Source organism: Paralichthys olivaceus, chromosome 8 (assembly GCF_024713975.1).
Source record: "Paralichthys olivaceus isolate ysfri-2021 chromosome 8, ASM2471397v2, whole genome shotgun sequence".
NCBI lineage: Eukaryota > Metazoa > Chordata > Actinopteri > Pleuronectiformes > Paralichthyidae > Paralichthys > Paralichthys olivaceus.
Window position 1 is genome coordinate 21,353,825 of NC_091100.1, and position 144,179 is coordinate 21,498,003.

The 144,179-nt window shown below is 39.9% G+C and overlaps 3 protein-coding genes across 11 annotated transcripts; 1 reads left to right on the plus strand and 2 right to left on the minus strand.

Moving 5' to 3' along the window:
• Positions 1-3,125: 3,125 nt before the first annotated feature.
• Positions 3,126-57,311, minus strand: dnah6 (dynein, axonemal, heavy chain 6). The gene is made up of 82 exons (XM_069529930.1): positions 57,174-57,311; positions 56,467-56,539; positions 55,887-55,972; positions 55,612-55,791; positions 54,922-55,263; positions 53,987-54,121; positions 53,769-53,868; positions 53,616-53,682; positions 53,253-53,439; positions 52,963-53,064; positions 52,744-52,851; positions 51,957-52,046; positions 51,733-51,853; positions 50,520-50,671; positions 50,092-50,244; positions 49,488-49,739; positions 49,201-49,329; positions 48,959-49,072; positions 48,681-48,824; positions 48,369-48,524; positions 48,206-48,256; positions 47,527-47,619; positions 47,315-47,434; positions 46,825-47,005; positions 46,590-46,686; positions 46,195-46,420; positions 45,204-45,368; positions 44,831-44,941; positions 44,545-44,670; positions 44,236-44,391; positions 43,815-43,976; positions 42,521-42,658; positions 41,883-42,050; positions 41,643-41,791; positions 40,614-40,721; positions 40,372-40,498; positions 39,427-39,633; positions 39,119-39,340; positions 38,812-38,934; positions 37,567-37,749; positions 36,965-37,105; positions 35,592-35,813; positions 34,941-35,088; positions 34,301-34,458; positions 32,141-32,272; positions 31,726-31,897; positions 30,267-30,413; positions 30,045-30,118; positions 29,772-29,926; positions 29,056-29,287; positions 28,819-28,971; positions 27,688-27,828; positions 26,418-26,660; positions 26,137-26,304; positions 25,754-25,989; positions 24,702-24,846; positions 24,281-24,397; positions 23,763-23,886; positions 23,399-23,595; positions 22,925-23,128; positions 22,276-22,401; positions 21,963-22,127; positions 21,311-21,378; positions 20,942-21,122; positions 20,205-20,384; positions 19,796-20,029; positions 15,955-16,090; positions 15,577-15,746; positions 14,969-15,159; positions 14,148-14,308; positions 12,759-12,847; positions 11,639-11,785; positions 11,366-11,504; positions 7,303-7,422; positions 7,054-7,175; positions 6,643-6,772; positions 6,399-6,526; positions 6,003-6,188; positions 5,305-5,377; positions 4,936-5,087; positions 4,313-4,535; positions 3,126-4,077 (listed from the first exon to the last, which is right to left on the minus strand). Exons 2-82 carry the CDS (start codon positions 56,525-56,527, stop codon positions 3,974-3,976), a joined length of 12,126 nt encoding a protein of 4,041 aa, XP_069386031.1. The 5' UTR covers positions 56,528-56,539; positions 57,174-57,311; the 3' UTR covers positions 3,126-3,973.
• Positions 57,312-57,435: 124 nt separating this feature from the next.
• On the minus strand, positions 57,436-72,905 carry sclt1 (sodium channel and clathrin linker 1). The gene is made up of 22 exons (XM_020084415.2): positions 72,775-72,905; positions 72,369-72,430; positions 71,658-71,725; positions 71,320-71,372; positions 71,131-71,203; positions 70,233-70,288; positions 69,798-69,933; positions 67,844-67,966; positions 67,601-67,666; positions 66,928-66,998; positions 66,734-66,824; positions 66,106-66,197; positions 65,614-65,791; positions 65,325-65,423; positions 62,817-62,888; positions 62,591-62,665; positions 62,314-62,456; positions 61,929-62,121; positions 60,858-61,054; positions 59,623-59,701; positions 58,859-58,954; positions 57,436-58,727 (listed from the first exon to the last, which is right to left on the minus strand). Exons 2-22 carry the CDS (start codon positions 72,400-72,402, stop codon positions 58,668-58,670), a joined length of 2,055 nt encoding a protein of 684 aa, XP_019939974.2. The 5' UTR covers positions 72,403-72,430; positions 72,775-72,905; the 3' UTR covers positions 57,436-58,667.
• Positions 72,525-79,658, plus strand: c8h4orf33 (chromosome 8 C4orf33 homolog). 9 transcript variants are annotated; one of them, XM_020084416.2, is made up of 8 exons: positions 72,933-73,001; positions 73,232-73,292; positions 73,423-73,498; positions 73,579-73,772; positions 75,498-75,558; positions 76,621-76,672; positions 76,760-76,959; positions 78,878-79,658. In XM_020084416.2, exons 3-8 carry the CDS (start codon positions 73,434-73,436, stop codon positions 78,972-78,974), a joined length of 669 nt encoding a protein of 222 aa, XP_019939975.1. In that variant the 5' UTR covers positions 72,933-73,001; positions 73,232-73,292; positions 73,423-73,433; the 3' UTR covers positions 78,975-79,658. The 9 variants fall into 9 exon arrangements, with proteins under 9 accessions (XP_069386034.1, XP_019939978.1, XP_019939980.1 ...); XM_020084418.2 differs by having other exon boundaries at positions 72,937-73,127; XM_069529933.1 differs by lacking the exons at positions 73,232-73,292; positions 73,423-73,498 and adding an exon at positions 72,525-72,777 and having other exon boundaries at positions 72,928-73,001.
• Positions 79,659-144,179: the final 64,521 nt, after the last annotated feature.

Consider the following 144,179-nt stretch of genomic DNA (forward strand, 5'->3'; position numbering starts at 1 on the left):
CATGTCCTCAGATACTGTTGATTGTGACCTGGATCTTGGAAGCTCTTCACTCCATCTTGTCATTTAGCTCCTTCATTCTTTTTTAAAACCATGGAAATGAGTCTGCATCATTTCTATTATCAACCCATGCATCCATTAGACATTTTGGAATGTCATGTCTGTGAATTAAGTATGAAGGTACCTCAGCAGCAGGTTAGCATAGCATCAACACTGGAAACATTAGAAAAGAGCTGGTTACATTTTGTCATCCCCCAATAAATGTTATCATCAGCTGGAACTGAATAGAAAGTCTAACGTTAATTTATATCTCAAATGTCACAAATGTCAGTCTGTCTGCCTGTGAAACACATACCACAAGAGCAATTTGGACACATGATACATTCAATATTAATTAAAAAGTAATAAACAGACAAACAGCTCCTTACCTTCAGTGGGGCGGACAGAGTTGAACATGTCTTCTGCTACATCCTCAGATTAAGTAGTAGTGGTCGACAAAACTCGCCCCTCAGCAATAATCTCTGGTTTAAGATCATTTTGATAACTCGATTATTCTTATTTCACCACATCGGACTAACAGACATTCACGAGTATTGTGGTTGCTGAGTTCCACCCTGGCAACAACAGAGCTTTTGAAAATGTGAACTTGCGTCTGAACATTGTGTCAGTTGCTTAACAGACATTTGAAATAGCCAACATGCAATGTATGGATAAAAATAACAAAAGTACTTCAGTAAATCATTCTAACTTGTATATATACCACACATGTAAACAGTAATGAAGTAAATGCAGTTTCATTTTAAGATAAAAATTACTATATATTCTTTACTGCAGATAAACCAGGTAGGATGAATATCAAGTTTTTTCTAACTTCTAACTTCACTCTTTATAAGAAAGCTCTGCACACACAGAATAGAGAAGTAACACAAAGAATAAAAAGTGACAGTATATTGTACAACTGTTTGAGAACAACTCACCAATGACCAGGATTCATTCTGAAGAGGCTCTGGAGCATTAACACAGTCCAAGAGAACAGACCATTCTAAACAGGCAGGTTTAGAACGGTCACTGCACAAGTTCCTTTAAATCTGATTCGAGGCAATCATGATAATATCTGACTATACGGCTAAGAGTTACTGCAGTGGTGTAACTTTTTATGAAACAACCTGAGTGACCTTGACAGTCAAATACGATTGCAAAAATGCAACTCTCTGTAATCACACATTTTCTCTTCAGCCCCAATCAGTTATCAAAATTACACATTGCTCCAGTGAGAGCATGAGGCTGATCCACTGTTAATCTGTGCTTCTCATTACAATTGTTTCGATTAGTTGCCAAGTATTCTGTCCTCATTGTCCCACAGCTGGTGTCATCAACTGTGTGTGTTTTATGTCTAAATCATTTTTTAATCTCTGCTTTTCCTTTTCTATCCTGAAAAAAGGTAACAATAAACCAGAATTTTCCATTGGACCCATCTGTTTCAGACATGAACTGTGTCCTCTTCCCCCTGACTTAATCCACTGAGATGAAAGGGTATGTGTATGTGTGTGTGTGTGTGTGTGCAGGATGCTAAAACATTGTTAATCTGGTTTCAGAGTGACTGGGGCATATAATCTCATTTACTCCTTCAATCCTTTCCCTCCCTCTTCATTGGGACTTGTATCCTTATAACAACACAGTTCAGTGCATTCAGCTATCCATAGAGCATAATCTTGACTCTTAAAAGGATTGATTGAGAGGAATGAGGTTAATTAAGGAGGTTAGGGGATAGTGGGTGCTGCTGTTTGAAGAGTTGCAGAAAAATCAGGCATGTGTGAAGTTGTTTCGCTGGCATTGTGTATGCACTAGTTGGAGCAGATTGCACAAAATTAAAAGTGAAATTAAATGAACTGGATGACCGGGCTCTGCAACTGAAATAAGGACATTTTAGTGCATGAATTTACTTTCACACTGAAGCAAGTAAAAACTGTGTCTGTTTTAATCTGACCGACCGGATGAAGTGTGCGTAAGAGCCCCCTACAGAAGCCAAACTACTCGCCACCATTTACAGCTTTAGGGAGGTGGATGTAACCCATGCACTGTATCGGCCTGTGCTACAACTCCCAGACCTGCAGTAAAACAGACAGAGAGTAAGTTATACTAACGACATGCATGGCAAATAGAAATGAGAAAGAGGGAAGTGACAATTTTACAAGAAATGGGAAATTAGGTGAAACCTAATAAAAACAATTATTCTTATTCTCTGATTCAATGATGTGATGAAAATAAAACACATTTCTAATCCACATTTAACTAAAATGCCACAGTAGGCCTATCAGTATTTTGGTAATTACTCTATGTTTGCATGAAGGGACTTAAACCACGATCATGCCTGTACAATAAATGTACAGGCATGTGTTAGCTTAGCTTAGAATAAATACAACTTGTTCTGCCCAAACATTACAAAATCCAAGCCAAGAAACAGTCTGGCACATCATTCCCATGAGTTGAGGTGAGGGATGTTCTGGTTGTTGTAAACTATCATTAACATCACTGCTTTCTCAATCAATAATTTACATTCCCCTCTTTCTTTCTTTTTTGTCTAGCCCCACTGCTGCAGGAGGGTCTGTTTAATGTGTTTGAAGAGCCATATTTAATGTGTTTGCACTGCATGCCCTAGGTGACACAAATATGCTGCTGATGGGTGTAGGGGCTGTGGTGGCAGCATTCCATCATTTGATGATCATCACTACTTCTGTCTCAACTCAATCCACTTAGCTAGTTAATGGTTTTTTTTCTTGGAGCAGCATTAACATTTACTGTATGTGTGTCTATTCATCTCTGTTCATCCATCTACTGCATCTGTTGTAATGGGAATTTACTTAATAACTACTTAGTTTATGCTTACAGCAGACATTTCCATGTAAGGTACAGCTCAGCATGAACTTTATGCATATAGCATGTACATCCACTGTCCAGCATGTGACCCTATTGTCTAAACATGTGTTGCCAGAAGTTGATCCTGAGGTCACCTGAATCAATAGTGACCCTTTGCTGTACTCTGGTTGAATTCTGTTTATCTACTCAGCTGACTGACATTCTTACCACAGATAATAGTATTTCCTCTCCAACACAGAAATGATGCAATCTTCAGGGGCGTAACCCGAACAGAGACACTTAAATATGAGCACACCTCATTTTTTCCATCACACTCGCAACATCCACCCTTGCCTGTGTGATCCTTTCGGCAGAAAGCTTCAATAAAACTCACTCTGAGACCAAAGAAACATTCTTGGACTCGTTAATTGACAAATTTCCACCACACTGTCTTTTCTCTCCCTGTGCCTACGTGTACTCTGTAAATTTCAAATCATCCAATGACTTACGGCAGAGTGTAAATGGAGCTCACCAGTGAGGGGCTCTAGTATATTGTGTTTACACTGAATGTCTCATCCTCAGACATCTGGATATACAGCACTGCTCTCCCCAAGTGTCAGCGGGATAAGAATTAATTGCTACAACTGATACTCAAGTGTTAGAAGGAAGAGGGTATCAATATGGGAAAACTCAATAAGATTTCATGACAGGTTAATTTATTTTATTTTGTATATGGTAGAGTGTGTAAGATTTAGTGACATCTAGTCACTACTTCCCAAAATGAAAGAGAACCTGTTCATCTTCCATCAAAACTCAAAAAGTGTTTAGTTTGTCCAGTTGCAGCCTTTGTAGAGAGGACCTGCTCCTGATGTGAATATGAAGTATTTAAATATAAAAGACCCATTCTTGGGTAAAAAAAACAACAATTCTTACGATTTAGGTGAAAAACACTAGTGAAAAAATCACCTGTATCGTATACACTGAACCTTTAAGTATGTCATGTTTGTGAAAATCTTAACTATTTTAGAAAAGATGCAACATTAACATAACATTAGCTAAGTACATTCAAGGTTGTAGATAGTGTCTCAGTAAATGTTGGTTTTTGTCCTTGAATTTAAATTTAATCATCCAACTGGCACAGGAGAGCAGAGGCTTTTGATATCCAATAATCGCTGGGTTGTTTGGAGGGAAGCATTACCGTCACCACAAAATTAGTAGAGTGACCTGCAAGAAGACAGAAATTAAGGGTGAGGAACAAATCTTTGACAAAATAACATTTCAAATCTATTACATTGATTTGTGTTGAAAGAAACACAAAAGTCCCAACAATACTCCAAGACATCTATACTCTCAAAAAAGAAATAAGTCGCTGTCTGTTGAGTCAATATGCAATATTTCAGATAAATTAAAAATGTAAAACTTCCTAAACTAAACCAGTATGTTTAGATGGGGAATGTACCGGTGGTGGACAGTGTCCCGGCTCTGGCGGAGGTCTTGTACAGAGGAGCTTGGTACAGGTTGGGGTCGGGCTCGTAGTTTCGCTGTGGCTCAAAGTGCACCACCGGCAGCATGGCGTTCATCACTCGAGGTAACGCATCCTCAATCACCATGTTGTCATCGTCCCAGCGACTGGAATCCATGTACATGCCGTGCACGAGAACGCCATTCTCTGGCTCAGGTAACTGTTGTGTCCACAAATGAGATGAGGCAGTGGTTAGTCAAAGGATTGTAAGAGAAAGGAGAGCACTACAACAACCCATCCAAATCATCCTTCTGTGTGATGGTAATACATGAGTCAACTATTTTTATTTCACTGTGCTTAGTGCTGATAAGGCAAAAAAGCTGAGAGGAAAAAATCTGGGTGAAATAGTTGATGCTCATGAACAAGAGGAATTAGTAAATTCTGTAGTGAGACTTCAGCTGAACTGTTCAATTACAAATACACCAGGAAATATTTAGCAATAATAATTGTGTTTACTTAATGTTGGTCTGCGTTGTTAATAGTACTTATCCTGCTAATATCCCAAAAGGGGATGAGCATCTTAAAGCATAACATTTTAAAATCAACATCTCTTCAAGTACCTCCTTATCCATATCCAGTTGAGCATTGCTGGGTAGAGTTTTGAGAGCTTCACAGACTGCTGCCTCGTCCCTGTACACTGGCACCATGTTAAAGCGGAAGCTGAGTTCATCAATGGGCAACTTGTAGTACCTTGCATGATTCTGCAGAACGCCTAGAGTGCAGAGGAGAACAAAAGCCACACATTACATCATATTCTTCAGCAAGATCTTACAAATGAAAAAAAGTGGCGACAAAGAACAGGCAGTTTAAAACTAATCATAATTATTGGTTACCGTGATTACAGTTTATATAATAGGAGTTTTGTATTGTGCTTTACAGCTCTGGTTGATTAAAAACATGGAAGATATTTTGGTGTTGCAGTGTTTTACCAGTGAGAAAGCCTTGAGGGAAGAAGAATCCTGAGATCCAGAAAGATTTGGGCTGACCACATGTGATCCATGTCTAGTGGGAGAGGAGTCAAGAGAAAAAGAGAGAGGGAGAAATGTAAAGGTCTGTACTTTAAATAGCTAAACTTTTAATTAGTTAGTTTGGGTGTTAAACAAGCCATGGTGCATTCCAGCCAGCCTATCACTTATGGGACCTGAAAGTGACTCAGACTTGTGCTGGCAGAGTGAGAAACATCCTCTCTTCTGAGGTAGTGAACATGTGCAGTCTGACTCAGCAGCTACGCATCATCACTTTATGAACTAATGCAACGCTCCCCTGTTAGTCCCCTTTGTGTGTCATGTTTGTTAGAGAGGGTGAGAGTGAATTTTAGTGATTTTGCAACACACGTGTTCAAACCAGCCTTACGGAAGAACAGTTTTAGTCAGGGGAGATGAACCAAATGCTGAAAGAGGGAAGCAAGGGAGGGATACAGGGAGAGAGAGACTTTTTGTTGATGTATTATTAGTGTTTTTTTCTTACACACACATAATCTTACACACAAAATCATATTTACCCCCCAAAGTTATTTTAATATATTTGAATTATTTTAACCTACCTGTTTGCACAACGCAGTGTGAGCAAGTGGATTTTTCAACCAGACCATGCCATAAAGAAACAAGTGAGTATCTGCTTCAAATACCTGGATGAAGGAAGTCCTGAGGGCCAGGTCCTTGACCCAGGACCCCAGGGTTTTGAGAGAAGGGTAGGACGAGTCCGCCCATTGGGTGGGGACCTGGTTATTCAGGAAGCTTGTGTAGATAAGGTCCATTTCTTCTGACATCACCACCAGACCTGCTATGGCCTTCTGCAGCGTGATAAGAGACACCTGGGCAACATAAACAGAATTACACATGAGAATATGACAAGAGCAAAACAGTGATGTTTGTTTTAAATAAATACATCATTTCTATTGGTTCAAAAGTATCTAATACCAACAGCTGCCAGAGAATAAACTCTGATCAAAGCTGTCTCCAGGCAGCACAGCATTAATGCAATGATCTTTACAATTTAAACATGTTTGTGTCATGTGGGTCACCCTGAGCACTCTCAGCAGGCTGTTGAATCGGTCTACTTCCTGCCCCAACACAGTTGTGAGGGAGTTAAGTCGGCCATTTTCGTCTCGTACAAACAGAGTTTCCACTGCTTCATCCATGTCCAGTTGCTCTGCACACACACACACAGGATGGAAAACGCAGCATAAGAGATTAAGTTTATGACTATGCGCATTCTCAACAATGACCTAAATGCACATGGGTGTTTATTTGTGTGTGTGTTTTTACCAGGAAGCTTTGCTAGTATAGATTCAGCCAGCTCACAGACTATCTCATCACTACTTTTGGCTCCATGCAGAGAAGACGAGCGAGGATTAACATCCAGTATGGTGTTGATTAGACCCATGGTTTCTTGGCGCTGTGGGGACAAAGAGACAAACAAACACATTAACACCCACACATTGTGAAATCTTTTTTATTGATATTGTACCATTTCACTCTCATTGTATCCAAACAAAAATGCTTTTATAATTGGCAGTAAACTGTGCGAGGAGCTCCAGATTAAATCATAAAGATGAGATGATTAACTCATTATTTCGATAAAAACACAAAAGATTATGATAAAACAAAGTCAATTAGTTATCGATATGATTCTGTAATGACCATCAGACCAAAAGAAAGTTTAGTGCTGTTCCTCACCTGGAAGGCCAAGTTGGCATTCTCATGCATACCAAAGACCTCAGGATCATCCAGGATGGGAAGACCCTCAATATACTGTTTATACTGCGCCAGTTCCTCTGTCTCTGGGGCGTGGTAAATACCTTAACAAAGAAATCAAAAGAAAATATACAGTATGTGATCTCTATAACACATGGACTCACACACACTGTATTGAATTCCATTATATTGTACAAAACATATTGCGTAAAGCCTGACGTTGGAAACTACCTGAGGATGAGTAGGTGTAGCCGTGTTCCAGAGTTTGAGGGGAAAAGAAGCCTCGGAGGATGGTCCTGAGGCAGCGCTGGTCCCAGGCATCAGTCACTCTGCCCCCGTACGTGATCTCACCTGCGGACACGGACACAAATGTCACATGATGTTAACAAGCTGCATCATCTTTGCTGTGTAACTTTAAGAGGTAAACAAAGACTATCTCTAGTGACGGTCCCTTGGCCCATCTTTGTTTGTTCCTTACACAAACAGCTCATTCTTATGTTTTGTTCCCCTCTGCGTTGTATCTAGAGGGCGGAGTCTTGTTGATAGCCTTGGCAAGAAACAGCTGCAAACTATAAGAAATGGCCTTTTCTGGCCAGGACTCCCTCACACGGCTTCCCAGCTCATGAGTAATTTTGTGTTCACGCATCCAACATGTTTCTCAGTCTACACGCACTCTCACCACTGACTTTACTGATGAAAACATCTCTTGAATATGGATGAATAACTTTCACAATGTCAGGAGACAGCAAACCTGAAAAAAAAATCTAACAAACAATTAAGACTGAAGTGGTTACATTTACAATCTCACTAAGTAATTGATCTGTGACCCTTAAAAATATGGTGTTAACAGTAATATCTGCCTTTAGACTGTGGAGTCTTTAACTTATGTTTGACTTTTCCTCAAATTGTATTGTAGTATGTTTCCGAGAGATAAACAAGCTATGGTACGACACTGTCATCCTCAGGGCAATGGAAAATGCACGCTATGTCAAATACTAGTGTTGTGCTTTATATTCTATTTACTCTCATCAAAATATTATTAACAATATTGAACATTGTAACATAACATTTTTTGGTCAGACTTAATTTGGAATGATGATGGAATGATATGCATTAGCATTATTAACTACTCAATGGTTCACAAAGCAAAAGCTGCTTTCAGACAAGCACGGATATCCAGAGAATCTCCTGACGTTCTCCAGAGGAGATGTATGTGACAACACAAATGAACGAGTGAGACTCCACAGAATGTCTGAATGAGCCAATGGAAGAAAACAGTTGGAGATAATAATAATAATTCAAATATCTCACGATATAAAAGTGGTGCCAGAACACACAGACGAAGATGGCAAGAGAGCTTTTGGCAATAAGAGCCGACGTCGGTGTTGATGTGCTGTAAACAAAATCTTATGATCTTAACTAATGCATTAGGTCCTGCCTCTACCTGCTGCACCACCCAGCACCTGAACGCTCTGGATATTTCTGTGTTTGAGTGGGAAATATCCTGCTGCCTAGTTCATACTGTATGTGAAAGACAAACTCCAGAGAGATTCCGGATCCAATTGTGCAGACATTCTCGGCAATTCATGTCTGAAAACAGCTGTGTGTGTGTGTTGGGGGAGTAAATAAGTCACATAATCCAGAGAGTTCTACAGTGGTATTGGAAAGACCACATAGGAAATATTAGGCTGACAAACCAGACTAGGGTGGTTAAAGGACAGTTTAAACACTAAAATAACGGTGTGACTGCATTCACACATTTTCATGTCTCTCAAAGGACCAGAGGCTGGTTTAACATTTCAGAAGTGTTGCCTCCAGCTCCCTGGCACATTCCCGTCACAATGTCCAGCACAGACATTCAAACACGAGTGTTCATATTAGGCAATGACATGAAGACAGAGATGAGGAAATGAACTGAGAAAAGACAAATGCCAGAGGAAGGCACAGCCTAAATTACTGAAGAGCAAGAGATAATTTTTAACAATTTAAGACTTAAAATCTGTACTTATGTAAGATGTAAGGGAATTTAATCATCAAAGTGCAGGTAAAAAGCAGGCAGAGACTTTTTTTAACACTGGAAGAGAGTAACTGCTCCTTCTAAAAAGAGGAAAGGCAATATCATGCTTGGTTTGTGCCCGAATACTTCCCCTGGTAGAGTGTGTGTAGCTCACTGTTCGAATTAAGGATTAAACTAATAATGCAGTGGTGTGATAACAACAATGAGAGCTATCAATTTAATGTGATGTGCTCCGCCAAGACTGGACGCAGCACAATATCATTTAGAGGTGTAATTGAAAACCAGATTTACAGGGAAACAAATGAACTTTAGAGACATGATAAGTATTGATAATGAAAGGAATCCCTCATCTTCTTTATAATAACTTTAAACACATCTGTTGTGGAAGCCCACAAAAAACAATATTAAACTAACATCAATTCAACTGACAATTTGTTCAGTCACACGTTTGAAATACACATTATAATTGCAATTGAGAATGAAAATAAGAGGAATAAGGTTAACTGTCAATATGATATCTGAACCTAAATGAAAATGAAATTGCAAAACTGCACAGACATGTTTCTATAAAAAAAAGACATGAAATGGAAACTTGAATTTCCATTATCATAGTGACAAGATATCTGCAAGGTTTATGACATTCATCAAAATCATTGGACAAGATATGTAATGTATTTTTACTGAAATGTGTCATAAACAAGTTCCAACGCCTGTCGACACTAATGGATATTTCTATTTTGAAAAGAACAAGCACTTCCCTGTGTTTGAGCCTTGTTTCCACACACAAACGTGTTTTTAAGATTTTGAAACATGTCTTCTCAAGTGAAGGTTTTTCAAGAACAGTTTCTGTGTATTCATGTGTACATGTTAAATGTTTGAGAAACGATAACGTCACAGCTTACTTCACATCTGCTTACTGTTGCGTTCTGTAATGAGCATGCAGCAGAAACAACAACAATGGCTGTATAGCAGTTTCTCTTCGTTTGATTAGCACTGCTAGGTCTAATTACAAGCAGCTAAAATTAGCATCACTGCACCACATTACCGACTTTCACAGGAGTCTGCCTCGACTAATATTATTTGGACCACAGCGTTCCTCTGTGGCTTTTGACGGATCATTGATGTGCTCTCTATTGCATCCGCCGGTCATCACTAACATCTGTTTACATCAATATAAACTGCTGGTAGGTATTTTAATTAGTGTGGTAGAACAAGGGATATTCTCCATCTTTTCCTATGTTCTAAAAATGGGACAGCTTTTGACTCTGCTGCCTGTGACAGTAGGTTATCAGTTTAAAAAGGCATTGAGGTAATGATGTCTGATATACTGAGTGGGCCACATGGCTTTCATAGTACTGCCATACAAACCAGTAGGCGGTCAGATTTATCTTCAGCCTCAGCGTACCCTCAAATTCGGCCTGTATCACTGATTACAAGGCCAACTGAAGCAATGTCCCTAACATCTGCTGGTGGTCACTAACACCCACTAACCTCTACTGGCAGTTGGTAACTTAATTTGTGCAGAACACCTTCAAACGTACAATGGATATTCACCATCTAGTCCTATATTCTAAAAAATACCACCTACTAGCCTGGCCTGCTTGTTTGTGGCTTAATGGGTTGTAATAGTTCTGGTCTGCACAGAGATATTTAGGAAAACAAAGGTTCTGAGAATTTTTTTTAAATGGAGAGGAAAGTTTCGTTTAAAAAAATATCTGCTGTGTTGTTGACAAGGTCTATAAGCACTGCAGTAAATCACTTCTTCATGAAGGCTATGTTTAGTTTTTGGACACCTCCATGTACCATGACAAACTATTCCATATTACATGACTTCAGTAGCACAACGGTTCAATTTCTTTATCTGCTGTGTGTTTTGGGAACATCTGTTCATTTCATTTAATTTCCATAAAGCTACAGTCAAGAGGAACAGAGCAGCCACAGTCCACAGCTGCAGAACAGAGTGAAATCGTGTTAGAGAACTGTCCTGCTATGTGAAATCAGCAAATATTTGGCTTTCCCCCATTTCACTTGGTGCTGAATGTGTGTGTTGTTGACAAAACTACAGTGTGCTGTTTGTGCAACACACACAAACACAGCAGACAGGCTAGCAAACATGGTGATAAAAAGAGACATTCACACTTTCTGCCCTGGTTAACGCCAAACCATCTCAGGTCTCATGTACTGTTTTGCATTTTGCACTTTCTGATGTTGTATTTCCAAAGTGCGCTCACACACACACACACGCGCACACGCACACTTGAGTGTAAGCTTTCCTACCGGTAATGTAGATGAGAGCTTCCCATGGGATGGTGTTATCTTTGCAGTAGAGGTTGAGGTTGAGAAGAGCACACTCCCTGTCGCTGTCATTAAACTCATAGCGGATGTTCCAGCCCAGAGGGCCAAACTTCTTTCTCTCCTAAGACACACACAGACGAGACACATGAAGAGCGACAAGCAGACAGGATGCAAACAGGTAATACAGCGTGTAACAAGTCAGTGAAATACATCCATGCGTACAAAGCAATTATTATGTGTTAGGCTGTATGTTACCTGGATGATTGCATGGAAAAAGCAGATCCCAAAGACAATCTTCCTCCACTGTCGTCCCAGAACGTGGTTCTCAAAGGAATTGCTGGAGATCTCTGTGAAGGCCCGTCGCATGTTTGCTCGCAGGCCTTTGGGAGGCTCATTGGTCACCTGGGAACAAGAAAGCACAAACACACAGGGTTAATGATGCTAAAGAAAGAGGAGTCCTGCTCAGACTGAGAAAAATCCTGGGATGAGGCTTTTCCTTCATGAAGTCTGTACATTTTCCCTCATAGAAACATGTGTACTATTCCCACTCAGATGTGTTTTCTTGCCAACTCTGAACTCTGGATAGTCAACTGTCATGTAAAGTCAGACAAAACCTGATCCCGGTGGATCTGCAAACACAAGTCAAATCCCACTCTACATCAATTATATTATAAGATGGTAATTAGTGAAAGAACTGTAAGTAATTAATTAATATGTAATTGATATTATCAACGATTACATGACTCATATGCTGTGTCCCAATTCAGGGCCCCCCTCCATTAGAGACTGCATCTGAATGCTGATTATGTCACAGAGGAGAGGCTGTCCTATTTGAAGGTTCCTTCAAACGCAGCTGACAAATGTTTCCAATCATCCCTGAGCAACGAAGGTTCCTTTCCAGGCCAACCTGTCCCAGGATTCATTACACTTAGGTGAAGAATTGCTTTCCAAAGAGATAAGGCGAGTGAAGAGAGCTAAACATCTGATTCTTGCACTTTTAAATTTAAGTATCAGGATTCAACTCAACAGCTAATGGTACACATCTTAAAAAAACAAGGGGCATTAGAACTTTTTTGTCCTGTTCAATGCAGCTCTGTTGCCAGGCGATTGGGTTAAAGGCCGTTAAAATTGGTGACGCAAATCAACTTAAAGGTTCCCACATGACTGATGACAATAATAAAGAAGAGTCAAGGAATTTCAAACACATCGAGACAACAGCACCACTTTACTTCTAATGGCTTGTGCTGCACCACTACTATTTGTTGCTGGATTGAGTACGCATTTCTTGTGCAGCTTTAATGTGCTGCACACAGACACTGAAATCAGCAGAGAGGTTCTACATAGCGTGTGTGTGTGCGTGTGTTTGTGTGTTTACCTTGACGGAGTTCTGAAGCACCGTAACAGGAAACACTTTGGTTGGCATGGAACTGAGAAACAAACGGAAATCCTCGTGTATCGTTGTATCTGCACAAGAACAGAGAGGAACATTATTCACAGCCATACACAAAGAAAAAAATTACTTATGGTTTACTCTATGAAAAGCACACATTTAAGTATTTCACCTTGCTACAAATTCAGTTAAAAACCATAAAAACATCAGTTATAGAGTCATTAGTGCCCCAACAAGCTCTGTTATGTTAAGTGTACAATGCAGGGTATTCTCCTTTATGTTCGTTTGAATTTATCACATTTTTTTCCATGTTGAAGTGAGCTGGGCTCTCAGTCACCACACATTCTCTTTCCGATTGCTTCTTTTTTTATACCTTACCTAAGTTGCACATGCCACACATCCGGGATGTAATTAAAGGTCCAGTGTGTAAGATTTAGGTGTAAGGGAACTATTGGCAGAAATTTTATGTAGAATAATCCTCATGATGTTTTCACTAGTTCGTTTCATCTAAATTGTATGAATTGTAGTTTTCTTAACCACAGAAAAGGCCCTTTATATTCAAATACTTTATATTTACATGGAGGGGACCCTCTCTACGGAGGCCGGCATGTTTTTTACATTAGTCCAGACTGGACAAACTAAACATCTTTTGAGTTTTTATGACAACTGAAGGCTACCACAGGTTCTTTTTCATGTTTGGAAGGGGAGAGTGAAGTGAGGGGTATTCAGCTGCAACATGCAACTTCACATCTAGATATCACTAAATTCTACACACTGTACCTTTAAGAGGCTGTAGACAGTTATTTGTCAACCTGTCAAGCATGGAACTTAAGCCAATGGCTTTTTCTTGCTTAGTGTACTTTTCTTGTATATCTCCAAACTAAAATACACATCATGAAGAGTCAAATATAATGGCATGTTTTAGGGCAGTATATAATAATATCAAATATAAGTCATTAATATTACTTTGTTCATTGGGTAATGTTGTTAATAAGTAAACCACTGGTGTGATCATGATTTAGCTTCATTAAAATGTATCCTTTGAGTTACTACTAGGATCTCGTAGCTGTCACCTTTGATTTTGGGACTCCAGAGTAATTTTGTTTTACGTTTCATTTCATTTTTAAAAATTCAGGATGAGTATGGTGCTAGTTTACCCCTGCTTAATGACATATTTTCAAAGATTAATCTTAATTTGCCAGTTAATGTGCATGGAAGTTGCAAAACTAAAATGGATTGATCTTTAAATCCATTCTTTTCAGGGGCAACAGTAGAAAATATAATGAATAATGAGACGCATTTGAAAATGTCCTGATGGTCAGACCTATGTGTTCATGCATGCATGTAAGTGTTTCTATGCTAATGTTACCACACCAGGCTCAGTGAAGGTCTTGATGAGCTCCTCCATGGCTAACATCCAGGATACAGCCAGATGGCAGTTCTGCAGAAAGACCCACTTGCCACTTTTCATGGCCTGAAGGATCATCTGCTCAGCTATAGGCCCCTGGCCCTGGCCCAATGAGATGGATTCAACTCTGATGGACAGGGAAATACCAATGTAATTACTTATACAGAACTAATACACGTGATCAGGTATATGATAATTATTAGCACTAGGAAATACGATCATGATACTTGGGTATCAATTTGATTAAGATTTTTAAGTATTTGAAAAAAAATATTGGATTCAATGTTAAAATGTATTGCAAAGTCTTCTAACTGATAAATAAAGTATTGTTATAATAACAATAATTATAATAATAAGTATGGTGTTGTTTTGAAAAAGTTAAATCAAGTTCTGTTATAATAAATTGAATCCAAGTGGAACTGCTTTTATTTTGGAACACCAGGCTGATCTTGGTAAAAACAACAGCTGGCAGTCAGCTGGTGACAGTTATCAGAGCAGTGGCGTTCAAAAAAATCATAAAGAAAAGAATTGTGATCCTTGAATTAATTTTTTTGCCCTACCCCTCATCATTATGTGATATGATAATCACTTTAAATCATCTTTTGCACCTTTACTTTCAATGAATCAATTGACTTCAGTCAAGTTAAAAGTTTGAGAGAAATATCAATTCTATTTAAGCTCATTTGATTTGGCTCTTAATACAATCTAATGCCTGTAAAGACAACATGGTTTAAAATGTATCCATAGTTCCACTTCAGCTCCCTCCATTTATAACTATTTGTCTTACCTGTCGACACATCCTCTCTCTTTTGCAAAACGCTGGAAGGCACCCATAGGGTCAGATCCTGTGCTAAGAATGAAGACCAGTGGGGTGGAGGGGGACAAGTTGTTGTAAAGATTGGCCAGGTCAAGTGGAGGGTTTTCCACAAACTGCTTGCCCAGGCTGACAATCACAAACTCAGTTGCAGCAAACACCACCTGGGAAAAGGAGAAAGAAAATATTGTGAGATAAAGAGAGTGTGACAAAAGAAATGGTTAAAAAAAAAAGTCACTGTCCGAAATCAATCAAGTAAAAAAAGGATTAGAGATGAATAAGCAAATTTGAGACAGTATACTCCAGAGGAGAGGCGAACACTGACATTACGGGGACATAAATAGAATCAAATATAATAGATAAACAAGTCATTTTTATCAAAAAGTGGGCAGAACATGACTGCAGAAATGGAAGGCTTCATTTACTAAGATCCAGTTTCTGACATGTCTGGTTTACAAAACAGAATGTTTTGGCAGGGTCTTGCTAAGGGCTGTGCAATAAGCATCTTAGGAATTTGCCGCGTTTAAAAGTAAAAGTTACATTGAATCACATCTTGAAAAAAAAACTTTCTAGAGGCTCACCTTCTCTTCCATGAGGCTCTTGATAAGGACAAGCTTCTGGAAGGCTCCCAACCTCTCGTTCCAGTAACCTCTGATGCATCCCTTCTTCACCTCTTTGGACTCCTCAAGCGGGGGCAAGTCTGACACATAGTCTCTCCAGGTCTCTGGATTAATAGATGCTTGACAACGTCCTAAAGGAGAGGACTTTCATTTAATGCCACATAAATCTTTATGGGTGAATTTTTTAAACCTTAATCGTAGTGTACGTACAGATTTGTACACTATCTGATGAAGGAATGGTAGAATAATAATAAAAAGAGCTAAGCTGTATCTAGGTCAATCATTCCTGTTCTAGTATTTTGCATAAACACCATGCAGTACATATATTGTGTTGCATACCTAGCTTGATGTCGATATGGGTTCGGGTGATTTCCTTCGAGATGTCCTTGAAGCAAGGCAATGTGTTGTCCAGCTCGCAACATGTCTGCCAGTAAAAATCACTTAGCCATGGCACATCTGGCTGCTCTGCATTGTCCTGGAAGATGGGGAAATATAAAAAGACACAATTAGAACAATAAAGGAGGGAGATGTGGACAGTTGGAGGACAGACCTTGAGGTAGAGGCAGTAAAGAAGAATTAAAGGACGTCAATAAAAGAGTAAAGAGAATAAGATTGAAAAGCTAGACATTACAGAGAGGTGGTGGCATAGACGTGCAAAAACAAATTTGAAAAGCACTAAAAACTTGCAATAGAAGTTTACGTGATGGATGTCATGAAGCTGTGATGCAAAAGGCAGGAGACAGAAACACAGAGGTGAAGGAAAAAGAAGGAAGGACGGCATTAGCATGAGGATAATGGCGGCTGACAGGCAGCACCTCCAGCCTAAGTAATGCCATATAAATGAGACAAAATGGTGGATGAAAAAAGCAACACACCCCTGGATGGCATTGACTGATCTGTCCTGTGGTCTCAAAACCATCTGAACCAGAAATAAATCTCAAAGGTCTTTTTATTCATAGCTCCACTCAACCTTTCCCCTTATGTATTGCCCAAACCGATGAGGCCTTGGCTGCACACTCTGCCCCAATGGGGTTTGAAAGAGAAGATGCGTTTTTATAGAGAAATGTAATATAGAGAGAGACGGGAAAGAGAGACAAAAGGGAAATACGCAAACCATTGAGATCCAGAGGCTTAAAAAATTATTGGAATTACTTTGCGTTATAAATGCTTTGTTTTGTTTTTAAGAACTGTTTTTGTGACCTTCCGGGTGGTCTCTTTGAGCTGAATGCCTGTGCGGCTTATAAGTGTGAACAAAACAAACAAATAGCTGTTATGTGTCACTACTGGCAACATCACAAGCAACTGTCAAGAAAAAAATTGAGATGTGGAATGTTGCATTTTCAAAAAGAAACATACAGAGTTTCTGTCTGCCGAGTTTGTGAGATTAGTCATGAAAAAGACCAATCTCGAGCATCATTAAAGATAAAAACACGCAGCTAAACTGGATGAGCTGCAAAGACAAATGTCCTTAGATACAATTAACGCTCTTCAGTGGAGTATGTGTCCAGAAAGCAGCTTTCAAAAGACCACATCCTGACAGACACAGTGTTATGCCGGCAAGTCTTGTGGTGAGGAGCTGAGAAACTGAAACCTCATTCAGAAGGAGAATTTGTGAAGGAGCCTTTGTTGCTGCCGGGGAACTGCTAAAGACCAGACGAAGTCAAATTGTTCCCAAGTGTCAGTTTGTTTCGAGACTAGCTGCAGACTGGATTACTGATACGGCACAAGATATTGCAAAAACACTTTGGGACAAGAGGAGAAATGTTCTCGCCCATAATGAAACTGAATTAACAAATACTGACATTTTCATGCCTGGGATTACTGCCACGTGTGATGCAGGGAGGAATTGTTGTTTTTGAATGCCATGCTTGGTGTAAGTGCAACTGGAACGGGGTTAACGCTGCATTTTCCTACTCTGCAAGAACAAATTGCTATTACATCTAAAATACTTGTGAGTTCATGAAACTCCTTCAGGCATTCGGTGAAAGGTTTCAGGACATGAAAAGTAAACTAAAGCAACGAAAGGAGCTGAACATTTATCTTTATAAATTATATGTACATCCTAAGGATTTTCTCTGCGCTGATGGGAAAAAATAGTGCTGTTGCAAAGACTTTGTTCTCCCCATGATTAACTATCCAAAATCTGGAAAACAAGCTGCAGTATCATCATCCCTACCACTCAAGATCTGACGCCTCACCACAGAAAAGCAGCTCCAACTATCAATAGAGGGGTAACTGTTATATATGTGTTCAATAATTTAGTGTGGCCCTCAAAGGATGTTGTCAAAATTGAAGTTGCCGAAGTAGCCAACAGTCACTCTAACAGAGCTTCAGAAGTCCTGCGGGAACGACAACCATCTCACTAGCACTCCGTCAATCAGGCCCTTTTGTAAGAGTGGCTAGAATGAAGCCACTTTGAAGTAAAAGGCATTCAGCTGCCCGCTTCCAAACAACATGGAAAGGACCCTGAAAGGCTAAGGGAAAAACCCTCGGGTCTAATGACACAAAAAAAACGTTTCGAGCAGAACTCTGAACACCAGGCACTGCTCATATGGTGAAGCATGGTGCTGGTAGCATTATGTAGTGGTGGGGCTTGTTACTGGCAGGGACAGGGACACCACAAAGAACTGAAGGAAGCATAAACCTGCTCCAAAGTGAAAGTAACCTGAGGCTGTCTGTGAGGCACAACATCTCAGCATGACAATGAGCTGACGCACACAGCTAAGACAATGCTGCGTGTGGTTTCACTGACTGTCCTCGAGTCGCCCAGCTAAACACAGATATTCTCCATTTCTTATCTCTCGAACACAGAAATATTTATTTTGTCAACCTCTCCATAGAAAGACTTTGTCATTGGTTCTTTTGTCTCTCTCCTACTGTCTGTGTTTTTCATCAGTCTCTAGTTCCTCAGCAATAAGCAAAGAGAGGGCTACAGCCTAACTGTGACAAAGGACTTTTTTTCCCCCAACACAATCCTGACACGTGAGGGGGCGAGAATGAAGATATTGCCTAGAAGCCAACCCGGGGGATTTTTGAAGAGAAAAATTAATCTGCACTTTGTATATTTATAGCTAAAAGGATCCAGACAAAAAACTGTGACAAAATTCACAAATTTGGAACTCATGACAGTTGAAAATGGGTCGTTATCTCTCTGCTCCTTCCGGCAATTAAGCCTCATGTCTTATGATTCGTTCTGGCTTCAGTGGTCAAATCTCCTTATTACAAGTCAGCCAATCTGGTACTGTATATTCAAACTCTTTTGCACCATGTCGCTCAAACTGCAGCTTAGTTTATCGGACATCACCTAGCAAAACCTGATTTCATATTATAAATGAACAACAATACAGTCTAGAGTGATAATACTAATAATATAATATTAACTATCATATTATTTTATGATTACTTCCCTTTGTTGTGGCACAATGTCTAACTCACACCAGAAAATCATTAAATTTATCTAAATCAGTCTCCTATCCATCATCAAGCAACAAAAGAAGAAGGAAAACTAGTCACGAAAACATACTGGTAAAAAAAGTGTGATGTTAGATGATATTGGTCGAACACAAGACAATAAAAAGCCAAAGATAACTTTGACCAGTGAACAAAAATTAGGTGCAATGCAAATTCTGTCAAGAAAAGCTAACATGAGACTGAATGGGTTGGTCTTTGCTCTGTTTTTGCGTGTGTGTGTGTGCGAGAGTGTGTGCAGGAAGGTGGGGAGCGTGGTTCGAATTAAGTTCCCAGTGGATGTCACTGACAGATGACATCCATTTTCAGTTATGATGACAGTGACACACATGATCATGCACAGTCAGGGTTGAGCTCCACAGGCTATTGAAAAAATGTGGCAGCAAATAACATTTTATGCTGCGTTCATCTGAGACAAGAATTGTCACTGACACCACTTGTACTTGTAGCAGAAAATGGTACCAGTACCAGTTACTGTTACGATTTTAACTTCAACAGACTTGTTTTTCCAAACAAGAAAAATAAGTTGATGTAATGACTTATTACTAATTATGAATAGATTTATGTGATTAATAACTTCATCAAAGTATAAACAAAGTGATTGATAAATTACGGTCAATTATTTATCCATGAACACTGCTCATTTCTCATGTTAACATTAGACAAATGTTAACAATCTGTCAGCCTGAACCCTTTTGATTTCACAACTCACCGTTTCCAAGGAAGCAGGTCCTTTCAGGAAGTGTTGCCATTCCCCATCAGAAATCTCCCCACGCTGCCTCATGATCTCCACACACAGCATGAAGCTGTAGATGAGCTTGTGTTGCTCGAAGAGGCCACGCGACACATTGATGTAGGAGTTTAGCAAGATCTGGTCCAGCAGGATCTGCAGACGCTTGTCTAAATCTTTGCTTTTCTCTGATGTCTCAATTGTGGAGTTAAATAGCTAGGAATAAAATAAATAAATAAAGGTAAGTGAATTGGACAGTGAGATATGCACCATGAAGAAAATAATCATGTTACATGGATACTTGAAGCACCTACATTGTGTACCTGAAAAAAGCTTACAAATGACTTATATGTATATTTGACTGTGGGTTGGGAAATAAACTAAACAATACCTGTTTGAAGTACTTCAGCGAAAACTGGTACATTGGGTCGATCTCTGAGAGACCGGCAACGACAAAGTACAGGACGGAGCCTCTGGTTGCCACTGGTCGATAGCGCTCCCTTGCCGAGTTGATCCTCATCTCAGTAGCTTCTGCCTCCTCCAGACGTTGCTTTATGGTCTCAGATGTCACCTGATATAGAGTGGAAACAGGGAGGAATATACCATATTAAAGAAAAAGAAACAAAAAGGACACATAGAGAGGAAAGACAGTAAAAAATACTACAACAAAAAACAGGACAATAGGTAAATAACACGGGTGTCAGGACTCTCTATATCCACTAGTTGGTCTAAGGGTTGTTTTTTTTTTTCTTTTTGGACCAAAATAGTCATGTCACAAATGAGGTTTGCTGTAATGTGTAATATTTACAAAATACACAGCTTGCTTTAACTTTTGATTGAATACTATATCTTTGTGATTCACTTGTGTTATAGTGAATTTTCCTACATTGTTAAAATAATGAGAGCTCAATCGGCTGCATCTGCAGCTATGGTATTATACAAGGTTGTGGATGTCTGTATCGTCATCTCAATCTCATTTAACAAGGAACATTCTAACAAGGTGGAAATCATAATTGTAGATGAGGACAGATTATGTCATATGAATCATCATCAATCTTAATAAATTCATTACTAATAACAGACCAAGACAGGCATCCTAATTTCCTTTGCCTTCTTCGCCAGATTTACCTTTGACTCCTGGAGAGTCTCAACAAGCTCCTCATTATCTAGGATATTCCCCTCGGAGGTGAAGAGAAGCTTAAGGATGCGGTCTTCGATGTCTTTCAGCTGATTGCGGTCAGCGTTGATGCGCACAATCAACTTGTTCCTCTGTTCCTCAAGATGTGGACTTTCCAGTTGTACCACATCACTGGGGAGAGGAAGAGGGGTTGCAAGGAGATTGGGAAGAGAAAATATGTTAGCATGATTTAAGTATAATTGCAGGGTACAAATACTTGCACTGAGGTTTATATAGTTTTTATATACAGTAGTAATGGTTTGAATGGCAGTATGGTTTGGATGTGATGCAATATCTGTTTTCCATGTGTGTCTTTGTACCTGAGCAGTTGGTCTTCCAAGCCAGACTTGGTCACAGTGAAATTGATGATTGTAACTTTGATACACACCTGAAGTGTAACAGAAATAATCATACATACAAGTTCAACACTAAACAGGATGCATTTACAGTTTGAATGAGAGTCGTTCATTCATACAGCTACAATTCAGCATGTGCAATAAAGACGTATTCAACACCTTTAACTCCCATATGGGATTTAAATGCTGTGTCACTTTGAACACTTTGTGCATTTGACAGTTGATATTCAACATAAAGGATTTACAGATAAGTGCTAAATACTTTTATGTTGTCTGTTGTTGCTTTCATGCAGCTCTGGTTTGAATTAACATTGAAGCATAAGCTCCTATTCACAGGGTGCTGCTCTCCTGGGCTGTGTTGAATAAAAGGTAACAACCCAGTGGGAAATCTAGCTGGGGACTACATTCTTTGACAATGTCTGCATAAATCTGAGCATAGCTCGGTGATACTCAGTGTACTGGCTGATACGGTGCTACCCTCGCAGAGGGGTATTAATGTTCTTGTGTGCATGTATACTTTTTCTCAAAGACAAATGACATGATATTGATTGATCAATTTTCTTATACCAGATGAACCCAATCATCAGCTTTAAAGGAGATTGTTTGCTGCTCTTACCTCTGGTAGGTAGTGTGGGTTGGCCATCTTAGTGGTCATATAGAACCTGAAGTTTTTGTCATAGTCAATATCTGAGTCTCCAAGTCTGATCAATGTCCGTCCACCAGCCACAAATGTTTGCTTCAGCAGGATGGGCTCCAGTGCTGGATCCAGTGTCTCCTTTAACTATCATAGTACAGGAATACAATGATATGCATAAGTATCTAATCAAGGTCATATGAACTACAGCTAAATCAATTAACCTGTAATTTACCATGAAAACAATTTTTATGATTAAGCATATTTATCCATGGCTTGGCTAGAGTGTCCCTACCTCCTCTAATAGTACAGGCATGCCCATGCGAATGGCGTTCTCCAAGGTACGTAGGAAGTTTGGGTCTGTCAACTTGATCACCTTTAGACCATTCTTAGCTTCCTTGGAGCGGATCCATCTGTTGGCCTGAGTTAAAAAGAAATAAAATGTATCTACTGTGATCATTTCCTCTCTGTATTTTTTGTGCATTATAAAAATGAAAGGGAACAAGGGACAGAGGAGAAAAACTCGAACAGGAGAAACCATACGACTTTCACAGTTGTCAGGACAAAGAGGCCTAAAATATGAAGCTGTGACAGTATTCCTATCCTGTACATGTTTGTGTGTCTGAATGAGCTCAGCTGGTTTGAGTCATTTAATGTGGGGAGATTGTGTGTGTGTTTCCTGGGGACAGGGGCCTGTCTGTGCATGATCGTGTCTGACAGTAAGGTCTATTTTGAGAGGTTCCTGCTCTTCGCACTGGTACAGCAATTTTATAACCCAAAATGTTTTTAAATGTTTAAAAATGCCCCTAAAATGGCACAATGTGGGGCACTTTGGGTGAAATAGGTGAATGAACATTCGAAATGTAAAATAATGAAGTGATTAACAACCAATCACTCCTGAAGACAGTGAACAAGAGCTGCCTTGGTCATAGTTTCCAGCTCACCTGATCCTGAGGATCGATCATAAGAGGCCAGCGGCGGCCCTCGGCCACCAAGATCCCGTTCTCTGTTGAGACATTGTCACGAGGTAGGCCTTCTGTGTTCCACTGGCGGATGACAAACGGGTCGCCCAAGATGTTGATCAGGCTGAAGTTGGAACTGATAGGGATGTTCAGCTCCTGGCACTGTTTTATCCACTGGTCAATTAGCTGGGGAAAGGGAGTATTCTTAAGTTGCTTTTATTTTATGTAAATTTCACAATTTCTACCTTTTTAAAAGTTAACTCTACTTCCTTGTTTTAATATCCTACATCCAAGTTCAGTTCAATGTCAATGCTGTAATAAGAACTGCATCTCACAAAAGAACATTAATGAGGCATGAGCTCAGTTTGTTCCTTATGGAGGTGTGGGACTGGATCCACCACTTATCCATACCCTTTACCACGGTAGCCCTAAAAGCTCTCAGCCAACTGTACCTACCAGTTGTCTGTAGTGTGAAGTGAATGCTCCGAAATACGCGACACAGGCAGCTGCGATGAAGACGTTTCCCACAACGTTGATGATCTCTTGTTCAAACAGAGCAACACTTTCTTCCCAGCGCACCTGCTCATCACCTAGAGCTGAAGTGAGCTTCCCTGCCCTCGTCAACCGAGCCTTTGTCAGAGCCATGGTGTTCACTTTCGAGAAAGGGTTACAGAAGGAATAATTACAAATAGGTAAATGCGGCTTTAGTTGTCTCCCTGTTGATATCATCCACCTTAAGAGATTTCCCCACAGCAGTGATCATTTCTTTTTAAATTTGAAACTGATTTTAAAGTAGAAACATAAAGGGTGCAGCTCTAACCAAGTTCCTCCTTCTCATTCACGCTGCTGTCAAACTGCTCCTGCAGAACCTTGATCTGCTTCTCCACCTCCTGAAGCTTTTCTTGTTTCTCCTTCAGGGTCGCCATGGTCATATCCAGTTCTTTCTAAATGGTTTAGGGTAGAAAGAGAGGAATATGGAAGGAAAAAACATGAATTACTCATTTGGACAATATATATACCATAAATTACCAAATAACAGCCGGGGTGTTTATTTGTTTCAATCACTTAACAGACCAGGCATATATTTGGGACCAGCGGTTATTTATCAAAATATACACCTGCACCCGGCGTTTAAAGGGGACCCTGCGGTTAATGGAAACCTGGCTATTATTTGGTAATTTACGGTATATATGTATATGTGTGTTTTCTATGACAGAAAATTTGACAGAGAGCAAAAGGAGGGAGGTACTGTAAAAACAATAAGAATATAGAATATATATACATATGTGTGTGTGTGTTATGTGATATAACAGATTATGATACTGCACTCTTACTGACCTGTGCCAGGGCCAGTTTTTGTCTCTTGGGGCCGACTTCTTTCAGCACTCTGCTGTAAAGGTTCATGGCTCTGACCCACATGCACATGGATTTGCAGGCTCTGGACACCTTCTCCACCTAACAGCAGCAAAACAACCAGGAATTACACAAAGCAACATTAACTGAAACTAACTGTATCATGTTTAATAATTTAAAGCCAGTTTATGAAATCACAACACTTGCATAAAACCTAAATCAGTGGCCTGTGTATAATAATATCATTATCAAAATTGAAGCAGTAATTATAAATCTGGCTGCATTCCAAACGAAATATTTTTTTAAAACAGCTGAGATCTTGGAACTCCAATTTCCCTAGAATTCTCAAATAAATTCTTCCTTCAAATCCTTCTATCAGTATTTTTGAAACGAAAACCAAACAGACCTTCTCAGGTATGAAATCCGCGTTGTTGATGTATTTTTGCAGTTTCTGCAGGATCTGAGGCTTGATATTGTCCTTGTCATAGTCAGCAAGACGTCTGAGGAAATTGGGATCTCCCAGTACTTGCTTGGCACTGGGCCAGTCTGGTCTGTAAGGATAAGATAAAGTGAGGTGTGAGACGAAGATTTTTATTTTTGTAACTTTTCATAGTATCAGCACTAAGTTAAATATCTACACAGCATCAGTGTGATGTGGGAGAACAGCTGGTGAAAGTTTCAAGTAGATGGGATATTGGACAGGGTTGGATTTAGTGCAGCATATTAACGACTGAGGACACTTTAGGGTTGACACAGGGACAAGTTCCCAGACGGGTACTGTAATCACCATGAATGCTGACTACAAAGATATGGGATTAAAAATAGGCCCAAATCTCACACAGTTTGCAGAGACACTATAAAGCAACAACAATGATGATGATTCTTTTTGAAAAGACTGAAATGATTATTATGCAGAACATTTTAGCGTAATCATTATCAACCTCCTGCATCAAAGATGTAATAATGTAGCAGGGATTATCAGGAATATGACGATGAGTCATCATGGTAAACGAATTGAGATAAGGATTCCTGGTGAGTATCTTTTTTTCTAACATCGATTAAAAACATCTTCCTGTTTGGTATTCATTCATCCTATGACCTTCGTAAACAACTGGTATTTAATCTTGATCCCACAGAACAAGACACAGCCTGCAGATGACCATTTACCATTGGTGTTAAATTAAGTTATAATTACTTTTGCTAAATAAATGGAACACATCATATTTAGAATAAATATTATATTTCATTAAAACCCTAAATGTATGGTTTGTTCTCCTCCTCCTCTAAATTCCGCATGATAATTTCCTTCTAAATAATATAAAATAGGGTGTCACATAATGAGGTGAAGTTTTAGAGAAGGGGACTTTTGAAATAAGAGAGGCAGAGATACAACTCTTGTCAAAAGTCTTTGATGAAGAAAGGTTTTGTGTTTTTAGAAACAGAGAGAGGCATACTGACTTGCAGTGGAGCAGGATGCAGACAGCCTCCATGACAGTCATGACAAGGTCTGGGGGTTTGGAGAAAACTTTGATCTCAGAGATGTCAGCCTTGTCGAGGGAATTCAGAGCCTGAGAGGCACCCTCCAGGGCTGGCAGAGCCTCATCCAGGTCCCTCTGGGCATCATCGGCTATGGCCTGTGTGTCTTCAGCTTTGACTGTGGCTAAGGCCTCATCTTCTTTCACTACTTTACGAACCTGTGGTGAAGATATTTTTTGTATTATACACAAAGAATACAACTAATGGGAAATGGGTATCAGGCTTTCTCAGCATATTATCGCATCTTAAGTTTCAAAAATCTGAGATAATACAGCATTATCTTGGTCTCATTGACAAACACAAACCTCGTCAGCGCTCTCCTGGTCAACAGCCAGTTTCTCCATGAGGGCATCAACATCAATGGACTTTTGTTTCAGGACTGGCTCCAGAGCCGACAGGTCCATTTTCATTTTGTCCACCAGCTCATTGGTCTGCAGCAGTTTGGTCAGACCGTTCTTCACCCGGTCCCTGGCCTATTCCCAAACAGACCCAAAAATACATTACTGTATCAAGGTTATATAAATATATAAATATATATATATATATATACTGAAAATTACTTGTGCATATTAATGGTTAAACATACAAGCACTATCTGCTCTCTCTTCTCATTGAGCATGCCCAGGTAGAGGTTGATGAGCTCCAGGTAGGAGGTGGGAGTGGTGTAGTATCTGCGCCTCAGCTCTGAGTAGAAGCGCTCAGCCATGTCTGTGACGCTAACATGTATCTCCACACACATGGCTGAAAAACTCTGCTTCAGCTCCTCACTGCCAAAGTCCACATTCTGGAAGAAGGCCTGAGAGACAGAGAGCAGTGCCTCACGAGGCCACTGAGCACAAGATGGCACAAGAGGAAGGAGAACATGGTGAGATGAGGTTTGCAGCAAGAGCATTAAATGTGGCATTTGCTTTATCTCTTATTTGAATATTTCACAGAGCAGCAATAAAAGACATTAAAATGCAATAATAGAGAAATTCAATGTGAAATACACTCTTCTGCAACAGATTTAAAATATGTGCAATGCATCAATATAAATACGTGAGTCAAAAGTGAAAAATTCCTGTACAATCCCAAAAGAGTAGAGGTGATGAGATAAGGGAGATAAGGGAGATGATAGAAAAATGCAAGATGGGAAATGGACTGTATGAATATTGTTCTTTTCCAGTCTTATCAACAACTCAAAGTACTTTACAGTACAAGTTGCATTCACCCATTCACATTCATACAGCGCTTCTATATGCAGCACTCACAGACGGTCGGCACAGCCGTCAGAGGCAATTTGGGGTTTGGTATCTTGCCCAAGGGCACTTTGGAAAGCAGACTGAAAAAGCCGGGGATCAAACAACCAACCTTCTGGTGAGGGGACAAACCTCTTTATCTCCCAAGCCACAGCCGCCCATAATCAATCTAGACAAAAACAAACTAAAACTTTCCCATTGTGGTTGTATACAAACACCAACCAATCACAGTGTACAATCATGTCTATGTCTAATAGGAGATATTATGTGTATTTTGTCATTACAAGCGTACACATTTTTGAGTTATTGCCAGAAACATAAGTTGAAAAGTCCCCGTGACATCTGTCCTTTGAGCACATAAATCAAATTGAGTCAAAATTAACTTTTACATACGTATGGAGAAATTTCCTCACGGTATTATATCACTAATATATCGTATTCTCAGGAGTGGGACTGATGGACTGAAGGTATAAATGAATAGGGTGGAAAGTAATGCTGTCCAGCTGCACGGTGGGAATGTTACACAGACTGGAAGAAGGGTGTTATAGACTGGTTCAAAACCAGGAAACTATTTTTTCCCACAATTCACATGAGAAAAAAAGAGCTGTCTATACATACCTGCACAAACCAGTCAATAGTGCAGCAGTTTACCAGTGAAGGAAACATACGACAACGGGACCTGAAGGCATCGCCCACGGGACTCATACACAGCACAATGTGCAGCTTCTCCCGCACACGAGAGATGAAATACTGGAACACCTGAGGGAAAGAACAAACACACATGAGGAGATGATTCTATAATTTTGAGGATTGGTGTCAGCAGGCAGAAGACATAAAAGGCTTATGTTTTCTTACAGCTCACTTGGAGGCACTGACTTTAACTAAGAGTCCTCCTTCTGAGTCTATGGCTCTATTGGCCCAATGTTGAAAGCACAGTGTAACTGTGTCATTTCTTTGAGCAACTGACAATGGACAGTGTTTGTTTTACTTCTCATCCTAACATCCTGAACATTCCAGGGGCATATGTATGGGATATTGTTTTAGACTGGTAAATTCAAATCTTACTACAAGGAGTGTTTATTTTGCTATTGATGACAGTAAATTGGCCCCTCACTCTTGTGTTTCCTCTCAGATTAGCCCTCCCTGGCTCATTTTCTATACAGAATGAGAGTAGGATTAGTCACATCATCAACTTTTGGCAAAAAAGAAGGCGGACACGCATTTAACAAACTATCAAACTAAGAAACAAAGTGCATAACAAGGTGGGACTTGATATGCACTTTGTTATGCACCTGAGCAAACCACTGGCCCTTTGGGCTTTCTTTTGGAAAAATTACATTCTCCAGACATCTGCATTAGTTGGGTTGAAATAATGATCACCATCATCATTCAGAGTGAGGACGTTCATCGTTTGCACACCCACACCCTAATTTCCTCACATGCTTTGATGCAGAAAGTACAAACTTAAGACAGGCACCTTCTGACATCATGTTTCACTGAAAACTATTCAAATACTATACAAAACATTTTGTTGCTAACTGTGCGTGAGTGTATGTGTGTGTGTTTGCATGTGTTAAACATGCAGGAGGTCTCAATGGCAGACATAAATTTAGGCGACTGTCCAATTCAATAATTTACTCAGCTCTGAATTCATCTATTTGTCTGCTTATGTTGCAATTTCATACTGAAAAATACTTTTACAGCCTGAATGACATGTCTTCGTACAGTGCTGTAGGTGTTTGTGCATACCTCATCCCTGTTCTCCTCATTAATTCCAGCATTTTTGGCTTTTGGGCGGGTGGCAGCCAGCACTTGTTCCAGCTCATCTTTCTCAAACAAGTTGGGCACCTCGCCCGAGTTCAGCATGTTGTTGATATCCTCCAAAAACTCCTCTACCACAATCTACAACAGGTAAAAGAAAGTGGATGTAAAAAAGGAACAAATAGATAAACATGCCCTCAATAAACATCAACTCTCCCTCCATACCTGTGTGTCTGTAAATAGGAACACCATATCTTTGCCCTCCACACCGGCCATCTTGTAGAGTCTCCTCAAGTCTTCATGGAAGCTGTCATAGTTGTAGCCTCGACTCAGCTCAATCTGAAAGCAGCGGTACCCACACATATGGGCCGCTAACCGAGTGAGTGACTGCTTGCCTGTACCTCCCACTCCTACCAGCAGAGCATTGCCTCTCTCCTGACGAATCATACGGGCAATCCTAGAGGATGAGAGGCCAAATAATACTTGTAACAAAAAACACTCTTATAACAATTATAAATAAATATGTATATATATATATATATATATATATATAGAGAGAGAGAGGTCACTCTGGTTCCACACCATGTGAAACATGTATTCTTGTCTTTAAGCAAATATTATTATTAATTAGTATGGAGTTACATTCCTTGATAAAACACTTTTCACAATCGTAATGCAGATAGTTGGTGTAAACAAATTAATTAAAGCCAGTTGGCAATGTGTTATTGTTTTGTTTTTTTCCAAGAATAAAGTATTTAGTATTTTGGAGCTGATCGTTCGGGTGTGGGGGTTTGGGGGTAAAAACCCTTGCAGTAAAGATCTGTATGCTTGTTGCAGTTACGACTTAATTTCAGCTCACAGTTTGAAAAATTCATCAACCAACTAAGTCACCTTGCAAATAAATGTGAAACTAAATGGTTTGTTTGAAAGTATCTACACACCTAGAGACATGCTCGATGGCATCCTGGAAGAAAACCAGCTTGGTCTCCTTGGAGAAGGTCATGTTGTAATCATCGAGGCAGTCCTGGAGGACAGTCTGGATCTTATTCATGTCTGTCAGATCCTCATACAGACGGTCCTCTTTATCGACACCCACCTAAGAGGGGTTTTTAAAAAAAAGAAGGAATAAATGAAGGTTGCAAGGTATTTTGGTGTAAACACAGAAATCAAATGTTTTCTGAACCTTTTATGTGCTTTTTATGACAATATCTGACCTTGATGAAGTCTCCGAATATGATGGGCTGAGTCACAAAGTATGAGGGCTCCAAATTAATACTGAAATATTTGCCTTGTAGAATGAGAGACAGGGTCAAAAAGAGGAGTAATCTCCAATTAGTAATGATGCAAAAAAAGGCGGGCTGGACGTAGAGTGACATTAATCAGTTTAACATGTGCAGAATACAAACAGCTGGTGTGTTCTTAGTGAGGGTTCTTACCGGCCATCTCAGAGATGATGGTGTTGAAATAGGTCTTATCTTGGTTGTTAATGAGTCGATCATGGAACACCCGCTGACACTCATGGCAGAAAAGACGGAAGATCTGGTTCTTATCTCTCACTTGACTCGGCTCACACTGCAATATGCCTGAACAGGAAGAAATAGAAATATGTAAACAGAAAGAAAAACAGCAGCAGAAAACCGTGGGACATTGTTGAAACTGTGAAAAACCCCATAGAGCCACAAGATGCATAGAATAACAAAGGAAAGAAAAACATATACTGTATGAATGATGCAACATTAGATGTGTGGGACTGTTTGAGAACATCAGTGTTTCTGAAATAGCAAGATTTTGCTCTTCAGAATTTTTAGATAATAGTTATGAATACATATGAATCCAAATGTGATGTAATATGAACAATATGATAAGATGGAAAGACTGGACGCTGGTTGATTAACCCTCTCCAACAGCACTGCTTATATTGCTAAGGGGCACTGTGTGTTTGAGAAATGCACTCTGTGTTAAACAAGCAGTATGCAGAAAACAGTGATAGAAGACACTTCAGTTCATCTCTGTGCTCTGATGATGCCTGCTGGCTAAAAGAAGTGAGGGGAAGAGGGAAAAGAGGCAGAAGGGGTGATGGGGCAGATAATTTGAGAGCATGAGGCTGAGACAGAGCTTATAAATATAACAAATGTGGCATAAAGAGATAAATTGGGGCTGTACTGCATGCTGTGAGGGTACAAAGATTCAAACTCTTTTAGCAAATCCAAAATTGAGTTTGTGCTGTTGTGCAAGACCCTAGTTCACACCAAAAATCACAGCTTTTCAAAATAAAAGCTCTGCAATTCAGCAGAACATGAAGCATCACTGCAGCAGAACATTGTGCTTTTACTTTGGAGATAACTTGCTGAAGAGAAAGTGATTCTATTAATGTTGTAGTCACTACAGGGACCAGCACCAGCAACACTTGTGAATGTCTGCTCAGGTGTCACTCTGATATGGTGAAATAAAAATAATGACTTTATCAAAATGATCAGGCAGCCGTTTTTACCCAGTTACCAACCACATGTTTAACTTGGTCCACATACTGACTGTTACGCCCCACCCCCACTGACTTCTATAGAGCACTGGTCGTATGTTTATTAAATCTATTCACTCTATTGAAGGTACCACGTGTCAAAATCGCACCAACCCAGCACCACACTTCCTCGGGCTATTTACATTACACATTCCCAGCGTGAATTGGATAAGATGATCAGTTCACAAGATTCTACATGCAGACAGGCATTTGTGGAATTACTAAATGTATGCATGTTTTCTTTTATCTATCTCAAATTAGCATTTTGTCAACTCAACAGATTGTAAATATCTATGATTGTTCCGTGCAAAGTCCTGTGTGTCCATTGAGCTCCATGTTAGCCAATGCCACTTACAGTAGGCATATTTTCATCTCACCTTGCACACACTTGGAGAGGTCTCTGAGATTGAAGACATAGTGGGACTTGGCTGGTGTCGGGAGCAGATCCACACTCAAACGGTTGTAAATCTCCACGGCTGCATCTACTATCTGCTCAGCACAGTCCTTCACCGCTTTGGAAAACTCGGTGAGGAAACCGTTCAGGATGGCCTGCAAGGATGTTCAGAGGAGTTGGTGTGAGACATGATATATAAAGTAAAATGGGATTTAAGAAAACTGAAACAAATGAGTGGAAGGGAGAAATGAGAAAGTGAGTGACAGCTGGAGCAAGAGTGAGATATCAAAATGTATGAAAGTACAATTAACAAATCATTGAGAGCAATATTTTTTTCGTATATTCGATACAGATTTTATTATATGTGAGTGTTTGGGTAAGTGTTTGTGTATCCTGACTTTGAAAATCTGTTTGAGGCTGTGGTCTGAAGGTGTGGGCAAACACAGTATGCTGAAATGGCGGATGAATCTGGGGGTCACAGGGTTGCGGCCCCCTCCTGGAGGAGCACAGGCTGCTGCAATGGTCATCTCCTGAAGGAAAGGATGGAGGAAGAGTATTAAGGCAGGATATTAAAAAGGATTGTAAATATGAACAAAATGTTACCTATAAGAAACCTGATACTAAATTACTCTAGCAGTGATTAATAAAAGTATCATTGTTGCTCTGGAGCTCTCCATCCAATCACATAGAAACCATGAGTAACTTTTTTAACATTACTTTGAATTCCAAAAAACTTCACTAAACTACACCCCCAATTTCTTATTTTTCCTCAGAGAAAGAAATGGAGCCGCATGTTGGCAGTGAAAGCACATCATGCTCCAGCTCTATTTGTCTTTTGCTGCACTGATTTTGGAACCACTCTGGTTTAAAGTTCAGACTTTACATCAAATCCTCATATTGATGTAAGATATGTCAGCACTAAAACTTCAAATCAATAAAGCACGTGAGTGTGAGGTAAAGGCGAACCGAAAAACAAAACAAATAAAGAGTAAGTTGGTTGCTTTGATTTTGTTGCCTGGTGAAAATCACAAACACTCCCCCTCCCTGAAAAAATCTCATAACCATGCATGTACTTGTATGTATGTGACATTGTCTGTCTGTGATGTAATGTATCATTGCACAGGATTAATCACATACATACAGGTATGGTTTCTCCTGAATCTATAACTTGCCTTTACTCCATCACAAGGACACACATGCACACTAACGCACACATTCATATTCACACACTCTCTCACACTCACACATTATAAGACATCACATCAGTCACATGTACAATAGTTCCTGTGTCCATGTGTAGTAGTATAGCAAGTCAATTATTGCAAAGAAAACTTTCTATTATTGCAGAATCTGGGTCCACAGCTACAAACACACAGGCCCACAAGATGAATGGGTTTCCCACAAAAATGGACAGTCTTCATTAAAACCACAACTAGAAGACAAATTAAGTCGGTGCTGACTTTGTAAGAACACAAACGAAGGAACTACAGTGCATTTACACTTTTTCATGAAACAGAAAAACAATCTTAAACAAATCCTAACCATAAAAAAGGCACACCATTGTTTAAAATAACACAGGTGTTTGCAGTTTTTCACTGAGGTAGATTAAAACATCAATATCAATTTTAGCTCTATGAGTGAACCCCAGCGTCTGGATTGTACACAGCATAGAACAAATATCTGTTGGAGGTGACTGTCTTGTTCACAGAATGCATCTTCTGTGTTTGACACATTTAGAAACAGACACTGAAGGTTACAACAAATTAAGCAAACAGATTTTCGATTTTGTTAAATCTCAGCAAGCAAGGCTATTAATAAATGATAAAATGTTGAAAATGTTCCTTTATATAGAAATGGCTTGTAATAGACAACTCATAAAAGGGACAAAAACATCTACAGAAAATTGAACCAGCTGAATGCACATGCATACATGTGCACAGCGGCACTACTTCAGGGCAGATGCACATTAGACCTGGTTGCCTTGTGCCGTACTGGAGTATCTGACTAGAGTGCCTTCCCTTCCCACTCCCCTGCTGGCCTGCGCACACTAATCAGAAAGTTATCAGGACCCATCTAGTACTTGAAGTTTACTTTGTGTTTGTTTGATTTGCTGTAGAATTTGAGGCACACATTTCCCACAAACACTTCCTGCAGGTTATCACACAGTGCGGTATTCCTTTTAACTTCATTGTTGCAGAAAACGCAACATACTACTTATCCAGGGACACATACATTTAAATCTGCAAGGTTATTACACAGATCAGCTCAGGGAGGGATTCAGATGGGGACACCTTAATTCAGAAAAGGCTATAATGAGAGTTGTTACTACAATTTTAAGGCTAAGGTGCAGCAAACAAGCTTAAACTGAATGACACATATGTTATGACCAATAACTGAGTGTTAAACCAATATGAAGTGCATCACAATACCAAATGGCTAATGACGGGCCAGGGCTGTCCTACCACCACTGCTCAAATAAGTTCCTAGAGGAAAGGCAACCCAGAGTTGTAGTTGCATGGAAAATGTGCTTCTTTTATGTATTTCATATTAATTCATACCTGGATCTCCTTCCAGAAGAACTTGCTTCTGTCATAGACGCCAGAAAAGTCTTGGAACTGACGCAGGAGTTCTATAGGCGGCTGAGAGCCGTAACAGTCCAGCTTGGGCATATTCAGATCATCCACGAAGACCACTAACTTCTTGTTGCCAGGAGCTCCTACAGGGAGGAGAAGGGTGAGGAAAGAAAAGGGTTATCTGATGTAAGGCTGACAGATGGATGGTTAGATTGGTTGATATGCAGATGGAACAAGTTAGCAGGGATGTGAGGGACAACTGTAAGAACTGATGAATGGATGGCTATATGATGTTCAAGGACATGAGTGGTTACTGGTGACATATATTCACATCACCACAGAATGTAAATGAATGCTGGTGTGGTAATGCAGCCCAGAGCCAAACATATTGCAGGCTTTTTCTGTAGGTACAGATGTAAAATGAAAAATAAAGTGAATGATTTACTTTATAAGTCAATTGAAAAAAACATGTTGTGATCAGCATTTCAGGTGATAGCACAATGGACACGGACCTATCAGAAAACATGCACTACGCCATTGTGCATGGTGTGGACAACATGTGAGTATACTGACTTAAATATCTGATTTGAGACAAAGAAATTTTGTTTTAGAAAACTTGTCCTACCCATTATGTTTTTCCTCTTTTTCTCCAGTTTGGACTCAATGATCTCCTGCGTGCAAGCAGAGGAGGTCTGAGCGGAGAAGCTGATGAAGACAGGAAGGTATCCGGACTTTTCTTGCATAATGTTGAGGAGGCCGCGAGCCACCACAGACTGAAACAAATAGACACACAGAAGTTATTTAAATTTTGCCACCAAATTGGTTCTGATCTTAGTTTTACAGTCTACACTATCGTACATTTCAACACCAAAAGATTAATTTTCACAATAAAACAAGGCCCCAAAGCATAACAGTCAATATCATTGGGGTGTTTAAATTGTATTTACTTTTCCAACCAACATACTTCATTGATATTAAAAATTATCTGAATGGCTACAGTTAATATCTGTCTGCTTTTAAGATTTCAGTATGCATGGGATTTTAATAAACATGGTGGTAAACTGTTAATTTAACCGGCCGCCTTAAATGATCTTTCTCTTTGCAACCAAGATGTCCGTCCGTTAAGTATCTTTGAAATGATATAAGTGTGCTAATTATTATCACAGCTTTGTAGCCAACAACAATCTTGTTAAATTACTTCAATATCAATTATATCACTCAGTTACTATCTAAAGAAATGTACACCACACTGTTGTGACTGTCCAGGACTCCTCACCTTCCCCACTCCAGTGTCGCCAGTGTAGAGCACAGAGCGACGCACAGACAGCAGTTTCTCCATTAGGTATCCGTAGCGGACAGTGTCTGTGGTGGGAACCAGCATCTCAAAAAAGGGCTGCTCGTTTTTGTATTCAAACAAAGGGATTATCGTCTCCCATGACTCCAAGCGCTTGTGGTTAAAGTTCATGTACATGCTGAACAGGGTTCCACTCTTCGGGAGCTACACAGCAAATATGAATACACATTAATTAAAACAAATACACACACTTTAGGTAGTGTCGATATTAGACTGTATGGAAGTCGTTTTTTTGAAAATCCAGAATAGAAGAACCAAATTAAATATGAACAGTTTCCCTATGTATGTGTGTTTGTGTGTGTGCACATGCATGCGTGCGTGTTTAGTTTATATTCCCTCAAGCTTCCCAGCTGTGATCCGGATGCATTGGGCTTTATCTTATGATACAGGCACAAAAATGTAAACACAAACAGTTTTCTGGCGTCGCAAACAGCGACATCAGCTCCTTACGCACAGGCAGATAAATAGAGTTTGAAGTATGTGAGATGTTCCAGATGATATTCTGCCTTCATGAACCTTTCACTTGGTTGCTCACTTCACTTTCAGCTAAGTGAACCATGTTTGCTGTGTTCTGCCTCTGTCATTATGGTGTTTCTAAAGCCATCTACCACTAATGCCAGCTAAACTCCTCAAACAATTAGTTTTCCATATCCTGTTGGGCTGAAGGACTCATAATATCAGTCCCCAGTTTGCACTTGTTTCGTTTACATCCCTTTAACTCATTCTTTACACATTAAAAAATACTTCTTCAGTTCTATAACCCATGATTCATAATTCTCTTGAGTTGGAAAGGTAGAATAATGATATGCTATGGACTTTTATAACCTTGAATCAAAGCCCATCTTTTTTGTGATTTATCTTTGCCATGTGGTCTTTGTAATCCACTGAGGTTATTACTAAAACATACAATATGGATGCTCTTTCTTAATGTCTTCATTCACATGAGTGCATGATATGATCAAGTATAATTCCCTTTCAGATTGGCTGTGCTCCAGCTAGATACAGCCACTGTCAAAAGTACTTTGGTGTACTATATAATATGAGCTAACCTTCGGGCCTTTTTACATATTTCATGCTCTTACCAGCAAACAGTGAAAAATGGATTTGAAACTTAGTGATGGAAATGAGGGATAAAATATTCTTTGAGTGGCAGAGAAGGTTTTTTGTGACATTCTGTGTTTCTGTATGTGAAATAGAAGTGTGTGGTGTCTGCAAATGATCCAATGTGTGCAAAAAAGCTTGCCATCCAGTTCATCTATTCCTGTTTGTAACTGTGGGTGTGTGCATTCAATTACCTTTACTTTGTCTTCTGCAAACTGCTCTTTGACAAAGGTGTCAAACGAGTCCCAGTGAGAACTGTTCAGGTTGCCACCGACTGCCCATAGGTAGCAAAATATGAAGGTCTGACATAATATACTCTTGACATGCTTGGAATCCTAACACCAACATAAAAACAAAAGAGAAGAAGGAAGAAGCACACTCATTAAGTTATGACATGAGAAAAATAAATTATCCACAACCCACAGTGTGCTCTTGGAAAATTCTGTGGGGTCCAATTACCTGCAGGGTATTAGACCCTGTTCAGACCTTGTATTGACATCTGTCATGAGTGATCAAATCACAAGCAGACAGCACTAAGTACAGGTCTGACTGCACTCAAATGAGTCCCAAATGTGTCCGATCACTCAGAGCAGATTCAGAGGTGGTGTTGGACATGTGTGGCTACATTCTTTTTGCTGTGTGACCGCAAATGCGTCCTGGGCCACATATGAAAGACCGCTGACATCCTCACACCCACTTCAGCTTAAACATATCAGTAATTGGGCCCGTACGTTGATTTTTTTGTACAGATGATGCATTAATAGACATGTGTGGAATCAACTCAAGTGGCAGTTACCATATTGAGGTTGGGCCCTCCTTCGCCCAGCAGCAGAGCCTCGAGCAGGAAGCACAGAGTGGTGACTTTACTGATGTCCACCTGGAGAATCACCTGAGTGCAATGCTTCAAAACAAACTGGAGACCCCTCTCCACATACTGCTCAAAGAGCTCCAGCAGGTAAGTGCGCACTGTGTCTGGCAGCTGAAGAAGAGAGTGATGGAAGAAAAGAGATGACTGTCAGCAAAGGAAAGAGGAAACCTTTATCTACACAACCAATAAAAATAACTTTGACAGGGACACAAGGTTTTGGTTTGATGAACTGTTGTGGGGAGAGAAAAACTGAGAATACACTAAATCTGGGGTAATGCTCTTCCCAGGAGAGACAGACTCCCTCAGTTAAATTTGCTAAGTGGAAATCAATGCATAATTAATTAAAAATGCTAATGGTCAAACTCTAATAAATCAAAATGTTTTAGAAGTGTAATTAAAATTATCCACAACAAAGCAAAGATTAACTTTCCCAACAAATGCAAAAAAAACTTACACAAACACTAAGAAAACTTGAACTAAAAAAAGAAAGTTACATCCCGAAACAAAATGGTGCTTGTTAAATATGTATGGAGTAATTGAGGGGGTGGATAGTCAAATGTATGAAAGAGAAAATCGAAGACAGCAGAAACAAGGAGGACAGCTACAGCAACAAACAACTTAAAGATTGATAGAGATTGAGACAGGGAGTGACACACGATGAACGAGAACGAGAGAGAGAGAGAAAGTTAAAAGTTGACAGGAGAGATGACCCACTCTCACTGACCCTTAAAGACTCAGGGCTAATGTTGCAAGCTATAAACTTTTATGTGATGTGCCGTCATTAAAGTTAATGCTGATGTCAAGGCTCTGCTTGTAATGTCAGAAAAGGGACATAAGCATTCACATAGCAACGCACACAGAGAGTAACAGTCAGGAACAGTCAGCCACAGTTTAACAGGAAGAAAATTCAAGAGCGATGATGTGGAAAGATAAAACATTAGTAATTAGTAATATAAAGTGTGTTTATGTGTGTTTGATTCCCACAACCTGGACTGTGATAAAAATTGAAGAACTATGCCATGACTATGAAACAAATGTATTAACACTACCCTATAAACATGTGGTGCTAACTTTAGATATCAAGCACAAATCCTCCTTTACAATGAGCCTGCTTTTAGCCATCTCTGTATAGAGTTTAGTTAAAAATAAACTTAGAGATAGATTATATACAACCTTGGCTCCAAGTCCACTGATCCATGTCTGGACATAGGGCATCCACTTCAGCTCATTGGGATCAATATATACCATCCCACAGCGACTGACTGTGGCTGGAGATGCCACCGCTAAGTCCTGGACCTGAAAAACAAATCATTACATACATAACTTTTATGGACATAGCAGGTAATACAAGTACAAGGAAATGAAAACTACTACTACTATAATTATGTGTTTATATGTGTACCCATATTCAACACTGTGAATTTAATTTGAAATCTTGCTTATGCTTTGACCGTACAAACACAAAATGATCAATTCTTACCTCAAACACCATATGTATGGATGGAGTCAGTTTGATTCTCTCGCTGTTAGCCAAACACAGCATCTTATTGTCATCCAGTACTGTGTTCATGTTCTCAATCCACAGGGCGTCAACTGGCCCGTCGCAGATCACCCACTTGTGGTCATCGCTGGTGTCGTTGACTGCGTTGCGGACACTCAACGCCATCAGTCCGTCACGCCACTCTAGTGTCAAGGTGTTAACCTGAGGAGTCGAGGTAAATAATGAATGTATGTAGAGAGAAAAGTGAAGAAGCTGCTGTATCATGTATAGTCTCATATCTTGAGTACCTCTCCATAGAGCTCTCCCATAGTGACAGATTTAGGGTTGAGGACATAGGTCTTCACCGGCTGATAGAAAGGGTTGTTTTGCCCTGTGCGATGGAGGGTCTCCAGTGTGTCAGCCAGGATGGTGTAGACGGTGGTCTTACCTCCACCAGTTGGCCCTACCAACATCACACCATGACGCACTATCATGGTCTCATAGAGCTGAATCACCTGGTCATCAGAACAGATAGAAAAAGTGTGAAAGATGACCATGTTTGACACAACACATCCAAGGTATCCGACAAACTATCCAAATATTGATTGGCTATTAAAAAGAAACATACTGCTGTTTTGCATGTTCTATTGTGCAATTAACACGGTCTTTGAAAAGTTTTTGACGTTTCTTTGGTTATGTGTGTGCTACAATTTTAACAGCTCTGTTTTTTTACATCCTCGACCAAGGGGTAATGTTTTCACCCCTATCCATGTGTTTGTTGGCTGGTTTGTTTATAGGCAAGATGACACAAAAAAGAAAAAGAAACTGATTACCACAAGACTTGTTGGAAGGATGCAATATGGGTCAGGAAAGAACTCATAAAATTTGGAGGCGAATCCAGGATTTCTTTTCACTTGCTTTAACAATAGTGAGATTAGGTGTTTTTCAAAATGTTTACTGTTTTTCCAAGGAATAATTAATAGATCTTGCTGAAAGAAACATCAGGCATATTTAAGGGACTGATGTTCTGATATTATTGATGAGTTCATGCAGCTTGCTTGAATTTAAGGGGGGTGTTGGGCCTTGGCAGAGGTTTGCGCTATACTGAGTGCCATTCTAATCTTTTCATGGGATTTATTGACACCAAGTAAAAGAGAAATAACTCCAGTCTTAATCTTCATTCAAAGTGTCCAACAAAAGTATACAAATCATTTTTAAAAAGGTCAAAATAATAATTATTACTTGTACTCTACCTTTTTGGTCATGCTATCAAGTGGCTGCAGGTTTCGCTTAACCAGAGACTCCAGGATGGTGGAATGCAGAACACCATAGTCATGCTCAGGGATGCACACACCAGGAAACAGGTCAGACAGGATACCACTGCAGGGGTGCATAAAGTGGCATAATACAAAATAAATGTTTTCACATGTAACAAAAAGTAATTTTTTTTTGTATTTGTGCATTTGGAGAGTTACAAGGAAGATGTCAGGCTTACCTAAAGAGCACAGTATCATCAGTGAGAAATTTTGGAAGGTTGGAATCCCTCAATGCTCTGATGAGAACCACATCTTCACTCAGGTCAGGGTTATCTCTCTTAAGAGACCTGAGAACACACACAAAAAAGACTTGACGTAAGAGGTGGCAACATAACCAGTTCTCCAAGTAGTGCATTTCAATAAAATAAACTATTTATATGCGGGGACATTATTGCTATAATAGGCAAATTAATTAGTGTAAAATAAACTAATTACAAATCGTAATGTAATATAGATAATAAGTGGTCATCGTGAGCTGAATTTTTAATACAGCAGCAAGCAGGCTCCACTCAGTAATAAGAAAGTGGGAACAAAACCATCAGAGACAGTAAGGCTGGCGATAATGAATGTGTGCTTAGTATGGAACAAGCAGACTCAGAGGAGTAATATCGAGTCAAAGACACACAATGAATCACAAGCCAATTACAACAGTTGCCTGAGCTTCAGCTAATAAACAACAGGCAAAAGTATGACTTTCTTTACGTATGGTCAGGAGCATCCATTTAAATCTACTTGTGTGCCCACGCACACCAGGAACCACTGTGCTTTTGCCTGTGCAATTTCGTCTACTTAATCTCGCTCCTCATCTTTTCATGCATCTCATCTCCTCGTGATGTGGATTTGACAAATAGAGGGAATTTCACACAAATGACATGTGGTAAAATTGGTCTCTAAGTGAAAAGGAGCTTTATTTCTTTTATCTAATATATCTAAGTAGTAATATAAAAAAAGAAAAGGATAATTTAGCAAGTCATAGCTTTCTAATATTTGCTCTGTGCCATCATTGGTACAAGTAGGGTTTCACTTGTAACACTGAATCTTTCACAGCAAAATCTGTACATTGATAATATTCATTGTTATTTACAGAATGTGTTGCTATGTGTGCATCTGTGGTCCTGTTGGGACTTTCCTGAAAAGGTGAGCACCTGCATGTCTCTACAACTGAATGCACATGTGTGTCAGTGTATGCATGAGTGTGAAGCACTGACCCCGCCATGACCAGAACAGACTTGACTGCTCTCATGCCAAAGTCGTAGTGGTCCTGTTGAGACAGCTGCTCAGAGCACAGCTTGTACATCTGCGTCATCTTCCTGGCGAGGGTCTTACTGGATTCAAATCCCTCAGAATACAAAATAACCTGGACGGAGGGTCAAAAACGAGGGAATAAAAAACTGAGAAAAATACAGCAAGCAAGCAAATGTAACATGCAAGTGCAGGAACGCTCTTACCTCAGCAATAAGTGCATAGTTTGGCACCATCATGGCTATGGGTCTGAAGAGAGCTTTAAGGTTGTCAGGGAGCTCTGTTCTTCCAGCATAGCCTGGGTTCATGGTGATGAATGCGGCACATGTGTTCACAAGTTTGATCTCGCGGCCTTCAAATCGGAATCTTGGCAGCTGAATAACATGGAGTTGAGGGAGATATTTTGGTTTATGTGTGAGTATGATGTCTTAAATATTTTCAAAGGGCAGTATGTGTGGCAGTGACCTGTATGTAACCTGTGCTACTCTACTGTGCTACCTAATCTATGGAGAATACAGTAGATGACTGGCTAAATTTTCAAATGGGCTCAAATCAGCCTCTGCTATGCAAAGTGAAAGACACTTGTTTGGTTAAAAATCTAAAAGATGACCTCCACACATCGGTATAGAAGTGACAGCAGACCATCATTACATTAAACCAGTGGAATCTAGTGTCAAATGGTCGACTGACATCGTTGAGCTATAAAGCTTAGTGTTACTGTGCATCTTAGGACAGCAGAGCAACGTCTTTAATTCTTCTCTGTGTATTGCTTGTAAATTGTCTCATAATCAGTGCCTTGTAAACACTGTTAATGGCCTGTTATGGTGTGTTGATGAGAGCTTACCTGAGCAGATTTAGCATTTCGTATGGTTATGAGCTGCTGAGCGATCACAGACAACACTTCAATGTCGATTCGGTTAAATTCATCAAAACAACACCAGGCTCCTGACTGAGCGAGCCCACTGAAGAAGCGGCCCATCATCTGGAAGACACATTTGCAATTGGTCAAAAAGAAACAGCAATTTTAATTCCAATTCCAAAATAAAAAAGCATGATGAATGTGTCTTTTGCTTTTAATATTAGTATCAGTTCATTCCATTATGCCTGCATTACATTATGCTACCTGCTCCATGTCTGTGAGTAACATGAAAAGCACTTCAATGCCCAAAATCAAAGGTATTAACATCTCATGGACAGTGCTATTATACGTTAAAATAAAATGCTGCTCGCACTGACACTGGAGCCAGACCTCAACAAAGCATTAACACATAAAACCAGAGAAAGCCGTGTTGCTAAACCCTTTAAATCAAAGCCCCATCCAGTTCTGATACACCTCAGATGTCCTCTGGCAATAAATAACTACAGCAGACAGAAGAGAATTGCTTTCCAGCTTTCTTGTCAGTGTGTCGGTTCGGCTGAGCTGACTCTAGCCTCATTGCACTGCAAGACACAGGACACAGCACTATTTAACTTCAAATTCTCAAGGTCAAAGGAGCAATCTGAAGTTTTGAGGATTATAAAATATAGACCTACTGATTTGAGTTAAATGTCAGCTTATCATAATTAATAGAAAGTAAACGATGTGCACAAACAGACACAGTGAATAACACATGTACTATAAGAGCTATCTCAGGAGAAATATAAGGATCCATTCCTGTGTTGGTATTAATACAGTTTCCATTTGTTTGATATGATTCATACTTCTACTAAAATGTTTATACAATAATTACAGACAAAACATTTAAGGATGTGACCAGCCATATGACACCTGACATTAGCCGCCCTAACATACATTTTACTTATGTTCCTCAAATGAACTAGTTATAAGAAAATGACCAAAAGAGAATAAAAGGAGAGGTTTCAACAGCACACAACTATGGCTCTGTGAAGCATTTCAGTGATTTCACAAAAGATAGAAGTCTTGACTGCTTCAGCAATAGTGCCATCTAAAGGCGTAACAAAGTCGGTACAGACGGAGTGGGAGAGAGCCTCTCAAGCAATTTCAAAGAGCAAACAAGTGTAATGGCAAACAGCTGCAGTAAACAAAAGACTGCTGAACATGTAGAGTAGGTAAAGAGCTGATGGAACAAATGATTGAATACTGAGCAGGAAAATAAGCAAAGAGAGCACTCAAAGACCTTATAGTCAAGCCCATCAGAGCAGTTGAAGACAACACACTGTATGGCCAGTGCCTTGGCCAGGTCCTTGGTGGTCTCTGTTTTGCCTGTTCCTGCTGGCCCGGCTGGAGCACCTCCTAAATCCAACTGGAGAGCCCCCATCAGACAAAGGTAGCAACGGTCCTGAAAAGTAGAGAGGTACGGATGAGAGGGGGGAAGTTTCATTCACAACTGAAGAATTAAACAAGACAAGAACTAAACAGATGGTCTTCTCTGTTTCTGTTCTGAACTCGCACAATTGGGACATGTCTGTCGCTTTATGTGAAATCTAAATTAACTCACACAGTGTTTATTAGCTTCTGAGTGGAAGCTTGTTTAACTGATTATAAAAAATTGTCATTCCAGTTTGCTTGCATAGCTTTAATGCGAAGTATTGTGTTACCGTAAGTGGTGTGATGACCAGTCGTGGACAGGCTCCCAGGTATTCATAGCCATAAATGTACGTGGACAGAGCCATTTTGGCTACACAGCTGTCTATATCCATGTCCCAGTAGTATCGTAGCTGTCTCTGCCATTCAAAGTTAGACCTGGTGTCCACCTGAAACAGAAGGCTGAAGTTACTTTAAGGTGGCAAGTTTTAGAAATCTCACATTAGGATCTGAGTCAGCTCCTGCTCCTATCAAAACAAATCAAGAATAGACAAGGACTAAATCTGCTTGATGGGGTTTGCACTAATACTTCACAATTGTACCTTGTGCTGGACAAGATCTGTGACAATGTCTCTGGCATGGACATCGATGGTGATGAGGGCAGTGATGATATTACGGTGCAAAATAGGGAGCTGTCTTCGTACCAAAGCCGCCAGGGAATTTAGCCTCTGAAATACAAGCAAACATGGACACAACCACAAAACATCATCGAGTTAAAAGGTTAAAATTAGTTGGGCATGAATAAAGTCTAGATTTACTTTGTCACACCAAATCTGAAACCAAATAATGAGGACAAAAGCAAGCTGTAGAGCTATTAGTGAGGATTACATCAATGTTGGTGAGCTCAAATTCCTGCAGGGCAGCAAAGTGGTTGTGATCTCCCTCCAGGCAGGCATCCATATCCCTGCACCACATCAGCTGTGAGATGGTCAGCACCACCTGGTGGACACAAAAATATACACACAAACTCATATTAAATGCCTCCATTAAAAGACACTAAATGAGATAGTTATGGTTCCACTGAGTGAATAATCATAGAATCAAAATACTTCTAAATGTAAGGAAAACAACTGATAAAGGAATGCAAAATATAATAATATATAATGATGTTTTAACATTTCCACATGTTAAGTCAAGTGTAGTACTACACATAACAGCACACAAGGCTGGGATTGAAAGATTCAAAAGGACCAGCTCATACCTGCGATGGATGTCCAGCCACCACCCACTCCTCCCTAGACTTAATCTGGTAGTCTGCAATGGCGGCCTTGCTGAGGTGTCGCAGTGAGGAGAACATTGCTTCTTCCACATCGCAAAGCCAATCCTCCACATTGCCTAGTGCCTTCAGACCTTTAGTCAGATTCACCTACACACACAGGAGGAAGATGCAGTTATGGACATATGCACATGTGTTTTGTCTTTTTTTTAATTGAGGGTTCACTGTGAATCAGTTCTCACAGCAATTATTTGCCCTTTGAATCTACCTCTGTGTATGGAGGGTGCTTTATAAATAAAATTGCCTTGTCTTGCTGTGCCTGTGATCATTAGACTGCTGTGGTCATAGCCAATAACCCCTTGGTCAGTTATGTGGGCATGACTGACAAGCCCCATGTCTGACACAGTGGGTGACTAAGCAATTAGGAGGAGCAAAATTGCAAGTGCACTCAAAGATGTTTCATCATCCTTGTTGCAGATTTCGAGAGGTCAAACACAATTTAAGACGACGATCACCATGGTGCTAATTACGTGTGAGGAGAGACTCAGTCCTCATGACATCTGCTGTGAAAGACAAGACTAATCCTCTTCAGTGGTTAGATTTAGCTGCTATTCAACTTTTTGACTTTGTGGCAAACCAATATATTCTGTGGTTTCTAAAATGAAACCCCCACATTATTTAATCTGAATAATTTAAAAATCAAAATTTGGCATGTCCATTTTTTGCTTCAATTACTGCTTGTACAGGTTTTTGCACAATGTGAGAATCTACTTATTCGAGCTCTCGTTGAGGGTTGTTAAGTGGCTGACAGGGTTAAATAGTGTTGTAGATTTGTATGGAGAGAAAGGGAGTACAAGAATGTTTTCCTTCAAACTTACTCTCTCTCATTCTCAACAAGGACAAGCTAACAACAGTGGGAATAGAATACAATCAGAGAGCCTGACGAGAAAATGTGTTAAGGTTACTCAAACCAGACCTTCTCTCCTTCAGGAGAGATCATATACAGGATGTCTTTGCTGTATATGTTCTGTTCTCCAGCATCCAGCGCTGCTCCTTTAGCATCAGGAAGCCCTTTGGGCAGCAAAGCGAACTCCAGCCGGGTAATGGCATCAAAACACTTCCTAAGGTGTGGTTGCACAGCCTGAGGATTTCTTGTCTGGGCCAAGATCTTTAGCAGCTCATCATTAGATAAGAAGTAGAACCTGCAGGGGACAGATAAAGAATGATTATCAGAGCAGGCAACACTACACACACATGGCCATAGTAGTTAGTACTCAGTGCTCATTTGGAGGAGATGTTCAGTAAAAACTGTCAAGGGGGGAAATGCCAAGCAAAGTGTAAAGTGTGATAATAAAGACAGCATGTGCATACCTGGGAAAGATGACTCTCTTGGACTCAAGGTAGGCTTCCAGACACTTCTGTATCTCATCCAGGAGAGCATTGTTGTTCTGAAAGGTCTCCAGCAGATCTTTATAGGATAAAATGACTTGTTTGTATTTTGTGTGACAATGTGTTTACCTGAGTGATTGCATTTGTGATTGTGAGTGATCTGTCTGCCCATGTCCAAATATAGAATTTTTTCCACTCACGCTGTACCATCACCTACCAGGCTGTGAGGCTGCTTTAAGTGCAATAGGCATCTTTTTGACCCTCGCCATGATCTCCTTCCAGGACTTGTCCACCTTAAGAAACAACTTGGACTCCGCAGGCAGCTGCCTCTTGATATCTGGAGCTAAGAAAATACTCTCGAGGTAGAGCCAGTTCCTTTGGCATGTGAGCCACTCATCCTGTAACGGAAGGGTGAAATCAGCAGAGGGGCCATTGGGAAAATGTGAGCCCAGGGAGAATTTAAGAGGCAAACGAGATTAATAATGTAATTAAACTACAGTATTAAGTGTGACACTCTTACTCAGTCTTTACATGAACTGAAATAAAAGAATCAATAAACATTAATAAATAACAATTACTTTTGCAGCCAGTAGGGAGAGCTACTGTGTTACATTTAAAGCTATGTCAGCGCAATAACTTGCAGCCAGATGTAAGATCATTATATTCAATGGTATCTACAGTGCAGTGGTATGGTTCTAAGCTGTTACCAGTGTTTGGTTGAGGTGAATCAGCTCTTCCATCAGATTGTCCACCCTGAGCTTGATGGGCGCTATGTAGCGGGAAGATGCTGCTGTGCCCACATTAATAAGGCTGTCGTCCAGGAGTACCTACACAGCAGGCAAACGTGGTAAACACAAATTAACACAATCTGACGTACTGTAAGAGAGAGTGTGTGCATGTTTATGCTGCATGTTGATACCTGGATTTCATCCGTGCCTCCCAAGATATACATGTCTTGGGAGTCGCCGTGAGATAGAACAGTGAACTCGGTGGTCTTCCACAGGTCCTCCACCTGCAAGGCGCATCCAAAGAGCAGAGGTTAAACAACACTGTATTGGATTCTACAAGTAACCTTTATGCATGTGTGTGTCTCATGTGTATCCACAAAAAGACATTCATTTCAATAGTGGTGACCCAGTGACACTGGACTCATGGTGAGAGGGGATTTGTCGCAAGGGAAAAGTCTGGACTCCAGCAACCAGAGAACTGAATATCAATGTCTACTATTTTCATATTTAATTCCCATTACACACAGTGGCTTACAATCATCACTGTATATTTGTATATATCTAATAGAAGATACTGTTAAGATACTGCAGAGTTACATTTTAGAGAAATGTGAGTGCTATGGTGGAGGGCAGATCCCACGGATTGATTTCAATTGTCTATTAAATAATGCCAGCCACCACTACATAAAACAAGCCATGTTGCAAACCTGCACGCACATGCCACCACATTACTTGAGTGTATAAAAGTGTATAAAAAGTGTGACCTCTTGGCATGTGTGACCACAAAGATGACATGATTACAAGCTCATATTCAAATAACAGGTCTTAAACTAAATGGGTATATAATATATGCATAGGTAGTCAACACACCTTTGTAATAACAGTCTCCACCGATGCCTCTCCTGAAGCCTGTCCTGAAACCTGAAAGTCAAGGGCTGTGTTAGTCTTGTTTATCAAGGTTTAAGTTAAAAGGTATTAAGTAAACCCAGCTTGTGTATTGAAGGTGAGTATTGTATCTCCATTTGTATGGTACCTCTTGTATTTCTGTGCCATAGGAGAATATGTTGAGCTCCTCCAAAGCGGCCACAGTGAGCTCTGCCACATTCAGGGAGGTCTTCATAATAGACTCCAGTGTCTTCCAGTGTTCTGGCTTCATACATGGGTTACGCAGATCAGTGATCAGAGGCAGCTGATGGAAAACACATAAACAATCATTTAGATAGAGTCAAAGCAGTCGTGTAGAACAGACTGGCAACATCACAACGTCTTGCTTTCGGTCCATATTTCAATGTGTTGTAATGTTGTCATTGATGTCAGCCACTACAAAACACTTTCTCCAACCCACCCTGTGCTTCATGACTTCGATCTTGTCCTTCAGACTTGGCACTACGTTGTTGCGTGGCAGACCCTTCTCCAGCTGGTTGAGGTATTTGCAGTATTTGGTCATCTGTGAGTTTAACTGCTCCAAGTCCAGTTGCTGAAGTGTGCACTTTAGAGGTAAGAAATGAAGGAACACAGCTGGGTTTTAAAGAGAGAAAGAGCTGCATACATGTGTATAATATACCATATGCCTGTCCAGGATAACGCATACAGTACAATTCAGTCTTGCTACGTGCACCTCACCTGCTGCCACCCATCCTGGAGAGAGTCCCATTCCTCAAGAGAGTCCCACAGCAACTGCTTCAGCCTTAAATCTGCAGTTAACTCATCCAAGGTGTCAAACTTGGTCACCTCCACCTGTATATAGAGAAGGATAACTGGTTTGGATTAGCGGGCTTGTTATTTGGGAATACTACAACACAAATAATTTTGTGACTTGCCAAAGGAGAATGATTTTACAGATAGAATCTGAAGAATTACAGCACCTTGAATTTCTTCTGGTAGGAAGTGTAGGTAGAAGCCTGGGCCTGCATCTCATCAACAGAAATCTGGATCTCTCCCAGCAGCAGACGCACTCTGGAGGAGTCTGCATTGATGTTTAAGATTTGTGGATCCTGGGAAACAAGTAAAGAGGGAGTGATAAGTGAATCATAAGTGAAAAAACAAGTAAATATGGAATGATAGGTGAGTCATAAGTGAAAAAAAAACACTGTATAGTCCCAAACTTTGTGTTTCTAAGTGTGAAAACAGGTAATAAAGGTTTTCCATGTACCTGTGACTTCAGCTTGGTTTTCATGACCTCCTGGTTCAGCTTCACTATGTCCTTTTGTAGACAAGTGCACAACTGGTTCATGCTGGTATCCCTCTCTGACACTGCCTCATCAATGAGCATGTGCAGCGAGTTAATAGAAGATTGTAAGGTGGCAAAAACAACCAGATCCTCGGGTGGCGTGGGAACCAAGTACATCTTAATCAGATTGTACATCTGACACACAGTCTCCTGTTCCTCGTCTAGCACTGTAATCTGGTAAAAGGAAGGAAAGGAAAGGGAGTCAGACAGAAAAAGTAAAGGAGGTGGTTTGGTTGATGGCTATAAGGTGTAAAATATCAGAATAGGGGTTTATTGCCAAGAAGGTTTAAACATACATGGAAATTGCTGTGGTATGTTTGTGCAAGCATAAATATGGAAGTATAAAAATAGAGAAGATAAAATATCACTAGAAGACAGAAATGTGCAATATGAACAAAAGATTTTTACAATTCGATGTATGACTGTTATCAGCCACAGAGAGTTCACAGTCAGAGGTGAAGACATTAGTGCAGTGCAATGTTGAAAGACACGATACGATACGATTAACATGATATTTAAGTCTTACCCTCTCCTGTATCTCATCCAGGAATATGAGAGAGCTGGCTAACTCAGTGGTAGTAGTGGGACTAAACTCCAGTTTAAACTGGGCTTCACATGCCTCGCTGATGATGGCATCTAGTTTCCTCTTAGCCAGCTTGGTGAGCATCTCATTGATGATCTGGAGGATGGATTCAGAACAAAGCAATTATTCCTATGTGTGTTCTCTAGTGCGTATTGAATATTTTATAGTACTTATTCCAATAGATCACTGGAACTCACTTCACATTTACATTTCAGTGATGTTTAATTAACACTGAAAGGCCTCACTGCCCTTTTGTTTGAATCACCAGTTCATCATGATCAAATAATTAAACTCACTGACTATACGTTTCAATAAAATATGACTATATGTCTCTGTGCAGCATCTGTGTGCATCTGTATGCTCGTCCTCACATTCAGACAGTGCTGGGGGGAAGATACAAGCTTCTGTTTGAGCTTTGTTTTGTCCACCAGCAGTAAACCCAGATGTCTCTTCTGCTGGATGTCTTCGGCCTCTTTAAGCTGACTGTGGTATAACCGCAGTGCTTTTTCAAAGAAGGACAAACCTGTGAAATTAAGTCAACAGTCATCAGTCTGACAAAGCTGCACATTCTACTTCGCTTGCTCTGCCCATCAACTACAAGTCATGTATGTTTACTCAATGTTTGTCTTTCAGGTTTTCCCTTTTTTCCAAAACTGTTCAAAAATGCAAGGATTAAACGGTCCATAATTTTTCTTGTCTTACATTTCCTTGTGCCTTTTTATCTTTCTAACCTGCTGTGCAGCAATACTGTACATGTCTATTACCTGCATCTCAAACCCCTATTCATTGTAATAATAATAATTCTAGTAGTAATTCTACCTTTTAACTTAAACCTTGATATATGCACTTGTAGCACAACTTAAAGATGTAATCAATGGTCCACAAGAGAGGTGAATTATCTATGTTATAGTGATAAAGTAAGGTTTGATTTTGTGACTGCTGCTTGTGAATGCATACATAAGAAATGTTTTTAAAACAGGCTGCTCTCAGTTGCATTACAATGTAATATTGAAATATCATCATATTTCTGACAAAAAGAAAGTGAGCAAGCTGGTTTCATTTCAACAAATCTACAGTTGTTAACTTGTTAAAGGTACAGTGTGTAGATTTTTGTGATATCGAGTGTTGAAATTGCATGTTGCAGCTTATCCCCCCTCACCTCACCCTCCCCTTCTAAACATGAAAAATAAACTGTGGTAGCCTTTAATTGTCATAAAAACTCAAAAGGTGTTTAGTTTATCCAGTCTGGACTAATGTAAAAAACATGGCTGCCTCCGTAGAGAGGGTCCCCTCGATGTACATATAAAATATAAAGGGCTTTTTCTGGGGAAAAGAAACAAACTAGTGAAAACATCATGAGGATTATTCTACATTACATTTCTGCCAATAGTTCCCTTTCACCTAAATCTTACACACTGGACCTTTAAGTGCTTGCAAGTAACCAAAATATGCTTCGGTTCCCGTAGTAACAAAGGCATATTTCATGTTAAAGAAAAACACAGCACGGTTCTCAACTGAACTGTTCTTTGTGTTGTGAGTGGGAGATGTGTTATAATATCTATGTTGATATATGCTGTGCATTACCCTGATCCTGTTGCTGCATCACTTCCAGATCCAGACTCTCGTTCTCCTTATAGAACAGTCGGAAACGCTCAAAGCCTTGCGAGTACACTATTGCTGCATCAAAGGCAACCTGCAGGGATTCCTAATAGAAAAATACAAAATAAAATAAGGTCCATGCACAAACAGTACTCTATAGACAAAGTTAAATGCGCAGAGATGGAGAACAAGAAAAAGTGAATGTTGACCCTGATGTTTTGGATGATGCTTTGAAGGTAGCTGTCAGTTTCGATGATGAATTCCAAACTGGGGCCATCTTCATATTTGTTTTCCAGTATCTGTAAGTTAAGAAACACACATAAAAACAGACACAAAGATGAGATTACAAACTAATTAAGATGTGTTTTTTCCTATCTTTATTCAAGAGTGTGGTCTTTCAGTTTCAGAGCAGGCTTATTGATTTCAGATTGTGTAATGCTTTCACTCAAAACCCTGTGGAGTTTGGATTAATTAAATTGTCCCACCCTTGTTGTGGTTACTTTTGCTGATGGTACTGTTCCCATAAAGTACAGTTGGAAAAAAAACAGGTCACACTGACTGGTAGCTAGTGTAATAACAGAGCCATGGAGGGCAGGAGTGCATGGACCTGATTAAATTAACCAGCTCTAGAGGACTTTTAAAGAAGTAAAGCTCTTACATCCAAAATGAGGATAGGACAATTTAATTTGTCAACATTATACTTGGCAGATGCAACGTATGAAATCTGAGTGCAAGCTCACAATTTGAGCACAAGCAGAGCAAATCTTAGCCAAAGTAGGAGCTACTTAAACGTGAGCACAGGATTTTGAGTGAAAGCATTATAAAATCTGATCATGAAATCCATAAATCCAGCTCTCAAACTAAAAGACCACACTCTTGTAGAAAGATTAAAAAAAACATGAATCAAAGTGTAAAATCGCATAACATTGACATATTTTCCTATATTAACATTACCATTCAAACTAAGTTACAATATACAATATACATAGTTCTTACCTCAAACTCTTCAGGTTGTGTCACTGAATCAAAATCAGGATCTACTGCAAGTGCATTAACCGAAAGCACCGTCTTCTCAAACTGCCCAATGACCTCTGCAATACTCTCCTGTGAATTAAAAAAACAGAGAAAAACCCATTCACAATCTGTGCAGGAGTAGCTGTATATGGGAGTTCATTAATAAATTAAAAATTGTCCACAACAATTTGGGAAACACACCTGAAAGGTCTCTTCACTGGGCTTGAAGGTCAAAGTGTTTGTGTCCAACATCAACTCAGAGATGAACAAAGGTTCGACATGAGGAGTTTCTGACTCAGCAGACTATTAAAGAGACACACACACACACACACACACACACACACACACACACACACACACACACACACACACACACACACACACACACACACACACACACACACACACACAAATCAAAACCAAACTGAGAAATGCTCTGTGTCTGCTAAACTTGATGGTTTTACTGGTGAAAGTACTAAACAACACTGTACCTTCCCATCCATGTCTTGATCCACAGGGTCAGTGACGGTCTCAGGGTGCTGGCTCCAGCTCTGAATGATGGCGTGGCTGGGTGTTTGATGTACCCGCTCCTGGAGCACAGCCAGAAGTTTGGCCACTGCATTCGTTACCAAAGTGTGCAAGGTGCTGACGACCATATAGTCAACAAGACGGATGAAGCTGAGTATGTGAGAAACAGACAGGTTGGACTGGGTTCATGCTATAGACATATCATTGTAAGAAGAGCACATGTCAAAATATCTTTCATTATTTAAGGAGAAGGGGATATGCCTTGTACATAAATACAGAAAGGGAGCAAATCGTAAAAAAGGGAAGTAAATTCAATAAAAAGTCACCGAACAAGGCGGCCAGAGAGAATCTTCTTGTTGATCTGCATAAGCAGTTTCTCATCTATTTGATTATCTGTTTCAAAAAGAGAATTGTATCAAACTTTTAATACTGAAGTCTATGTATGTACATTCAATCATGTGCACTCTGTATACACGCACTTGGGTTATCAGACTTGGGTTGTTGTTCCAAGAAGTTGCGACAGGCACAAAGTGTCACCTCCTTTACCAGGACTTCAAACTTCTTCAAGTCATCCAAAATCTGATGGGAATAAATAAATGAGGTCAACAGATTTTTGAGGACACCCGCAAACATGTACAAAATGCATTTATATATGATGAATATTTAAGCCAAGTGCTGTATGAAAGAGGTATTGCACCTTTTGCAGTTGTTTGAACTGTGTGTCCTGGAACTGCTGCAGTGTGCAGTTGTCTTTTTGTTCCATGTGACACAAGCCTGTGTCGCTGATTTGGTAACACATTTTCCTGATGTCTATCAGTGCAGAGCTTAAAGACTGAATGAGATTTGCACATGTTAACAGGTTGAACTTCATATCTAAACCTCTTATGTTCATTCCAAGATAGTTTCTCTAAGTGAGCATATTTACAGTGAATAAACGAATGATTTGAAAGTTTATCTATGCATTCAGATGAGAAAATTAAACAAAATTACACTTTAAGGGCACATTTTACATTGAAAAGGAGTAGAAATTAATTGTGAACTTTTCAAGTGCTACCCCTTCTTTATATTTTGTCTTCAAAATGTATGTTAAAAATACACCTTCAAGCTTTCTGCTTCGGTTACCATTCCGGTTACCATTCCGGTTACCATTGTAAAATAGAGTAAGTAAAAGAGCATTTAGAGCAAAAATAATCCAAATAAAGAAAAAAATGATGTGACATACTTTAGCAACAAGACAATCGACATATCCTGTTCCATTATATACTGTATATCCATTCAGAATGTCATTTTAAACATTAATTTCGTCTTCTTCAATGTTCAGCATGTTTTTCCATTCCTTTGTACAATTACTCCATTATTTTACTTATTTTACTGTCATACAGTGATATTTTGTTAGGTTATCACTAATTATTTTTACATAAATTGCTTCCTCTCAGCTCATGCTGATTTTCTCTCATCTGATAAAAGTTTTGGATGCTGATGGGTAATAAGTAACTTTTTGATTTGTACATAATTTATGGGTTTTGAAGTCAACCAGATCTTTAAATTTTTGTGACTGTTGTTTCTTATTGAAGATCATTAAGACAGTTTGTGACTAAATGTAGACATTGGTTAATGCACCCAGTAACATACCTGATTGACAAAGAACAGGTTGTTTTGCAAGGACTCTCGGGACAAATGAAACTTCTTGGCGCGAACTTTGCTTCGCCAGACATAGAAAGGTTTCCATTTTTTGAAGAGGGCAAAGAAGGGGATGGAGCTAATCTTGCAGTGGTAGTCGTACTCCTCTTCCCAGCGTTTGTGGGTCACAAAGTCACACTCATCTTTGCGCACGTCTACCACACCTTTGTCATTGATCATCAAGAAGTCATCTTTGCCGTACTCATAAATTTTAACTTTGCCAGGAGAATCCAGCTGTCCACTAGCCTTAAGGAAAAAGGGTCGCTTGGGGAGACTGGACGTTGATGCCACATTCTGCGACAAGTGAGGAGGAGCAGTTGAGAGGCACAAGGAAAAGGCGAATTCAGATCATTTAACTACACATTCTTTTTGCCTTTAACAAAATTCAACCATTTGCATAAAAAGATTGATTAACACTATGTTTTTTCACCTGTTCAAGCAGGAGAAATGAGATGCATTTTAGCTTGATAACAAAAATATCATTACAAAAAATGCTATGGTTTTACAGGTATTCTTGGATTTTAGCGCTGATTTTGATTTATGAAATAACTTCATAGCAGATACATTTTTCAGGGACATGTCCATCTTATACTATTGGCATTGGCAATGCTGATTTTCTTCTCATGCTTGCATGTCACTGACCTTTGTAGTGGACGGCAGAGGAGGTAGGCGGACAGGCAACGGTTTCTGGTGCCCAAGTGGCCCCTCTGTTCGTTGAGGTGAAGGTAACTTAGTGCACCAGCCCGGAAAATGCATCTGCTCTTGGGTTTTTAAGTGGTTAAGACTGGGTTGATTCCGTTTCACACGTCTCTTCAGCACAGTCTGCATTGAGGAGAAGAAAACTGGCATCTACAAAACATTCCTATCTGTATACTTTAAAATCTCATTGACTTTAATATTTGTTTTCCAAGTCATACCTGAGGGTCTTTAACATGGAGCGGGGGCCTTGGGAGCATGGTGGAGCTGCTCATTTCAGGGAGCTCGTGAGGCCGCTCACGGACGTCTGTGTCAAACAGAATTTAAGTACCGCTTAATTAAAAGAGTATGCTTACCAAGAGCTATTGATTATATACTATATGTGTCATGTAAGACCTGATTAGCACATTTCTATTAAAGGTCCAGTGTTTAAGATTTAGGTGAAAGGGAACTATTGGCAGAAAGTTAATGTAGAATAATCCTCATTATGTTTTCATTAGTTCGTTTCATCTAAATTGTATAAATTATAGTTTTCTTTAACCCAGAAAAGGCCCTTCATATTCAAATACTTCATATTTACATCGAGGGGACACTCGCCATGTTTTTTACATTAGTCCAGACTGGACAAACTAAACACCTTTTGAGTTTTTAAGACAATTAAAGGCTACCACAGGTTCATGTTTGGAAGAAGAGGGTGAGGTGAGGGGTGTTCAGCTGCAACATGACACTTCAACACTAGATATCACACAATTTGACAGACTGTACCTTTAAAGCAAAAGGCTCTGTATTAGCAGGACCTACCTGTGGACTCTTGTTCCCTGCTTGGACTGTGCAGGGAGTCTCTGGCAGAAGTAGAGGCCATGATTCTCACACTCTGTGGGACAGAGGAGCAGTTCAGCACAGAGGAAATGACATGTGAATGCATGTTAAGATTCCTTTTTATTGTCCCACAATACTTATTACTGAATATTAATTTTATGTTATGTTTTTGTTAAATACGTATGTTGTCTATTTTGTGATTTTATCTTTTAAAAACGTCCTTTAAAACAAACTTGGGTCTGAAACTAAACTAAAATGCAGCGGTAACGTAAAGTCACGGGGTTTTATCAAATCAAAGACAAAAGTACCAAACTAAAGTTGAGTTGTATTATTTAGCTACGCAGCGAACATGAACACTACGCGAACCATTAGCCACAATTGTGACATTTAAATTGTTTTCCACACATTGCTGCAAACAATACTTTTGAGTAACCTGGCTTAACATTAGCTAAGTTGATAGTCTCACGTTATTTCAAACGGTGAAGGCAGCAAACCCCAGTAAACTCAAATCGTGGCAGCGGTAACTCGTAGTGACACTTCCGGTGACAACCGAACCTGCCAACGATGTGTTGAGAAGACATTAGCCTGTGAGACCAGTTTAAAGGCAGCTGCCTCTGATGTCGTCTGAAATCTATGGACATCGTGTCAAACAGTAAACATTGTAATGGAAAGTTATCAGACGGCCCTACCGTTCAGTATTCATCTCCAACCTAGTGTTCATCAAGATTCAATGTTTTAGCTTCATTAAATCGTCTTTTCCGTTTGTCCAAGAGTAACTGGTGTAGGGCTCAGGTTGGCGGTTTCCTAGCAACGACACTCTCTCCCTGCATGCACCGCAACCAAACAAGGGCACGTGGCTGGTTTTACGTTTGTTTTTACGACTTTCTTTTTTCTCATTCAGGCAATTTGACAAATGCAACAACAAAAACAAAGTACACAACAAACAGAGGAAACGATGAAGAGCACAGTGTATTTCAAAGCGGTTTATTTTTATTATAAAAGACTTGCAGTAGATCCTGATTTTGATTCAGTGACACAACCTGGAGTGTTTGAGGTAAGAACTTCAATTCAATTGGTGCACCTAAAAAAAATGAATATTATGGAAAAGTGAATTTTCATTGCACATCAAATAAATAATTAAATATATCTTTCAAGCCTTTTTGTTCAACTTTCTATGATTATGGCTTAAAGCTAATGAATCCAGTATCAAGTCAAGAAATGTTGAAACAGATTGAAGCATGAAGTGCTCTAAAATCTCCTGGTAGACAGCTGATGACTCTGGACTTGATGAAACACAGTGGACCAACAGCAGCAGATGACATGGCAGCCCAAATCATCACAGACTGCAGAACTATACACTGACTGGACTTAAAGCAACTTGGATTCTGTGTCTCCCCACTTTTCCTTCAGTCTCTGGAACCTTCCAAACGAAAAGAGGGTTTTGGACCATTTCCTGTGTAGTGGCTCTTGATGCTCTGGCTCCAGCCTCAGACAACTCCTTGTGAAGCTCTCCCATGATCTTGACTCAGCTTTGCTTGACAATCTACTCAAGGCTGCGGTCATCCCTGTTGCTTGTGCACCCTTTCCTACCACACATTTCCCTTCAAGTCAACTTTCCACCAATGCTTTGATGCAGCACTCTGCCAACAGTCAGCCCTTTCAGTCATCTGTGGCTCACCCTCTTTGTGGAGGATGTCGTGATGATCATCTTATAGACAACTGTCAAGTCAGCTGTCTTCCTTATGACGATGGCTGTGTGTACTGATCGAGACATACAGTATTTACACTGTATTAAGAGTAATTTGCTAAAATTCTAAATTATATATAAGAATATTTTCAGATACAATTTTTGCGCTGTAGGCCATACTTAAATTTAAATTAAATTAAAACATTTTCATTTACATGAAATAACACTTCATTTCCACAATATTAAAATTTTTCAAGATGCACCTGTATACTACTTATCAGACATATTATTCAAATAATGCTCTATAAAAACCATTGGAACAACATTGGTTGACAAAATTGAGACATGTTGGTGTCATGTAACCACCAGGGCACAAATACCAGCATTTCTGTTTTGTGCCTTTGGCCAGTACATTGATTTCATATTTTGAAAAGAAAGAACAAAGTGCTCTAAACATGGCTACATTATTTTCCCACAAAACAGTGACAAGTAAACATCACAAATTCTCTGGATCAACCACAGCCATTTTCCTTCTTTGCGATGCCAGCATACTCAGCTGTAAAAAAAATAAATACAAGTGATAAATAACTTCAGTGTTCAATCAGATAACAAGAGAACAGGAAAAATACAGATCTCTCCGTGTATGAGTCGTACCATGTCACCACTTCTCTCAGTAGTTACCCATACCTGCTGTGTTGCAGTAGTTGCCCTTTGTTCAGTTTGTGTTAGTCGTCTCTGGAGACGACTCGACTTCTCTTGATTCTCTGCGAGCTGCCTCTCATACTGCACAAACACATGCATATCAATTAGTTCCACGAAGTCGAGCGCACAAAAGTTACAGAGTTTAAGTTTTTGTTTCTGAAGTCCCCAAGCAACGAGAGAACACATGATGCAATTATCGCCATCTATTATGGTAGACATGCTTTCTTGGCTGTTATTTACACATGTGGACTTGGCATTGAAATCATGCAGAAACTGTCCGGGAATCTTCACATTATTAATTGGCACCAGTCTTGTGCTTGTGCATCATAATACATTCTCTGAACCTGTGAATTAACCTCTCAGACGTCAGTGTCACCTCATTATTCTTGTCACCTTTACTTCACCCCCTTTCCAACTAATTATGTACTATTTCTCAGATAAATAAAGTAGATGGAATGGACAGTGTGAAATTAAACTTTTCCAAAATCTTCCTGTCACGCTGGCAGATGCTCATCACTTAATGCTAATCTTGCAGGTTTCTAGTAAAATGCCTCCTGCTTCTTGCCTTTTTTAGATGCTTGTCTGAGTGCAATTACAAATGAGGCTTGACATTTGCAGAGTCTAACATCAGCCGAACAGGCCTGAACAGCAAAGGGCAGCTCTTCCCACCAGGTAGAAGACGGTGTCCTACACTGAAGGACAAACATCTCACACTTCCCCTTATAAGATCACCATTCTGTGACACATACCTCAGTAATGGTGTTATGATAGGTTTCAAGCTGCATCTCTAGATCGTGTGAACGCTGCTTCTGCCGATTCAGCTCTCCCCTGAAACAAACATTTAAAGAATTAAAAAAAAGATAAGAGCTGAGCAGCCTCTCACAAAGATAAAGACACATTTATAAAGCTTTATTTTCAGGTGTTTCAGAAGGTTTAATATCTCCAATAAATCTCTACACACTACAGCTGTTGCTGAGGGCAAAACAACTTCAAGTGCTAAGTCAATTTTTCTTTTCAACTTATCAAAATCTTTGGTGCTCCACCTTAGCTGTTGTTTTATCTTTGATGCAGTGTTTTTTGATAAAACTCAATAAAAAAGTCTCCAGGCACTAGGAAGCATTGTTTTCTTATTCAATAAAGACAGTTTAAGTTCAACTCCCTTATGTGTTAAAGGCACAGTGTGTAAGATTTAGGTGAAAGGGATCTATTGGCAGAAAATGACTATAAAATAATTCTAGTGATGTTTTCTTTAGTGTGTTTCATCTATATTGTAAAAAAATGTCTTGACCCTTTACATTTAAATACTTTATATTTACGTCAGGAGCGGGTCCTCTCTATGGAGGCCGCCATGTTTTTTTACAGTACTAAACTAAACACCTTTTGAGTTTTTATGAAAACTGAAGCTACCTCAGGTTCTCTTTCATGTTTGGAGGGGGAGGGTGAGGTGAGCGGTGTTCAGCTGCGACATGCAACTTCACCACTAGATTTCACTAAATTCTACACACTGAACCTTTAATACATTTTTTTCATGTTTTGTGAAATTGTTTCACACTGGGGAGCAGACACATGTTGTCTGAACAGTCTGTTATTCAATCACAAGTTTCCATTAGACTGGGTATCAGGGCTGTAATGACTCCGAATTCACCGTTCAGTTCGGACCTCAGCTTTTGAGCCATGGTTCGTTTCATACCTCAATTTTTTTGGGGGAGGTTCTAGAATTGTTACAGCCCTACTTATTATCATTGTATGCTTCGTTTTGCAGGGTTGATCAAACCACAAAACATTTGCTTAGCCTGCTTATTCTCTTTGAGCGCCAAATCGCTTCACATTTATTTACATTACCCAGTAAATCCACAATAACAATTATTGTTAGAGAATACACAAAAAAATCCATTCATGTTCCTTGAATATTTGAAGATTATCATATCTTCTATCCCTCTTTCCTTTCTTTAGTCATGTTACATCTATTTTCATGGGCTCTTACTTAAGGCCTGTGATTTTAGTCTCGAAGGCCTGGACCAGGTTCTTGGCCTCTTCCTTCCAACGCTGAGTGCTTTTCTGCTGCGCTGTGAGGAGGCGTGTCAGATCGATGGTGGAGCTGCGGCTGGTCTCCTCCAGCTCCCTCACCTGAGCGTCGAGCCCCTGTTCCTTCAGGCTGTACTCGTGCTCCATCTGTGACACCTGGAGCAAGGCAGCGGAGTGAGGAGGTATGAAGACATTAGTTAACCCTTCTGATCCAACATTCATTTAAGTAGATAAAGACTCCTTACGTATCCAACCTTGCGCGAACTAATAAAAATGAATTCTACATTACCTGTAGACTTTAAGAAAGTATGTCTTGTGTGCCAACCATGTCTTTCATTCACCATCTTTCTGTTTTTAACCTGTGCCAACTTCCCCATAGCCCCTATGCAAGTATGTATTACTTTATTTAGCACAATTACACAATAGGTACTGGGTAGATTATCATGGAACTTAGTGGAGAGATGTGGTATGGGTCAGGCAGGAACTCCTTAAATATTGATGCAGATCAGGGTTTGGGCAGATCCAGGAATTGTTTTCCATTGATGAAAAAATCAGGCATATTAAGGGAACTGATCTATGAGTGTGTGAGATTTCGTGCAGCTTGATTGAATTTAAGGGGACTATTGAGTCTTGGCGTAGGTATGCACTCTAATGAGGCTCATTCTGGTTTCAGAATTGGCTTTCCAGTTGTTATAGTGGCACTCTTCCACACACTTTCTTGTCATGAGTACTACCCATAAACTGTATATAAAGATGGACAACATGTCTCCACTGCCTACAACTGTCCAAAATGAAGACAAAATATCCCAGATACGAACACAGGCATTAGGTGCATTAGACTTGATGCAACTCTGCTCAGCGCTGACTTGACGTGATGCATGCTGGTCCTAACACAATGTATACTGGAGAGAAGTTGTATTTAACTGCATCCAGCACAACAAAATGTCACCAGGTCACATGACTTTATATATATATAAAGGAAATAACCTATTCCTTCAACCATTTCTGCTACTATCTATTAAAAAGTCACCTGTTGTTTGGCCTTCTTTTGGACCAGCAGGGTGGCTTTCCGCAGCTCATCCATCTCCTTCCGGAGCTGCAAGTTCTCCTGTTGCAGTTGGAGCCGCTCCTCACTGACATTCACGCAGTCATCCCGGGCTGCCGCCAGAGAGCCCTGCAGCCGTCGCACCTCCTCTTGGCACCGGGACAGCTCCTCACTGTAGCTGAAGAAGGACGGAAAGATCAAGGAAGGAGAAAGGCAGATACAACCACCATTATTATTGGCAACAGATAGAGCCACAGGAGCAACACCAGCTGTCATTCTGAGGGCCAGAGGATGTAAGTGGAAGTAAGTGATTAAAGGTGGAGAAATTAACTTCCTGCCTTTTATACAAAGTATTAACTACTGCACTTACTCCATGTCCATCTTTTTCAATTTGTTCTGGGTGCTTTGTAGAGTCAAGCTCATGTCTTCCTTCATCCTCTCTGCATTCAGACACCTCTGATGAAGAGCATCAATCTTCCTGAACTCTGGCTCTGCCCTGCCCTCCTTATACACCTAAAACAAAGAACATGAAAACAATCAATAATATTGCCCGAACCCATTCATGAAATCACATAATCAAACACTAAACTCTGGGCCAAGATTCAGCAGATGCTTTTCTGTGGTTTTATGGTTTCTATCAAAATAACCTTCTCCAGTTCCTCCTCTGCAGCTTTTCTCTCTCGCATGGATCTTTCAATCTGAGACTCTTTATCGGCACACTCCTACAGAGAGGCAGAGAGACAGAACAAGGAGAGTCGGGGAGAGGGGAGGGTTGGAGATAGAATGAAAAAAGATGAGGAGTCAGGTAGAGACTGAAAGAAAGGATTTTGTGTGATTATGAAAGGAATTTGTCCTTAGAGGACAGGGTCTTACCAGCTGCAGTGCAGACAGCTCCTCGGCCATACGGTGGATTTGAGCGTTGTACTGCTTGCGCACATTTTCTACCTGTTAAAGATAAAGTCACACAGCTCAAATATGGGCAATGACTGCAGGGATCTGAGACGTGTAATTGCTTTGCATTCTTCTTTCAGCATGATAGACAGTAACTTTTATCCAACAAAGAAGCAGGCACTTGAGTTGGAGACTGAACTCAGCAGCTTAAGTTCAAAAGTTGAAGTGAAGCATAAAGTAGCTGACGTAAATGATCAATTTCCAGACTTCAGCTTTGACTGGGCAGCACATACAAATGATTAAAATCACCAGAAAATTACCAGTCTACACCTTTGAGGTTGTGAGCATTTTCTAGTGTGGACCATGTTTTTAGGAGTGAGCTACTTCAATGTACCAAACGAGCATTTGTCTTTATACTAAAGATTCAGAGAAATATAAAAAGCAGAAAGTCTAAACTTTGATTTGCATTTTCCGAAGCAAGAGACAAAGCTCACTATATAATTGTGACAAAGATAATATTTAGAGTATGGTAAAAAGTGTATTATTATGGCTGCAGAGCATTACACTGTTCTAATAAAGGGTTTCTACTGTTTACAAGCTAAAATTAAAATATTTTCTGTATGACCTGCCTACTGTGACAGATATGAAGAAATATTCAACCCCATAATTACTTGCACTTCCACCCCATAATTGATGATAAGGTGAAGTATCCTAGAAGAGAATAAACCTCGACATTCTACATTATCTCTCAAACTATAGACAGTAATAGTGTAACAGTATATAAGTATCCATAGTTTCCCACAGGCAAACTGAGTGTACTGACCAGGGTGATTTGGGCCCTTTTTATTTAAAATCTTTATATTTGCATCTGGAGCAGGTCCTCTGTACGGAGGCCGCCATGTGTTTTACAATAGTCGAAACTGCACAAACTAAACATCTAAATTGAAGCTACCACAGGTTCTCTTTCATGTTTGGAAGGGGAGGGTGAGGTGAGGGGTATTCAGCTGCAACATGCAACTTCACCACTAGATGTCACAAAATTCTACACACTGAACCTTTAAGTGGCAAAAGGGTTTGCTTAAACATACTTAAACCTTCACTGTTTACATCCACATCTGCTTGCTCACAGTTTTTGTTATTCATTACCTCTGTGGGAGCATTCTTTCAATTATGGGCACGTTACAACCAACAATATGGAACTGCGAAGAGCAGTTGTGCATTCTTGTATGGGTGTAGAAGATCCAAACAAAAATAGGGCCTGTTTGAAAATACATAGTTACATTATGCTACGGTCAGGTCTCTATTTTATGAGGCTTTACCCCACATGCATAAACGTCTGAGTGGTTCTTAAGTCCTCAGGTAAGTCAGAGGTCTGACTGGAGCAGTTTGGGGATTAACTCTTCATCACATGTGCTTATTCTCAACATTGATTGGTTTTAAATGAAAATGAGGGAGAGAGGATATTAAGCTCAAAACACTTCGGCTGCATTGTTCAACTTTAACCACCAACTCTATGACAAAATTACCAGTTACCTGGAAGGTACAAAAAAAATCAAAGCCAAGTTTTGGTTCATAATTTACTGAAAGTTTGATGCACCATTGGTTAATCTCTATATTTTCATTTCGTGTTGAAGGCCAGACAGACCTTAAGATGACAGCCAGCACCGAAGTCGTATGCAGCTTCATTAACAGGATTAAACAGTTGAAGGGCTTGATGAAGAACACCCATTAATAGAACATTAATCACCAGGTCTCTAACCGAGGCTAGGCAGGAGGACAGAGCAGTGATTTGCTTTTGGCTTATTGGGTAAAAAAAGACTGAACCTGTGGGAATGGTACAGCTAAAGGTTGTGGTTGCATGTGTATGACGAGTATTCGGGCCACATTGAAAAAACCCCTAGATTTTTAGATAATTAGTCATAATATATATATTTTTTTTTTAATTGTTATACTACGAGAAAAAAAACCAACTCATGCTCACCAGGGTTTCACTCTTGGATCCAAATTTTGAACCAACCTTATTGTGAAACTATGAAATCCTTCTGAATATCAAATTTCGACCTCCACAAAAGAGGCATTTTCCTTAAAGTGCTTGCGGTTCTTTTATGAAATAGACTCAGTTTCTTACACAATATTTTCAAAGTCCTGACACCACAATAATGTGGGGCTGATGAGCCAAGGTATTGTGTTATTTGTGAGATTTACATTAAAAGGTAACTTAACAAGATGCTCCACATTCTTCATTTTAAAGGCAAAAGGCTGTTCTTAACATTTTTGATATATGCAACTTCTTCTAAATATAGAGGTTTGGCACCAAACAGCATGATATCATCCAGTGCTTTTATGAGGATACGTGATAGAACAGTGAAGGTAATTTGTTGTGGCTGTATTTTTCTTTTTTTCTGTCTTCTACTCTTTCAGTGTTATTGCGGAGGATGTTTGTAATATGTTCTTGTGTTCTTGCTCAGAGAGTCATGCAAATCTCCCCACCTCTTTTCTGGTGCGGACCGCAGCGTGCTGGATCAACTGTTTGTTGGCCTCCTTCATCTTATCTACCTCCTCCATCCTCTGTTTCTCTCTTAACAAGGCCTGAAGGGAGAGGGCAAAGACAGACTCACTTTTCAGTGGGAAAAAGTTGCTGAAAGGATGTGGACACTTGTCAGTGGAAAGTAGAGCCTAATAGACTGAGGGGGAGGCTTGGTGAGGGAAAAAGACTAAAAGCGAGGGAGAAAGGATAGAGTGATTAAAGAAGAGAAAAAGAGCAAACAATGGCAGTTACCTGGTCTTTTTGCAGTGCAGCCTCCTCCGCCACCTGAACATTCTCTCTAACTTTGGCTAGGGCCTCATACTTCTCCTCTTCTAGGGTGCTGCAACGTGCCTGCAGTTCCCCCAACTTCCTCTCCCACACAGTTTGCTCTCTGCGAAAGGACTCTGCCTCTTGAGATGATGCCTTTAGCCTGGCAGTGCAGAAGAGGGGAGAAAAACAGAACCTTATAGCTCTAATGTAAAACACCATTACTTCTGAGATTCAAACATAAAGCTGCTCCATACGCTCTTCTGTTGTTGATGTTGTCGTGCTGCTGTTATGTATTTAAATTCACTTAAATGATCATATATTGATCATACTTTTAAAGCACATTGAGATTTGTCAAATTGCACTCATAACTTGAACAATTTTCTCCCCTCATCAGTCTGGAATCTACATCTGAGAGTTCTATGATACAGAAATGTGAGAAATAATTTAAATACTTGACAGATTAAAAATGCTCACCTGGCCTCTAGCTGGCTCAAAGCTGCCTGGAGCTGTTGGAGCCGTCTGTCGGCCGCATCCTCACGGCTCTGAGCCTCTGCAACATCCTCCTCCTAGATACACACACAAACACACACATGTAGCTCTCAGAGCAGAGCTGCAGGGAACCAGATTTTTCATTGCAGAGTAATAAAATAAATGTGTGGTTTTGTTTAGAACAAATCTCCATATAATGACAAAAGGTGACGCCAATCAGCCAAAACTAGATTGGTAGTCAGGAGGCTTCATACCTCTGCCAAGGTGCAACGGCCCCTTGTGAAAGAACATTACAATTCACTAGATCCATATTTTTATTTGGTTAATATATCAGTCCCCTAAATATGCCCGATACTTTATATCAAGATCCATTATTTAGTCTTTGAGAAATTAAGTAAAACGTCGAAAGTCAATGTTAAAGAAAGTAAAAAATAAATCTGAAATACAAGTTTTTGTATAATCTTGTTTGCAAACAGACCAACCACACAGTAAATATGCAGACAGGGATGAAAACATAGCCTCCTTGGCAGAGGAAGAAACCAGAAATCCAATTTCACTGCCATTAGGTGGACATTAACAACTAATTTTCTTTTGCACTTTTGTTTTCCCTGACCCGTCTCTGTATCTGGTTCTGGACATTATGCAGCAATTTGGTCATCTCATCCACTTTGGCTGTGGCTGTCCTCAGTTCAGTCTTGGCTTGTCTACAGCAGGAAAGAGAAAAAACAACAACAGTTGAAACATATAACAACACAGAAAACTGGCTGCAATTTCCAAATTATAGCCTTATTCTGTGAGCTCTGTCACCTGAGCTGACTGTGTTGCTCCTCCATCTCTGCGCTCTGCTCTGTCACCGTCTTCAGCAACTGCTGGTTGGTCTGAGTGTGGCAACAAAGACAAGACTGCCATTTGTGAGGCATGACTTCATCTTTCCCTCAAAACCAACTTTCCCTAAAACTTCTCTCAGAGCTTTGTATGTACTTTTAGAACAAACCCATGGAGCCTCTGTCTGTCATTCACTGTTACATAGTCAGTTGTGCCAACATGCGGTGACTGAAAGAGACCGCATGTGTGATAAGTGAAGAGAGGGGGAGTAAAAGGGCTTTCCTCTCATTAAAAATGCATCAGAGGGATATAGTATTACTCTGTCTTCACAGGTTGTATTATGTCCAAAATAACCATCAGGCATACCTGTGTGTGTGTGTGTGTGTGTGTGTGTGTGTGTGTGAGGGAGAGCGACAGAGCCTAGCGCTGAGAAAAGAAAAATCCAAGGTAGTTAGAGGATTACCAAGCAAAATGACAGTCCATTATGCAACCAAGAAAGTTCTGGCTGACTAGCAGAGTGATTTAGAAACCAATTCACTTAGTTGCAAGATTAATTATTAGAGCAGGGTTCATTTCGGAGAAATGCACACCATTTCGATCCCATGGCTAATTAGGAGGCAATAATTTAACACACTTTTAATTAACCGTCACTTACCGATTCCAGCTTCTGATTGGTGACTTGGAGTTTGTTCGAGTGCTGCTGGAACTGAACAAGCTGATCCTGTGGCAAGAAGAAAGAGGACATCACTGAAATGTAACTGCATGTAATTACCTCATGCTAATATTAAACATTAACTGCTCTAATTAATTGCTTTGTTATAATAAAAGCTCCATCTAGTGGTGAAACATTAAAGATCTAATAATGTGCTGGTTCTGCATGTTAACACGAGAACTGAACCTTGAGCTGCTGTCTCTGAGCATCGTGGACCTGGCCATCCGACATGGATTTCTGGTAGACCTGCTGGAGCCGGTCCAGCTCCTGGGCGGCCGTCTGCCACAGCTCCATGGCCTGCACCCGCTCCTGAACACATGCACAGTAAACACACACAGACACAGACACACACACACACACAGACACACAGACACACACACACACACACACACACACACACACACACACACACACACACACACACACACACACACACAGGAGAGACAGTCATGTAAGCTAAGGACATTGTTGCTACTTGGAGTTAGATGAGAAGAACACAACCAAAGCATTTGACAAACAGACAAAGCATAGAAAACAGCTGGACTCATTCAAAGAGAAATAATGTCTTCTAACCGGTTCCAAATTGGTCTTATTTTCAGATGGATTCTTCTTGGCAAGTGAGCAAGTCAACAAAAAAATCAAAAAATCGCTCATTCATGTAACTCAAGTTTGAGTTAAAGTGGCTGTTTCCACCTGCCCACAACTGAATGCAGAGTTATAGTATTTCTTCTAAAATCTGGTTTCTAAAATCAAACAAAGTGGACACACAACAGCATCCAGCAGCAGCAAACAAAGTTTACTGGGACATATAACTAAGACATTTACACTGAAATGATTCAGCTAGAGAATGTTTGACAAGCACTTACATTATTATTCAATTATTCAATCTGTTTTAGCAGAAACATTCTCTCCTGATCAGCTGATCAATTATTCCACAAATTGCTGCAACTAGGGATGATCATATACAGTTAAACCATTAACCACCAATTCAAATTTTGACCATGTGATAAAATTGTTAAGGCTATTAAAAACAATCCTTTGGCATCTGTACCATCTTAGCAAGTATCCTCTGCCGCAGGTCTCACAGTCAGCTGACAGTATACAAGAATGACCCGGTATTCTGTTGACAAATAACTTGTTTACTCTCATACTCTTTGGAGGGAATGTGTGCCCATCGCAGCCATGTTTCCATGGGCACACAGCTAAAGCAGAAAGTAATGCAGACATCTGCCTGCCTAAGATTCTTAAAACCTGGAATTATGGATGTTTTGACAGTCCACCAGGCCACAGAAGCGACTGGATTTCTATTGACTGACAGACGGGTGTGTGTGTAAATGAGAGAGGGAGAGAGGGAGAGAGAGAGAGAGCAGCAGTGCTGCAGGTATCTGAGGAGTGACTCCGAAAATCACCATTTATTGAAAAAGCTCTCTTTCACTCTGCCTACCTCTTCTTATCAGCTGACTGTTGGATGTTAACAGTAATCCAATCAGATTTTGCCATGATCAACCAGCCAATCATTTGTTGCTGTCAAACATTGAATTTGTTCACTACAATAGCCTAGAACCCAGGCGGTTCCTGTACTACGCAATAGCATCCCAATTCAACCTTAATGACATCACGTACTTAAATAACAAGCGCCAAATAGACTCTCATTTATATCAAATAATTTACATGTCTTATTGTGCATGGTAATACATTTTATTAATTCTTCAAAAGACTTTTCTGATAAAACTGTCCCCATCTCTCCCTCCTTCCTTTGTTTGGTTACTTTTCTTCTCTCTCTCTCATTAACTACAAATACAAAAACAGTAGTTGGTACCATGTACGTGTGAAGACAAAGTTAGGGACAAATGCAGTGTATTATTCAAAATTAGAGCAGCTTGGTTCTCTGCTATCTCTACACAGCACGTTTATTTTTTCCAGAGTGAAAAAAAAGGAGCTTGAAAGTCTCCAACCGCCATGACGGAGCCAAAACGCAATGCTGCAGCCAGATGGTGTGTACATGGGCCGCGAGACAGCAAACAAATGCCTTTCCTTGCATTATTTTGTGACAAATAATATGCAGATTATATAAACACATAATTGCAATTGTGGACTTAATTTACAAAGATTTAGATGTCACATATGGAAATTTGCAGACCTGCTCAGACAGCTGGACCTGTTCTTGGAGGTTCCTGATGACTGCCTCCTCCTCCAGTGTGCTGCCCTCCATTCCTGAAGCCACGGGCAGAGCATGCAGCTGTTTCTCTACAGACTCCCTCAGCTCGGCATGCAACCTTGAAAAGATAAGTGTTGATTCTGAGGAATTATATGAAAGGCGTCATTCATACTTTTAAATTTGTGAATAGTTTGTGATTTTAAATCAAATACCACAATCTTGATCTTGGATGCAATGTAAATGGCTTAACAACTCACTGTAACCTTATCTTATAAGTGTAAAATAATCCAACTCAGAAAACAACATAATATCTGATACTGTCGAATAACCTTATGTTGATTGCTGTGATACATCCTCACTAATGTCTCCTGTTGTGTCACTACTCTTCCTATGTTGACACCAGTAGAAAATTGCTACCTTTCGTTCTCTTTGACAACCCTCTCCAACTTCACTTTGACATCCGTCATCTGCGCCTGTTTATTTTAAAAACCAGAGGGAAATCGTTCGTTATTAATCAGTTCAGACATCCTGGTCGATTTTAGAGCACCTGCAATCAAATCAGGGCTCAGGTTTTCACATATGAAAAGTAACAATTGACAAAGAAATAGAGGGGTTTCGTGTTCATGAGGAAAAAGATCGCACAGGTTTATCTTTTAGTCTTGGGCAGTTAAATGCAAGACTTTAGAAATACCAAGTTAAATTTATAACCAAACTTTTGATAGAAAAACATAACAAAATAGAAAATATACCAGTTCCATGCAAACACATTATGTCCATTTGACTCTACTGCCTTGATCTCCATTGTCCAAAGTTTAAAAGACTTGACACACAGCAGTTTCCTTCATAAGTACTTGTTGCATTCTCAACACACTTATCATAAAACTAGCATTTCCCCATGTTAATAAACAAACTAGCTGGCTGACCAGGGCACTAGTTTAACCCATAAACTCAACAATAAAAAGACTTACGCAGCAGATACCAGAACTGATGATTCCTTAACTTCTGACAGAAGTAGAGATATTCTTGCAGTTACAGCCCATTCAATCTGAATTTAAGACAGCTGAATACTTTTTAAGGCCTTTTACATTTAAAATTGAGGCCTTTTAAGAGTTTGCAGCCAAGGACCTGCAGCCAACCTGCGAATTGATATTTTCAAGATGATGCAAGACTTTTTCAATCACATGACATCTCCATATATCTGCAATCTGTTTATGGTCTTTCAGAAGTAAAAGGTAAGATATTTCATGTTTGTAGCATCCTTTCACATTGCTGCCATAACTGAGTTAGTAAAGGTTTTTGTTAAAGTGTGTTTTACCTGATATCTCTGCAACTGCTCATTCATTTCATCCATGTGCTGATCATACTCTGCGATCAGAGGAGCCATCATACTGTAACACAGATTAATGATGATGATGATGTGAAAAAAAAGGATCCATGGTGAGTGGACATCAGCAAAAGGTTGTATGTGCACTGCCATACAAGAAAGTCTTTGGACATGTCTGACCTTCTGTCTGAGATCCAGTGAGCAGGAGCCCCTGTTCTTCTTTCCTCCTCAACCTGATGGACATAAGACATGCAGGAGTCATGGTGGTTAGTGTCATGGTGTTTTCAATTCACTTAATTTAGTTTCCTTCATGAAAACAAAATAGATATAGATGAGCATGTTACAGAGAACAGATACTGAACTGATTAAATCCCCGTATATGTATATGTACTGTATGTCTTATTGAAAAACATACTGAGAATAATATGAATACAACACACCAAAAAAAAAGCCACAGAAACATTTGGTTAAGTCAAATATTTGACAGTTAATAAAAGTTTATGATGAGAACTTTATACCTGAGATGATGTGGACTGAATGTGGTGCCCGTACTGATGCTGACTGAGAGCAGAGTTTAGCCTGTGGTCTGAAAACAAAGAAACAGTTAAGCACATTCACAACAATACTCAGGGTTAACAAGTTTCAAGTTTTCAGGACTTTTAAGTTGTATCATTCACTAATTAAGTTGAGTGAAGGCAGAGTAAGGCAATTACAAACATCTTGAAAACATCTGAGAGAAATTCAGTCTTTGCCAGCATCATTCAGAACTTTGAACGGATGAGAGATTCATTATACAGAGGTCACCCATGAGTGACATGAACACTTTGTTAGGAAAGAAGAAAGTGAACAGATGGAGAAAGAGAATGAGATGCATGTGAGCAGTAAAGCAAATGAAGGAAAACAGAAACACAAAGTTATAAAAATTTTATGAAAGGGTAAAATTCAATAAGCCTTCGTATCTTAACCAAAGCAAAAGCACATGAACAACCAGTTCTATGATTTGGCAGGTGTATTCATGAAAGATGTGTCTATGTAATGAATAGCTTGGTTGACATCAAATCACTACTGCAGTATCAGTATATATATAGTGCGTGTGTGTGTGTGTGTGTGTGTATGTGTAACTAGTATCCATACAGTGATGATCTGTCCATCTAAACCCTTTGGGGTCTTTTTAGTTTGGCCACTTATACAACAATATACTGGCGCTACCCTCCCTGGTTAGTTCTTACCTTGATCACGCAAAACCTCAACTTCTGCATCCATGCTGAGTGATGCTGAGTGATGCTGAGCTCTGAACAGAAGCAAACAGTTTGCGTTGACAGCTTGAAATCGATCAGCAGTGAAACCTTATATTTAAAGCAGAGGCAATTCCGATTTGCCCACTGGATGAGTCAGTGGCTGTTTTCAGTTCAGTGCAGGAGTTTTAAAAGTGTGTCAGTAACACGTGACTTGAGCTAACGACGATAGAAAGATGCTAAAACATGTATTAGCTGGTGTTGTTAGGGGTTGCTGCTAGCATTAGCTGGCGCAGCTAATCAATCTCGGCTAAAGCTTGACTAACTAAACCTTGTTACGTGTTAAATAAACGACTGAGTGTCAACACAAAACCAAACCCTGGGGGGAAGTGCCACTTACGAGGTAAGTGTGTTATGTGTCGGGCGACAGAGTGAAACTCGGAGACGTGAGAGGAGTTTTGGTTCTCCTCGGTTCCGCCGTCCGTTCAAAGCAAACAAACAACAACCAATGGCTATAAGGGTGTGCTTCGCTAAAATACTTCCGTTTGTGCAGCAGTGGCAGAAGAAAGGTTCCGGTCTGAACAGGAACGCTTCATTCGGATAAACCGAACCTGTACGTATTGAAAAGTGAGTCAGCTGTTTGATTTTAGTTCCAGTATGAGTCACGTTGTCACATGTGACGATTTTGGAAGTGGAAATAGCTGCTGTTAAACTCGGCTAGCTTGGATAGGAACACAGTTTTTGGGATAAATGGTAAATGGTCCGGATCGGTCGTTATGATTTTCTGATAATATATGTTGGCGAGGAGAAAGTTACTTTCGAAAACAGCTTCTGTTTTGTTTCCTTTATTTGTCCAGATCTTATCTGACACTACAGCTCATCAGCTTGCTACACTTTGATGGTTCAAAGTTCCAGGAAGTCAGTGTGTTATTGTCTTCATTAGTTATTGAGTAATAGACGTGTATTTGATATGAAGAGCCCAACAGTGAGTACTTTAATACACGACAGGCTCAGCTGGGACACACTTGACAGTAGTTTATCTTTGCAGGCTTTAACAACATGGGGTTAGCTCAGGGACTCCAATGTATGACTCTTATCCACTTCCTGCTGTGCTGTGCATCTCTGTAAGTTTACCATCTACATCACTGTGTCACTAGTCACAGCAGACTTGACTCATTCTGAATGATTTGTGTTTTTCTTTCAGTCCTCTCACACTGATGGAGTTTTCTATCCAGCGCACCTGGGACAGTGATCCCGTGAACCACGAGCCCATCAGGATCCTGTTCTCTCCCGGACAAGGAGGACTGAAGATCGAGGTGTTCGGTCCCTTCTTCAATGACCCCGCAGCTCCTGCAGGACCCCCGAGTCAGGCCTTCCCTGGACTCTGGGATTATGAAGGTGGGTAAGAACTAAGGTAGGAGTCCAGGCCGAGAGACGCTGTGTGTATGGTACCGCAGCATACAGTTTTCTAGAGATGCAAATACTGTGGATGTAGGCCATAGCATTTAGAGATTTACAGATTTACATGACTGATACAGTGACATTAATGCATTTTGATATCAAATCAAAGTTTGCTAAAAATAATAATTTTTACATGCAAAAACCTCAGAAAAGTGAGGAATACTTGGATGGACAGAAGTGCAATAGATGTGTCGTGTGTAACAGAGCATATCAATAACAAGAATATTCATGAGAAAATACAGTGTCCAAAATCAAAGTGTATGTAAAGAGAAAAAGTCTGATAGAGATGAAGGTTGTGGTTGCATGGAAGGCAGAGCAGCAATGACATATTTGACGTATGAAGTCACATTAGCAAATGTAATAACTGCATGTTAAATCTGCAGGGCTAAGGAATAGTTTTGACAGATGCTTACTCGAAAGGGCGGTATGGTGATATTGTTGTTAGCACTGTCACCTCACACCAAGAAACAAAACCCTGGTCTTCCGTGTGTTTGCATGTTCTCCCTATTTGTTTTGTTTTCTCCAGCTCCCTCCCACTGTCCAGAGACATGTCGATTGGGGTTAGGTTAATTGGAGACTCTCAATTGTCCGTAGGTATGAATGTGAATGGATGTTTATCACTGTACGTTGTCCCTGCGATATGCTGGTGACCTGTCCAGCGTGTACTCCACCTCTTGCCCAATGTTGGCTGGGATTGGCTCCAGCTCCCCTGTGACCCTCTAAGGACAACCTGTTTGATTGACTGCTCATTTGGTTTCTTGTAGAGTTATGAGAAGATTATAACGCCACTCTCCCAAATCAGCTTCTCACCAAACGCTAGCTCTTGACTAAAAAGTATATTCTCCAATAAGTCAAAGTATTCCTGGGGCTCCCACCTGCATTCGAAGGTTATAATCCTCCTGCAGCAGCAGTTGTGTGTTTGGTCCCAATCCAGCCTTTGCTGCGTGTCCTCCCCCGCTGTCTTTGTCCATATTTCACACTCACTTTCGAGTCAATAAAGGCAGAAAAATGCCTGAAAAATGTGCAAAAAAAGGCAACCTACTGTTATATTTACAGCCTTCTGTTTTAGATATTGTAATAGATTGCATGTAACAGGCACAGGTGATGCGTCTATGGTCTCCACCTGACAGTAGCTGTATATATTGTAACACTGTAATTTCAGCCATGACTTGTTTAGTCTGTGTGCTGCAATCTCTCTGAGCTGAGATAAAATTCTGAATTCAGACCAATGAAATTTGGGAGACTAGGGACTATCTGTGTCTATGAGGTCATAATAGTAATTGCATTATCATTGCTATTGTGACACAGCAATTAAACCTTGTAATGAGGTTGAGTAACAACAATTCTATCTAATTGACCTTAAGTAAGTTCGATTTCTGGCTAACGAGCCCCACATATTTGGCCTCATTAATGTTAGTTATTAGATTGGAAACCAATCCCATTATAATCTCAGTAGATAATGAGCACACTGGGCGTGTTGGTCCTCATATCCTACTTGAACCTTTATGTATCTCTTACTTTTACATGATGTTAAACTGTACATGATTCAAATGATTAGGATTTAATAATAAGAATGGGTGCTGATGAGGTTAATAACACTTTCTAATCTTTATTATATGATTAAAGGCCTTATCTTTATTGTTTTCTTCTTCATCTCCTCAGTTGTTGAGTCGTTCTTCCTTGATAGCACTACAGAAAATTACCTGGAAGTGGAGCTTTGTCCGTAAGTACATAGCTGCTGCACTGTCTTGTGTTTTGGGGGCAGTATTGTGCATTGAAAAAATGCATGGTCACATCATTTTGGACCATTCTCATAACATATGACATAGGTTGTTGTTGTTGTTTCTACACTACAAGATATTATAGGGAAGAAAAGGAGAATCAACATGTTCATGGCTTTAGTGAACCACTGTCGTTCAAGGACTTGCTTCTAACCTCTCTGAGAGAGCGCTACATCCAAACGTCCTTCACATTTCTGTGAGCATCATAGAAGCAAGACTGACAGTGAATAGATCTGAACTGCATTTGACCTTTCATTTTCATCTGATATATCATCTGAGGTAATCATCTGACAGTATAAGAGCACTTGGCTGCTTATCAAAATCTTTGTTCTGTAAGGTATCTGCAGACAGCTCACTTTCACAGGGTCCACCGGTCAGCTGAGTAGTGAGTTAATTCCTATCTCACTCTCCTTCCCTGATGTCTAACCCTTTTCACAATTTAGTCTTTTTTAGTTCATCATCTGCAAGAGATGCAATCCTCGACAGTTTTCTTCCTTTTCATTTCTGCAGTGAAGATATAGGGAGACGTTATTTCCTCTTGGAGCAGAAGAACATGTTAGGAAGCTGCTGTAGGTTAAACTGGACTAAACATTTTTAAAGGAACACTATGTATTACTGAGCAACAGTGCCTCCTCTAGTCACATGTGGTCTCTCACTTCTTGAACCAGAAGAGCTGCCTCTGTAACAATTACATAGATGTAAACACTGGTTTTTAATGACTTCTCAGTGTTTTGTCCGACCTATATTTTGGCATTACTTTTTGGCCTTGCAATATTTAGGCTACAACAAATAATTCAACACTACTGTAATAGACCACAGTTACATTGGCACTTGCTCCATTCCAAAATAATATTTGTTGTAATGAATGAACATATAATTGTTAAGTCTTGAAATACAAGACAACACCCATTTTTTAAACCTAAGTTTCAGAGACATATCTTCTACTGGGCCAGTATGGTGTCACACTAGAACAATAAAACATGTTCTTTATGGTTTTATTTTAGACATGGACAACATCTGATATTACTGCTATCAGGAGTCGGCCAAGCCTTCCAGGTAGGCAGACATCCAGAAAATATTGAGAGATGTTTTTAGCGTTGGGTGGTAGATATATCTTATTTATGCACTTGTTTCTTTCTCCAGCAACAACTACCGATGGTGTTTAATGCCACAATCACAGGGGACAGGTGGATGGGTGAAGCTCTCCTCCCTTGGTCGTACTTCCCTCCCAAGGTTAACAAGATGAACTCTTACGCCATCCACGGCTCAGGAGAGAAGCGCACGTACGAGGCTCTCTACTCCATTCCCAAGGACGAGATAGTGGAAGGCCAAAAACCAAACTTGTGAGTATGCAGAATCCCAAGTGTTTGTTCAAAGTCATGTAGGTCATCGACACAGATATTATTCAGAAACAAAAACATTGTTTTGTTAACTTAATTTCTTCTCCCTCAATTACCTTCTACTTGACCCAGAATTTTACTTTAGTTAATTCACTCAAAGGTAAACTAATTCTGGTCTGTGTGCTGTATCCACTTTGTGGTCTATGAATATGTATGAATTCTCTTTTGTAGCTTTATCTCCTCACAATTTCTTTAATCTCAGCCCAGCTTCATTGTTGCTTAGTTCAGACATTGTGAATGCTGTTACCTCTTTTACATCACAATTATCAGGTATGCCCACATTTGTTTTTGCAGGTAAACCTGCTAAAAAAGGCAATTGATTTATTTCCTATAGACAGTAGAGGAGTTTACTTTTCATTTTTTTCCTGGAATGTCATGTTCGACATCACAATCGCTTTGAAAATTGTGGCACTCACGATCGCTGTCTTGCTGAATTAGCACGTTTAACCAGGTGTCACGTTTCCTTCACTGTGGGTTGGAGCCAATTAAAACCTCTGTCTACTGCAGAGTTGTTACTCGGAGTGAATGCGAATGAAGAACATTCCCATTGCCGATAAAATATTAGTGGGTGTTAGAGGGCTTTTGACCAGTGGAAAAGGGTCAGTACACACTTATCTTTATGGTTTATTAAAGGTTGTAAAAAAAATATTTCACATTCAGTAAAGAGAAGATCATCTGACATCCAAGGGACATATGTATAAAAACACATATAGCATTCATTTTAGATTCCTGGGGTGTTTTAACCTTGATTTACTGCATGCTGGGAAGTATATTTAAATTGGCTAACCATGTTTCTAAATGAATCATCAGGACTACCTCACTTTTGTTTGAAACAAATATCACCCTTATTTCAATTTTTATTCTAAATGTAGATCATTAGAATTTAAAAACCTCCAATTATCTTTTATTCCAAAGAATAATTTTCATTTTTGGGAGGGGTTGTGGCTCAGGGGGCAGAGCAGGTTTTCCACTCATCCCTGGGTTGGCGGTTAAATCTGTGGCTACTAAGGATGCACGTGCCAGTTCATTCCTATTGCCGGTCCAAACCTGGATGAAATGAATGGGTTGGGTTGCATTACGAAGGGCATCTTGTATAAAAACATTTTTGCCAGATCAAATATGCTGATGATTTCACATTTTACACTGTGCTGTACTCAAATGTAGAGGGACTGTGAGAGGCAGATGTAGAAAAGAGGGGTCAGAAAAACCCAGCAGAAGTTAGGATATCTTACACTTTTAGTTTGATATATGTGATAACACTGGATTTCATGTTTCCCATCTTGGGTTTTTCCACAATTAAGTCTTTCATTGGATAGTGGCACCATTCTTTCCATTTTCCTGCCAGATTGAGAAGTGTTTATCTTACAAATCGTAAAACAAGTTTGTATGTCAAAGTATTAACAGGACCACTTTCACACTAGAAGGGCATTCAGAGAATGCATTCCTCCGCCAAGTCCCAACAGTCCCATTATGAAACCATGAAAGATTTTTATATGGATCTGCACCAAATCATGCACACTCATAAATAGCAGTCCCCTAAACACTCCAGATTTTTTATTCTCTCAAAAGTCTATGAAAATATTTGAAAACGCCTTGGGATGTTAAAGAAAGTGTTAAAGAAAGTGACATGAGATTCCTGGATCTGCCCCTTGATTCAGATCTGCTCCAAAATTTAAAATGGTCTTTCTGGACCCACACTGCATCCTTTCACCAAGTTACATGATAATTTGTGTTGTAGTTTTTGGTGGAGGTAATAACTTGCACTTATGAACACCTGAGAAGATAAATGCAGAAAAGGAGCCATACAGTTTATGTTTGTGGGTTTGATGCATCTTTATTCAATTCTGTTTCTGTCTTTTAGCCATCGCCTGGAGTATTTCCAAAATTTCCGCCTGCAAAGCATCATGGGAGAAGATTGGGTTCAGCCGGAGTCTGATCTGTGGATAGGAAAACCCTGAGCTTTTCAAATGCTCCTTTTTTCCACTCTCTCCTGGTCTCTCTTGCAAGCTCACACACACACGCACACACAGAGACACACACACACATGCACACACCAGGGCGGCAGGGTAACAGCACAAACACCCGGGGAACAAAGGGCAATCAATCTTTATTAGTTAATGATGTCAAACGATTTGACAAGAAATATGTTATCAGCTTGTCAGAGCGTATTAGCCTTCACACACATTCATGCGAGCGCGCAGACGAAAGCACACATCTCACGATATTGGACGTCACCTTATGTTGCCTCAGCAGAGTGTGACCTACAGCGGTTATTCTGTGGATGGTTTTCAAGGGATGCTCGCTTTGACCTTCAGCTCCTGCGTAGCTAGCGTTTCACTTCAGTGATACAGACACAGCAGTGTGTGTTTCTTTGCCTCGTTAGTGGACACACACTGAACCATACACACACCTTAGAAAATCTGCTCATCTGAGACACATGCCAGGGCTTTTGAATCATGGCTGCACTGTAATTAGGTCATTTTGCAATCATTCCACTACCTTTATTGATTTCCTTTTACTATTACATAGGTATTCAAAATGACTCCCTTGATGGAGAAGTGTTTTTGTCCTTTTTTTTTTTCTTGTTTGAGAAATGTGATTAGATTTCCGTGCTTTGTTTCCAATAAAGCATTTTTTCATCAGTGTGGGGAATATTATTTTTCACTTGAAGATGGCTGAAGTGGTGGAAGAAGCCCTCAGATCATTTACGACAAAACCGTAAAAAAAAAAAAAATGTATCCTACATTCAAACCCTTGATTACTGTAAATAAAATTACAAAATGATCTCAGGAAAATGTACTTAAAGTAGAAATATTGCTTTGGTTTATTCTTATATATGACACAGTGTTGTGTGGTGACAGAATCGATGAACCAATTACCAGTGGTTCAGTGGTCGTCAGAAGAAAAGAAAAGGTGGAGCAGAAGGAGAGAAAAACGAAAAAGAGACCTCTGCCACGGACACAGCTAAATCCTACTTCAGCAACTTGTTCACCGGTGAAGGGACCTTCTCTATCAAACACCAAACTTACATTACAATACAATATAATACAATACATTAAAATACAATAAAATTAATACTGAGACTAATTTAGTTTAGGGCAACGGAAAGAAGACAAAACAACATACAGACATGTACTTACAAATATCCAATAAAACATCACAATTAAAGTGCTGCTCAGTTGTGTTGAGTAAGATATAGAGGAGGCAGGAAAAAGAGAAAAATACAAAACTTCTTGAAAGAAAAAATACTAAAATTCTGAGGCAAAAGAAAACTCTTAATTGTACTAATTTCTATTATCTACTATCTAAATTAATGTTATTTACATAGCAGATAGGCATTCAAGAAAATGTTAATTTTTATTCATTCATTTGCCAAGCTCAAGATGGAGCACATCATTTGTTGTAGCTTATGTACAAACACTTAAGCCGACTCTTTATCTCACTCACTCTTTAAAAAGTGTGTTGTTTTGTTTGCTGGCCTCTACATTCACACTGCCCATAGCATCTTGAAAACTTACATAAACTACTTGTTGGTCAGTCTCGAAGCTTTGCACTATGTGTAATCAATGGAACTTTTTCCCCAAATGAACATACTGGCACAATTTATTGGTTTCCATTACATCAACAAAATTAGCCGTCTCGTGGGCTGGTGAACGAGTGCCTGCGATGGAGTCAAATTCCTGTCCTGATTTATTGTTTTAGTCAGCCCCTGGTCTTATTACTGCAGATCTCATACTCATACACAATTTCAAAAATAAAAAGTGGCAAGATAATGAGTACAGGTTTGAGATGATAAATCACAGTGTAGTTAACTCATTTACTTCTACCTCATGTAGGAAGAACAGATTGTTGAAGTCATTTTCGAATGTGAGAGTACTTTCCACATACATCTGTGCATGTGTATAATAATGCATGCTATATCATAGATGGACATGCCTCACTCTCCACAAACCTCTATCATACACACCCTCACAATTTGGTGTTGTTTTTAAGCTGCACAGATCTCCGACCTGTTGGCTCCTCAGTGGGGTTAAATATTTACCCATCACTCCATTTAATATCTAATATATCTGGAGAAGTGATAAAGTGAGGGCCTGTAGAGGCCAAACTCTTTGTTCTGTTGCTGCAATAACCATTTCTCACTGACCTTTTCTCAGTGGAAGCTGAGTTTTTCTCCATGGTCATGTTCTGTGCTTGTCAAAACTGAGACTGAGATACAGATTTATCATACGGGCAATGGACAAAGCTGCTTGATAAACTGCAGCTTGTCATGTGTGAACTTGTGTTTCAGCAGCATCCTCAGTGTGGACCAGTCCAGACAATGTATGGGCTGATCTGACAAATGACAAATATGTGAAGTGTGTCAACATGGACCAGAATCTCAAAAGGACGGTTTCCAGCATGTTGTGGAATCCGTGGCACAAAGAAGGCTATTCTGAGAGCAAAGTGAGGCCCTACCCACTATTAGCGTGCTGTTGCTAATAAAGTACTCAATGAGACTATATCAAAGTGTCTCTCCGACTTTTCCACCTACTTGAGAGAAGCTGAGATCACAGGCTGTCTGATCCTCGGCATACCCCCACACACATACACACACACACAATAATAGGGGACTCGCAAATCTCTGTCTCCTCTCGATGACCCTGCGAGTCCCTCCCCCTTGCCCCTGCTCCAGCCCCTCGTCAAGCCCATGTATTAATCAGAGGCTCCTCTCGGATCACTGGCTGGTAAAAACGGCTTCTCCCGACCAGGAGACGCGGCCGGCTGATTTTCATGTTGGATGTGTTGCCGTTCGCTGTGGCGGCCCAAAAGCCCATATTGAGCCCTATCAGTTTTAATTGGCATTCTCGCCTTTGAAATGCATGCAGTGATTAGGCCTAGAGAGCCCACTGCTTAAGCCCCCTCCTTATCATCGCCTGCGGTGCCTTGCCACTGCAGCGCACACTTTTCACACACACACCAACACACACACACATACAAATATTGTATGCCTGTCTTTTACTAATAGAATGTTGCCCCAAGAATGTTTCTGGACACACAAACAGAACTTTCATAAAACACTTTGATTAATTTGTAACTACACACACCTACCTGTGTGCAGGCAGGCGATGTGTGTCCGCGCTAAGATTTAAAGCCAGTTCCCTCTAATTAGTGTGAAGAGATGAGAGGGGAGAGCAGAACAGGTAGCTGCCTCTCCTCTACCACCAAAGCCCCAGCAGACGAGCAGACACAAGAGCCGTCTTATCCCCCTCAGAAGGAGAGACCAGTGTGCTCTAAAACATTCAACACCAGCTTAAGGGTGATTCAGCGTGTCAGAAAGTTTCTGGTGATCACCCCAGACCGAGTTCCTCATGCATCTCATTTCTTAAAGTTTAAACAGTGTTTGAGGGTATGAATGAGGATAAAGTTGTGATGAAAAATAGAACGCGAGGGATAAAGGCGTGATCTCGAAACATGAAGAGAGCGAAAGATTGAGAAAGTGAGAACGGTAATGACTTTGCCTGAGTTTTAGGGATTCTGTGATAGAAGCCAAAATGAAAGATTCATACTGGAGCTAATAAAGTAGCGAGACAATGTGTAGCCTTTGTGGGCTATTGCCAAAATACAGTATCAGATAACACAAAGCCGTAGAAGTTATCGACACACTGCAGGACTCAATTCTTGTATGGCCGGCATCCAAGGCACCACATTGCACAAACACACTTTGATCAGCGTTCACGTGGGACATCATCTTAGCTAATCACCAGAGTGCCGTTCGAGCCTAAACTTTAGACGACCTTATCTCTAATCTGTTTTCCACTAGAACCAAGGCTAAACCAGCCATGCACAGAGGTTAAAGTAGATAGGCCTCTAATAAAGACCTAGTGGAAACGAACATGGCATCACAATGTTTCCCTGGACCAACTGAATGCTTATTAACTCTGCCTAATTATTGTCAAGTTCATCATTACTGAGAGAGCTGCAGAGGTGAAGGATGGGGAAAATCATGCTGGGCGCAGAAGAGATCTGGACAGGCTTCTGCAGCGTGAATGCTTAATAGCACAGGTGCTAATTGCAGTTGAAGTCTGCTAGTGTTGCACATACGAGGGTGGCATGGGTAGAATGTGGGATGAAGCAGTAAGGGGGCTGGGGAGAGAAAGAGAGACGCAGGGCCAAGCGAATACCAGGGACGTTAATGAGGGCCAGACAAGCCCTACTTCTCCATATCACTGCAGCGAGCGCAAGAAGAGGGAAGGAGAGGATGACGGGAACAGAGAGGTTTCATTACAGAAGAATGTTGCACAAGCATTTTCAAACTTAGGCAAGCGAGGGTCTTACCCCCCCATCCACATGTTTGTAAACTTTTTTCCTAGCAACGTGAGGAGAGATTACACACATGCAAACAGAGAATTGTATCTACTCTAACCAGACACATACAGAAACAAACACTAATATATGTATTAATATTTCATGGTCAGAGTTAATAATTAACAGTTACTTCTGCTTTATATGATCATGTACACACTACACATACACACACACACACCTCTCTGCGTACGCACCAAGCACTGCTGGCATTTTTCACGTGGGAATGAGATTCTTATGTTATCATTGCATAAACATTTGAAATAAATGATATCAGTCAGAGTGAGGAAAGAAAGTAAATTAAGCTTTCTTTGTTATCAACACAGAGTATAAATCACAAGTGCTTGCCTAATTGATTCCATTACATTCCCACCTGCCCGCTGACTCTCCCATCCATCCGCGTATTGTTTATCTTCATTTTACGCTAGATGGATGAAAAGGGGTGTTATTGAATGTGAAGTCCACTGAATATCTGCGTTGGTTTTTTCAGCAGTAGCATTAATTGCCAATTAGCTGCAGCACACAATTATTAGAGGATGTTTGTTCTCGTACAACAAACTCACAAAGAGGAAAAACCTCGCGGTGCAGAAGTTTGCTCATCTGCGAGATGCACGACGGTGATATTGCATTTGTTTTCTAATAGAAAATAGACCACATTAAGCTTGAAGGTAATTTATGTGCAGCTTGATGTTAAGGGTTGTAAGTGAGCACGTTCACTAACTCTTAATTGGGAAATAAATCACACTGTTGCCATGGTGACAAACACTTAAAAGTGGTCATGGCAAAGTAAAGGCATGCTGATCGTCTCAGCACGTTGGAGTGTGTGTGTATTTGTGTGTGTGTGTGCGTGCGTGTCCACTCATGCATGTGTTTATTCCCCACCTCAAGCTCATTACCACTGAGTCTTCTTGGTAAAGCTGCTGCTGTGTACTGTACGTGGCACAGTTTCATTTCATTAGCTCTTGTTTTGTCCTTATTTCTCTTACAGAAGCAGCTACAAGCTCGCTCATTTAAAACCATGGCAAATGTTGAAATAACAATGTATTTAATTGCTTATAGTGAACTAAAAAGAAACATGATTACATCATCATAGTCTTCCCATGTATTTCCTCCAGGCCCGGAATGCTTTGTTTTTCAACCCTTTCCTCTTTCTACTTTTTAAATATTTTTCTTTCTCACTTCCCCTTCATTCAACCCCCTTCCTCTCTCCGTTCTTCTCCTGGGTCCTGTCCTCTTCTCTCCGGTCCCCTTCACTCTTTGAAATGGATAGAGGCAGAAAGGGCATTAGCGTAGATGAATGGATAGGCTGCCCTAACACAATCTGGCCCACTTCAGCAGACAATTTAATATGGACTCGCCCACAGTGTGGTTACCCCCACCAGGGCGCTGCACTAAATCTCACTTTGACTTGTTATGATGGATACAGATCTGACACATCAAAACAGTGTGTGTGTGTGTGTGTGTGTGTGTGTACGTGCATATATTTGTGTCGGCATGATGGATATGACAGACGATCAGCAGACGGGTGATCTGTGAGAGGCAGAACTGATAATTATAGTATTTATCTGGGTTAGGTGTCACGGCTGCCGGTGCTGCATTACGTGCACATAAAAGGCTGAAATGACTTTAAAAGCATTCCATCAATTCAACACCTGCACCTCACTTTTTTAAAAGGGAGCAGACCACACCGGAAAGAGATAAAGTGCATAATTTAAATGAACGTCTTCAAAAGCAGAATGTAGACTGCTGAGTCCGTGATGCTTACAGAGGATTCAATTTCACTATGAGTATACAGAAGATATGTATGGACAATAGGATGAATTACTGGAAATCAATCCAAATGAAACAAGAAGAATGAAACAAGAATTCTGTTTTGTTTACAAAACTGCTTAGGGGGAAACTTTAATCTGAAGTGCATCAAACGTCTAACAATGTATTTTTCTTAGAATGAAAGCCCCTGAAAACTTGACATGTATTTTTCCTTAAATTCAAATATTCATGATTAAATATGCAACAGTCAAGTTAAAAGAAAAACATCTTCAGGGATTTTTATTATTCCTTAACACTTAGGAACACGGTGTACCTGCTTCATCAGTTCTGCGTGGGTGTCATTTCATCAGCGTTGATTCACAGTGACTAAACAGTCCACCAACTCATTTTTTAATCGTATTTACTTATTCAACAGGGAGAGTGTAAATTAATACTGTAAATGCATCAGAGTCAGCCAAGCGGCTTCATCTGTGGTCCCTTGACAAATGTTACACATTCACCCAAAAAATAATAATATAATATTGAAATTTAAAATGTATTGAGCTTATTTATAAGTATGCAATGCAAATAAGATTAAAGGACAATATTAAAGTTAATAAAAAAACATCTGCATGGGCGAGACCTGCGACACAGAGTCTCTTATTACAAGATTTACCAAAATAAGATATTAATGTAGAAATGGATCAAAGCAGATAAGTCAGGCACGAACTGGAAGTTTGAACAAAATAAATATCAAATGTCTTCCACAATTCTTTTTCTGCTATCACTTCTATTGTTGCTACCACCTACTACAAATTAACCACCCTAACGTTACCTTGTAGATACTGTAACTATTATTGGTTAATTAGCTTGCGGCCTGAGGAAGACGAAAGACTTTGTGGCGTCTTAATAACCACCGTCACCCTGTCCTCCACTACCAGCCTCTTTTTAGTCGAGATAAGGGACAAATCAATGATCTGAAAGTCACTGGATGATCAGTGCACAGTCATTTATCTCCACTGACTCAATTAATCAGCCACTATCATTAACAAGATCAATCAATGCAACAGAGTGCATTTCCAAGTGACAACTTCAGTAAGGTGCCCTAATTGCCCCTTATTACAGGGAAATACCATTCATTTAAAGAAGCACCATATGTTAATGTAGGAGCCATTTTATTGAATTAGCTTGTTTTGGCTGATGCCTATAAACAGTCAGTAACTGTGAAGAGAAACTAATCTTTTCTAAAACAATATACCAGAGCATTTAGATGCTATTTAGCTTTGCAGTACCTGTATGTATTTCTGAGCTTTGACATGTTAGTGTGCTATGCAGTGTTGCAGCTTCAGGGCAGAACACAGATAACCTGTGAGGCAAAAACATAGAGAATTGTGATTGATAATTTTAACATTGTGGGGAGCAATGAAGTCTGAGATAAAATAAATAGGGCAGGGGTGGGTGCAAGACAATGCAGAGTGAAAGTGAAACTCGCAGGACTATTAGGCTGCAGGAAATAGAATTAATGTGATGTTCATTGTTATCCTCCAGTGTCGTCTTCACTTTCCCTCAGCCTACCTCACCTACATTGACTGGAAAACCTTTATACATGAATGCATATAAAGCTTATCACACATATTTTTCTGTTGGCAACCAAGGAAACAAGCAATATGCAAGTTTTTTTCCCCCTTTGAACAAAACACATAATTGAATGATTTCAATTACGAGAACAAATGCAAATGGAGATGAACGCCACAGTACAAACAATGGCAAAAATTTTAAATGGACCACGAATATAGGAGCCAAAGTGCTACATATGAAAAATGAGTAAAATAAAATAAAACATTATAATGTAAAATTATATACTTTGTAGGACAAGAAGAAAAACATATAATAATAACCTGTTTCATAAAATGTGACATAAAAACTTGACTTCTGATCTCAAGCCCTGAGGAAGGACTTGAAATAAAAAGATGTCTTTAAGAGGGATTTCAAAGAGGATAAGGAGCTCACCAGTCGGATCTCATCAGGGAGGTTGTTCCAAAGAGTGGGGGCCTTAACCGAAAAGGCCTGAAAAGACTTAAGAAAGTATGTCTGACATAGACCCTGCTCCTCCAACAAACCCACATCCACAATCTGGACAGGGAATAAGATTAAGCCTGGGATTTCCCAGATAAAAGCAAAATAAGGACATTGAACCATAAAGGAAACTGTCTCCTCCCAACAGAGGCTCTCCAGCATCACAGTCACTGTGAATGACCTCATGAAACTCGAGACATTTCCCTATTCTGCCAAGAACTGTGGACAGAGCCTGACACCGCAACCCTGACTACGAGAGCAACTGCTCGGCAGATGGTTTAAAATGAAGTGTTAAAAAAAGCTGAGAAACACACTGAACTCTGAACATTATCAAGCTGAGACTGTATCCTTTTCTCTCTAAATTTGGCTATTGACCTGTTAAATTTGGTGTGCTGCTAATAGTTGGTATGCCGGGAACTCTAAGTACTTTCCAAGTCAGAAAACTGACAAAAGCAGCGTTGTGTAAGTAGAAGTTTAATAATGTGGCGTGTTAATATTCAGCCTTGGCTTTACAGCTTTGAAAGGATTATAAGCAAGTTTCATCACATGAAAGTAGTGCCTCCTGGAGGGTTGGCATCTTTGATATAAAGATGTGATCGGAATTTGATTGGAATAGTACAAACATGGTGCAGCAAAGGGAGAGGGGTATACAAAGAGGAGGTATGGAATAATACAGAGAGTTGAATGGAGGAAGAGGAATAGGGATAAACAGCACAGAAAGGGGAAAATGGAAAATAGATGAAAGCAACAAAAAAAAAAAGTCAAAGAAAAAGAAATTGTGCGGGAGAGAAATAGAGGGCAAGTTTAGAGAGTGAAGATAAGATGTCAAAACTGAGATTCCATTGGAGAGGTGCAGGAGAGGGCAGGTTTGCACGGGGAACAAAAGAAAAAAAGTCCAATAGTGAGTTTGTATTTCTATTTTATTATTCTAATTATTATCTTTATTATTTTTATCATTGCTCATGGCAAACTGCTCACGGCGATGGTGACTGAAGAAGATAAAGCCTCTCCATTTCAACAGATAAGAAAAAATTTAAATGTTTTTTTCCTCTTCGTTACTTTTTTCTTGTCCCCCCCCTCTTCTTTTCTTGACTTTCATCACTCGAGCTCTCTCTCACTTCTTCCTGTTTCCTCACCGCCTTCTCACTTTTTTTTTTTATCTCGCCGATAAGGTTTCCATCTAGCTGCCAGTCAACTCCGATGCCAAGCAGACACTGATAGCGCCGTGACATCTCCTGCAACCACAATTAACTAAAGTTCTGCGTCTCCTTTCAGATAAAGAATAATAATAATTTTCTTTCCGCATCCCCCCTCCCCCCTCCTTTTGTTCCTCTGTCTGAGCCACCTTGTGAATATGTGATCAGAGCGTTGGCGCACATCTAACTTTTATATCTTACAGCACAGAAACAGCTAGTCTCACTCATCTAATCTGCGTTGTTTCTCTGCGAGTCAGACATGGCTAATCTCATTTCCTAAAGTATGTGCGGTTAATTTTGTTAGCAAGAGAGAGTGCGTGTGCATGTGAGTGAGCAAATGAGGAGAAACTGTCACAGCTGCCCTACACGGGTACCATGTCATCCGTTCCAAATTAAAACACAATCACCTAATAGGAGTGTAGGGAGGGAGGCGGGATATAACAGGAGTCCTGAGAAAATGAAAAGTGATTGGATGTGAAGTTTGAATTAGGCGAAAGCAGTCCGATGTCAGACTCTATGAAGGTGACTGACTGGACTAGTGAGCGGCCGACTCTCAGTGGACCAAACACCATCCAAAGCCTGTCGATCAAATTAGTGCGATATAGGTCGGCCCCTCCCAACAGTGAGGCCGGGGGAGCAACTTGCCAGCTATTAATTACACTATAATTTCAATGGACTCACATGACATGTCCTGTTCCTCCACTTGATGCAATTTATCTGACTTTACATTTACCCTAAAAGTTGAAATCGACCATAAGAAAATAGCATTTTTAAGTTTGACTCACCTATGTAGCTTTCAGGAAAACAAACAACACATTTTCCTTGCAGCTCTGAACAACAGGAGGAGAGTTTGTGATGATACTCGACAATAAAAACTAAACCCTCTGATGTCTTTTATTTGTAAAATGATCCACACTTTGTCAAATATGTCACCTAATTATAAATGAAGATTACAGTCAGATCGACCTTATCAGACTTTTCTACCCTCTAGCTTTTGCTTCAACTTTTCTGTTAATCTGTGTTTTATGTTCATAAACGTTTGTTCATCAAAAAATCTCTCAGTAAGATTTTGATAAATACAAACAAAGAGATATCTTTGGTATGTTGAACATTATTCATTAGGCCCCGAGAGACATATTTGTTTTTTCTGCTTGTGGTCCCATTTCTGTAACACTCGCTAACCCTGTTTTTAAAGCAAAAGGTACTTAGAAAGTTACGTTACGTCCTCAAGAGCGGATGCAACCTATGGTTTATGTGAGGTTATGTTTTCATTGCTGTTTGTCTGTTAGCAGGATTACACAACAATGTGTATCTGATGCAATACAAGTACATGCAGTATGGTAATTAATTGACCAATTGACCTTGGTGGGGGTAGTTTCTAGTTTAAAAGAAGTAATGCAGTATCTTTACATTACATTACATGTCATGTTGCTGACACTTTTATCCAAAGTGACTGAGAATTAGTTGCATTCAACAACTATGAGGGGCCATTTTTTGGGGGGTTCAACATGTAATGTAATGTAATGCAGTATCTTAATTTAACACTAACCACTATGTGATACTAGGTTACTGCCTATAGCTTCACAGGGGAAAGAAATTACGACAAAAAAGGCACATCAAGCGTGAATGTCCACCATTGGATGGTCATCATAGTTGGATTGACTGTTTCCTGGGAAGAGGGCACAGAGGCTGCCTCTGAGAGAAAGAAATATACATGCTCATAGCTGTCGGCTGTGTGCTCACAGGCAGCATGGAGTGTTCAGCTCCAGTGGAAGTTGGTTTCTGAGGCTACACCGGATCAACCACCCAGTGGTTCCTCAAGTCTCCTGGGATCAAAAGCTCCAAGCTGAGGAAGAATCTCAAAGACTTGGCAAGACCAGAACAAGGAGGTTCTGGCTTTGAAGACAGGACACAGCATTGAGAAAGCCAGAAACATAGGGCTGGCTGCAGGGGGCGATAGGGAGACATCCCTGCAACTGCTCCACCCAATGCTCTGGGATTTCTGACACTGTTAGAGACCTGCAGTGATTGCTAGTGATAACTACAGAAACCAGAAGCTACACCACAAGTTTGGAGAAGTTTGACTCAATACAAAGAAATTGACAATAAGTTGCCATTGCTATTGTCGTGGATGTGTCAGTTGTCATGAAAGCCATGTTTTGGGACTGCAACCATTATAGTAAACATGCCCTAACATCCTTGATAATTAGACTTGCTGTCATTGTGTTTTATATAGATATCATGTGTTTTAATGGAAATATTCAGAAGAGAACATACTTTTGGGCACATGCTGACCCTGAACACAACTAATCATGCATCACACTTTGCCTTTCCCCCCATTTGTTCATCTATCCATTCTTTCCACAAAGCCATCATGTATCCCTTCATACATCTTCACACATCAGTGGGTGTCCAAGACGTCATGACCCCCCATTCCCATCACTCACTCTACCCCTCGTTGAGATAACAGAACAGCCAGGCCTAAACTGCCCCTCTCTTCTTCTCTCTCTTTTCCTTCTTCTCTCTCCTCTCTGTGCACATCTCCTCTTCTCATTCTCCACCTCCCTCTCGTGCTCACCCTCCACCTCCTCTCCTCCCTGTGGTCGGCGCATCCCTCTCTCCTACTCCTTCTCTTGCCCCAAGGATATCTCCCCTCCTACACGGCCTCGCCTCATCCTTCTCTCTCTCTCCATTTATTTATATCAATGAGCAAAAGTCATCCTTTCATCTTCCTCCAGATGAACAGACTCTGCTTGTGGAAGAGGACAGAAGAAAAGAGGAACGGAGTCCATAAATTCAACTGCATCAAGCCGAGGGAATATTATATAAACTCTGCCTTGTAAGAGGAGATAATTCAATGTGTTTTGGCTGGCTAGTAAAAAAGGGACTGTTTCATCCCAAACACTGCAGGCGCATATTAATGCAGAATTGGAGAAATCAAGACTTTGTTCCCGCATTCATACAATGTACTATTGTGAACAAAAAAACTTTTACCGAGTAAAGATTCACCTCAGGTTCGTACTTTGACCTTAAATCCACCAACAATGCAAAAAGAAATAATGTTATCTGTACAACACATGTCTTTATGAACAGAGAGAAAAGAAAAACAACTTGAGAAAATATGTTTTGAAGGTTTGTCAGTAAGACGGCTTCAAGTTTTCATTTTGAATTAACAGCTGAATTAGAGTGCGATTATTTCGCTGTTATTATGCACAGATGCAGTAATCATTAGACATTTTCAGCACAAAAGAGGAAGCTTGGGGATAAAATGGAAATACTTGAGTGATAAGGAGTGACTTGCATGTTGCTGCGACTGTTTTCAGATTGTGGATACATGTCATTTTAAGGGAATGATGCTAAATGGATTTCCATAAGGAAACAACCTTTTTATTATAAGGATACTATATTTAAATTATGGCGTATACTTCTGTCTTTGCCACATCAAATGGCTCACATCGGACAAAACAGAATTGACCTGAGCTGAACTACAGCTGAGCAGAAAAGCTGGTGTTCTTTGGAAGGGCCGCTCTGTAGTGAAGGGTACTTAATCCTATTTCTCCCTGCAGTCATTTCCAATTCTGATGCTGTGTACAGAGCTGAGAATCAATGTCAGTATCAAGTTCCAATCTGAGAGTGACCCACTTTCTTAATACGACATCGCACATAAACCTTGGATGTGAAGGTCTATGTCCAAATGTAAAATAATTTATCAAAACAAAACTTCAATCAGCGTCTGTTGTCTGAATGTAGCGTCTCTAATATCTAGTTTGTCATTATAGTGATCCGTTTTAATTGTATGTGTGTAATTGTAAGTATGCACACACATTAACGGATATGATAGGAGGTGTGTAGAAATATGTGTGCATGGATATGGGTATGCGCGTGTATATATGCAAATACATATCTATATACAGCATAATGCAGGTCGATTTCTCTCTCTTTCTATTGTGTTGTTTTGCCGTGCATGTGCATTTTGGCATCCTGTTGTGTGTAGCTGGGGGGGGGTGAGATGAGAGTCGGCTGAATGTTTTATTATACAGAGGAAAGCCTGAGGCACCGCAACACAAGATTAGAGACACACGGTGAACATGCAGAATGTATCAGGCATGTGCAGCAGTCATTTAGAACCAGAAAAGTCAATAATGAGTGATAACGAGAATTACAAATGAATACAACACCAGAAATACTAGAAATTAAGTTAATAATCATTCTGTTTAGAAATAATGAGATTGTTAAAGAGAGTAGACACTGTGCATGTTGAGCTGCTTTGAGACAAGCATTGCACTCCAGAGAACCTCCAGACATTATCCAGAGGGGCTGAATGTGAGAACACAAAGGTCAAAGTGAGAGCCTCCGGACTCTCTTCCGAGTTTCTCCATCAGGGCCCCTGGTAAAACAACCCAGGAAATCCTCTGAAGGATTCACTGTGAGTAAGTGGGTGCGTTGATGACATTTCAAACACCTGACGCATGAATGAAAAAAAGAGAATACAAATATCTCTGGATGAAAAAGCGTTTGTGTCATACAGAGAGCTTTTGGCCGAAGCTGGTCGATGTGATATCTGTAGTGGAAGTAATTAGTTATGTCCTGCCTGCTGCTCCACCCCTCACCTGAATGATCTTTTCTCTGTTTTTGTGAGCACATCTGAGCTGAGAATCTCCTGCTGTGTTGTTCATATGATGTCAAGTGAATTGGGTTCTGACCTTCTCCAGAGGTCATGTCTAAAAACGGCTTCAAACTAAACTAAACTCAGATACATGGGATGTCAGACATGTCATGTGATTTTAGTCCCAGCAATTAAACAACAGGTGATGATTTGGTATCTGTGTTTATCTGTACAGCGGTCTGTCTATTGTTCCCACTTCTTATATCATTTACAGGCTCTTTTGTTATTGTCATCACAGCCACAGAATAAATTAAAAGCGAGACTCATTCACCCCTGAAATGTGAGAATGAGCCAGAAGGCAGACAGGCTCAGATCTCAAGAAGGTAACACCTAAAATGAGAGAGTACTGATGCTCGGGTTGAATCCTAACCCTTTGTAGCCCACACTAATATACCATAGCTCATCTGGTATACGGGTAACTACCTGCAGGAGATGCTGAGACAACAGTTTGCAGCTGCTTGTAAAAGCACACCAGGAGAATTATTTAATTTTAAACTGAATGCACATTGTACCGATTAAGTAAGCAACACACAGCTTCATGGAGCATAACACAGTTTGGATTGTATTGCATTGTATTCCTCAGAGAAACAATGTGGTTTATCTCCACTGACGCTTGTTTGAATCAAGATAAACACAACACTGCTTTAGCCCTTTTTCTCAAGACCACACTGGTGGAATGTAACAGAGTACATTTACTTTATTACATTACTTAAGTATATTGTTCGTGTCTCTGTACTTAAGTCGATTTATTTTCAGGTAATTCCACATTTACTCTGCTATATACTGTATGACAGCAAATATTTGTACTTCCTACTTCACTATATTTTTACAAAACATTACCGTAATTAATGATGAGAGGGGAACTGGTCCGGTACAGAAGGCACAGTTAATGATATAGTAGACCATTGTACAAGAGAATAGGCTACACTCAGCAAGTGCTATAATAAGTATAATGTGCATATATTAAAGTCAATACTTAGTTTTACACAAGTAGAATGTGGTACACTTTTACTTGAGTACATATTTCTCTATTTAACAAGTAAAAAGTACTTCTTCCTCCACTCCATATACATAGTAAATTCATGTATTGATATTGTACTTTTCCAGTCTTATCGATGTGAAGTGTTGGACAGTACAAGACACATTCACCCATTCACACACTCTTTTTATCACACACTATTCACACACTGTCAGCACAGCCATCAAGGGCAAGTTGAGGTTCAGTATCTTGTCCAAGGACACTTTGACCCGCAGAGAATCGAACTACGGACCTTCTGGTTAGCATACGACCATCTCTACCTCCGGAGCTACAGCTGTCATTTGACCTGACACATATCATCCCCATACATTTTTCCCTTGCTTCTCCTTCTTTTTTTGAATCTGTTAACTCCAGTCGACCCCCGGTGTGATGTGTTTGTTGTCATCACCTTTTTCCAATTCAGTTCCATGTCTCACTGTTTAATATTTTGTTGTGATCTTTGCAGGTACACTGCAAAATGTCCCCTGCCATTATTCAGTCAAAAATGTTAAACAGTGAAACAAATCTGACAGTAAAGTGAGATTATGGTGAGACATTTTTTTGGACGAGAATTTGAGTGAATCAAATGTTTTCTCAACACAGGTGCTTTTTTCTGTCTTGTTACAAGATAATGACACACATTTCTGAAGAAAGCGCATTGGGGAGTGAGAGGAATGAACTCTCAGACTGGTGAATATGAGACTATCCCAAGTGTAACCGGAGTCTCTATTTTAAATGCTCATTCCGTCAATATGTGTATAAGTGAAGTGTTTTTAAACCAAATCCTCCAATGTGATTCTGGGAAAGTCTCTGAAGTGGCAGTTAATCTTCCAAGTTTGTTTTAGTGCACTTAAGGGGTTGCCTAAGGGGCTGTGTAAGAGAGACGGACTCCGTCAGGAGAGCTGATGTCTGACACGCATCTTCCCAATCAGCTCTCCTGCCGTGACTGACTCATCCTTTGTGATTCAAGACGGTTAAAAAAAAGAAAAAATACACTGTGACACCTGATGACTCCGTTCTCCAAAAGAAAGCTCTGCTGGGACTTCTTAGGGAATCGTGCACACATGCACACACACACACACACAAAGGCACGCACACCGGTAATAATGGAATAACAAGCTCTGTTATTGCGTCAGACTTAGATGAACGTGGAATGGGCCGGAACACCTTTAATTTTTCCATTAAGGGCGAAGCTGTGAGGGAGAGGAAGCTGCCTTGAATCAACGGCCCATGTCCAGGGAAAACCGCAGAGCTGGATGGGGGGATTGAGACAGGGGGCGAGGAAAAAGGATGATGGTGCTATTGGTTAACTGCTGGGACTGTGATTAAATCCCTCTCACTGAGATAAGTCGCTCTTTGTCAGTTTCCCTTTTGCTCTCCACACATACAGTTCAGCTCCCTGACAGTTTCCTTGTGCATCTGGGTCAGTCTCTCCACTTTTACAGCCACATCTCTTCTGTCTTCCCATCTCAAGACAAGTTTACACTCTCAACATACATTTAACCTCTCACTTTCTGCTTTCACTTCTCTTCTCTCTCGCACACGCTCTTTTCACTGGCTGAATCTCAGTCGTATTATCCCCTGAGGATCACATCAAAGCTGTATCACAGCGCCCCCCCCCCCAAATTCTACCCAAACCCCATGCCACTTCTATCTCTGTCAACTAGCTGCCGACTGTGTGTATGTGTGTGTCAAAGAAACTAGATCTAACACCTTGAATACAGATTAGACAGTTATGTCTGTACTGAATAAAGGGATGTGTTAAGGCCCTATATAAAGACCGCCTTGGAAAAAAAGAACTTTCACACTACGAAAATCAATATTTGTGGTGATTGTGGTTAAAGTCAACGGCAAGCACAGGACTGCGTTTGGATTCAATATTCTGTCAAATCGTGTCGAGAGAGAAAGTGATTCATAATGCCGCGCAGAATAAATGATTCAAAGAGCTCTCTCAAACGTGTCAGTTTTTAAATAAATGGAGAAGCGTGGAGGTGGAGGCGCATCCTTCACAGACTTCACAGGAGTCTCTTGCTTGGGAGTTTCACTTAGTAGCGTGTTCTTATTCCTTTTTCTCCCTCTCGTTGGCTTTCTCCTCTCTCCCCTCTGCCTCCCAATTTCTTCACAGCTTGTCATTTGTTCCCTAATGCCACCTTGCTCTCAGAGAGCGAGACGCATAATCACTGTGATTTTACTTTGCTTTGCTCTCACATACTTTCAGCTGGCGACGGCATAAAAAAATCTTCGCCTGAGTGTCGGGCACAAAAATACGTATTTGTACTGATGTGTGAGATGCACATACGGTACGTGTGCATGTTAATCACACACCACGCTTGGCAACATGTTGACAGTTTGTGGTCTACCTGCTTACGAGCGATGGCTAAAAATAAGATGCAAACTGGAGGAACTATTGTGTCATTAAACCAATATAGTAACATCAGTCAGCTCAGTGCATAGTCTAAAGGGAGAAATTCAAAATCATTGTCTGGGAAATTGAAAAAATGGAAAAACCATGACAATTTTCCAATTAGAAAATAGTAAATGGTGGGCAAAACACAAAATATCTATGACCTGAGGGGTGTGGATGCTCATTTCACTCCATAGTGTAGGTAAGCACTATTTTTTCCCATTTGGTCTGCGACCACTGGCTGTGTGACTGATCAGGGCTCTATGGGTGAGCAGAAAATGTTATCTAACTAGAATTACCACCCTGTGTTTGTATGCCTCTGCTAAGTGCAGGTTGTCCAGACTCATGAGGTCATTGGGACCTTTGACCTTTACCGATGAAAGCCTTTCTTTGAGACAACCTGACAAAATTTGAATAACTTCCCTAATGCTAGACTTCAGATATCATGCTCGAGAGGCCAAAAACCTGTTTTGTAAAGCAAATGTGACCTGGACCTTTGACCACCAAATTCTAATCAGTTAATCTGTGACAACAACTGAATGTTTGTATCAAATTTTTAAGAAATTCCCTCAAGTCATTCTTGTGATAGTGTGTTCACATTGGAACCTATGCACAATCATGTAATGCCTCCAGCCACTGCCTGTAGAACAATGACCAATAAGCTACATACATATCCAGATATTTTATATTGCTGTTCGGCTACATGTAGACTCGAGGTGGTGCTGTTGACCACAGTATCACATTGAGGGTTTTAACATGGAGTGAGGCGATTTGGATCTTGGGAAAGGCTAATGCCAAGCAAGAGCTGCTGCAATTACAATTCTATCCCCTAAATCTTTATTTGCAGTATATAAGTGGAATATCAGAGTTTTTTATTTTCTAAGTGTAAATTATTATGATGCCTCTTTTCCCTACACCTTTCTACTCATGCTTGTGAAATCAAAGCCACCAGACCATGGTAGGGTTGGCGTTAAAACATGTCAGTAAAATTAGTGACAACAACAACAACCATGATTTGATCTCCTGTTTGGCAGTAGTACAAAGTATCTGACTGAGATCTAAAAATGCCTGTTTAATTATTTGCTCTTGTAGATGCTATACGATTGTTCAGAACCGTGTCGGGGAGGAGATCTGTCCAAAATTTTGAATGTGAAGAAAGAATGCAACAGAATAAGATCAAATGAAAGCTGCTTTGAAGAAGAAAAAGAGAACGACTTGGAAAATATTAGTGACTTTTGCAGATTTTCTTTAAGTTGCACTCATTTTATTTTTTTACAGTGGAACAGGGAGCAAGACCAAGAAAAGACTGAAAATAGGAGTATATTAGAAGTAGATTCAGACACTAAATGTTAACTACATCCACCAAGGAGGTTATGTTTTCACCCCTGTCCTTTTCTTCATTTATTGGCGGACCCATGAATTTTGTATCATTTTCTTCAACATTGTGAGATAGCAGGATTCCCCTTGATTTTGAATGGATAATTCATGGATCTTGATGAAAAAAAGCTGACATATAAAGGTCAATGATATTCATGAGTGTGGGCGTTTCGCTGTAGATCCAAATCAGGATCTAGTGGATTTCAGTGTGGTTTCATAATGTTGGGCCTTGGTGGAGGAAGGGACTCTGATATCCATAATTCAAGTTCGCTTTGGGTCACATAACAGTTTTATGCTATCATAACTGATCAGCACCCTGACTGGTGTTGAGCTCCCTGACATGATGTCTTGACTGACCATCTAACCTTTGATGGATTTAAACACACAAGTACACACACACACACACACACACACACACAACAAGTGGACATACTCAAATACACACATGCAAATGCACAACTGCACATTCATGGATCTATCTCCTTATCATTATGAAAATCACCAAAGAGCAGCATACATCACAATAACGTGTTAATCATGCATATACATGAGATTGCCAGTGGAGTGATGACAAGATCTGTTGTACAAGTGACAACAATATCAGGAAAAGCTGCTGGCACTTCTAACGCCACTGCCTCCACCTGCAAATGAGGGAATGAGAGAATTAAAAGAGATTAGGGAAAGACAAACGCTCTCTAAAAAAGGGAGTGAGTCGCTCGTGGCCTTTAACAGAGTGACTCTGAGCTATGCTGCGATACCACTCTGTCACCTTCTGATAAGGACTGAGGGAGGCAGAGGGACAGAGACAAAGTGGAGAAGAGGGACGGGAAGAAGAATGATGAAAAGAGAGGAGGGAGGTGGTGGTGGTGGGGGCAGACAAGAAAAGGGGGAGGTAAAGGGGAGGAAGTGAGTACGTTGGAACGCCAAGTGGTATTTTACAGTTTTCAAGCACGTAAAATGACTTAGAGGAGAATGAGTCTGCTCCAACTGTCACCAGTGAAACGGACTTCTGACTTGTGTTTTATCAACCTTTCTCTCCTTGATCCACACAACTCTATGTAATCTCTGATGCCCTCGTGCCTTCACACACACAGACACACACACACACACACACACACACACACACACACACACACACACACACACCTCCTAAAGCCTTGTGGCGCTTTAGACAATCCACACAATTTCTCAGCGGTATGAAAAAAAAAAAGTTGTCTAACCTTTCGGCATCTTTTCACAGCTTATTAATATTCCTCCATTGCTAAAAGGCAAGACAGGAAAATGTCTCATTTCAATTTGGAGCGACGATGAGATGGATGTGGGGTTCCATTAAATGTGCCTCTCTCATTTCATTGCACACACACAAGTACACACTCGCACTTGTACGTACACACCTTGGCAGTGTTCCATGCTGCATTGCATGACTCAGTGATTAAAAGGATGGCACTGAATCTCAATCTGAGCACGTTCTCCTCAAACCTGACATTTCGACTCCTTGCACCTTTCTAATCCTATGCCTCTAACACAGTGCTAAGTGGCCAGTGGAATAGCTTATGTTCCGTTTTCTCATGGTGCCTCTTGTAACAGCAGGTTTTAAAGCAACTACAGTAACTTTTGAATTGTATTTTTTCATTTGAGTTTTATTTTAACTTTACTTTGTCTCAAGATCTTGTTACTGTGTCTCTGTCTTGTTCAGACCTGGTGTAAATGTCTGTCCTGAGAGTTCTGATCACAAGTGGACAGCATTAAAGATGTGTGTTCACACCTGGCATTAAAATGCATCCTGAATGTGTCTGCTGTGACAACTTGTGATAAGATCTGCAAATAAACCAATATGTCATTTCTGTTCATTAAGCCCAACTTATGTTTTAGCACAGTCTCAGTATACACACGTGTCCGATGACAATGTTTGTGTGCGTCAGTGTGTGTTTGTGTGTGTGTCTCAGTGTTGGCACAAGCAAAAGAGAGGAGCTGAATAAATGAATTAATGTGCAGCTCTGCTATGAGGAAAGATTTGACCATTTCGCGAAGCACAGCAATCAGTCATATGTGGTGGTAGCCACATATGGACACATTTGTATTCACGCAGTGAAAAGAATGGGGCCACATGCTTCCCAGACCACCTCTGAATGTGGTCTGATGTGGTCTCACATGATGTACTGAGGATGAATCACTCACAAAGATGTTAATACCAGTTCTGAATGGGTTCTTTTTCATCCCAGTAAATCTCTGCTCTGTATCCAGTATTGCTCTCATCCAACTTGAACATGTCTGGTTTTTAATTCAATTTGCAGTAAATTATTCCAAAATCTAAGAGTAACAAACTGAATAATGACCCTGAAGAAATGCTGACAGAGCTAATAGTTTTGTCAGTTAAAAGATTTATGATTGAGCTACAAAGATCACTGAAGCTTGATTATCAAAATTGATGAATTTGAGAGACAACCTTGAACTTTTTGCCTGAATCTCTCTGAGCTCATGTTTTTTACTTTTCTATCTCCTATTTCTCTCTACTCTTGAAGCAGACAGCCCCCATATCTCTGCTACATTGCTCTCACCAAGCTTGTACATTTCTGATGAGGTAAATAGTATATTTTTGATTCAAAAGTTTGACTTGCTTTTTGGGGGTGTAGCACTAAGTTATTGTTCGTAAATGTAACCATCAGGTGCTATGTGAGGAAGAGTGAGGAGATGGTGTTTGACCTGAAGGTTATCCGCAATGTATCCATCACTCAGGTCTGCTCCTATAGGTACATCAGTGTTCATATTGATGATACACTCCGCTGCAGGGTCCATGTCAAAATACTCTGCTTTGGACTTCCAACAGCTGATGCATTCTTTGTATGTAGAACCTAGGGTCTATGGAGTTTAGCAGAGGTTCAATTCAATTGAAATGTTTTTATATAGTGCCGTATCACAACATGCATCTCAAGGCATCTTCAGGTCAAGAACTTACAATATAGATATACTGTATATAGATGTCTACATGGTCCAATTCATCATGTGCTATACAGGATATGTCAGACAGACAGTCAACTACAAGACACGCACATGGCACACAACACATTAGTCACAGACAAATTCACATAACACCAAAGAACTCTACATTACATAACAGCTAAGTGTTGCATTATCACACACTAAGGTTGAAAATGATCTGTGAGCCTGATTAGTTTGGAAGCATGGCACCTTATCCCACCTACCATATTGTAGCACCTCATGCACACCTGCTCATCAACTGTCCTTTCCTTGCCACCCGGTACTCGCAATATTATAGAGATGGGCATACCAGAGAGTGTGAGAGAGAGAGAGGGAGAGATGTGCTCAGCGCATGATGTGAATTCCCCTTCGAACCTTGAATGTAAAGATGGTGTCAACCTCAAGAGACCAAACTGGGAGGTGGTTCCACAGGTAGGAGCTCTGATAGCTGAAGCCTCTACCACCCATTCTTCTTGTTGCGACTCTAAGTTCATGTCACCACCATGCAGTTTTAGAGAGCATTATAAGATATGGTATTACAGGCTGTAACATTAACTTATACAATATATCACTAATTATGTTAAAAGCCTCAACTTAATCAAAACGGCTGCAGCCCAAAGAGATCATATTATTCCAATGAGTATCCCTGCCTTGAACCTTTGTACAATTGTACATTAAAGAGCTTATAATAGTAACACTATCACAATAGATCGCTTCATTCTCTAAACGCAGCCCCACTTGTGTAGAGTCTCAGAGTAGAACAGGAGGCAGAGCCTTCAGCTACCAGGCTCCTATACTGGGGAACAAAGCTCCCACTTCAGGAGGGAGAGACCTTCTCTACAATTAAGTTTAGATTTCAACCTTTCCTCTTTGAATAACGTTCCTTAGTTATGCTGTGTTTTCTCTCTCCCGTTGGGCTTTTCCTCTCATTCTGCAGGCATCTCTGAAGGGAGTTTTTCCTCTCCATTGTTGGTTTCTCACTACAATACCTTAAGGTCTTACACTTACTGTAAAGCGCCTTAAGATAATGTATGTTGGGATTTGGTGCTATACAATTAAAACTGAAATTTATTGAAAACAACTTACTTGGAAGATTTCCTTGTGTAAATTGTCTTTAATTCATGAGAATATTTTGTTTCTAAAAGGAATCAGCTCACACCTCTCTCTATTTCTCTCTAGCCTCTTACCAAATCTATTGGTTCTTATGTCATTTTCTTGTTCTAACAATGTAAAATAATTGCCTATAGCAACACATTTGAAAGAGCACAGGCTGTTTCAGGACATCTCAGATCTCCCTAATGTTCTGAAAGGATCCCCTGGATAAATGACCTTTTTCTCTGTGCCGGGCCTGAGATCTTAGTCGCTGCCGCAGACAATCGACAGCCTCTATAACCAGACCAAAGAGCCACACAGTCTTTCACCAGCAGCACACACCGTGAACTTCTCAGGGTCACAAATGAGTCTTGATGAATACCAGCATGCTGACTGCACTGCATTAGGGTTGCTTGACCTGAAACCGGCATTCAAACTATTGACCATGGCATCCTACGTGACACTGTGAAGAGCAGGGGTTGGTGTTTATAGAACAGCTTGTGATTGTTATTTAGAGGATATATTTTCTTGTTCCCGTTATGCCTCAGGTTATAATGCTGGATCACACTGAGTGGTTAAATGTGGTGTGCCACAAGGTTAAGTTCTGGAGTCAGTTTTCTTCTCTGTTCTTGGTCATCATTCAGTGTCCTTCCATTTTCAGTGCTACAGGCTTTAACTGTCAGTAAACCTCTGAGATTAAGATAAACTGGCCTCCATACTTGACTGCTGAGCTTGGAAGGCTGAAAAATGCTGCTGCTAAGAATTCTGAAACCAAGAATCTTTAAAAATTTATTTTAATAAACAATTTGAACATCAAACTGTGTCATTATCATCATTCTATTTCAAACGTTAGAAGAATTGCAAATTAGGTCATTGTTAAATTTAGAAATCATACAAATGATTTGTGCATTATTATGTCTTGAGGTGACAAAGCTATTAGTAATGCTATTAGAGTGTGGAGATGTGATTGTAAAGAGCCCCACAAACTCTATACTGGCTGTTTGTTTTTGTTATTTGAGTTACTTAATATTTTATGACACACACACACACACACACACACACACACACACAAGGTAGTCAAAGTACAATGAACAGCTGTACGGTCGGATGAATGTATAAACAGAAGCCCTGCAGCAAACACCTTTTCATTTAAAACAGTATTGTTGAAATTATGACATACCTCAAGGCAATGTTTCGAAAAGCTGGGGGTCAGGACTTCCAGGTGGTCCCACAATAAATGTGAGTGATCACAGTAGTGGTGAAATAAAAATATTGCTTTTTGAAATACAGCTATTTTCTACCATTTCAGGCCTGTAATATTCAAAGTGAACAATCTCAGATGGAATGATCGCTCACTCTGACTGATGACGTACAAATTCGGTCGCCACACAGTCTAAAAGCTCTGATATGGAAAAACAATAAGAAAAGGCTTCATTTGAGGGAGACCCTAATAATACTTGGAATAAGCAATAATTGAATTAAGACATGGAGTATTATAATCTCAATCGCATTATGTAGATAGGTATACACCTAAGTTCTATTGGAGATTTCAGAGCATTCTGCGACATTAACATAGGGCAGGTACCAACTGCTTAACGGCACAATCTCTGGGTGTAAAGAAGATGGAAAGTAAAAAGGAGTTTTGCATTATGAGAAAGAAAACACCCCAAATGGTACAAGGTAGCATCGTACATTATATTGGTGTTTATAATAATGTCAAACGCAATGACATAGTGGATGTAATGATGCTACTAGCAGCTCACGTAAACATTGTAATCAAAATAATGTGATATTCTGAAAAAGGTCAATAGTAGAAATATTGGTGTCTGTGTAAACAAAGTCAGTGTCATGACTTGTCACAATGAAGCCTCAAGCCAAAACCCTCACTCTGCACAGTCTATCACTCAAGTACATGCATACACTCCCTCTCCCTCTCTCTCTCTCTCACACACACACACACACACACACACACACTTCAGGTCAGGTTCAGACTTCAGGTTTGACACAGCAGTCTGAATACCAGCTGTCATCACTTCCTCTTGTCTTGCTGTTCCAGTCTCTTTTACACTGTCCCCCCACACCCTGTCACTCTTTGTATCCTCTTCAAACACCTGCACCCCTATTCCTTGTATCTGCCACTTTCTCTCACCTCTCTGAGTGTGAGGCAGGAGCCGACATTCTTTTAGTGTGTTGTTCATTGACATTTCAACATCCTAGTTGTGTAAATGTCGAATCCACACAAATCCGTTAACAAGATCCTGTTGTCAGCTAAAAAAGTTTATATTGCCTTGATGATAGGAAATTGAATTTTTCTTAACTTGACCTCATTTAAACACATGTACAGGAAACTGTTGTCAGTGATGATGAGACATAAACAAAAGGAAGGTTTTCAGGTACTGCAGGTCGGCACTGTCGCAAAAGCTTAATGCTTTAAATTAAGAGCATGAACAACATACAGAACAACACCAAGACCAAGCAATAGAAAGTGGCTGTTTGTGAGAACCCAGCAGTACAACAGAACAACAGAAAGCTCTTTGTCTGTTCAACAGATAAAATTCACCCTTATTTTTCATACAGAACATAGTCTGGACAAGCAGATAGCATATCATCCGTACCATCTGCTGCATCGCTGCACAAAAGCAATGAGGTGTGATAGCTTATTTTGCCTTTTCACCTCAAGAGTTTCATCCAATGAACACCTTCATTAACTGCACAGGAGACATCAATTTTTGGGCTGTAAAAATAAGTTTACTGCTCAATAGATATAAACAGAATTGATGATCCCTGGAGTGGAATCTCAGTTAAAAATCACAAGGCCTATTGTCCATAATGTTTAACGATGAGGTAAAAGAAGTCTAAGGTCATCCCAAACCTCAGTTGCAATTCCATACTTCATGTTGACAGTGTCATCAGATCTGAGTAAGTGCTACTGGACAGTGGTGCTTTATCTGTTGGGTTAAAGCAGAAACTAGCATGTTTCATCACTTGTTGAGTGCAGCTCTGCTCTGTTTGCTTGTTCTATTACAGATATATCTTGTTTGTAACCAAAAGTCCAAATTTCTGCAGCAGCATGATGAAAATTCTGGGGCTGCACATTTGTCTGGGCAGACGGGCAGAAATGGAGATGACCTCAATGACGTGATCATTCACAACCACTTGCTGATTAGGTCTTTTTGGTCAAAACATAGCCTTTGCTGATTTGTCAGGCTCTAATCACATGACAGCCTTCCAGAAGCACACCACAAGCGTTGCTAACACTGTTGTCTTTGCTAACAGCTGTTGTGAAGTTAAATTCAGTATTTTACAATGATACAACTGCTGACATGTGTAATAGACAAGCTATTAAGGTTTTCACCCTTTTATGTTATGATTTGGTTCTTAAAATTGAAGTGAACTGAATACCTTTTATTATAATTCATTCCTCATTTTGCCATGGATTTTTGTGTGTAGCACTGTGTAACCTTGTTTGAATAAGTGCTATACAAGTAAAGTCATTATTTTTATTTGAGCAATCTGTGTACACCTGCACACTCATGCCTTCCTGTTTACATCAGCACCTGCATCCCTAGTGTAAGTGGTCACATGATATACATTGAAGACATTAAAACCGATACAGAGCCAAAATGCAGAGTGAGAGTGACACATGGGGGAAGAAGTTTAAAATAAATCAGAGGCAAAGACACAAAGAGGGGAAAAAAAGAACCAAACAGAAGAGAATCCAAATACACAACATCCAAACACATGGAAACTGCTAGACTACAACACAAGTGCAAAATTACAAAATTTCTTTTCAAAATGGACAAACTCAAAGTATTCCAAAGTTCAACAGAGGTGGCAGAATCTATGTACGATGTACGATCTCTTCAAATGTTACGTGCAACCTGCTATGGCACAGCAAAACAATCTTCACCAAAGAGAAATTGTTGTTATAAGACAACAAAAACATCTTTTGAATAACTTGCATGAACTTTAATTCTATCAGTGAATGACAAGGCTAAGGAGCAAGCAACTTTGCTAATTGATTGATTGATATAATGAAGAACTTTATGCAGGTAAACAACAGTAAAAAGAAAACAGAGAGAGGTTCTGAGGTCCGCTGCGACCGTCTGGCACTAGTCTGGTGGCTGAATAACAAATTAATGGCTAGTTCGCCAGCAGCATTTCACTAACTAGCCCTCTGAGTGTCATGACGTCATCAGACTTCAAGCCTCAGGCCCTGCTTAGACCTGGTATTAACATTCGTCTTTGCTGATCGGGTCACAAGAGGACAGCTCTGAGGATGTCAGTTCACACCTAGCTTTGCAGCACATATACCTAATTTCTGCTCTCAAAGACTAAGTGTTGCTTTTTCGACAGTCTGAGTTTACAGATGTGTCAGATGTAAATGTGTTTGTGTGCGTGTCAGTGTGTTGATGTAAGAGGGAGAGAGAGAGACAGAAGGGGCTTCATCCATATTATGTTTTCACTCATGTACACTGGTGTTAAGAGGATGCATGTGCCACTGTAGACAGGAAGTCTTTGGATGGCTAGTAGTAAAAAAAGCAAGGCTACAAATGCAGATTGCTTAAATAATAAACCTTCTTCAATGCATTCAAGCAGTTGCATCATGGTAAAATGCAGCCGCAGAGTTTTCACATTACAACAGGGCCAGCAGCTTTGGCAAACTTCTTTGTTTTAGCGACTCTAAAACTCTGGAGTAGTGTGGACTACAGGCATTAAGTATTAGAGCTGATGCGTTTTCAAACATGAACATACTTGTATGCGGATGTAGCCAGAGAGCGAGGGACAGGAGTGGCTGAATGAATCAATGTGCTGCATACAGCTCTACAATGAAATGTGTCTGTCAGTGTTAATATTGTGGTGATGGACAAAATATATAAATTCATGGGAAACGGAAAAATATTTTCAGTTCATATGACAATATACAGTAGCTTCAGGTCAGTAATCAGATTTCAATCTTGGGTTACAGCGTCTTGGCGTTTTCACACCTTGTGTCAAATGCGTCATTGGATCACCCAAAACGGATGTTAATACAAGGTGTGAACACAGCTGGAGTCATTCAAGTCATTTCTATATGAAGGTACTGGACTTGCTTGAGGTTCCTGCAGACATTTCACCTGTTATCCAGTCAATTAGCAGGAAGTCCAGGGTATATAGCCTTTTGTGCAGACATCAACAGTAGCTGAGGTAACTGACCCACACAGCCATCGTGTGAGTCGTTACGGTGACAAATGCTAATGACTCATGCAGCAGAGCAAATGCCGACATTAACGTCTGTCTCAGGTGATCAGGGCACAAGTGGACATATCTACATACAGGCGTAAATTCACCCAAAAGGCATTGAGGATGCATTTGAGATTTAATCACATATGGCTACAGTTTTCTAGCAGTGTGAGAACAAATATAATCTGGGCCACACCGCCTACTCAGTTGACATCCTTTGACCCGTGGCAGTTTCATAAGAAACTGAAAATATTGTTATACTTCTCAGTGTTTCACATACATTGATTTAGTTGTGGCGGCCTGACACAATATTGAGACTGACTGCAACACAAGCTATTGATTTTCCATTTGTTTTACTATTTCAAATGAGAAAAGTGTAGAGCTCACAGAGCCCCCGAGATCTCCCATTTCCTCGGTCCACTTGTGACCGGATAACCTGAGACTGCTTTTGATCAGTAAACATTGGTGAAAACTGTAGAGTGTTGGATGGATAATTCATATGTAGAGTCTCAAAGGTTGAATTCGATTGAAACAAATCTGAGTGTAAAATATTTATTCCAAACATGACTTAAGACAAAAGTTTGATCTGTTCCAAATGCCCCCACTGAAAACGCACAATAAAGCCTAAAACAGAGTCAAGTGGGATAACAGCAAAAACTTAAGTTATCATGCCGGGCATGAATGGTGTGACACTCAGTGTTTGATGTTGTGCACATGTAAAATGATGGGAAAAGAAACAGTTGTGTGAAGAATTAAAAGAGAGCTTTTGTCCTGTGTCGTGTGTTTTTATTCCTCATGTTCCAAATCAACAAAGTTCAAAATGTGGATACTTTCTCATATTTGCATCTACTTCACGAATGGATGACATAAAGTTGCTAAGAGTGAATGATTGAAGCAGACCTGGAGTTTTCCTGCTCTCGAGTGGGTTTCCTCAAGGCCCAGAAAGAAGCATGTTAAGTGGGCTGGAGAGTCGATCTATCTACTGAGTGTGTTTTATGCATTGAGTCTGAAAAATCCAAAAGTATGTGCATGAAAAATATTCATACTCATGTTTGATTAAGCTGAAGCTGCTGATGATACTTGAGAAAAGAAATCAACTGCTATTGAGAATTATAACCATACATTGATTAAATGACATTTAAACCAAGCTTTAAACTTAGATCTTTTCTATCTTTTCTGCCTTCACACAATGGCTTGCTGGGATAGTTGTCCGTCCCCGTATGAGTCACAACCCTGACCAGGTTTCAGGACTATAATGTTTATTGACTCACCCAACCTTATTAAATCCAACTTTACTTGGATGTTTTTATTCAGTGATATACAGTTTGACTGTATGCTCCCACGTTCCCTATGATGTGTTGCGCTTTCTGTTTTATTTTCTCAGTCTGTGTTATCTGTCAATCACATGCTTACTCTTTACCCAAACCCTGATTCATTTATTGATAATCCGTTCTCTGTCTGTGAGTTAGTCTCCAACTCGCCTCTCCTTCACACCCTCCAGCTTCCTCTCTCAGACACTCTGGTGCTTCGAATGCTTCTCTTTCTCTTGAGTTCCGTGAGGACAAACTTGAGATCCCAAAGTGGTGAGGAGCAGCCCGATAATTGTTGGGTTTATATGCTGCATCATGAGGGAACAAGCCAGAGCAGTGCAGCAGAAGAGGAGATGGTGGTAATATAACTGCCTGGTGATTAAGTACACTTTTGTTTTTGTGAGGAAAGTGTACTAGGGTATCTTAATTTGATATTAGGTGTGCATGTTCATGCACTGTGACAGTGCATTAGAGGGAGGTTTTAGACGTGAATGTTAATTTGGGTCAGAACCCTGCTAGGCAATTAAGGGTTGTGTACACAGGAGAAAACTGCAAATTAAATAGCATAAATAACACACACAAAAAGACACACACTTGTGTGTATAAGCCCATGCACACTAAGACACACCCTGAGGAAAAACACCAGGGATGCGAAACCTTTCACATCTCAGCATGAGTGTGACTCTGTTTACGTATCGATGAACACACTAGGCCACACATACTGTGGTGCTTGACTTGCCACCCGCATGGAAACACACACACACACACACGCTTGTGTACTGACTGAACCATGACTCCGACAGTAACCACACATTATAACTGCAGGAAATCGGTGTCGATCTGTGATTGTGTGTGTGTGTGTGTGTCTCTGTTTGTTGTAGAAGTAAACTTATGCCGACAATTGACTGTTTGCTACAACATACCCCCCATTAGCCCTTGTTGCTATGTTTGTAAAACTTCCCATGATGTATGCAGTTTGAATTGCAAATGATTTACAACTCAAAATTATTGATTTCAAAAAAGGAGCTATAGATAATGACACTAATGTTTGCACCACAAGGTTGTTGAGAAAACTCTGGTTTACTTTTTTTTATGCTTTAAGTTGACTTGTTTTGAAATGAAAATTATTATTATTAATAATAATTACACCACCCTCCATACCCTCTATATAATAACTTTAAATAATAATAATTAGCCCACCCTCCATACCCTCTATATAGAGGCCTACCATGCTGACTGCTTAGCAATCATTGGACAATCACGGATCAGGGAAGGGGTTTAGCTAGCAATGAACTGCATGAAAGATGCAAACAAAACATCAATAAACAAACTAAACAGGCAGAGAGAGAGAGTCAGCATGAACGAGTCAGCCTCAGAAAGTAAACAGGTAAATGAATGAGGGAGCAAACGTCTGACTAATGAAGTGAGTGATTGAGCAGGTAAGTGACTAACGTTTCTGACTGATTAAGTCATCGAGCACGTTAGCCTGGAAAGCAGTTGAGGCTTTTTGTATGTTAATGTGCAGGAGAGGGAAGTTAGAAAAGACTGTGGCATGAAAAGAAATGAGAAGCCGAACAGCTATGACAAAAGGTGGGAGCCAGGCGGAGGAGGTTGAAGGGATGGATGAAGAGAGTGGGTGATTGGATGAATCTGTGGGGGAGCGGAGGAAGAAGGGAGAGAATCACTGGAGTGAGAGAGGGGAGTGAGGGTGGCTGTGGAAGCTGGTGGTAATCAAAGGGCAGTGATGGGTGGTCAAGCTGTGCGTTTATGTGAGTGTGTGTGTATGTGTGATCCCCGTCGTGTTCAACACTGTGTGACAGACCAATGCCGAGTTCCTCTGCCCTCAGAGTGTGTATCTCTGTGCACGGCCGTGTGTGTATGGTGGTTGAATGCATCTGTGGAGCCTTTTTTCTTCTCTCCTGCTGATTTGCTTGCTGCCTCTACCAATTGAGTTTTGTACCTGCCAGTGAGCAAAGAGGTATAAAGTTTGAATCAAACCCCACCTAACATTTTTAATAGAATGTGTAACTATGAAATAACAACCAATAAATACACACAAACAAGAGGTGCAACCGTCTCCCCTGCCTCCTTTACAAATTAATACAGCTAGGTAATGACAAGGATAATGTGAAAGAATTGCAAATTGACTGGATAATCAAGACAAGATCTAGTCGGGATTTAGACAATATCTAGGATTTGAAGGGTTTTTAGGCTTTTTTAATTATTTAGAATAAATACCTTTTATTGCCAGGATTTCTTGCAAGAATCAACCTACTAATTCCACCAACATCCGTCTGTCTGTATGTGGAACACGTATCTCACAAACAATTAATATAATCAGCTTCGCACTTTGTATGTGTGTCAAATTTGGTTTTATTTGGACATGGAATAGGTTCAATATTTGACCAGTGCTCTGTAGCAGTCAGTGGGGGCTTGTCAGCGTCAGTCTTCAGGACAAGTTGAACATGTCTTCCTCTACGTCCTCTGACAAACTACAGCAGTGGTCGTCAACTGGAACAAACTGTGGGCCAAAGTCATCGCCACATCATTTTAATTCTTTGATACTTTTCGTTTTCTATATCGGAATGACACAGACATTTAAGGGTGCTGAACATAATTCATAGACTCACTTCCTGACTGACAATTTGACTTCAAAGTAAAGGCATGATTGTTTTTGGTTCTTGTAATGCTTTGTATTGAGCAGAATTAAAGCTTTGATTTTGAAAAGCTCTGAACTTGGGTCTAAAGATTTTGTAGGTTGCTTAACAGACCTCTGAAATGACACCTAAATCATTGAAATGTGTATATATATATATATATATATATATATATATAAACCACACACGTGAACATTGATAGAGCAAATTCAGTTTCACTTTATGAAATAAACTGACTATAACATCTGCAGATGAACCAGGCAGGATGAACACAACATTTCACTCTGCACCACAGACTGTTTATAAAAAGCTCTGCACACAATGTCCAGCACACAAACTATCGAAAAGTGTAAGGATATGTTGGAACTGTTTGAGGAGGACTCAATAAGGAATAATTCTGATGTTTACAATTCTGATGTTTAGAAAGGGCATCTATGTTTATGTAAAGACCCATTCATATTCGTAAAGTATGTAGCAATATTTATAGTATTACCAAACTATATAGGCTTTCATTGTAAATTAACTCCTGCTGTGCTCTTTATCTGTTCTCTAAACTGCTTACTGAGTGATAAAATGGGAAGGTCCCTGGAATATTAATTAACCTGTGTTTCTCTGTGGCTGTTTGATAAACTGTGTGTGTGTGTGGGGGGGGGGGGGGGGGGGGGTGTACATGTCTTTACTGTAACTGCTCTCAGTTAAGCATTTTCATCAAATCCCTCGATAAGAGCTTTGTAGTGATTAGACATTCATTTAAAGAATCACACCAGCCATCATGCATTTTGTTATGCATATGTGTATTTTCTTTGCTTCTGGCATGCCAGTGATTTTCATTTACTACAGTAAGAAACTTGACGATGATGGTGTCAGTTGAGCCTATACTTGCATTTCTTTTGTTGCCAGAGTCACATTATTAATTGTGAATATATATCGTTAAAAGCCCGGATTGATTTGATTCTTCTTGCGTGTTAAATAACTCACGAGAAACATCGACACCTTAGAACTGATGGTCAGGTGCTGCAATCAATGGAAAACTAATAGTTGGCTGCAGGCAAAGAAAATGCATTTTAAAAGTGTAAATAAAAAAAGATGACTTTCACTACTGTATATTACGTGACATTTGCCACGCCATTCTGGAGTTATTTTCATGTAGGCTATCCATTTCCATGCCCTCATTAAAACAGCTCATTTAAACATTCAAAACTGGAGAAAGGTAACTAAAGCTCTCTCTCTATGTCTCAGTGTGTTTCCTTTCTTTTGGTTCTCTGTCAGCTCACTGTCTTCTGACTGGCTAAGCTTTGAGATCACCTTTCTGTGATCATTGTACTTACTACTGTGTGTGGGCGAGTGAGGGAGGGATAGATACAAGGAGAGAGAAAGCAAATTTTCTTGTCTGTGTGGTTACCCTCTCTTTCTTTTTTTGCCTCTGCTCTGCTTTGATTTCTCCCCCTCTTTCTTTATCTCTGTCCTTCTCCATTTTTTTTCTCACTAACCCTCATCAGATACAAAAACTTCTCAATGTGTGTGCTCGCAAACTAGCTTCCCAGTGTCATGGGAAGCTGAGACAAAGACACACACCAACAGAGCCCAGTGTGAGTTCAGCCATGGTTCACGGATAGTCCCTACAGTGGATTAGTGTCCCTGTGTGTGTTGTGTGTTTCTGTAAACTCATTTGTGTGTATTCATTAGCTTAACATGTACACACATGCATGCACACAGACAAACATCCCTCCAGTTCTACCACACTTAAACACAGTAAGTACAAGTACCATCCACTTCCCTTGTTGACATTTGCTATTAGTTTAAATGCCAACATAAACATCTCTATTCCTTTTTATAGACACATTCTCGCACACGGGCACATGCACACATGCACACGCCTGTGCACACCCACAGACAAACCATTACTGTGCTACTTTACATTCAAATCTTACCTTGGCTGTGCTAGTGATTAAATTCCTCGTCTCAGAGGAGAGCAGATGCTATTGTTTGCTCCCTTTGGGTGCCATGAACAGAATGAGACTTGAGATCCCCATTCTGGCTCAAGCGCCTCGCAGTTGCACTGAATCTATGAGCACTGACATGTAGTGGGATGAAACTAGAGGGTAATATATTGTTGCCATTACCCCAAGGCCTGCCAGCTTAACCTCTCTCATAGATCTCCCAGCAGAATCTCACAGATGTAGTGCTCAGACTTAAAGCTTTTCCCCTCCGAGTTGACTTTTGTGGGCACGGCCCCATGACTATGTGTCTCTCATCTGTTATATTCCAGCCTTTTCACATATGTATGAGCATGTGGAAGTTATCTGTCCTGTGTTATGAGTAAAACTATATTTTTTCCTCCCCCCTAGAATCACATATGCGTTGCAGTGCTTACACTGACCAACCGGTGGCACTGCAGCTCTGTGTTTTCCCTGAGTTGGGAGCTGTCTGAGGTGCTGAATGCAAATCTCCCTGATCTGCTGTTGCAAAGGGAGAGAGGGAGAAGAGAGGAGAGAATGGATGGGATTGAGGGAATGTAAACAAGAAGAAAAGGATGAGAGGAAAAGAGACAAGGGAGGGTAGGATTTAAATGCAGAACAAGGAGGAAGGCACTATTTAGAAGAGGGGGAAATTAATGGCTGAAGATGAAAGAGAGAAATGACAGGAGTGGGGGCAATAGGAAGGAGAGGAAAGGATTAAAAAAGAACAGGGGTGATCATAGTACAAAGAAAGTGAAGGCGAAAATGCATAAATGAAGGGAGGTATGAAGAGAAACTGCAGAGTTTAAGACAAGATCTGAATGGAAAAGAGCAATAAATCAGACAGATCACAAAGGAGGGAAGAAAAGAGGAGGGAGAGAGGTAAAGAGAAAGGGAGGGATTATGCCATGCTTGCCATTTCAATACAACAGAAGGTGGGTTAAACAGAAAACAGGCTCACCCTGCAGGCATTTAGTGAGGCTTTTATTGGTTGAATGAAGAAGAGTGGTGGACACGGAGGGAGGGTGACCAAACGGATGGAAAGATATGGGGAGAAAGGAAATGGAGGAGAAAGAAAATGATGAAGACTTAAAAGTGCAGATTAGGATGCAGATGATGAGGTGAGAAAATTGAAACAATGGATGAGATGAATTAGAGAAACAAAGAATGACAGGAAAACAGAAAATGGAAAACAAAAGGACAGAAACAAAAGGACAGAAACAATAATTGGAATGTAATGAGTATGTATGTGTGTAAGAATGCATGCGTCTGTGTGTGTGTGTGTGTGTGTTACAGCAACAACAGTGTTTATGTGAACTAGAGGGGAGAGCAGAGAAACAGACGTCGACAGATTGAGCTACGAGGGGTGGAAGACATTAAGTGTGTCGTGTCCGTCTGTGCAAGTGTGTGTGTGTGTGTGTGTGTGTGTGTGCTGATGATCTCTGATGCAGTAGCAGCAGCAGTACAGTATGCATGACACAGATAGCAGGATTTATGCTCTCCACAAGACAGATGGTGACAGGGGAAGCCTCTGCTTCCCTCCATTCCCCCCGTTGTGGCTGTTCCCGCCCAATCTCCAGCTCACCGACCCTCTCCTCCAGCCCTTCGGTGTATATTTGCTTTACCTCGTCATACGCTGACAATGGTCTAGTAATGGGATCGTCAAATGTCTCTATCATCTACAGCCGCTCGGTCTCCACAGGCCATTCGGTCAAGGAAAAAGCCCCACCATAGTTGACCCTTAGTGGGGCGGTGATGTGTCTCGGCTTGTTTCAAGTCCTCTTAGCGCTTCATGTGATGTGAAGGAGGATCAGTGGAACTTCAAATACATACATAATGTATGTTTCTTTATTTCTAACTTCTGAGGGAATATCTTCTTGTAAGCATAATCATTTTAGGAGTCTGTCTCTTTCTTCTTATATTACATTGATGTACTCTGTAAAGGTTAAATTTACATTATGGTGCATGCCTCACTTGATTTTTAGCGAGAGGACCAAAACACATGGCTGTGTGGCAGTTATTCACTGTAATAGACCCAGTGCCTCTGCCTGCCAGCACTAGTAAATAAGTGACCACATCTTTTCTATGGATACTTTTGGAGTTCAGTGTACTGGGTCTACAGTGGTAAAAACTGCTACTAGAGAGTAGCCACGATCAATACTCTCACTCTGACAGTGGCGAAAGCTCTTTTACCTTCTCCTACCTACAGTATGTATAAAAAAATCACCTGCCAGTAATGAAACAGCAGTTGTAAGTCGGCATGCAGGGATGCTGCTAGGGATTTCAGGCCCCACCGCACCACCCGTCTGTACGGGCAGCTGATACCATCATTGAATAGAATTGTACCCCACTCTAATTATAACAAACAGAAGAATAAAATGTGCATTAGATCTTCTTAAATGCTTCAAATTATCCAGAATGTAATGGATACTTTAGCTTGTTTCAACCCTAACCCTAACCCTAACCCTAATATTATGTATTGTAATACTCACATAATCATAATGTGGGTAAGTGTGTTTCAATTAATTTCATTTAACAGTATTTAATCTTTAAAAATACCTTACACTCACCCCTGCAATTGTCAACTAACCCGTGATTCTACAAAATGCTGCTCACCTCCTTCAGTTGCGAGTAGGGCTGGTTTATTGGTCGGGGTTTCGGGGACGGGGGAGACTGGGCTGCTGAGCCTGTTGGGCCTGGCACCAGAAGGAGGCAGGGACAAGTGATTTAGTATGAACATCTTGTTTAACATTTTCCTGCATTGATTAAAGGTGGTTAAAAACAATGTGTAACACTCAGTGAAGTGAGTCTTTCTGCCTGTCTTTCTTTTAAGATATCAAGTAGCACATGTTGGAAGAGTAAAAGCAGCTTATTTCACTACTGACTAGGCAAATGGGTTAATTTACATCACAAACAGAACACACCTACCTTTCCTTGAGAACAACTGGGAGACATATTGTCACCTTATTGTTCTCTATCTTGTTTTTTTTTTCCATCCTGCCATTCTTGGAAACCAGTTTTTTCTTCAGGAGGCTGAGACATGATGTTCCACCGGCGCTCCTCACTGATAATTGTGACTTGCAAAGTGTTCATTACCTTGAGATGTATTCTGAGTGTGTGAAGACATCGCAGTAAGAAGAAGCTCTATGCATCAGTGCCTCTCTATATATCTTCATATCAGATCTCTCTGTGGAGGGGAAACCAGTGCCAACATCAAGGGCCGACCCCCCACTTCATAATCTCCCTGCATGATACGTACTGGATTCAGCGAGCTTGCTGGGGAATTGGAGACCTACAGTATGTGCTGCAGATGAGACCAAGGACAAGATGACAAGGAAAAGATGATTTTGTTTTTTGTGTTTGGGACAAAATTTTCCTCTTCCTTCCGGGAGCTTATTTTACAGACAACATGGTCTTATGTCTATCAACTAAACATGCAAACTCCTTATCCCTTGATTAATTATTGTTCTGGTAGACACCAATACCATTAATGATGTTGTAAGCCAAGCCCAGTTGACACGTGAAACCAATCTCCAGCAGAAGGATTGGTGTAGTTTCTCAATAGTTATATATAACAGAATGGCACTAAAGTGCATACCTTATCCAAGGTGTTTAAGTGTGTGTACAGACTTGTACACACTCATAAATATCAGTTCCCTGACAATGCCTTTAAAAAAAATCAAGATCGATTAATCAATCCCTGGGAAATCAGTGAAAATGTCTCGCAATGTTACACAAAGTGATCCTGGATCAGCACCTGCAGCCAAATAAAAAAATATTTTCTTGTACCACATCCTTCCGGGTTTCGTGCTCATCCGTCAAGTAGTTTTTGCATAATCTGGCTTACAAACAAACCAAACAAAAAACAGACAGGAGTTAAAACATAACCTCTTTGGTGTGGTAATGATGGCATCACATGAAGAACCCATCCCTTTATGACTGAGGAGGTCCATTCTTTTTGACCTGTTTACATTCCTGTTATATAAATATATAAATATACCCTCAACACCTCTGGTTTGTTTGCATCAGAAACTTTTATATGTACATGAATGTAAAGCTAACAGGACTTAATATAAACCTGTTTTATGGAATTTGAAATACATTGGGATCTGTGACTTAAGAAAATGAATTGAATATATCTACTGTTGTGTTTTCCTTCCTCCCTTATCTATTTGACTGGTTCATTTGGCCCCTGTCCATTCGTGTCTGTTTGGTATTCTGTTTCCTCTCTAATCCTACTGCAAAAAGGACCGTTTTACACAACCTCTTCAAGGTGGTAATGTTGGGCCTTTCTCCAGCCTTGCTATTCAGTAAAAAGGGTTTGAATACGGAACAGCAGGGATTGTTGTTCCGCCTTTGCACTGGCAGCAGAGATCGTCAAAGAGCCGAAACAACATCTGCAAGTAAGGGCAGGCTGAGTGGTGGGACAGGCGCCACCGCTGCTGTGTTCCATTTTACACCTCCGGAACGCCGGCATGCTCTCTAAAATCGCATGGGGTTGGCAAAAAGCTGTCTTCGTTTGGTTGAGTACAAACAAGCAGAGGTGGCATAATGTGGGGACCACTTAAAAGCATTATGGCGGGATGTCTGTGTTAAAGGGGCTTCAGTCTCAGCCTACCTTGGGGAGGCATTGATCTCACAACTAGAGGCTGAGTTGAGTTATTCTGCCACACAGCGTGGGAGAGTTCAAAGGAGGACCAGTTGCATATTGAGGCAAATTTTATGTGCATCTCAATGCCCCTTGCATGTTTTCTGTATTTGAATAAAAGGGAGTCAGACAAGATGATTTTTCTCACCCTGCAAAATTTGAGGAGAGGATTCAGTGTTGAGCTTTGGAAATGAAAAGTGCACAAAGAATTAAACTAGAGGGATGAAGATGGACATTTCAGCTCACCTGAGAGAGTGTAAAACTTCTGCTCATTCTTTACAGTTAATCGGAAAATGTCAACATTTTGGAATGTTTCAACAGGTTGTCGCTTACTTCTTTCTTTTTGTCTCTGCTATGATGAACTCAGCACAGGGTAATGGATGTCATGGTGCACCATTTTCCAAGCTTAACTTGACCGCATGCTGAGTTAACTGTACTGCTCTGCTCCCTCCATTGTCACAGCTGTGTTATTAGAGATATACAACACAGCATTAGAGGCTTGCTTAAAACAAAACACCACCAGTGTTAGTGTGTGTGTTTATTTATTTAGGCATAAATGCACAAATGTTTCTGTATTAGCAGGTAGAAAGAAAAAATGGAAAAACGTAAGTGAGACTAATTGGGGAGCAAAACTGAATTGATGTATTTTGCAAAAAAAAAAAGGAAACTTCATTGAACCAGAAACACAGCTCACAGAAAAGCCCTGAATTCACAACATGAGGTCGTGTGAAGTCTGTTCTCTAACTATGGCAAGCACTGCCATATGAATATTAATATATGCCACATTCACTGAGCATTAGAGTTGTTTTCAAGTCTCAATCCCAACTCCTTCATTGGTAAATGGTGAGTGTTTATATCTTGATGACAATGCAAAGCACTCTAGAACAGTTTTTGGTCATACACCCATTCAAACACAGAGCAGCACTTTGAAAACACCACAGCCATCAGTTCAGTATCTTGCCCAAACACACGGAATGGGGAAGACCGGGCTCTTTTTTAAATAACCATGAGTAAGGAAGGCCATGTGAAGCCAGAGCAGCATATTAATCATCAGTAATAAAATTCAGTCATGGGTCGATTGATTCACATTCCTATGGCTTTAATAAAATGAAATTTTAACTATTAGAAATAAATAAGTCCTTGTCCTTAACTGGCACCACTTTATCTTTAAGCATAGAGAACTTTATCAATATCTGAAAAACCTGATAAAGCTGTTTCTTCAACCCCATCCTAACTAGGCTGCTCAAGGAACTAACCTAGTCAGCACCTTACGTTAGCGATGAAATCAATTCTGATATAATAAATGTCAGTGTGTTTAATTGCAGCGTCGTCTGTTCACAGCTCTCTGTTGTCCTGACGAACTGGAACTCATCACAACTCAGCATGTGTGCATCTGTGCAGGTGATAGCGTGTGGCCTTAGCCTTTGATCGGCAGAGAACGACTTGGTTTTCATTTCGGGGCATAGCAGCTCCACTGCAGAGCAGCAGCAGACACGCTGCCTGTGTGAGCAGCAGACAACTGCAACTGTGGTGAGAGAGAATCATTGATACTATGGAATTCTAGTTGTGGTATAAAGTTTTGGGGCAAGCTATGCTAATGAAGGCAACACAGTGTAATGCATGCCGATCAATAAAGTTAATGATGATTATCTGCGGTCCCAGTTCGGACTCTTCTAAAACTCAGGATCCAAAGAATGCAGTAAAAACTGTCAACCTTCACAAGTCAGTACTATATAGTTCCCATTCTTTTTTCCACATTTTCAATAGTCACTTCATAACATGCATGTTAAAGACAAATGACTGACTTTGCTTTACATGGCCTTTAAGCTGCTTGGCCCTAAACACCACATCAACACATTCTAATGATGCCTACACTCGATTACCCTGCCCTGGCCTTCAGCACCACTGTGACCAAAGGCTTAAATTATCATCAAAGTGAGCGACAGACAGCAAAGAAAAATATCAGCCGAGGACAAGAAATCAAAAAGTTAATGATTAGCTGGTGAGCACAATGCATGGAGGATTTAGCAGCTGTCAAACCAGATATATTTTTCATCAGTTGGTGGAGACTAAAAATGCGGAAACCTTGAAAGGCAAGTGAAGTGTAATTTTTTCCCAGGTTCATTTAAAAAAATTTCACCTGCTGTCCTGATTTATTTCAGGATTTGTGTATTTTTGTTATGATAGCCATTCTGTACACAAAAGGCTAATATTCACCTCTCAGGACTATGGGATAATTTGAATTTCTTCATAGGTACGTATGTTGATCAAGTTATGTAACATTCCCTGTCTTTCTTTTTCTTGAAATGTATTTTAAATGGCAGAGGCTTTCTACCAGAGAAGATTCAAGAGGTCAAGTGAGACAGTCTAAAGAGAGGCACAGTCCATATACAGAGTGCAAATAGGTCCAGGAGACTGGGTTTGAAACTTCTTTTAATCTATTCTGTTCTATCTATTGACTTGTTTAACTTAGTTAACATCAATTACTTTCTGAATGTTTAGCCTCTCTGGCAGAAAGCCTTTACGGATTCAAACACATTTCAGGGCAAAAGAACATCATGACTGCTGTGTTACATAGCTCATGCACAAAACGATACAATGAATAAACACTTTGAGGTCAAACCTTTAAGTCACTTACTGAATTAACCTCTGGAACACCCATCCCCAACCCAACTTCCCTATTTACTTTGTGAACACTCAAGTATACACAGTTTTGGTGAATTAAGTTGTGTTCAATGTCCACTGTTAAGGTTAAAAGACCCCCATGCAAGCACAAACACACACACACACACACACACACACACACACACACGGTATTATCTCACTGTTCTTATAGTAGAGCACAGAAGATATATTAGTCTGTTTCACTTCACACCTACACACACTTTCACACTAGCTCTGTTGTCTTTTTTTTATCTTGTAATGCTGTGTGTAGATGTGAGTGCGTCTCTGTGTATTCATACCTACATTGTGACAATATTGTTTCATTATCAGGCAGGCGAGGCCCGTAATTTCCCTTGAACAAGGTCATATCCTGTCTGTGGAGAAACAGGAAACAAAGGCAATGCTCGGCAGGATGAGACATGGATCCCACTGTCGCAGATCACCAATGCCATACCTTCTAAGTAGAGCTGGTCCCCCTCCTCTCTTTAGTGCTCATGAGTGTACACATGCTTGAATGCATAATGCATGCAAAGTCAAGATCTTCCTCACAGACACACTGTTTTGCCTCGCTGTGACAGATAAAGCTGAGATGTGGTTTTGTGCGTCTCTGTGTGCATGCGGCGCCCACGGCACCTGTCAATCACCGCTGTTGTTTTTGAATGAGCTTCACTGGGAGATGAGGGCCCTATTTGATTTGATCGCTGAGGGGAAGCATACGGCCTGTATCACTGTATCACACACACAGAGGGGAGAGAAAGTTGCTATTCATGCAATACGTCAGAACCCCTTGAATGCACACACACTGGCAGCATGCAAAAAGACTGACAAAGACCCAGGCAGACACAAAGAAACAGACACATACACTCCGTGCACATGTGCCGGAGCAGTTCTATTACAGCAATGCTCCAGTGCATTTAAATGAACACCCTCCAACCTCATCAATTTGGCAAGGAGGAAGAAAGAGAGAAGGATCCACCTGAAAGAGAATAAAGAAGGAAAGAAAGGGAGACGAGAGTGACAGACAGAGGAAGTATGTGTCTGGTCAGAGGGCTGGAAGCTTGTCTCCTGCTGTAGAGAAAGTGCAGACAGCGTGTGGGCTAGCTTGGCCTGCTAACCTTAGAGTGCTAGTAATTGGCACTTAGCATTAAATAGCCCCTCTCCCTTTGGGATATTAAGACTCTCAGAGAAAAGAAAGAGCTTGCGAGCTTCAAGAGACTAAAAAAAGAGTTAATCGCACATGCAAATATCAGCTCCTCAGAAATGTACAGAGGATTGTCGATATGATTTCAAACTAAGTGTTGATTTACCATATATATATATATATATATGAATATATTATCTTATTTCCAAGACAATCAACACGTTTTTATAAATTTAACACCCTAGTAGATTTTCATACACTTTCATGCATGAAAATCATGCAAACTGTAAAACAGAGTTGAGGTGTACACTAAATGTGCAGTAGCTGAAGAGTATATGGCTAATGTGATTTCTGTTTGGTCCCTTAGGGGTATAATAACATTGTAGTATTATCAACTTATAAAGATGGAGAGGAAAAATTTGTTTATGCCGACCTGAAGAAGTTATATGAACATCATTTCTTTTTTTCTGCTCTCAATAACCAAGGGAAATGTCTGAGCAGAGCAGTGTAGCTTCACTTATTCTATGGTTGATATTGGATCAACTTACCAAAATTGTATTCATTTATTTGTATTAGCACCTGAATGCTACAGGAAAGAAAGAAAGAAAGGTTATTTCATTAAGACCTATTGAATATTAAAATCAGAGCACATAGGGTACAGTAGGGAAGGTTTACCAAAAAAACTATGATCCAACACTTGTAAATGACAAGACCCTGCTCCTCTGTCTCCACCCACAGCTTGAAATGTAATTTAGAAGAATCCAACACTCCTGTTTGGAATCCACCAATCAGGTGCCCGGACCAGGTGGCGCTGATGCTAACAGTTGCCTGTCATGTGCTTCAGTAATCTTTGTGTTTTACTGCTCTGTTCCTTCAACGTGATTGGTAGAAACTTAGAAACCACTTTGTGCGCAGCACTTCGTCTTCGTCCCTTATGTTGGACTGGGGACAGACTGGATGATACAGTCGCTACGACCTCTTTAGGAATAAAGTGGTATTGCAAGGTGTGAGGGGCCATGTCTTGGAGGTTAGCTTGCTTCCTTCAGTAGATACCTCTGAAATAATAATACAATACACAGATGTTTTTAACAAAAATACAAAACTACTGTTATGTCTTTACATTCGATCAATTAGCAATGTTTGAAACAAAATTACATGAAGCACCTTTAATGATCCTCTGTAGACAATGTTTGCAGCACTTTTTATATTTATTGGTCTGTTGTTACTATCACTATAACTGAGCCATTGTGTTTGAAATTCATGGACTCCACTGGGAGGAATCCAAAATGGTCATATTTATCACATTTTTGTCAAAATATCGTCCGTTTGGCCAAATTCACAGCCTATCACAAGAGCACATTGTTTGTCAAATCGTTCTCTCGCAGAGAGTGGACCCCGTCTGCATAATCAAGCTCATAGATCATTACCATGTGTGCCATATTTAATTCCTGCCAATTCCCCCCAATTAACGCAGGATTTCCTATGCATGACCAGTTTTATCCTCATTTGGAAGTGCGGTGCATATCATATAAGCTGCCCATAGTTAATTTGGACTTGAATCTAGTTTGCACCTGTATTTGCTTTTGCCATTGGAGTTGTCATTGCCGGTCCACACTGCATATTCATAGTAAAAAATCCCATGCTCCATTTATGACTAGTGGACACTTTCTGCTACTGAGACAGCAATTAACTGAAAACTTTCTGCCATTGGAGTCGCAGTGCAAGCGCATAATTGACTCCCATTAATTGCAGGTGCTACTGCGACCGTATACAATTATTACTGTGTGCGCACACACACACACACACACACACACACACACACACACACACACACAGTCCCCATCAGCAAATATATTTCTGTATGACAGACAGTGAAGGCTGAATTAGGATTTTAAGAAGATGAAAACCTCTGTGCAAAACTCATTAAAAATAGTTAACAACTGACATCACTTTATTAAACATGTGCTTACAGTGTAGGTATGCACACACGCACACACACGCACACAGCACCACTCCAGGGACTTAATTATTGCCACATACCAGCAGAAAGAAGCTGCCTTATATTATTAACATAGCTTCATTTTCCTTTTAATATTCAAGAAAATCTTATTAAAGGGAAAGTCCTCCTTTACTGAAAACATATCTCCTGATTAAATAAAAATATCTTTGTTCCTCCACTGTCAGAGTGAGATGATGAGGGAGAGCTGTTGTAATGATGAGGCACCAGGTTTAGCCTTTGAAGAAAAGACATAAATATTAACCAGCCTCACCTCACCCTCCACCCTGACCTTTTATTCTACCATGACACCTTTCACCTATGATGCCTTTCTCCCCATTTCTTTCATTTCTACTTTTTTGGTGTTCACTTGTTGTCTATCCCGGGTCATTAGATCATATCCGTTTGCCTGAACTCGTCTCCCCGATAATAAAATATTGGTTTTGTTTCATAATGCCACATTTCAGCAAAATAATGCAGTGTTTTGTTCTTGACAGGGATGATAAGCAGCCAGTGTGGGTTTGAATCCAGTTTTCAACTGAAGCCTCTTTTATCTGGTTTTAAATTTTCACCACTTCCCCTACACCCTTACACTTCTACCACCCACACCATTCAGCTTGGTTGTACTGCTGTGCCACTGGACATTAATATAGTGTGGACTTTTACACTGGCGTAACAAATGCAGCCATAGATCTGAAGAGATCCTTCAAACTCCCCCTGCCTCACGACTGAACCATGATGACAGGCCTTGCAACAGGGACACACTCTTTCTTATGTACCAAAGACAACTGAATACGTAATGAAATTCCATTCATCTTGATACATATCTGGATCTTATGATTTGCATGTTATTTTACTCAACATCTCACTTGTCATGTCACATAAAATGGATACCCTGTCCAGCGCACAAAAACCCTGCAGGAAACAGAACATTATATCTTATTCATGCGTGTATTATGTATTATTTACATCATATAGCATGTTAAATAACAGTAGGACTTTGTACTCCTGCCACTAATTTTTACTGATACCAACATTATTTATACAGTGGAATTAAAGTGTTTGTTGTCCACACACTGCTTTTCCTTAAAAGATTTCTATGACAAAGTTTCTTTGCATGAGTTACAGGAGATAAGTACATCCAGCCTGTCTGCACGCACACACACACACACCCAAATCACCCCCTAATTTCTGTAAAACCCTTTAAGTGAAAAGAATCCCGACTTTCAAGGCTACTCATTCCTCTGAGTCAAATGAAAGAAAGAGGGGTTTTCTTGTTGAAATATGCTTCAAGACATATCTTACCATAGACAGGCTTCTGTGACCTGGACTTATTGAACAGCTTGGCAGCAGTGCAGACATATACCTCTCTAAAAGTTTTAAGGAAGCCTTGTCCTATAACAGCTTGAAAAGGCCAAAGGCAGTGATGGGGGCTCACGGCTGTCGATCAATATGCCAAACTGTAACTTCTCTCCCATCAAGGTTTCAAGCTAATATTACCTGGAGCAGGCTGATACCAAGCTCCTGATGGCCAAGCTAGCTGACACTCCACACACAACAAGGATGAGGTGAAGGGCTTGATAGAGAACAGGAAGAAGGAGGGTTGGAAGGAAATATACAAGAAAGGTTATAGATGTATCCAAATGTCATTGCTGAAACCATTGACTGTATATTAAGATTGATGACATGACGGCTACCAAAAAGTGATGCAGAGTGTCTTGATCGCCCCCTGGTGGCTGGTTCAATTAATAATCTGCTTCGCGTCCTCCAAAATAGTTCTCAAAGATGTTTTTTGTCATTTCCGGTAGTTCTTATCACACTGATGTTCACCTATGTTCACATGTTTTTGTTTCTAACTAGTTTCATTTCATTGATGCTTTACAAGTGGGCTGACACGTCATGACTGACAGCTGAGTCTGGCACCACAGAAGTTTCATAACCATACACACTGCAGGTCTGTGTTTGTCATAAGCTTAACGTAATGAATACAACTACCTGCTTAAATTGTCACACAAGCCAAATGTTTAGATGAGACTGCACACAGCTGCACTAACCCTAACCCATCAATTCTGATGTTGGTTATTTACAACATGTCACAGAGGTTTGTTGACTAGAGCTACAAATGTTTGGCCAAAGTTAAATTTACCTTAGACTTTTAAAAACACCTTGAAGTCATCTGAGTTTAGAGCCTCTGTACAACTGTCAGCTTCTAAAAAATGATTTGCAGAGCTTCAGAGGGGAGCTCGATATTGAGGGATGTATATATGGTGGAGTTTCTTTCCACCTTGAGGATCTGTCCACTTGAGCAAAAGTAGCACAGCGTACCGGTGTAGTGGAGGGAAAAGCTAGAGAGAGAGATATGACATAATCCAAACTGAGATTGGTTGCTGTGTGATATCTTGTTTCTAAGCTCCACAGACTTAATCAATAGCAGCCAGTGAGGAAGGGGGGAGCTCCCACTGACAGAGATAGGTGTATATGTGTGTGTATGTGAATGAAATGTTGAGGCTAATGAGAAAAGCTTTAAGACGTCTTCCCAGCTCTTCCTCTTGGGCTCATGGACACATGATCTGCCTTCATACTACTCTTCTCAGCTGTCCAAAACTACAATGAACTCAATATCGGTCTTTTGCAGAGTGCTTACTGTGTTTTTACCTTTCATAACCAGGCTGTTGTCTGTATACCTACATGTAACAATGAAAGAAACTGACATTGCAGTGTCTAAAAGGAGCTGTACAATACTGCAGCTTAACCCCAAATTGGAATGACGCTGAGTTCTTCAAAAAAGGTAAAAAGATAAAACTGTGATGACCTCAATCAAAAATGCTTTATTCAACAACACAGAATCACTTTATGCTCGGACAGTATCTCTCTACGTTTTCCAGTGGGAGGCACTGAAAACTCATCCAGCTAAAATGAGGAAAAATAAAAAAAATTAAGTAATAAAAGGAATTTAGAAGGAAAAAGATGCATCTGCACTTTAATCTTCAAAGGCATTTGTGTTATTGTAAAAAAAAATATAACACCACTACAAAAGATATGTCTGTTACACACTGGACAGTTCCAACTGCAAGGTAATTACACTTTCTATTATTAAATTTGAATGTGTGTGGGATGGGAAGGAAATGTGAAAAATGGCCATTTGCACATGCAATGGGCTGCACGGTGTGGAAATGAACTTGATAGCTGCTTAGGGGGTTCATGCCTATGGGCAGCACTGAGAAGTAATGGTTACACCGTTTAGTGACGGCTACAGTAGCTACGTTTACATGCCAGTTAATGTGCTACAGCTGGTAAGCCAATTAGCAAGATTAAATAACCTGCAAACTCATATTAGCATGAGTGCACTTTTCCCTAATGGACATTTAGTTAGCAGCTAAGTTAGCAAGCTTAGGTGCCAAAACACATGTCCATGCTTGGAGATGCAAAGGAGACATTAGCTAGAAAGCATCATAGTTAAGTCTGCTCAATATATTTCAGGCTGGTGTCTGGCTCTCAGTGTTACTGACGGTCAGTAATAAAATAAGGACAGCAAGGGCTTTATGCAACTGCATTGTAAATTGAAATGATTTGATTGGCTCTGTGTAAGGAAGTTGTCTTCCTGTGCAGACAGAAAAACCATTGAATGTTAAATGCACAGACAGGGGACAGCGTCATCAAAAAAAAGCAAAGCAATGAAAGGACAGTTTATGTAATTTCTCAAGCAGATCTGTTTGCTGCTGCAGAATAAAAGATGCAACCTAATTCCATTTGGAAATGAGTAATACCTGAATAAACCTCTGGAACATTTCTCAGCACACTGAGGAGGCAGAATGACTTTGGTCTTCATATGGTCAGCAGAGTTGGTAATGCAGAGCATGCAAACAAATACAGAGGAATAAATAAAGCAGGTAGTCAAAGGCTGTTTCTGAAATCATCCACAAATACTCAGTTTACCGTTTTGTAGAGTTGTCCTAATGTTTAGTGAAAATGTTCATACCATATAGGCCTATAGTGGACTCATTGTATCCCACAATGCATTGTGAAAAGTAGCATACAACCTATGGTCACTAACGGAGCAAAAGTACAGCTCAACCTGTCATAGTGTCAGTTGTGGCAGTGTAATATATAATAGGCGCATCACAACTCTGGTAAACATGTATATTTCTACATTTGAACATGGTCATTCAATGTGCTTTTTCACCTAAGAATATTACTACTGAGTGTAAAATAAATATTGAACATTTATTATGGGATTTTCCACCAGCTGACGTTGTTATTGAATGTCATAATCCTGCGTCAATGATGTAATTACCAGTGCAGAGAAGTGTCCGAAAGTGTGTTTTCTTTTGCAGATGAGCTCACTAGTCCTCTACATAGAAGTCTCTTTATAGGGAGCAAGGGACAGTAAATGAGTGGGTGATTTCGTACACAGCCAAAGGACCAGAATATGTGCTGGAACACCTGAGAATGTTTCTTTCCTGAATATATACTGTATATCTAGGCTAACAGCAGCAAATGGCGGACCATAATATGGTCCAGAGGCCGTTCTGACAGTGGATGAAGACACCAGCAGGGTGCCAGACCAGCGTCACTGCAGGAGACATTAAGTAGACATTAGTATTGACGACCCGATTACCAGCAGCTGCGACTGCTGCTCTGTGCCAGCTACAGCCATGTGCCCGCTTAGTCAGATGCACCACACTGCTGCTACAATGACCATCTCCACTGGTCGCATCTCACAGGTGCTCCATGGGGTTGAGGCTGTGTTGATTTTCGTCAAAGACAATTATCACGAAAAACATTTTTCTTTCTATTAAAAATATAAAACCATATCTATAAGTTAATCACGATAAATCTTGGACACAAAACAAGCCTATTTTTGGTCAGAAAGGAACATGAATTCCCTTCAGCCTTGAGCATCAGTATTAAGTAAATCTGCCCAGTTCTGTCTCATGTCTTGTCAACTCATATGAAAGCACAGATTGCCAGACTTGTTTAAAAGCTGACAGATGCTACTAATTGGCATTCCACCAAAACAAGCATTTGCTATGCAATTAAGTATAGCTGCATTTACTTCAGCAAGCACAGGCAGCAGAGTGGGTTTCAGTGCTGTTACAGGGCTCATTATTCAAAACCTTGATATCTGATTAAAAAGTGGAAAGGTAAAACAGGAGATGAGCTCCAGACCACAACACAGGTCACACTCAGCGTCAGATCACAGCTTAATATATATGTGTAGGCCACAATGTCAGATCAGGAGGATACCAGTGATGCTTATCCTATATGTGCACATAAATATATTCTTATAGATTTATTTTTCCCAGAAGAACTCTGCACCACTGAATAGGACAAGTGATTGAGAAGATCATGGCTTAAAGTGAATTTTAGAAAACCTAACCTAACGTCTGGTGGTTGCAGACCATACAATCCCTTTCGATGTAGAAGTCGGATCTTGATGTCGATCTCCTGCGTTATGATGGTGGTCAGCCTTCCAGGACGGGGATCAGCTTCCCGGCTATCTCTGCCTCATTTGACTTCAACTGCCCAATTCTTCACCATGCTGCAAGAAGGGGCGCACTCTCAAAGTTTTGCCACCAGGTTCTCACCCACCGTCTTGAGTGATAAGGGCTTGGGCCGAGGTATCAGAGAACTGCATATTCTGTAGCAGAGAACTGCATATGCTGACTTGCAAAGTTAAATAACCCAAAATATAAAGTATCACAATAGGTAATAACTTCATAATCACTCAAAGAGTTGAACTCCATGTGAATATAACGAGAGCTGTTTAAATCATCTCCTTCTTGAGCTTCAATATTATCCATCTCCCCTCATAGGTTTCTGGTCTTCACCAATATAACACGTGTCACAAAGCGTTAGGACTAGGTGACATCATGAATCAATGTTATTATAGGTTTTGGTTTTTCCCAATATATTACATTACAATAATCATATGCCAAATGTATACTGAGAGATTTTTTGAGTAGTCATCCCTTCTGTCCATATTTGGCACTTTGTATTGCAACTATACAATAAGAAATGGAAAAACACTGTGTGCTTCTTGCTAGTACTTCATAGCATTTGGACAAAATAAGCAACTAGCAGATGAACATGATGAAACCTTAAGCTAGTAAAGAGCAACATAGTTCTCTAAGGATCTGGTGGAGAGCAAATTATTTGTAGAAGGAGAGTGAACCTTGGATTTCTACAGGTTAAGAATCTAAAAGCATGACTAATGAATGCTCTGAATCTGCCAGATGAAGGTGATCTTAATGTTATGCTTACAACTGTTTTTGCACAGATCAGGAGCTGCAGATCTGTTGTTATATTATGATTGCAATACTACCAATATGGAAAAGTGGGAGAATTACCGGGATAAATTCATCTCTCTGTTTTTCATTATGATAAAATCCAAATGTGCCATTTAAAGTCCTTTACCATGTGATGTTTACCTTAGTTTCTTTGCCTACATATACATATGTAGTCCCATTCTGAACTATTGGAAAAGGTAGATCGGTTGCTTTGGTTTTGATGTGCCCTTGGGATATTTGAGTTTAAGATCAAAGATGAGACGAGGGACCCTTCTCCCTTCATGTGAAATTCATGCTTTCTTTAGTTAAGGTCCAGTGACTGACGTGTAATGTCAAAAAACGTCCACCTTCTCCCCTTGATGAAGTCCTGTGTTGAGTTGGCAGTGTGTTTTGGGTCATTGTCTCCCACTTGATTATTTCAGATGTATGTCTCTGTACATTTGCAGACAAAATGTTTCTGTACACGTCTGAATTTGTTCTGCTGCTGACACTGACTAACATCACCCATAAAGATCCAAACTCCTTTGCATTTCTGCAAACTCTTCTTGTACCATGATACCTTCACCTCTGCCCTGTGGAGGTTGGTAGTGATGTCACTGACTCACAATGCTTCTGCTGTTGTTTGTCCTTGTAGCAAACTTTGATGTCAGCTGCTGTTTTTTTATTCTATTATTTAAAAGTTTTCACTGATGAAAACCATGACAAAAACCCAGAGTAGACACTCTGAGCTATTTCATTTTTAAACTATCAGTCTGACAAGGACAACAAGAACCACCACAGTCACAATCCAATACTTTTAGTCATTTAAAAAACAGGTGGTTTAAAATAAACAGACACAATTCTGAACTTTTGACTCATTCATCTTTTGATTTTCTACAGTGGGCAACAAAAACAAAGGAATTGTCTTTGCCATTCTAAAACTTTGAGAGGGGACAGTGTATCTGCATTTGTATAATTAGGACTATATCCAGTTAAGATTCGCATTTCTCCCTCATATAAAGTATATTTATTACCTGGATGTCAAATGCCAGTGCAATAACTCGGATAACAACATGAGGCTCTATTATGCTCTACTGTGGTAAAAAGTGAAAGCAAGCAAAAGGAAGGAAGTGGAAGAGTTGCTGCCTGGCCCTCAGGTCCTGTGAAGAGTACACTGTGTCCTTTCAAGGATGTGGCCCCTGAATGGAGATGGAGCCTTTGTCTCCCTAGTGCACAATTGCACAAAGGGAAACAGGCACTTGAATCTATACATAGCAAGGGAGGACACACAAACTGCCAGTGTCAATAAAAGACACACAAACACACTGAATAATGTGGGATGTGGATGTGTCATTTTACAACATAATTTCACAGCTCTTTGTCTGGCCTCTCAATCTGTCACACACACACTTTAATGTACATTGTTGCTTTTACAGATACAGTTTATTTATTTACTGTCTTTCTCTGGCCTTCTAGCTTGAAAAAAATAAGTCTCTGTGTGTGTGTGTGTGTGCTGTTCATCATGTGAACTGGAGAAAAAATAGTGAATGCATCAACACATAACAGCTCTGTAGCTCTAGATTATGTTTCCATGCTCTTGTGGCCAAATCTTCACAAACCATCAAGACAGGCTGTGGTGGTGAACTGCACAAACCCTTTTCTTTCACTCCTTTACAGTCAACTTGCTGTAAGTCTAACGTCCTTTTTTTAACCACTGTTTTCTTATGTGTTTCCCTTGTCCCCCAAACTACCCTTTCCTCTGTTCTGTCACTTTTCCTCCACGCTGCTGCATTTTGCAAATTTACCCCCATTCAAATCTCTCTCGTCACGTTTGGCAACTCCACAAAAACTCCCCGACTGAGTGTGCCTCTCCACACGAATCAACATGTTTTAGCCCCCTGTTGTTTAGTAGGAGGACACCACATTAGTTTCACAGACTTAATGGTTTGATCATATGTAAATGTGTCATCGGGTGTGGTGCGGTATTCTATCACATGTAAAAGGAACATTTTTCAGGACATTATCTGCACAAACTTTTTTTTCATCCAGCGTATTTTCTTTCAACCTTAAAAGAATCCTTGAATTTTATTTGAGAGCGGAGAAGGAAGTACCTTTAATATTTTTGAAAGGAAACGTGATCTTCTTCTTTATCCTTGAGCAGGATAGGTTTCCTTTCATTTTTTTCTACCATTTCTCTTCCTCCTCCGCAGCCATGGGCTTATTATAAAAGCTCTTGTTACTTCTTTCTGATCCTCTACTTTTTATTCCTTATTGTGCCTTAGCCTTTCTCTTTTCCTGAGGTAAAAGTCACCAAACTTTGTGAACAGCATGTTATTTTTTTAATTCTTTCATTCAATGCTGAAAACTAGTTTTGTTTTGTTTTTATCATTATTACCAATTTTCATTGATCATTTTCAAAAAAGAAGTAATCTCATTACTCATTACTTTACTTTTATATTACTGTATAAAGTGTATCATCTCTTAAATTTTACCATAGTTTATCTGACAGATGGCATTTAGCAGCATTTACCATGCATAGTCAAACACAAGTCTCTTTATTTGTGTAACTGTTGCACAACCAGTTTTTCTTATTTTTTTAGAGCTGAAAAAGAAACTACCATGCTCTGGTCCCATTCGATTTCATGTACATGCTGTGGCTAAGTCCTTCAAACAGCTGGAAGCAGTCCATAGTTATCCCAGTGATCAAAACCAATCACCCCAAGGTTTTCAATGATTTTAGGCCAGTTGCACTGACTTCCCTAGGTTTGAAGTCCTTTGAAAAACTGCTGATTAAAGGATTTCTTGTCAACACTGAGCACCTGCTTGACCCATTACACAGCTGAGCAAGGGGTAGAAGATGCCAGTACCATTCTTATAAATCTTCTTCTTAAACATTTTGAAGGTAACAAAAATCTTGCTGCTATTTGTGGATTTCTCATTTGGTCTTAACATGATCCAACCTGACATTTTAATAGATAAGCTAATTAAGAACGTTGGTCTAGATTTTAATATCGTGGGCTGGATCCTTGACAAATAGAACCCAGAAAGTGAGGGTGAACGGATACATGTCAGCGGCATTGTCATCATCTACAGGGCTTCCTCAGGCCTGTGTCCTTTCACCTCTCCTCTTTATCCTGTATATACATATAACAATTTCATCGTAACATTTGCTGATGACTCTGTGTCAGTCTCCTCCATGCTGATGAGAACAGCCATGGTCCTATTGTGGATGAATATGTACATTGGTTTGACAATGCATTTTTACTACTAAATGTGACGACCAAGGACATGAGTATTGATTTTTGGCGTCACCCCTCAAATTTCAGAGTACTATCATCAAGGGACAGGTGGTAGACTCTGTAGAGAACTCCAAGTACCTTGGAATGATTATTGATAATAACTCAGTTTGGCAACGCTTGTTCTGCCAACATAAATTATCTAATTTTCACGTTGACTAGTTCCTCATGATTCTGTTCTACAGATTTTATATCAAGTCTGTTTTGATTGTTTCTTTAATCTGTTGGAAACCTGAGCAACAAAGCCAATAACTCACAAACCAATATAATGAAAGTGAGCAGTAAAATCATAGGAGCTCATGTATGTTATCTGACCTGTTTAAAAGACAGGTAGGAGGGAAGGCTAATACCATCTTATCCAACAGCTCCAATCCCCTGCATGCATTTTGCCTTCCGGCTCTCTAATCAGACCCCCCCCCGTTAAGACAAACAGGTACAAGCACTCGTTCATCCCCTCAGCCATCTCTCTTTAAACATAGGATGGGGGAAGAGTTAGTGTGACCAAGGCTAACCACTTGGCTGAGTGTGCAGTGTGGTGATGTTTTTAATGACATGAGACAATACAAGAGTCCATCTGGATCTTATATGGTCGTAACAGTGATGATGTCAACAATGATGTCTCTGATGACTATATCCCTAATGATGGCTGTTTGTATTACGGATAGCAAGAAGCTGATCCCTCATTACATAACATTTAGCTGACACTTTCATCCAAAGCAACTTACAATAAGTGCGTCAACCATGAGGGAACAAACCCAGAACAACAAGAATCAAGTAAGTACAATTTGCTTAAAAAACAAAAAAAACTACAAGTGCTACAATATAAGTGTCATATAAGTGCAACTAAATATTTTTTGTTTTTTTCACGGTACGCATGTGCTAGTGTTTTGAAACAGATGGGGCAGCCACTGGTAACCAGGGAAGGGAGCGGAGGAGCAGTGTGGTGTGGTGTGAGTGAACTTAAGTAAGTTCAAGACCAGTCAGTTCTGCTGCTGCATTCTGGATGAGCTGCAGAGGTCAGATAGCACTAGCAGGTAGAACAGCCAGGAGGGAGTTGCAGTAGTCGAGTTATTGTACTACATGCCCATGTTCTTTAATGTTATATGTTTTGTGTTATGTGTTGTACCCCTTGCTGTAAACACAAATTGCCTTTGGGGACAAATACAATTGAAAGTTTAGGTTTGAAATAACCATAAAGGTGGATCTGACTGCTTTGCCATGTTGAGGGTTTGACACTCCTCACTCTCTTGGTTACTAGGTCTCTAACCTGTCCCCAAACCAGCCGTCCCTCAGCTCATCAGCCAAGCAATACTTAAACCCTGTTCTTCATTCATCTTGGCCAGATTATTGGCTCACCCACTTTTTCTCTTTGTTGGTTTTCATTAAAGGGATAGTTCACCCAAAATAAAATTTCACTCATTATCTACTTACCTCGATGCCGATAGAGGGGTGGGTGAAAAACTAACCTTAGTTTCTCTGTACCTCTGTATATTGTTTGAATTCAAAGCACATTTCTAATGAAATGTTCTGTGTAGTGCAAGCATCAGTTTAAAAGCAATGTAATAGCCAAAATCCAACCATAGCTGTGCTTTACTCTGCTGTGTTGCTGGTAAATGCACAGTGATGGCATTAATCCAAAAAGCTTACAAAGAAAAAATAGTAAAAGAACAGTGTAATAGCACTGCATTTTTTCTTGATTTTGTACTATCATATCTGGGAGACATAGTATGAGCAGCACATTAGAAGAGCTTCTTCAGTTCTCCTTCAAGGTCTACACATGAGGCGTTCAGGCACAGTACTGAGTGTAGGTCGAACACCATTGGCAGTGCTCAGAGACCAACAATCGCTGAAACTATAACTCTAAACAGATAAAAATAGACTTTAAATGTACAAACAATATTTTGAGTGTGCCTGTCCTTGAGGGACATGTAAAATGGGCAACTAAAAAATCCAGATGCAAATACATAAAATGCTTCCCACGTAGAAACACAGCAAGATTGCAAAGTTTTATATAACTCTCATGTCGGCACTGCACATATGTAGCCATTAGCAGCTGATGGTTATGGTGTGGAATAGTTATACTGGACGAAATCTGCAAAAAATTTAATAAAATCGCACTACTTCCTTGTGTCTCATGTGTTTGAAAACAACCTGTAGAAATTATGATTTGTTGGTTTTTTGTGCACGACTATTTTCAGACTAGTAGCCATCACCGAGTAGTTCTCCCTCAGCAGTGGAGGAAGTATTCAAACATCTTAAGTAAGAGTGCAAATATGAGTGCAAATATGAGACAAAAATCCTGATGCTTAGCTTTAGGCATGTTGTTGTAGAGTCCAATGTTATGCTGCCCGGGTGTGTTGCCAGATTTAAATGTTATGTTAACTCAACATGTGTGGTGATGTTTATATGGCCTGTAAGCAGGGCAGTGTTCTTGATTCAGTCTGGCAGGTACTGACTGAATAAGAACCAGTGCTGGATTTTGGTAGTTAATTAGTTGGTACTAGTTAAATCCCACCACTGGTTACCATGAAGTTAGCAGACTACATGTGTAGTCTGCAGAGAGTTATTATGAGACTTGCAGCTTGTTCCAATGAGCTGGTCTGGCATAATTCTGAAATTGCCAGTTTAAATGGCTTCAATTAGACAAGACAGTGTACCGTTCCCATAGCAACGACTCCCATTCTAAGTGCGGCTTTACTTGACTGTTTCTAACTAAACATTTTGCAGCATCTTAAAATATGAATCAAGAGTTACCTACAGCTGCAGTTATAACATTGATGGATTGTTAAAAACATAAAAAAAACTGAATTTGAAGCTGCCAATGGATGTGACAAGTCTCAAGTTCATGCAGGGTTCTTGCAAATTTATACCATGAAGGTAAGACAGGAGCGCTCCCCCCTTTTGTCAGTTTTTGTGGATTTGCAGGAGCAGTTCTGTCGTTTAGAGAAGTTGGTGTCACCTCTAATAAGCAGAGAAAACACCAACTATGGAGAAAGTATTTCACCCGGGGAACCACTGACGATAACTCATCTAGGTGATAGGGCGGTAACAGCCCATAGATACTGAGAAAAATATACTCTAGATAACTACATCCTGTATGATATATCCCATTACACTGGGGAGGGAGGATTAGGCCCAGAATTTCCCCACTCATGTTAAATGACTGACAGAATAAAGTACCCAGCTGACCATAACACCATAACAATACTCTGTTATTCATACTTTTCCATCATCATCGTCATTCTGTATATTCTGTATTCTGTATTAATAATACATTTAATGAAAGAATAAGGCAGTAACCTGCATTTTCATAAGTTTGTTTAATTACACCTATTTCACCTTTGCATCATCCATAAACATGGATACACAGTGTTATCTTTGTTTGAAGAGGCCTATACTTTTAATATAAATATAGATACATACATCATCATTTATATACATATATGCACATATATTTTCTCTATAATGTAGTCCAATTTAGTGTAAAAATGTGGCCTCCAAATGATTAATCAGTACATTTACTATTAGAAATTCATCACCCTCCTACAAAAACCTAGCCTAACTCTTCAAAGTTGGACATTGCTCTTGTTGCACACGTTGTTCCTGACACCTGCAGTGCTACTTTCTGTGTCCTGACAGATTATTCTTTCAAGGTTTGTCCTGCTCTGTCCATAGGCCATAGGCCATTCATCATCTCCCAAGAATGAAAACATATACTTTCAGTTGAGACATGTTTCTTTCAGTGAAGTTTTAGTCACAGGGAAATTATCGGACATAAATTTAAATGGACTTTGCATCACGGGTTACATCACTATCATATGATTGCATTGTTGGAATTCAAACCAACATGGGGATGTAGAGTAAGAAATGGTGCGTGATGGGGTAGACTAGAGCTTTGAATGGCCTGGTCTTTGATTGCATGATGAATCTAAGTTAACATTTTCAAATTAGTGTTCTAGCGGTTAATTTTTAGTCCCTCTCAACTTGTCCTCTTAATACCTCCATAGGCCTGAAACAGAGGCCTGACACAAGAACAGTGCCTTTTTAATTACATCTAGCAATGATAGTGAAATTTAAATCAATATTGTTGATGGTCATTATCAAATAATGATCCAGTAATTCTGTATTCTTTTTTATTATTCATAAATACAGGCAAGAGTGGTGGAGAATGCATTTGGCATCATGTCAAACCACTGGTGTGTCTTCCTAATGAGCATTCACCTGCCACCCTAGGGTGTGAACAAAATAGTCCTGGCTTGCTGTGCCATGCATAATATTCTGTGTGAGGAATGTCAGGGAGATCTATGTACGTCCTTGAGACCCAGGGTAATCCACATCAGCCTGGTATAGCATTCAAGTAGTGGAACAATTGATACTGTTTTTGTTATATATTATAAACTCTATTTTTACAAGTTTGGTTTATAGTTGAATACTATATAACTCAAATACACTAACTGTGGTTGATATCTAAACAAGAAATGTAGCTCTTTCTGACCTTAGGTCTTCCTCAGCCAACACTGCGAAGAACCACCGATGCAATTGAATAGGCAAAGAGCAACAGAGAGTTTCCAAATGAAAAAATAAAATACAATAAAATTTAAACCTGACTTCCATCACTTTTATGTTATTGGCAAAACAATTACCTTTGTTTCTTAAACTAACTGATCTTCTTTATTTCTGGTTCTTTGTGTGCTTGTTTGATTGTTTATGTACAAATGCATTGATGATACGTTTCTTTATTGATCAAATTATTTATTGATGGGAACTATTTCTATGAACTAATATCTCGTCATCCACATTGTACAAGGATTTCCTTTCTTTAATATGTGGCTCCAGGAACCGCCAGAATCCATTCCTACCTGGTGGTCTTCACCCTTCTATCAGTTCAACTGTGTGCAACGTAAATGGATCGTCAGCTTTCCTTCCTGTTGTGCACTGAAATATATTATTAAAACTTAATAGGATGAAGAGAGTAGCCCACACTTATACAAATAAGAAGAGGCTGACATTACTCTGCTGCTCAATATATGAATACATCTACTAGAGTGGGATAGAGATGCAGGATGTTTAGATGATTTATAAATAGCAGCACAGGAAATAATGTTCTTATAGACTCACAACAACGCAGGTATACGATACACTGAAACATTTTCATTTTTCAGAGCCAAGAGCAAAATGAGAACATGGCTAGAGATTGATTATAGGATGGTGGAGTATAGTATAAAAAAAACTACGCTATTCAGATTTACTGATCATTGTGGTCGGGTTAGTATTTGATCAGAACCTAGTTGCAGTAGTGATGTTTATGATGGGTTTTTGTTGGTTATGGGTTTTTGATGAAGGTTGAGTTAACTGACAACTTACCCCCAAGTGGTCAGTTACCCGTCGTCTGAGATACGAGACGTGTGATCACACAACATTTAACTGAAGCATAATGAAAGTATCAATCAATATGGTGGTCATCCAAAATGATGCTTTTTCACAAGACAGGAAGAAATAATTTACCATATGTATGTTTTCTTGTTTAAGCAAAGCTCAAGTCTCAGTCAGACAAACACAGCTGTTCCTCAAACCAGTCAATGAATTGATCATTTTATTTTCTACATCCAAAATTCACTGACCTCACTACAAGCTAATAGGACTGTCACTTTTTATTCCAAATTGAGACTTACATTTGAAATGTGAAGGGGAAAAGTTTGAATTGAACCTGTAAAGACCTGTTCACATTTAAAACATACAGTCTAGCAGCACATCAGACCGACTGAAGTAGTCTAGAGTAAACCCGTAATGTTAACCTTATTTGCTACAAAAATTGAGGAAGCTGGTAAGCACAGCTTTTCTGAGCAGACAATTATGTCAATAAAACATCTGAGAGTGTGGAAGTATTTTGGAAAAACAACAATCAAAGGTGAGGCTGTCTGTCGTCTTTTTACCATGAAACTGCCTGTGAGTATCTGTGAGATCACCTGTTAGGAGCAGCTGAGGAGGCACCACAGATGTGTGGAGCTACGTGAAGTGTTACGAAAACATTGTGTCACATAAGATTCGTTCAAACTTGATTTTTGGAAAAACTGCAGCCCTACAAACTCATTGGCTGTTGAAAAAGCTGCTAGTTGACACCAAAATCTGAGTCAAGCTGAGAAGACTAAATGTGAGGTTGTTGTCTGTAGCTTCAGATTTATTGAACATATTTGTTCATCTAATCTAAAGATTTCTCAGAATTGTGAACTGTTCTTTTAAGAAGAGCTCACTTCGAAACAATTTTTCTTTCAGATAAGAAATCACTATGGCTTGCAATAGGTTTATTTTTTCGCATTATGAGAATGATTACAATTTAATCAATTTTGTAAATATGATCAAATAAACACATTTGGCAACAGAACAAAACAATTGACTCAGCTATTCTTTCTACTATCAATCATTTATGCACTAAATTTCAAAGTTGTAGTCTTTGTCACAGTCAAAGTCACAAACAATGGCATGCATATGACAACTAAAAAATTGGGTTTGATAGGATCTGCTTGTTAAATCATTTATTTATCTCACTGCTAACATAGCCAATTCTTAAAGCACATTTTGTGAGTTTATCCAGTATATTTGTGAGTTTATCCAGTATATTAGTATGTATAGAAGTGTTTCGTGTTTGATTTTTGTATATCTGTCATGAGGAAGCAAGGATAGGAAGAAGAAATAAAAGATAACATCTGGTGCATCACATCTGCCCTAGGCCTGCTCACCACAGGGAATCATTACAGAAATCACACACACAAACAGACACACACACATCATTGGCAAAGTCCTCCATAAGATGAAAGACGGTAAAGTGGATGATGGATGAGCTGTTAGATGACAAATCTCGTGGGAGCCATGGCCAATATTCTGTAGACAGCAGATATCACCGCACATTGTTTATAGTCCGACTAGTTTCTTTTATCACAGGAATTGAACGGTTCTCAACACAACACATAAACAGCGATACGTTTTAGGTCCAGACTACATTTTGGATTATTTCTTTTAACAGCTATCTGCATATGAATGCGTATGTTAAATAAAAAAAAATTATAAAAAAGCTAATGCTTTACAATGTGTTCCGCCTCTTTAGCTTTTCACATGGACTGTTTAGCTGCGGGTAACTAAACCCTGCTCAAATGTGATTGATCAAACATGAAACGGAAACCAGAGGTCCTGCGGCCCCACAATGATGTCCCTTGACTTCAGACTCTGTTCATAGAAATTAGTTATGACATGACCTGGAAATAGCTATCAGATCTCAGAGTGGAAACTGGAGACACAAATGCAATGACACAATCAGGACAACATTAGATGTATATTTTATAAGTGTCAATGGACTCATTGATTTACATTAATTTCCTGGAGACTTACAAACCCTAACCCTGAATGAAGGACACAGAAATTATGGTTTCATGAACAATCAGGTTGACAAACTGTTAAATGAGCTTAAGATAAAGCAAACGGTTTACTTGGGAAAAAGAAAAAAAAGCACAGCATGAGAGCTGGTGACAAAAGGCTGTCACCCATAGTAAGAACTGTGGAAATGGCAAGAGGGGAAAACGGCTTGTCCTGAAAATGATGGCAAAAAAGGAATCCAGCATACAAAAGAGACATCAGTGCCACAGAGGGCAGTGGAGTGCCACCTCAGTGTCATCTAAAGATGACAGAAGAGCAGCAGTGACTGGTGAGACCCATGAAAGGCATCAGTCAGCCACAGAGCTGCACTGGACCACCCTGAGGTGGTGAACATTTTGTTTGATTTGTTGCAGTGTAACAGAATGAGATCTGAGTTATATAATTCAATTAAAATCAAACAGTTCATCATTCATAGCAAATAATTAAAACTGAATGTCATTAACTGATCTATTAGATTAGGTTGCTTCAACTCAAGCCAGGCTTAGACTGTGAGAGTTGATGGCTGATGTTTCTCTGATTGAGCCCTCCTAACAATCAGAGGATAAATCTGGTCCAGGACCTTGGTCTGTACCGATGTCCAGCCCAGATTATCGAGTAGTGTGAGTTTGGTGTTCAAATGTGGATGGTCACAATTATGATTGTGTCTATACTTTGATGAAAACCAATGAGGAACAAGTCTTTTGAAACTACCTCTGGCACATCATCTCACCTGCTTGTGAATGTAAATCCCCTTGCACAGCACACACTTTTAGAGAGGGAAGGCCCTAGTTGCTGGTTCTTTGGGTTGTGTGTCTGTTGGAGTCAGTTCAGGCATTCATATGGAATCATGTTTGTGTCCACCCAGAATACATGAATCAATTACTCTCTCTCTTTGCACTGTTTTGGTCTCCACCGACTTTTGAGGAGAGAATCTGGCTTATTCAGGTCCTGGATGTTCAAGGAAGACTTTCCTCTGCATGTGCCTCCTAGGTCACAAGCACAGTTCCTGCTATCCCTAAACTTGACCAAGTTCATTCTCCATTCCTCACCACTTTTGTATCTGAAGAACCTAATTCCTAGGATTATACTTCCATAGTCCTTCCTGCCAGGGTACAAGGTCCAAATTCTATTCCTCCAGTTAAAATTAAATGTAAATATTTTTTGCTCATTCTCATTTGTTTCTTTACCAGTCTCTCCTGATTGACACATACTGAACTGTAGCTGTAAGTGGCAGCTGCTGCAGTGCACCTAACTATTTTCACTGTCAATTAAACGGCAAATGATATTCTATTTGTCATATTGTCTATCAAATACCAGCAGGTAGTTAAAAATTCTGATTATAATTTCCCAAATGCCAAGGTAGCATTTTATAATGCCTTTTTTCATTTAACTAAGAGTTGAAAGCACAACAATAATCAATTGACTGTCATTATAAAACCAAGAAAAGCAGCAAATCATCTCATTTGAGCAGATGGAGTTTGCATATTGATTAACGATATTATATTTTTATGGCACTTTTTAACCCAGAATCTAACACTAGCACAACTGAAAGTGCTCATTAGTTTAGGTCTTAGCAAATGAATCTAGCACTTGGACTGGTGCAAGTCTGATGAAACAAGCAAACAGCTGAAGCAGAAGTAAACTTTTCTTCTCCAGAATTTTTCTGTTCACGCTCTTTTCTCTTTGTTAGTCATGGAGATTCCTGTTGTTTGTTATTGCTCAGGTCATATTGTGAAGCTTTAATTATTGTCTTTGAATCCCTAATGCAGTGAGTCAGGAGTTTTGTAAACTTAAATTATCTTCAGACAATTATGCACATATCAAAAGTTAATTGAGCTACAACTGTGCAATGTGTTAAAGCTGTAAGCTTTGGCATTAAACTGCTTTATCTCTGCATATGCATAATTGTTGTTTATGAATTTGGTGCAGGACTAGATAGACTGATCTGAGACTGACTCTTCTTTAATCACCTGGTGTGACTGCTAGGCAGTGGCAACACATTCTGTTGACATTCGGTAAAGGAGTGTGTCTCCAAATGTATGCACAGGGAGCAGTGCACTGTATGTATTTGTCTGATAAGAAAAGACAGAGAGGCATACAGCCATTTATCAGTGATATATGTTGGTTTCAATCCACATAAGCAAACTGAACACACATCAGACCCACTGTGACAAAGCAATTAAGTAAAACAATGATAAGCGATGATGAAAATCCAGTAGGTTTTGTCTGGAGCCTTTGATGTTGCCAAACTCCAGCCTCTCTGTAAAATTGGGCTGCGACGCCACAAATGAGCCACGATCTGCTCTCAAAGCACAAACACATCCACACATATCCGCAAACACAGAGAGAAACACACATGCTGCAACAGACAACACTCAGCAAACACACAACTCTGTGTCGTCTCCTGGAATGGTAGTCATCTAGATCATTGTGAGACAAAGCTGAGAGAGCGAGTCAGAGGGAATGAGAGCTTGTACATCAAAGCCAGCTTGGTTGATAGTGATCATTGCTCATGGCTGTGTGGAAACGTGACACATCACTCTCACCAGCGCTTTATAAAACTGCTGTGTGTGTGTGTGTGTTGGCTGTGATGTTGGTGGTTCAGGTGTTACTCATGTTCTAGGGACCTAAATTTAATCATGACACATTTTAAGGTTAAGCTAGGATTAGGGTTAGGCAAGTGGTGGTCATATTGGGGTAAAGGCCCTGGATCTTATTGTTGTTTTAAAGTAGGACAGTGCACACAGTTACTGGTTATGGCTGTTTAGTGCAGCCTCAATGTTTTGTTGATCATTTGATGTGCCTTTACTGTCAGTGATGGCAGCTGATAGAGGTGGTAGAGCGGGGGCTTCGGACTGAAGATGCATCAAAATGTTACACCTAGTTTTTCATCGTGAAGTATAGGTGTGCAGAGTCCCCTTCCATAATCCAGAGTGTCTGATAAACAAACTGCAGTTTCTCACCAGTGTAGTTCAGCCAGTGAACACTGCAGGTTTGTAATATTATTGGAGACAGCTGGGATATGTCTTCTTCCATTCAGAATGATAGCAAACAGCTGGACTGTCATATATGCTAAGTGACTAATATCAAGAATGATGGGGCGTGCAGGTAGATATTAGGAATTTCCTGTATGATAGCAATACTTGTGTGTGTGTGGCATCATGTGTCTATTATGGCAATGTAGAAATGCTGCCTTAACCTCAATTGTATTTAAATTGGAAACCTGTCTATTGATCCTTTTTTTAACCTGACAAAGGAAGAGCACAGGTTAACACACTTATTGATTCAGGTTACAACAGTGAACCAGTGTGTACATCACCAGGGTACACATATGAACAAACATTAACAAATTAATTAAAAGTAACAGTACAGTGACAACTAAATAAAAAGCCTTAAATTTGACTTAGAAGGTAAAAAAAAAAGAAGCTGTGATTTAAAAGAAGTGAAAGTAGTAGAAGATGTATTTACTGATTTAGGAATCACAACATCCAAGCATTTATTATTTTTTACACTGATTTAGCATTTTAATCATGAGAGTGACATATGAACTATCTGTTGTATGTTTTTTTTTTTTTTAATTTATGAGCACTCCCCAGGCGGTGACGAGGGAGAAATTAATGAGTGAGTGATGTTGGACGTATTTAGATAATACTAATTCCATTAATGCCAGTTCTTGCAGACAGGTTTAAAAG

Excerpts from the sequence above, each read along its gene's own strand:
- dnah6 (XM_069529930.1), bottom strand. The coding sequence starts at position 56,527 with ATGGCCTCTACTTCTGCCAGAGACTCCCTGCACAGTCCAAGCAGGGAA. Across the intron at positions 32,273-34,300 it reads TCTTCTGGAAGGAGATCCAG|GAGATGACCATTGCAGCAGC; the intron begins GTATGAATTAAT and ends CCTTTCCTTCAG. Across the intron at positions 22,402-22,924 it reads TGATCGATCCTCAGGATCAG|GCCAACAGATGGATCCGCTC; the intron begins GTGAGCTGGAAA and ends TTTTTAACTCAG.
- sclt1 (XM_020084415.2), bottom strand. The coding sequence starts at position 72,402 with ATGGATGCAGAAGTTGAGGTTTTGCGTGATCAAG. Across the intron at positions 59,702-60,857 it reads ACTAAAATCACAGGCCTTAA|GGGAGAGCTGAATCGGCAGA; the intron begins GTAAGAGCCCAT and ends TGTTTGTTTCAG. Across the intron at positions 58,955-59,622 it reads ATCATAACACCATTACTGAG|TATGAGAGGCAGCTCGCAGA; the intron begins GTATGTGTCACA and ends GTGTTTGTGCAG.
- c8h4orf33 (XM_020084417.2), top strand. The coding sequence starts at position 73,434 with ATGGGGTTAGCTCAGGGACTCCAATGTATGACTCTTATCCACTTCCTG. Across the intron at positions 73,773-75,497 it reads TGGACTCTGGGATTATGAAG|TTGTTGAGTCGTTCTTCCTT; the intron begins GTGGGTAAGAAC and ends TCATCTCCTCAG. Across the intron at positions 76,960-78,877 it reads GAAGGCCAAAAACCAAACTT|CCATCGCCTGGAGTATTTCC; the intron begins GTGAGTATGCAG and ends TCTGTCTTTTAG.